A 144179-nucleotide genomic window follows, 5' to 3' on the forward strand; every position below is an offset into this window, starting at 1 on the left:
TGGATACAGGTCACCTGCTGACCTCTCAGGAGACTGAGAGAGATGAATATTCAACTCCCCTGCACTTCCCTTTGCTCCAAGCACTGACTTCCCTCTTAGGGGGAGGCAGCCCACAGTACCCACTGCTCCAAGCATGGAACTCCCTGCTTGGTGACTGAGACAGTAAAGGTAGGCCTCCAAGTTCCACAGCAGTGGCAGGCATCTGTACAGGCCTCCCAGGTATTCAGGGGGACTTACAGGCTTTCCAGGGTCTCCTAGTGGGTGACTGTACCAGCCTCCAAGGTCTGTAGCATGGGAGGAGGGATGGCACTTAGGCCTAACAGGAGCCTACATGCCTCGTGACTGAGACAACAAAAGTGGCTAACCCAAGTAAGGGTCTCCTTGCCCAGCTGACAAACAGTGGACACCACTGAGCTAACAGATCTCCAACACACTCATTTGCCCCTGCAGACCCAAATCTGAAAGTAGAGAAGAGTGGGAGGCCCTGTGCTTTCCAATTAGGCCATCTAGAGAATGAGTGCACCTTCAAGTTCGTACATGCAGAACCCCAGATCTAGAGTTCCTCTAATGTAGCAGCCAGACATCTGATCCTTCCCACACATACACCTACTGTGGGCAATATAGGGATTCTTTGGATAACATTCTCAACAATGAAGCATCTGTTCTGTGGGTCTACCAATAGAGTTCAGGCAAATAATTCTTGGGGCCCAGAGAAATCTGAATATCGGGAATTCAGTACTACAAACCTGCAGTCCACTGAGGTATACAGGGCACTTGCACATGCCCATTGTGCCCATAAACAGCACCAGCACCTGCACTACCTCTTGTGCTTAAGCCCCACATTCCCAGCATCTACTCTCTTTTAGCACACTGTCGTTAAAGGCACAATTTCCCGCACACACACACACTTGCTTGCCCAAACTTGTGCACCTACCCCTGAGACCTTCCCCATTAGCTATAGCTAAAACACCAACATGTACTCTCAAAACTGTTAACTCCTTCATCTTGCTGAAGAATACTCCAAACAGCAGAGAAAGACGAAATTACTCATCCAACAAAAGTCAAGACATCATGGCTTCACAGACAACCCCCAAAATCAACGGGTATATTTAATTAATCGGAAACAAAGGAAAATAATTTCAAAGCTATGCTTATCCAGATATCAGAGGCACATAAAGAGGAAACAAAATAATGTCTCAAAGAAACAGACACGGAGACGGGGCAAGATGGCGGCGAAGGGAGGACTCTCATTCTGAGGAGCAGCACAGCAGGATTGGCACAGTGACCAGCAATCAGAACTCGCAGCAATAAAACACAAGTGATTGTGTTTTACAGGTGAAAGGATACCCCATGGTGGGGGACTCAATCAGCTTTAACTCACCGAGGAAAACCGCATAAGAGATCCTGGTTCGGCCAGGCACTTGGTCGCCAGCCCAGAGCTACACCCCAGCGTGATCTGGTCACGGTCCCAGACTGAACTGTGGGCCCACAACACCATAGACTGGATTTCCCAGTCGAGAGATAACCCCACGGAGCAGGGAAGACATCCCCTGGAAAAGACTCGGGTTCTGCGGGCTCCCCAAGAGCCAGCCCGAACCCAGAGCCGGGACCCAGGTGCCTACACGGAACCCTGCCTAAGGCAGGCAGGAACGCTGTGCTCTGCCCCATTATTGAGTTCCCCTAGGGCACTGGGACACACAGCTGCATCCTCAGACCTACAAAAACCAGAGAGCCATTACAGCAGCCCTCAGATACTGTGCCAAGGATCAACCAGTTATCCCTAGCTAGACTGTCAAAACTGTGGGAATCCCTGGTCCTTCAAGAGGGCGGCACCCACAGAGTCTGGACTAGAGCAGTGCCTGCAACCGCCATCCCAGACAGGGACACACAGCTTCTGGTCCAGAGTGAGGCACCCAGCCTCCAGACCAGAGCAGCGCCCCCAGGCGCCAACTCAACCTAGGTGCACATTCTCCAGGTCCAGAGCAGAGCAATCAGCCTCTGGCCCAGAGACTTGCTGAGTACACCTCTCACTTTCCCGGACAGAACTGTGCGCCCCAGGATAACAGACAGAGTTTCCCTGTTGGGAGAAAACCCCACAGCTAGGGAATCAGCAGGTTCTTCAAGAGGACTGTATCTGGAAATTTAGTGAGCAGCAGCACACTAAATTTATAACAAGAAACCCAGCAGTAGGGCAGCTGTCTTGAGAACTCAAAGACCACAGATACTACTCAGGGCTATAAACCTGAGGTGAGCAGTGGCAACTCCTGAGAAACACTGGCCATACAGTGACCATAACCAAAAAGCAGAGAAGGATTCCTTCAGGAAAAATCATCTTCCGGCCAAGGGGATACTCCCTACCTCAGGACTCCAGGAAGCACAGAAACTAACAGCCAACACCTAAATCAGCCCAATGGGTAGAGGTCAGCGTAAAAGCTCAACCAACAAAAGACAGAGCAATATGGCATCTCCAGAACCCAGCCATCCAGGGGCAAACAGCCCTGGACAATGCAGCAAAATAGAAAATCAAGAAGATGACCTTACATCTATGCTGATGAAGAGGATAATAGAGGAAACAAATAAAATACATAAAGAATTAGAGGAAGATAAAACCAAACAGATCATGGCTGTCCGTAAAGAAATGGAGGAAGATAAAGACAAGCAGATTAGGGCCATCCGTGAAGAAATAAGGGAAGATGCAGCCAAACAGTTTGTGGCCTTCAGAGAAGAAATAATTAAATCACTGAAAGAAATAAAAGAGAGAGAGTTGAAGGAACTAAAAGAAAAAGAGGAAAATACAAGCAGACAGGTGAAGGAAGTAAACAAAACAACTCAAGACCTGAAGATAGAACTAGAAAAATTAAAGAAAACACAAATGGAGGAAATAATGGAGAGGAAGAATTTAGGGAAAAAAACAGAAACTACAGAGGTAAGCATAACTAACAGAATACAAGAAATGGAAGAAAGAATCTCAGGTGTAGAAGATACAATGGAAGAAATCGATGTATCTGTCAAAGAAAATGTTAAATCCAAAAAATTCCTGACATAGACCATCCAAGAAATCCAAGACAATATGAAAAGACAAAACCTAAGAATAATAGGAATAGAGGAAAAAGAAGACTCCCTTCTCCAAGGCCCAGAAAATATTTTCAACAAAATCATTGAAGAAAATTTCCCAAGTTAAAGGAGAAGCCAATAAGGATACATGAGGCCTACAGAACACCCAACAAATTTGACCAGAAAAGAAAATCCTCCCACCACATAATAATCAAAACAGTAAGTATACAGAACAAAGAAAAAAATACTAAAAGCTGCAAGGGAAAAAGGCCAAGTAACATATAATGGCAAACCCATTAGAATCATACCTGACTTTTCAACAGAAACTATGAAAGCCAGAAGAGCCTGGACAGATATCATGCAGACCCTAAGAGAACACCGATGTCAGCCCAGGCTACTATACCCTGCAAAACTCACAGTCCTCATAGATGGAGAAAACAAGATATTCAATGACAAAAACAAATTTCAACAATACCTACACACAAATCCAGCATTACAGAAGACACTGGAAGGGAAAATACAACCCAAGAAAATTAGCTTCTCTCAAGAAAACACAGGAAATAATTACCCTTACTACAGTAAAACAAAAGCAACCAAGCACACAACCTTATGAACACAGCCAACATCTAAATCAAAGGATCTAACAGCCACTGGTCATTAATCTCTCTCAACATCAATGGACTCAACTCTCCAGTAAAAAGACACAGATTAACAGAATGGATAGGTAAACAAAACCCAGCAATCTGTTGCATACAAGAAACACACCTAAGGCACAAAGATAGACATTACCTGAGGGTAAAAGGTTGGAAGACAACTTTCCAAGCAAATGGACCCAAGAAACAAGCAAGAGAAGCCATTCTAATATCTGATAAAATAGACTTTCAACCAAAGTTAATAAAAAGAGATGAGGAAGGACACTTCATACTCATCAAGGGAAAATTCCACCAGGAAGACATCACAATCCTGAACATCTATGCCCCAAATACAAGAGCACCCACATTTGTAAAAGAAACATTGATAAAATTTAAACCACATATAGATCCCCACACATTAATAGTGGGAGACTTCAACACCCCACTCTCAACAAAGGACAGATCAACAAAACAGAAATTAAACAAAGAAACAATATCTCTGACAGAGGTCATGAATCAAATGGACCTCACAGACATTTACAGAACTTTACACCCAAACACAAAAGAATTTACCTTCTTCTCAGCACCTCATGGAACCTTCTCCAAAATAGACCATATAGTTGATCAGAAAGCAAGGCTCAACAGATAAAAGAAGACTGAAATAATCCCTTGTATCCTGTCTGATCACCATGGAATAAAGCTGGACTTCAAAAACAACATAAATAGCAAAAAGCCTACACACACATGGAAACTAAACAACTTGTTACTAAATGACAGCTGGGTCAGGGAAGAAATAAAGAAAGAAATTAAAGCCTTTCTTGAACTCAATGAAAATAAAGACACAACATACCCAAACTTGTGGGACACAATGAAAGCCGTGCTAAGAGGAAAGTTCATAGCACTAAGTGCTTTCAAGAAGAAATTTGAGACAGCTCATTCAAGCAACTTAATGGAACACTTAAAAACCCTAGAAAAAGAAGAAGCAGAAACACCAAAAAGGAGTAGACGGCTGGAAATAATCAAACTCAGGGCTGAAATCAATCAATTAGAAACAAATAAAACAATTCAAAGAATCAATGAAACCAAGAGCTGGTTCTTTGAGAAAATCAACAAGATCGACAAACCCTTAGCCAAGCTAACTAAAAGGCAGAGAGACACTACCCAAATCAACAAAATCAGAAATGAAAAGGGGGACATAACTACAGATACTGAGGAAATCCAAACAATCATTAGGACTTACTTTAAAAGTCTATACTCAACAAAATTTGAAAATCTAAATGAAATGGACAATTTTCTTGTTCGATTTGACTTACCAAAGCTGAATCAGGACCAGGTAAATCAATTAATCCTATATCCTCCAAAGAAATAAAAGCAGTCATCAAAAGTCTCCCATCCAAAAAAAGCCCAGGACCAGATGGCTTCAGCGCAGAATTCTACCAGACCTTCAAAGAAGAGCTAACTGCAATTCTCTTCAAACTATTCCACAAAATAGAAACAGAAGGAACATTACCAAACTCATTCTATGAAGACACAGTCACCTTGGTACCTAAACCTCACAAAGACTCAACAAAGAAAGAGAATTTCAGGCCAATCTCCCTTATGAACATTAATGCAAAAATACTTAACAAAATACTTGCAAACCGAATCCAAGAACACAACAAAGATATTATCCACTATGACCAAGTAGGCTTCATCCCAGGTATGCAGGGGTGGTTCAATATACGGAAATCCATCAATGTGATCCACCATATTAACAAACTTAAAAAAAAAAAACACATGATAACCTCCCTAGATGCTGAAAAAGCATTTGACAAAATCCAACATCCATTCATGTTTAAAGTACTGGAGAGATAAGGGATATAAGGCACATATCTAAACATAGTAAACGCGATATACAGCAAGCCAGTAGCCAACATCAAACTGAACGAAGAGAAACTTAAAGCAATGCCACTGAAATCAGGGACAAGACAAGGCTGCCCACTCTCTCCATATCTCTTCAACATAGTGCTAGAAGTCCTTGCCAGAGCAATAAGACAGTTGAAGGAGATCAAGGGGATACAGATGGGAAAGGAAGAAGTCAAATTATTACTATTTGCAGATGATATGATAGTATACATGAGTGACCCCAAAAACTCTACCAGGGAACTCCTACAGCTGATAAACACCTTCAGCAAAGTGGCCGGATACAAAATTAACTCAAAAAAATCAGTAGCACTCCTGTATACAAAAGACAAAAGGGCTGAGAAAGAAATTAGAGAAACAACACCATTCACAATAGCCACAAATGACATAAAGTATCTTGGTGTAACCCTAGCCAAGCAAGTCAAAGACTTTTATGAAAAAAATTTCAAGTCTCTGAAGAAAGAATTAGAGGAAGATATGAGAAGATGGAAAGATCTCACATGCTCATGGCTTGGCAGGATTAATATAGTAAAAATGGCCATTTTACCAAAAGCAATTTACATATTTAATGCAATTTCCATCAAATTGCCAACACAATTCTTTACAGACCTGGAAAGAAAAATTCTCAACTTCGTATGGTATAACAAGAAACCATGAATTGCTAAAACAATCCTCTCCACTAAAAGATATTCTGGAGGTATCTCCATCCCTGATCTCAAGCTGTACTATAAAGCAACAGTTATAAAAACTGCATGGTACTGGCATAGAAACAGAATGGTGGATCAACGGAATCGAACAGAAGACCCAGAAATAAATCCACACACTTACGGACACCTGATTTTTGACAAAGATGCCAAAACCACACAATGGAAAAAAGATAGCATCTTCAACAAATGGTGCTGGTCCAACTGGATGTCTACATGTAGAAAAATGAAAATAGATCCATACTTATCACCCTGAACAAAACTGAAGTCCAAGTGGATCAAAGACCTCAACATAAAACCAGACACATTAAATCGGCTAGAAAAAAAAGTGGGGAATACCCTAGAACTCATTGGTACAGGAGAAAACTTCCTGAACAGAACACCAACAGCACAGGCTCTAAGAGAAACAATCAATAAATGGGACCTCATGAAATTGAAAAGCTTCTGTAAAGCAAAGGACACAGTCATCAAAACAAAGCGACTGCCTACAGATTGGGAAAGAATCTTCACCAACCCTTTATCTGACAGAGGACTCATATCCAATATATATAAAGAACTAAACAAGCTGAAAAGCAACAAACCAAATAATCCACTTAAAAAATGGGGAACACAGCTAAAGAGAGAATTCTCTGTAGAGGAATATCGAATGGCAGAGAAGCACTTAAAGAAATGCTCAACCTCATTAGCCATTAGTGAAATGCAAATCAAAACAACCCTGAGATTTCACCTTGCACCCATCAGAACGGCCAAGATGAAAAAATCAAGGGACAACACATGCTAGAGAGATTGTGGAGAAACTTCTCCACTGTTGGTGGGAATGTAAACTGGTACAACCACTCTGGAAATCAATCTGGCGCTTTCTCAGACATCTAGGAGTAATGCCTCCTCAAGATCCAGCCATACCACTCCTAGGCATATACCCAAAAGAGGCACAAGTACACAAAAAGGACATTTGCTCAATCATGTTTGTAGCAGCTTTATTTGTAATAGCCAGAAGCTGGAAACAACCCAGATGCTCCTCAACTGAAAAATGGATGCAGAAAATGTGGTATATCTATACAATGGAGTATTACTCAGCAATGAAAAATAAGGAAATCATGAAATTTGCAGGTAAATGGTGGGACCTGGAAAGGATCATCCTGAGTGAGTTGTCCCAGAAGCAAAAAGACACGCATGGTATATACTCACTCATATAAACATACAACATAGAATAAGCCCACTAAAATCCGTACAGCTAAACAAACTAAGCAAAAGAGAGGACCCTAACTAAAATGTTCAATCCCCATCCTGAAAGGCAAAGAGGATGGACATCAAAAGAAAAAGAAAATAGGAAACAACCTGGGAACCTGCTACAGAGGGCCTCTGAAAGCCAGAAGAAAACAGGAAACAACCTTGAAACCTGCCACAGAGGGCCTCTGAAAGCTTCTGAAGTATAGACTGTCAAAGCAGATGCTGAGCCTGATGGCCAACTGATGGGCAGAGTGAATGGAATTTTATGTAAGAAGTGGGAAATAGTAAGAGCTGGAGGGAACGGGAACTCCACAAGCAGAGCAACAGAACAAGATAATTTGAACACAGGGAACTTCCCAGAAAATCATACTCCAACCAAGGACTATTCGTGGAGATGACCTGGAACCCCTGCACAGGTGTAGCCTATGGCAGTTCAGTGTCCAAGTGGGTTACATAGTAATGGGAAGAGGGACTGCCTCTGACATAATCTGATTGGCCTGCTCATTGATCACCTTCCCCTGATGGGGTAGCAACCTTACCAGGCCACAGTAGAGGACATTGCAGCCACTTTTGATGAGAACAGATAGACTAAGATCAGAAAGAAGAGGAGAACCTCCCCTATCAGTGGACTTGGGGAGTGGCATTCATGCAGAAAGGGGAGGGAGGGTGGGATCGGGAAGGGAGGAGGGAGGGGCTTATGGGGGGATACAAAATGAATAAAGTGTATTTAATAAAAAATTTAAAAAAAAAGAATGAAAGACGCTTCTGGGATACCTCACTCAGGATGATCTTTTCAAGATCCCACCATTTCCCTGCAAATTTTATGATTTCCTTGTTGTTAATTGGCAAATAGTATTCCACTGTGTAAATGTACCACAATTTTTGTATCCATTCCTCAACTGAGAAGCATCTGGGTTGTTTCCAGATTCTGGCTATTACAAAAAAGCTGCTACAAACATGGTTGAGCAAATGTCTTTGTTGTGTACTCTAGCATCTTTTGGATATGTGGCTAGGAGTGGTATAGCTGGATCTTAAGGAAGGAATATTCCTGATTGTCTGAGAAAGAGCCAGACTGATTTCCAAAGTAGTTGTAAAAGTATACATTCCCACCATAAATGGAGGAGGGTTCCTCTTTTTCCACATCCTCTCCAGCATGAGTTATTACTTGAGCTTTTTATCTTAGCCATTCTGATGGGTGTAAGGTGAAATCTCAGGGTCGTTTTGATTTGAATTTCCCTGATGGCTAAGGACCTTGAGTATTTCTTTAAGTGTTTCTCTGCCAGTCTATATTCCTATATAGAGAATTATCTGTTTAGCTCTGTAACCCATTTTTTAAATTGGATTGCTTAATTTGTTACTTTTTAACTTCTTTACTTCTTTATATATTCTGGATATCAGTCCATTGTCAGATATAGGGATGATGAAGATCCTTTCCCAGTCTATAGGCCGTCGTTGTTTTTTTTTTTTTTTTTTTTTTCTGACCACCGTGATTTTTACTCTACAGAAGTTTTTCAGTTTTATGAGGTTCTATTTATGGATTTTTGCTATTAGAGCCTGTGGACAAAAGAAACACATGACATAAACTAACTTATGGATACTAGATCTATAAGATACAAAAAACATATTAAAATCTGTACACCTAAAGAAGCTAAACAAGAAGGAGGAACTGGGTTAAGATGATCAATCCTCACTTAGAAAGACAAATAGTATGGACACTGGAAGTATGAGAAAACAAGTAACAGGGCAGAACCCTACCACAGAGGGCCTCTGAAAGACTCTGCCTAGCAGTGTATCAAAGCAGATGCTGAGACTCATAACCAAACCTTGGGCAGAGTGCAGGGAGTCATATGAAAAAAGGGGGAGATAGTAAGACCTGGAGAGGAAAGGAGCTCCACAAGGACCAAGTATATCTGGGCACAGGGGTCTTTTCTAAGACTGTTTCTCCAACCAAGGACCATGCATGGATATAATCTAGAACCTTTGCTCAGATGGAGCTCATGGCAGCTCAGTATCCAAGTTGATACCCTAGTAAGTTGAACAGGGACTGTCTCTGACATGAACTCATTGGCTGAATCTTTGGCCTCCCCACCCACGAGGGAGGAGCAGCCTTGCTAGTCCACAGAGGAGGACATTACATCTCTCCTGAAGAGACCTGATAAGCTAGTCATATGGAAGGGGAGGAGGACCTCTCCTATCAATGGACTTAGAAAGGGGCAGGGAGGAGATGAGAGATGGAGGGTGGGATTGGGAGAGAATGAGGGAAGGAGAGTGTATGGAGCTAGAGTTGATACACAAAGTAAATAAACTGTAATTGATATGAAAAATAAATAAAAATTAATAAAAAAAGAAAGGCACCACTTACTGAAACTGAAATGTTGGTTTTAATATATTGTCATCTATCACATTGAATGTTTTCTTAAACACATGGAATGAATCCTTGGGGACATGGATTTAAACATAAAAATTTTATTCATATAGATTTCTTCTTTCATAAAAGTATTAGTCATGTGAATGAGCCAGCATCCTGAAAAAACTGAGATATAGTTAAAATGTGTACTAAAGAAAAAAACTGTTACTTTGGGGAAGTTGCTAATTAACTATATGGTTATTGAGGTGTAGGTAATTTGTATTTATTGAATTAAATAAGATTGAAATGTAATTTTGGAGATGGAGAAGTTTAAGAGGTATTTCAAGACTCAATTATAGATTATGGAGGAAAGGGATATATACTAAATATTTTAAGAGGTATCAATCAGTATCTGGAAACAACCCAGATGTCTCTCATTTGAGGAATGGATACAGAAATTGTGGTACTTTTACCCAATGGAATGCTACTCAACAATTAAAAACAAGGAAGTCTTGAAATTTGCAGGCAAATGGTGGGCACCAGAAAAAATCATCCTGAGCGAGGTAATCCAGAAGCAGAAAGACACACAAGGTATATACTCACATTAGTGGACATTAGTCATATGATATAGGATTAACATACTAAAATCTATACTCCTAAAGAAGCTAAACAAAGCAACCTTAGGGAAGTTTCTCAATACTCACTCAGAAAACAAATGAGATAGATATCAAAAGGAAGAGAGGGCCTCTGAAAAACTCTACCCAGAAAATAGGTAGAGCATATCAAAGCAGATGCTGAGACTCATAGCCAATCTTTGGCGATAGTGCAGGAAATCTTACAGTAGAAGGGGGAGAAGAAAGACATGGAGGGTACAGGTGTTCCACAGAAGACCAACAGAAACCAAAACTCTGGGACCAAGAGTCTTTGCAAAGACCTACACTCCATCCAAGGACCATGCATGAAAATAACTTAGACCCTTTGCTCAGATATAGCCCATGGCAGCTCAGCCTCAAGTGAGTTTCCCAGTAAGAGGAGCAGGGGCAGTCTCTGACATGAAGTCAGTGGCTGGGTCTTTGATCACCTCCCCCTGGAGGAGTGCAGCTGTCCCAGGCCACAGAGGAAGACAATGCAGCCAGCCCTGATGAGACCTGATAGGCTAGGGTCAGATGAAAGGGGAGGTGATCCTCCTCTATCAGGGGACTGGAGCAGGGCATGGGAGGAGAAGAGGGAGGAATGATAGGATTGGGAGAGGACAATGAAGGGGACTACAGCTGTGATACAAAGTGTATAAATTTCAAAATTAAAAAATATGTTTTAAAAAATAAAAATTAAATAAACATGAACTATGGTGTTAATTGTGTTACTGGTTGTTATATTATTAATATAATATATAATTAATTATAAAGATTCGTTTAGCAAAGTATTTGTATATTTATTGCAATATGTTTTATAATTTTCCCTGTAAAATACACAGATTGCTAAAGGTCAAATTCATTCATTAAGCTTTACATAGTAGCTGTTAGCATAAGAGCAGAAATGTTCATTTTGTCCAATAAAATTCCTTTATTTTTATGTATCCCATGTCTCATTATGTAGTTTATAATACTGATATGGTACTAGATAAAGACTAGCTAAGAATTCTCATTCTCTCATGTAAAATTCCAGATGGAAGGTTGTATATCTCAAGCCCTTAAACACAATATTGACCAATTATGACTCTGAATATCTAAACTGGAAAAGCCTTCATGGCCACACACTTTATAAATAATATTCCTAGGATAGTTAATTCCCCCAGGCCAGTCTTGTGGAGTGCCAACTTAGGGAAGCTGTCCCATTTTGCCTCCAAGACTTGATTTCACCAAACATACCTTCTTTCCCCAGAGGGCACTCCCACCTGTAGGTTTTTCACACTGCATTACTTCCTCATTGTTGTGTAAACAAGAGAAGGGTACTGGAGGAGTGAGAAGTGACTTGGCGTTCTGTCCAATGGATTGCAACAACATAGATGGGGTGTACTTGTCTCACACGGTCATTAAATTAGCTTCTACATTAGAAATACTTAGTCTTTCCCCACAATATCTAAGCACCTTTTCTCTTTTCTTTTCTCTTTTTCTTTCTTCGTTTTATCTTTCATTTCTTTCTTTCTTTCCTATCCTCCTGCTCTTTTAGAATTCTACAAGTACCTACAGAGAGGAAGCCATTTTTAAATTTTAATTAACTAATTAACTTTGCATCCTGACTATATTTTCCTTTCTCCTTCCTGTAACCCCCACCTCCCTCTTTTCCCTCATTTATTCCTTCTCCCTTTCTCTTCAGAAAAAAAAAGAAAAAAAGGAGGATTCCTGTGGATGCAAACCAGATTTATAATATCAAGTTGTAGTGACACTAGGTACAACTTCTCCTGAAGCTGGATGAGCCTGCCTAGTAGGGGGAAAGGGTCCCACAGGTAGAAACAGCAGCTGCTGTTGTTGTTAGTGGTCCCACATGAAGACCAAGCTAACCAACTGAACATATGTGCAGAAGACCTAGGTCAGTCCCATGCGCTTGTGGCTTCTGACTTTTCCACAGAAATGTGTCACAGATCACACAACCTTACCTCTATAGATATATTAAAAGGGAAGATGGCTTCCTCCATACATTTTCTCTTGGGATAACTCTCCTTGTAATACAGACACCATGTGGTAGGGAAGCCTGGATGAGTTTCTTTATATGCCCACTGGGGAGAAAAACTGGTAATAACTCCTACAGTCTGTATCAACCTGCAAGCATAATGCATCTACTTTCAGCTCATTCTAACTCCAGGCTCAGCATTTTCTACTGAGGTTCTTGGATATATTACAGAGCAAGGGAAATAACTTATTAAAAAAATAATTGTAATTAAATTTTTATTTTTATATTAATTACAATTTATTCACTTTGTATCCCAACTGTACTCCCCTCCCTCCTCCTGTTCCAATCCCACCCTTCCTCTCTCATTTCCTCTTATGCTCCTCTCCAGCCTTGCCAGGCCACAGAGGAAGACAATGCAACCAGCTCTGATGAAACCAGATAAGCTAAGGTCAGATGGAAGGGGAGAAGGAAATTATTTTTATTGCATCTTGTCCATAAACTCGAACCCCAGCATCCACAAATGTACAAATAGCTGCTTTAGGACACCAAGGTTTATATGACTTGAAATAATCATAACTAAAAGAGAAAAGTTGAAACATTTCAAACTATTTCAAACCTATTTTTAGGGCATTAGTTTGGTGTCTGTATATTATATTTTAAATTTCTTTGTGTTCTAATTTGATAATAATATTTTTGTAGGATTCTTAAATATTCAGTAAATACTGTCATCCTCTTGAAAGTCTCTTATTATCTTATTTTTTAAAGCAGTGAATAGACATTTTAGTACTTATTGTGAGAAAACATTACTTTCCCTTTTGAGCATCATTATAATATTATATTCTTATTGATTCCTTAGTTAATTCCTTAATTAATTGTATTATAATGAGTACATTATATAGTTAGATCTTATGATTTTTTTGAAAGGTTTATTGTATGTCACCATACTTTTATGTTACTTAATCTAATCAAATATCTAACTTTTTGCCTTATTAAAACTCTTTTCTATTACATTTACTTGATTCCCATAATAAATATAGGCTAACCTCATTACATGAGACAGGATGTGTGTCCTATTCAACCTAAATTGTCAATATAGTATTGTGCTTTATTATTTAAAATTATAATTTGAAAGTTTTATGTCTAATATTTTATTATATTAAATGTTAAATGAAATGTATTTGATGCTTTGTTCATATATTTAAGATTGCTTTTACCTTCAAATATTTTACCTTTCTGTATGTGTGTTCTACTTACATGTCTAAACAATAAACATGCATTCATTGTTCAAGAAGAAGGTGTCAAGAAAAGGGTGTCAGATATTATGGAATTTGAGTTACAGGTGTTTGTGACTGTCTTTGTGTATTAGAGTTATCAAACCTGGGTTCTTTGGAAGAGCAGCAAGTGCTCCTAACCACTTAGCTATCTCCCCAGCCTCACTTTTTATTTTTTTGGGAAAAAAATATTTTCTCAGGAATAGATTCTACATAATTTCAGAATGTTTAGTAATCTATTCATCCTGTATCCTTTACAGTTTCTGCATTACCTCTTTTTTCCACATTCTCATTCTTAATAATTTGTGTTTGCCCTTTATTTCTATTCTGCATCCATCTTTGTAAAATTTCCCAACTGATGTTTGGTTTTGCAGACATTTGCAATACTTTCCTCTCAGTATAATTCATCTATGACATTAATTTTTACTTTAATCTTTTTTATTGCTTTTTAAATTGATCTGACTTTTTCCTTTTTAGAAACATTGATATTCAGTTTAACTTCTAATATAAACACTTAATTAGTGCTATGTACAATATAAATTGTATCAGGCCCATTTCTAAGTCATATTTCTATTTTCTTTCAGTTGTAAATATTTTGTGACTTATTGTATGGTTTTCTTCTCCAATAAACTCTCAAGTAGTATATTTCTTTTTTACATATACATGGATATTTTTATTTTTTTCTAACTTAATTGTATTGTGCTAAGAGAATGTGGCAATGTATGAAGGTAAAATTTCAGTTCTTACTGTTAATTTGTGATTCAGCCTGTGGTTAGTTTTCATAACCAAACAGTGTATAGTTAAGGAATTATATATTTTCTGATAATTTCTTGTAATATTTTAAATATAGTTGTTGGGTTAATTGGTGTTATTGAAATATTTTATAAACTTTCTTAGTTTTCTTTCATTTACACAAAGAGTTGTAGTAACAAGTCTTAGATCTCCTAATACTTTGGTCTTAATATGTTCATTTTTTCAATGTATTTTTATCCATTTATGCTTTATCTGTTTTAGATGCATAAAAATAAGTGATATGCAGACAAGTAATTGAAAATCAGCATTCTGCATAGAAAGAAAAGACTACCCAATGCGTAATGATTGACCACTTCTGTACCACAAATCATTTCATCAAGATATTAAACTGAGATCATTAAATACTATGCTCTGAAAGACAAAAGTCATATCACATTCTTCTCCCATCACCTTCCTTTGCTCAGTGGTCTGGCCACCATGAGGTAGTCAGCTTTTGATACACATAGTACTTCATTGATAATTTGCCTCATTAGGGGCCCAGGAAAAAAGAACTCAACTGACTCTGCTATCAATTCTCTAAAACCATAGATCAAATACAGTCCATTTTTTAAAGAGTTTTGTCATGTTGTTGTATATTGTAGTAATACTGACAATAAAGTTAACCAGTGAAAAAAATCCCAGAAAAATGAGATATAAGATGTTAATAATCTTGAGCATATGTTTTTTTTTTTTTTTTAACTTTTAGAGTCGGTGCACTTTACGAATATGGAAAGTTATAGAAGTGAGTTAGAAAAGCATAAGAGACTGTAAGCAGAACTTAGCGGTTGAATGTTGGGTCTCAAAAGACTGAGCTTCTGAAAGAAATGCAGGCAGTGGTGTTATGGTTTAGGATTTTACTAGGGAATTGAACTAGAGGTCATTCTTGTAGTATTTTGGCAAAGAATTTTTTTTCCTTTTTTGTTCATTCTGGGTTGCCATGAACCTCAAAGGATATTTGGAACTTGTACTTGATGTACATTGATGGAAGCACCTGATATTGGGGACTCTTGTATACTGACTAAACACATTTAGTTGTGAGGTGCAATGAGCCTTTGGGGTTTAGAAAAATAATGTTATAGTTTGTGTTTTTAGTATTTTCCCAAAGGAAAGGTTTGTGTGTTAGTGATTTTGGTCCTCAGGTCATAACAGTTACTTCAGATATTCTGAAAACTTAAGGAGGTAGGCACTGGTTGCATAAATTAGGTCACTGAATGTAGGTCCTTGATAGGTACATTTTCCTTTTATCTTCTTCTTCCTCTCTTCCTCCCATTTTTCTTCTCTAAGTCCACCCTCTCTTCTGATTCTCCTTTCTTTTTCATTGTAGCTTTGAGATTACAAAAAACAAAACAAACAAACAAAAAAACCTCTTTGCTAAACATACTCACTATCATGTTTTGATCAAGGATATGGGGTCAATAAACCACAGACTGAAAACTGTGAAATTGCCACAAAATACTCAAAATCTTTTCATTTATTTTAATTGTTAATTCTAGGTTTTTAAAATCTTTGTTAATTATACTTTATTCACTTTGTATCCCCCCTGTAGTACCCTCCCTCCTCCCCTCCCAATCCTTCCTTTCCTCCCCATTCTCCACACATGCCCCTCTCCAAATCCACTGATAGAGGAGGTCTTTTTTTTCCTTCCTTCTGATCCTTCCTTCTGATCCTAGGTCTCATCAGGAATGGTTGCATTGTCTTCCTCTGTGGTCTGGTAAGACTGTTCCCCCCTCGGGGGGGGGTGATCAAAGAGCAGGCCAATCAGTTCATGTCAGAGACAGTCCCTCTTCCCATTACTATGGAACCCACTTGGACACTGAAATGCCATGGGCTACATATGTGCAGGGGTCCTAGGTTATTTCCATTCATGGTACTTGTTTGGAGTATACCAGTCTCAGGAAAGAGCCCTGTCCTCAGATTTTTTGTTACTCTCCTTGTGGAGGAGAGATTCCCTGCACTCTGCCCAAAGATTGGTCATAAGTCTCAGCATCTGCTGTGATAGTCTGCAGGCCAGAGCCTTTCAGAGGCCCTCTGTGTCAGGCTCCTGATTTGTTCCCTCTTTTCTCCTTCTTCTGATGTCCATCCTCTTTGCCTTTCTGGATAGGAATTGAGCATTTTATCAAGAATCTTCTTTCTTGATTAGTTTCTTTAAGTGTACAGATTTTAGTAGGTTTATCCTATATTATATGTCTATATGAATGAGCATATACTGTGTGAATATCAGGATCCAGCTATAGCACTCCTAGGTATATATCCAAAAGCGGCTCAAGTACACAATAAGGACATTAGTTCAACCATGCTTGTAGCAGCTTTATTTGTAATAGCCAGAAGCTGGAAACAATTCAGATGTCTCTCAACTGAGGAATGGATACAGAAATTATGGTACATCTACACAATGGTATATTACTCAGCAATAAAAAAAAATAAAAAAAAAACAAGGAAATCATGAAATTTGCAGGTAAATGTTGGGAACTGGAAAAGATCATCCTGAGTGAGCTATCTCAGAAGCAGAATGACAGACACGGTATGTACTCATTCTAGGTTTTTAATACAATGAACAAATGTGTTGGTTTGAACCCATGAGTAATAAACCCCATAGTAGTCAAAATGGAAGTTTGTCATATTAAGGAAAAAAAAATTAAAACACTTCCTTTTAGAGTAATTTTACCAAAGGCAAGTTCAGGTTTGAATACTTTCTCTCTTCTTGTGTTTTCTGTCATCACTCTCTCCATGGTATGAGTCTTAATATGTCCCTGCCTGAATGCTGCCTTTTACATATGCCTGGCCATGAGTGTGGGGGGGTGTGAGTGTGTGTGTGCCTAATAAATGGCCTGTTTTCTGTATTTCTGTATGTATCAGCATTCTGGAAAAGACTGAGTGATACTTTACAGAAATAATTTAAAAGGTTTTAAAAGGAACGAAATTGTACTGACTTCAACTGAACCAGATAAAAAAAGTACTGCAAACAAACATCAACCTGAATCTAATAGTTATGGTAAATATTTGTTTTATGAAAGTGCCTTCAATCTACTTGTTGTTTTCAGCATTTATTATCACAACATAGAAATACATAAGCATTGTTTGCTGGGTCAGAGGAATTGAAGAGTGCATAACTTAAGATCAAATTAGGAATACACCTGGAATATAAAGCTTACTACATGGGAAATGCACAGCAAGCAACACTGGTTTTTATATTGCTCTCTTAAGCTCTTAAGAATTGTTTAAACAGAAAGGCTAAGTATACTGTAGGCTATAATCTTAAATTTTAAGTGACCTAAACATGATTTATTAACTCAAGATATGAGAAGGTTCCAATCTTTTATTATTAATTCCAGTTTATTCACTTTGTATGCCATCTGTAGTTCCTTCCATCTTTCCCTCCCAATCCTCCCTTTCTCCCTCTTGTCCACCCATGCTCCTCCCCAAGTCCACTGATAGGGGAGGTCATCCTCCCCTTCCATCATGTGGATGCAACCTTACCATGCTTCAGAAGAAGACAATGCAGCCACTCCTGATGAGAACTGAGAGACGAGGTTCCAATCTTTTTTAATGTAAGAGATATGTTCACAATAATGCATCACCAGAGACAATAATAGAAAAGGTAACTGAATCAAAGAAATATGCTCAGGTGGCTTGAAATGGGCCATGATGAATAGTGAATGAGTCATCCACAAGGTATGGCCATGCTGATCTCTACCGCAGGTCTCATCTAGCAAATCAGCTTAGTGTCAAATGACTACTTTTAAATATAAGAGCTGGAAGCACATGCCTGTTATCTCAACTCACTAGAGGTAGAAGTAGGAAAGGATCAGAAGTTTACTGTAGTCCTTAGTTACATAATAAGTTCAAAGCAAGCTGGAAAGATGAGCTAAAGATACAGAGAGACAGTGAAATAAACACAGTCTGAGAGAGAAAGAAAGACATGTCACCATATAATCAGTTTTAGCCTTTGAATAACATATGTTGCATTTTTTTCCCTAATGGAAAATATATTACATATGTTTTAAATGTCAGTTTGCTATTGTGTGAAATGAGGTATTTTCCATCAACTTCCAAAGAATTGTCAAGAATATCTGTTGTTCAACATCATTGTCTTCCAATGTCCATCCAATTTGTCTTTCTAAGTGAGGATTGATCATCTTAACCCTGTTCCTCCTCCTTGCTTAGCTTCTTTAGTTATACACATTTTAGTATTTTAACCCTATCTTTTAGGTCTAGTATCCACTTATGAGTAAGTATATACCATATGTGTCTTTCTGATTCTGAGAAACAGGACAGGGGTATACCATAGAGGGCCCCTGAAAGACTCTACCTAGCAGTGTATCAAAGCAGATGCTGAGACTCCAAAACTTGGGCAGAGTGCAGAGAATCATATGAAAGAATAGGGAGTTAGTAAGGCCTGGAGAGGACAGGAGCTCCACAAGGACCAAATATATCTGGTCGCAGGGGCCTTTTCTGAGACTGATTCTTCAACCAAGGACAATGTATAGATATAACCTAGAACCCCTGCTCAGACTTAGCCCATGGCAGCTCAGTATCCAAGTGGGTACCCTAGTAAGGGGAACACGGACTGTCTCTGACATGAACTGATTGGTCTGCTCTTTAATCACCTCCCCCTGAGGGGGGATCAGCGTTGTTAGGCCACAGAAGAGGACATTGCTGCCAGTCTTGATGAGACCTGATAAGCTAGGATCAGATGGAATGGGAGAAGGACTTCCCTTATCAGTGGAATTAGAGAGGGGCAGGAAAGAGACAAGGAAGTGTGGGATTGGGAGGGAATGAGGGAGGGGTTACAGCTGGGATACAAAGTAAATAAACTCTAATTAATATTAAAAAAAATTACAAATCCCTGTTTTGGCTATTTTTAATGCCAAGTTGACATAAATTAGAGTCATTTGGAAAGAGGGACTTTCACATGAGAAATTGTCTCCAAAAGATTTTTCTAAAGGCAAGTCTGTGGGAAATTTTCTTAATTAGAGATTGATGTGGGAAGACCCAGCACATTGTGGGTGGTACAAGGATTAGACTGGTGATTCTGGGTGCTATAATAAAGGATGCTGATAAGCCATGAGGAGCAAGCCAGAAAACAGCACTCTTCCACGGCCTCTACAGCAGTTTCTGCCTTCAGATTGCTGCCTAGATTTCCTGTCTTGACTTCTTTCAGTGGTAGATATTTTTAAAAGAGACGTTAACGCAAGATAAAAATATATGTTTCCATTGTTGGTGGGAAAGTAAACTGGCACAACCACTTTGGAAGTCAATCTGGCGCTTTCTCAGACAATTAAGAATAGTGCTTCATTAAGACCCAGCTATACCACTGCTAGGTACATACCCAAAATTTGCTCAAGTACAAATCAAGGACATTTGTTCAACCATGTTTGTAGCAGCTTTATTTGTAATAGCAAGAACCTAGAAACAACCCAGATGTCCATCAACAGAGGAATGGATACAAAAATTGTAGTATTTTTACACAATGGAATACTACTCAGCAATCAAAAACAAGGAAATTATGAAATTTTCAGGCAAATGGTGGGATGTAGAAAAGATCATTCTGAGTGAAGTATCCTAGAAGGAGAAAGACACACGTGGTATATACTCATTCATATAGACCTACAAGATATGATAAACATAATGAAATCTATACACCTAAAGAAGATAAACAAAAAAGTGGACATGGGGTAAGATGATCAATCCTCACTTAGAAAGACAAATGGGATGTGCATTGGACTTAGGACAGGAGCCTACCGCAGAGGGCCTCTGAAAGACTTTACCTAATAGTGTATCAAAGCAGATACTAAGACTCATAACCAAACCTTAGGCAGAGTGCAGGGAATCATATGAAAGAAGGGGCATTAGCATAATGTAGAAAGGATAGGAGCTCCACAAGGACCAAATATATCTGGGCACAGGAGTCTTTTCTAAGACTGACATACCACCAAGGACCAAATATATCTGGGCACAGGAGTCTTTTCAAAGACTGACACTCCACCAAGGACCATGTATAGATATAACCTAGAACCTCTGCTCAGATGTAGCCCATGGTAGCTCAGTAACCAATTGGTTTCCCATAGTAAGAGGAACAGGGACCTCCCCACCCCCCAAGGGAGGAGCAGTCCTGATAGGCCACAGAGGAGGACTTTACAGCCAGTCCTGAAGATACCTGATAAAACAGGGTCAGATGAAAGGGGAGGAGGTCCTCCCCAATCAGTGAACTTGGAAAGGGGCAGGGAGGAGATGAGGGAGGGAGAGTGGGATTGAGAGGGAATATGGGAGCGGGATACAGCTGGGATACAGAGTTAATAAAATGTAACTAATAAAAATAAATAAATTAAATTAAAAAATTTTTTCTCCCCATGTTATTTTTTGGTAATGGCATTTTAAGACAACAATAGCATTACTAAGGCAATCACTAAATTCCTCTTGATTTTTGTATTTAATGTTTCTGTTTTCCCTTACTAGTGATCATTTTGAACATAAAAAAAAAACTACCTTTTACTACATATAGCCTTATGTGTCACTGTTTATTAAAATGAAAACAAAATTGGAGGGAGGGGTTATAGCTCTCATGATGTATTGCATAAAAGAAGAATAAATTTTAAAAATGACAACAAATGCATGCAAGAGATTATTATAATAATTAAGCACGGTGCTGGGTCTTTTTCATATCATATTGTAAAACGTATGCACTTATGAAGCATTTCAAAACACAACAAAACAAAAGTTTTAAATAGATGATTCAAGTTCTAAATTACATTGGAGTTTATAATTATTATAATAAATTTCTGTTGTAAGTTTAAATAACCCTGCTTTTCAAAAATATGTATAGGATGAAACATATTTTACTAACTACACCACACAATATAATCCAACAAACAAAATAAATTCTGACTACAAAAAGAAATCTTTATGAACACAATGGATAATGTTGTTACTGATGGGTACTTTAACTATTGAGGTTTACAGATAAGGTTTCTTGCTGCTTTGATGTGTAGAGAATCAACTTAGGAAATAATTTCTTAAAATCAATATAATAGGTTTAGGGTGCTAAAGTTATTTCTTATATGACATTTTAACAAAACAATGTCCTGGATTTACATTGATCTGGAAAAGCTTGGCATTAATGATGCATGTGGTCTAACACCTTCTATTTCTAGTTTAGCTACATTTGAAAGCCCATGGAAAATATCCTTTTGATCTTTAGTGTCAGAAACATCTTAAGGATTAGCAGAGAGGAAAAGAAGATCAATATTGGCCTATAAATTTCAATTTGGAAGTTCTACAACATTGTCTACATGGTTTTAATCAGATAGCCTTATCTGTCTTTGTTGTATGTCAAACAATTAACTACTGTAAATATAAGAAACTAGTAATGAATAGTACCAATTTGAAATAGTCATTATGGCTTTATGCTCTGCATCCTTAAAGAGTGTGATCCTGCATAATTTTTAATCAGAAGCATTTTTAAATGGGAGATATAAAAGCAGCCATTAGCAGGTAAATTTGAACCAATATAAACCTTAATCTATTTGAATTCCAGATACATGCTTATAAATTTTGTTGTCAGCCTCTGAAATACAGGAAAGCAAATAACCTACATTTTTTATGAAGTACATATCACAGTAGCAGAAGAATTTATGTATGCATAAAATTTGATGAAATATTTTTGAAGAGTAAAAGAAGTGCTATATGAAAAGAAATATTCATATGTAATATGAAACAGTATACTGTTCTTCAGGTTAGTAGAATCATCTCATAGAGCTTTAAGGCTTGTGAACTCCCCCTCTCCCTTCCTCTCTCCTTCTTTCTCCATTTCTTTCAAAACTTGCTATAGCAAAATACATAGCCATAAGAAAAATTATATTTTCAGAATTTAGAGCCCATTTTCTTCTTTGGTTTCTCAGAGAAATGAGTAAAAAAATACAGGTCATAACTCAGTTACACAATACACTACTCCTCTTTCCTTGTGTTCATTCCTAAAAACGTCTCTTATATGAAACAAATGTCAAATGAGTGACCCATAATGATGATAGAGATTGTTTAATAAATATCACACAACTAAGTTTAAGTTTAGTAACAAAACTACTTACAAACTGTTTCTATTGCTTATTTTCTGGAATACCTTTATTCCGACTTTGGCTTAACATCTCACTGTTTCTGTACTGTATTCACTTCCTCAAACTTTTCAAAATTTTTCTATATCTTCTTACATTTTAATATGTCTTCAAAAATAGAGTGCTTATGTGTTTGAAATGTTCATATTCAATCTTGCAGTGTGCTAAATGTGTCATATTTATCAAATTTTTATTTTAAGCATACAATTTAAAGAATAGTATTTGGACATAAAGGACATAAGCAGACAGTTAAATTTATATGAAATAAAAAAGGGGAGAATTAACATATTAGAATTCTAAGAGGAAAAAAAAGAGAATGGACACTCAGCTAATGATGCTTCAACAAGGAAGAAGAATGCTTTCAGAAACTATGTTAGAAGCAATTTGTGGCATATCCTGGTGAAATAAAAAAAAAATTGATTAATAAAATATGGCTGCATTCTGCCCATGGCCTGAGAATGTGAATGAGGATGAGTACAGGACTAATGGTCTAATTTTCTTGGCACAAGGATTCAACACGGGGAAACATTCAGGACCCTCTTAACTATTGCTCACTGCTCTCACACAGTGAGTGAGAAAGATAAACCAAGAGAGAAGAAAAAGAGAGGAATGTGAAGTTTGGTAATGAAATATGTGTCAACATTTAAAAATTTGAACAAGGAAAATATGGGTAAAAAAGCATAGCTAACTTTTCTTTTAATTAAATTTTTATTTTGTATATTTTATTTTTTATTCATTTTGTATCCCAGCTGTAGCCCCATGCCTCATTCCCTCCACATCCCCCCATCCCTCGCTCATCTCCTCCTATGCCCCTCTCCAAATCCACTGATAGGGGAGGTCCTCCTCCCCTTCCATCTGACCCTAGCTTATCAGATCTCATAAGGACCGGTTGCATTGTCCTCCTTTGTGGCCTGCCAAGGCTGCTCCACCCTCAGGGGTAGGTGAGCCAGGGGTAGGTGAGCCATCCACTGAGTTCACATCAGAGACAGTCCATGTACCCTTACTAGGAAACTCAGTTGGATACTGAGCTGCCATGGGCTACATCTGAGAAGGGATTCTAGGTAATATCCATAAATAGTCCTTGGTTGAAGTATCTGTCTCAGAAAAGACCCTTAGGTCCAGATTTTTTTTTTTTAATTCTGTTGTACTCCCTGTGGAGCTTCTGTCCTCTCGAGGTATTACTGTCTCCCCCTTCTTTCCTAAGATTTGCTGCACTCTGCCCAAAATTTGATTATGAGTCTCAGCATCTGCTTTGAGCCAATGCAAGGTCAATTCTTACAGAGGCCCACTGTAGTAGGCTTCCGTCATACTTCCTCTTCTCTCCTTCCTCCAATGTCCATCCTGTTTGTCTTTCTGAGTGAGGATTGATTTGCCTACCCAGGGTCCTACTTTTTTTTAAATTAAATTTCTATTTTTTACATTAATTACATTTTATTCGCTTTGCATCCCAGCTGCATCCCCCTCCGTCATTCCCTCCCATTCCCACCCTCCCTATCTCATCTCCTCCCTGACCCTCTCTAAGTCCACTGATAGGGGAGGTCCTCCTCCCCTTCCATCTGACCCTAGCTTATCAGGTCTCATCAAGACTAGCTGCAATGTCCTCCTCTGTGTCCTGGCAAGGTTTCTCCTGCTCAGGGGGAGTGGTCAAAGAACCAGCCACTGAGTTCATGTCAAAGACAGTCACTCTTCCGCTTAAGTGAGGAATGATCATCTTACCCAGGGTCCTCCTTCTTGCTCAGCTTCTTTAGGTGTACAAATTTTAGAATGTTTATCCTATATTGATATCAGAAACATCAAAGAGACCAAGCACTATGCATTGATTCAGCAGTAAGGGTATCGTAAAGACAATACACTACACACTTAAGGCTCCATCTTTTGCATGTGCTAGCTTACTTGAAAAGACTGCTAATTCAGCTGAAACAATTGCCTACTCCTTATAAGAAGTATTTCTCACCATTTGACTGCAAATTTCATGATTTCCTAGTTTTTAATCGCTGAGTAGCATTCCATTGTGTAAATGTACAACAATTTCTAAATCCATTCTTCAATTGAGGGACATATAGGACATTCAGTTTCCAGATTCTGGCTATTATGATTAGTTTCTTTAGGTGCACAGATTTTAGTAGTTTATTCTATATTGTATGTTTATATGAGTGAATATATACCCTGTGTGTCTTTCTGCTTCTGGGATAGTTCACTCAGGATGATCTTTTCCAGTCCCCATCATTTACTTTCAAATTTCATGATTTTCTTTTTTTTTTTTTTTAATGCTGAGTAATATTCATTGTGTAGATGTACCACAATTTCTGTATCCATTCCTCAGTTAAGGGGCATCTGGGCTGTTTCCAACTTCTGGCTATTACAAATGAAGCTGCTACAAACAGGGTTGAGCTAATGTCCTTATTGTGTACTTGAGCCTGTCTTGGGTATATGCTTAGGAGTGGTATAGCTGGACCTTGAGGAAGTGCTGTTCCTTGTTGTCTGAGAAAGTGCCAGATTGATTTCCAGAGTGGTTGTACAAGTTTACATTCCCACCGTCTCTGGAGGACAGAATACAAGAGATGGAAGAAAGAATGTCTTTGACTTTTAAAGGTTAATACAACTGAGATTCACACTCACTTGGTTTGGAGTCTTCTTTCCCCCTTGTATAAATTCTAGAGAATAGTTAATGCTATAGGCTTTAATTATTTGGCTCTTGGAATTCTCACAAGAGGTATTACTGTAAAATGGCCTAACATATTGCTGTGGCATTGCACCTGTCAAAATTAATTATGAAAGCACTTTAGAAGTCTTATACAGGATATAAAAGAAGATTTCTTGTCCCTTTTATTTTAACTAAGCATTAACATTGTACTCCAGGTCAGTGATCCTTTTTGTGTCCCAGTGGAGCAGTGAATAGATTGTGACAGTAGTAAGGCAAGCAGAAGCACTCAAGTATATGTCCAACACACACAAAAAGTACCTTTGTCAGGTTGCCCCTTAACAGCCCCTGAAATGAGTATCCTTATATTGATGTGGTTACAACACAATAATAGTTATGAAGATCTTGCTCCTTCTGTTCCACAGAGCAGTATAAAATATACAGTACAATAACTCAATTTATTTAAGCTTTGTCTGTGTTGTTTATTTGGCTTATGAGCCAATTCCATGTTGCTTTAATGGAAGACACAATCATAACCTTTAGAGAAACATTTCAATTAAACATTAAAATTAAATAAATATTTAAAAATTATTTTTCTGGGAAGAGATCTCAAAACCTATATAAATAATTCAGCACAGACCAGAACACTAAAGAATACAGCTTTTCAAGTGCTGAATATAAGCTGAGAACGCTTGTTAAAACCTGGTTAATGGAACAGTTTCAGCTGCAGTGCAAGAGCATAAGAGACATACTTCAGGAAAGTTAATGGTAAGCAAAATACTACAAGAGATGACTGGCATAGCAAAGACTGTTTGGGCCTAAGGATATTTCTCAATGGTAGAGTATACAACTACCATGTACAAGGTCCTGAATTTGATTCTATCTTTATAAAACACATGTGTTAAATTACCATCCCAACAGAAATAGCATGCTATTCCACATAGTACAGTATTGGGAAGGATCAGGCTCAGGAATGAGAATAAAATATAGTTTTGCTTTTCTTGTAAAAAAAAAAAAAGGATAAGAAATTGAACATTTTCAATAATGAGGGGAACATTGAAGCATGTTTGGATACTGAACCCTAAGTGAAAAAACTATACTTAAGAAAGAGATTAGGTGATTAGGCTTTGGATTGGTTGGCTGGCATTTGAAGGCATGCTCCATGATGATTGTTTACTCACTAGAAATTGTCTGACACACTCAAAAGAATTTTCTGCTTGGCCTGAACAGTTTTGGTTGTGAAAACATAGATTGCTAGTTCTCTACTCCATATTAGGTCTGAAAATGGGCCTCTAAATCTACAAGCTTCCTTTCAGAAATGTGTTTAGCTGTATTCAACTCTCTTTTATTCATCCTTTCATATACATCTATATAGTCATATGCTTTTTGTATTTTTGTCTTTATTATTTTCTTACGTTTCTACTCGTTTGAATATTTCTGTTCATTTGAATTTATGTTCAAGACCAGACTTAAGAAAGAATCACACACTTATGTGGAACTCACAATCTTCATGTCTAAGCCTCTAGTGTGAGATTGTGTATGCATGATCATACATGTTTTCTTTAAATCACTCAACATATAGGTTATAAAACGACTTTTAACATGTTGTATTGCAGTGATTTCTATGTTAACAATGCTGTAATTGATAAATATTCTGTGTGGTTTATAATTTTTTAATTTATTTAAATTAATGTTATATCCCAGAATGTAGTAATCTCAGTGAATAATTAAGGTAAACTTAGGAAGAGGGTATAGATTGCTATTTTTAAGTATAATACTTTTCAAGAGGCATGTCCAGATGGTCGACAATATTAAAATTTCTTTAAATGTAGTGTTTAGCTTTTGTGTATTCCTACTGAATCTTAAAAGAGTAACTACAATAAGAAAATATAATTTTTTTTAATTTTATTTTTTTCTTATCAATTACATTTTATTAACTCTGTATCCCAGCCGTGTCCCAATCCCTCATTCCCTCCCAGTCCCTCCCTCCCTCCCTCCTCTCCACCGTGCCCCTTTCCAAGTCTACTGATAGGGGGGACCTCCTCCCCATTCATCTGATCCTGTTTTATCAGGTATCTTCAGGACTGGCTGCAAAGCTCTCCTCTGTGGCCTAACAGGACTACTCCTCCCTTGGGGGGTGGGGAAGCCAAAGAACCAGTCATTGAGTTCCTGTTAGAAATAGTCTTTGTTCCCCTCACTATGGGAAACCAATTAGTTACTGAGCTTCCACAGGCTACATCTGAGCAGAGGTTCTAGGTTATATCCATACATGGTCCTTGGTTGAATGTCAGTCTCAGAAAAGACTCTGTGTCCAGATATATTTGGTCCTTGTGGAGCTCCTATCCTTTCCCCATCAGACTAACTCCCCTTCTTTCTTATGATTCCTTGTACTCTGCCAAAAGTTTGGTCATGAGTCTTTGCTTTGAAAACACTGTTACTTAGAGTCTTTCAAAAGTGCTCAGTAGACTCCTGTCATACGTTCAAAGAACATCGCATCTGCCTTTCTAAATGAGGATTGATCATCTTACCCCATGTCCACTCTCTTGATTATCTTTTTTAGGTGTACAGATTTCATTATGTTTATCACATCTTATAGGTCTATATAAGTGAGTATATACCATGTTTGTCTTTCTCCTTCTGGGATATTTCACTCAGGATGATCTTTTCTAGATCCCACCATTTGCCTGCAAATTTCATGATTTCTTCCTTTTTGATTGCTGAGTAGTATTCCATTGTGTAAACATACCACAATTTCTGTACCCATTCCTCCGTTGATGGACATCTGGGTTGTTTCCAGGTTCTGGCTATTACAAATACAGCTGCTATAAACATGTGAGCAAATATCCCTTTTGTGTACTTGAGCAAACTTTGGGTATATACCTAGCAGTGATATAGCTGGGTCTTGAGGAAGCACTATTCCTAATTGTCTTAGAAAGCGCCAGATAGATTTCCAGAGTGGTTGTATCAGTTTACATTCCCACCAGCAGTGGAGGAGGGTTCCCCTTTCTCAACAACCTCTCCAGCATGAGATGTCCCTTGAGTTTTTCATCTTGGCCATTCTGATGGGTGTAAGGTGATATCTCAGGGTCGTTTTGATTTGCATTTCCCTGATGGCTAATGAGGATGAGCATTTCTTTAAGTGTTTCTCTGCCATTCTATATTCCTCTACAGAGAATTCTCTGTTTAGCTCTGTTCCCCATTTTTTAATGGGATTACTTGGTTTGTTGCTTTTCAGCTTCTTTAGTTCTTTGTAGATGCTTGATATTAGTCCTCTGTCAGATAAAGGGTTAGGGAAGATTCTTTCCCAGTCTGTAGGCAGTTGTTTTGTTTTGATGACAGTGTCCTTTGCTTTACAGAGGCTTTTCAGTTTCATGAGGTCCCATTTATTGATTGTTGCTCTTAGAGCCTGTGCTGATGGTGTTCTGTTCAGGAAGTTGTCTCCTGTGCCAATGAGTTCTAGGCTGTTCCCCACTTTTTCTTCTAACAGATTTAGAGTATCTGGTTTTATCTTGAGGTCTTTGATTCACTTGGACTTCAGTTTTGTTCAGGGTCATAAATATAGATCTATTTTCATTTTTCTGCATGTGGACATCCAGTTGGACCAGCACCATTTGTTGAAGATGCTGTCTTTTTTCCATTGAATGGTTTTGGCTTCTTTGTCAAATATTGAATATTCATAGATGTGTGGGTTTATTTCTGGGTCTTCTATGCGGTTCCATTGATCTTCCTTTCTGTTTTTATGCCAATACCATGCAGTTTTTATTACTACTGCTCTGTAGTACAACTTGAGATCGGGGATGGAGATACCTCCAGATGATCTGCTGTTCTACAAGATTGTTTTGGAGATTCTGGGTTTTTTTGTTTGTTTGTTTGTTTCTCCATATGAAGCTGAGAATCTTTTTTTCAAGGTCTGTAAAGAATTGAGTTGGTATTTTGGTGGGAATTGCATTGAATCTGTAGATTGCTTTTGGCAGGATGGCCATTTTCACAATGTTAATCCTACCAATCCATGAGCATGGGAGATCTTTCCATCTTCTGAGATCTTCTTCAATTTCTTTCTTCAGAGACTTGAACTTTTTCTCAAAGAGGTCTTTCACTTGCTTGGTTAGTGTCACCCAAGGTACCTTATGTTATTAGTGGCTATTGTGAAGGGTGTTGTTTCCCTACTTTCTTTCTCGGCCCTTTTGTCTTTGGTATACAGAAGGGCTTCTGATTTTTTTGATTTGATTTTATATCCTGCCACTTTGCTGAAGGTGTTTATCAGCTGGAGTTCTCTGGTTGAATGTTTAGGGTCGCTCTTATATACTATCATATCATCTGCGAATAGTGACACTTTGACCTCTTCCTTTCCGATTTGTATCCCCTTGATCTCCTTTAGTTGTCTTATTGCTCTGGCTAGGACTTCAAGTACTATGTTGAAGAGGTAGGGAGAGAGTGGACAGCCTTGTCTTGTCCCTGATTTCAGTGGAATTGATTTAAGTTTCTCTCCATTGAGTTTGATGTTGGCTATAGGCTTGCTGTATATTGCCTTTACTATGTTTAGGTATGTACCTTGTATTCCTGATCTCTCCAAGACTTTAAACATGAATGGGTGTTGGACTTTGTCAAAGGATTTTTCAGCGTCTAAGGAGATGATCATGTTGTTTTTCTCCTTCAGGTTGTTTATGTGGTGGATTACATTGATGTATTTCCGTATGTTGAACCACCCTTGCATGCCTGGGATGAAGCCTACTTGGTCGTGGTGGATGATATCTTTGATGTGTTCTTGGATTCGGTTTGTAAGTATTTTATTGAGTATTTTTGCATCAATGTTCATAAGAGAAATAGGTTTGAAGTTCTCTTTTTTGTTGGGTCTTTGTGTGGTTTAGGTATCAGGATGACTGTTGCTTCATATAATGAGTTTGGTAATGTACCTTCTGTTTCTATTTTGTGGAATAGTTTGAGGAGAATTGGTGTGAGCACTTCTTTGAAGGTCTGGTAGAATTCTGCGCTGAAACCATCTGGCCCAGGGCTTTTTTTGGAGGGGAGACTGTGAATGACTGCTTCAATTTCCTTGGGGGATATAGGGCTGTTCAGTCTTTCTACCTGATCTTGACTTAATGTTGGAATATGGAATCTATCAAGAAAATTGTCCATTTCATTTAGGTTTTCAAATTTTGTGGCATATAGGCTTTTGTAGTATGACCTAATGATTGTTTGAATTTCCTCTGTGACTGTAGTTATGTCACCCTTTTCATCTCTGATTTTGTTGATTTGGTAGATTCTCTCTGCTTTTTAATTATTTTGGCTAAGGGTTTGTCTATCTTGTTGATTTTCTCAAAGAACCAACTTTTTGTTCCATCGATTCTTTGAATACTTTTATTTGTTTCTAAGTGATTGATTTCAGCCCTGAGTTTGATTATTTCCATCTGTCTGCTCCTCGTGGGTATATCTGCTTCTTTTTGTTCTAGAGTTTTCAGTTGGGTCATTAAGTTTTTTGTATGTGATGTTACAAAATTTCTTCTTGCAGGCACTTAGTGCTATAAATTTTCTCCTGAGCACTGCGTTCAATGTGTCCCATAAATTTGGGTATGTTTTGCCTTCATTTTCTTTGAATTCTAGAAAGTCTTTAATTTCTTTCTTTATTTCTTCCTTAACCCAGCTGTAGTTGAGTAACAATTTGTTCAGTTTCCATGTGTGTGTAGGCTGTTTGTTATTTCTGTTGTTTTTGAGGTCCAGCTTAAGTCCATGGTGGTCAGATAGAATACAAGGGATTATTTCAATCTTTTTGTATCTGTTGATGCTTGCTTTATGACCAACTATATGGTCTATTTTGGAGAAGGTTCCATGCGGTGCTGAAAAGAAGGTGTACTCTTTTGAGTTTGGATGAAAAGATCTGTAGACATCTATTAGGTCCATTTGATTTAGGGTCTCTGTAAGTGTTGTTATTTTCTTATTTGTTTTCTGTCTAGGTAATCTGTCCCTTGGTGAGAGTGGAGTGTTGAAGTCTCCCACTATTAGTGTTTTAGGATCAATGTGTGATTTAAGCTTTAATATTGTTTCATTTACGAATGTAGGTGCTCTTATATTTGGGGCATAGATATTCAAAATTGTGATGTCCTCTTGGTGGATTTTTCCTTTGATGAGAATATAGTGGCCGTCCTTATCTTTTTTGATTAACTTGGGTTGAAAGTCTATTTTATTAGATATTAGGATGGCTACTCCCGCTTGTTTTCTGGAACCATTTGCTTGAAAGACATTTTTCCAGCCCTTTACTCTGAGGTCGTGTTTATCTTTGTTGCATAGGTGTGTTTCTTGGATGCAACAGAATGATGGATACTGTTTCCACAACCATTCTGTTAGTCTATGTCTTTTTATTGGGGAGTTGAGTCTGTTGATGTTGATAGAAACTAGTGACCAACAATTGTTATTTACTTTACATGTGGGGTTGGTGGTGGCACTGAAGTTCATTGCTTGTATTCTTTTGGTTTTTTTGTTGTGTAGTTATCTATTTCCTCTGTTTCCATCGATGTAGTTGTTTTCTTTGGTTTGGAGTTTCCCTTCTAGTAACTTCTGTAGAGCTGGGTTACTATGTAGATATTGTTTAAATTTGGTTTTGTCTTGGAATATTTTGAATTCTCCATCTATGTTGATTGAAAGTTTTGCTGGGTATAGTAGTCTGGGTTGGAATCTGTGGTCCCTTATGAACTACATGATTTCTGTCCAGGCCCTTCTGGCTTTCATAGTTTCTGTTGAGAAATGTGGTGTGATTCTGATAGGTCTACCTTCATATGTTACTTGGCATTTTTCCCTTGCTGCTTTTAGAATTTTTTCTTTGTTTTGTAGGTTCAGTGTTTTGACAATGATGTGACGTGAAGAATTTCTTTTCTGGTCTAGTCTACTTGGTGTTCTGTAGGTCTCTTGTATGTTTATGGCCATCTCCTTCTTTAAGTTGGGAAAGTTTTCTTCTATAATTTTCTTGAAAATATTTTCCGGACCTTTGAGCCTGATGTCTTCTTTTTCTTCTACTCCTATTATTCTTAGGTTTTGTCTTTTCATGGTTGTCTTGATTTCTTGGATGTTTTGTGTTTGGAACTTTTCTGATTTTATTTTTTCTTTGAAAGACGTGTCAATATCCGCAAGTGTATCTTCGGCCCCTGAGATTCTTTCTTCTTCTCTTGTATTCTGTTGGTGATGCTTAACCCAGGATAATCTCAGGACGTGTAGAATGACCACAATCCCAGATCCCGAGCTGTAGTTTGTTTGCTAGGAGCAGCTGGTAGCACTGGAGTTCTGGCACTATGAAGCTGCTGTGCGCCTCTTTATCCTTCTGCTCTGCTGAGGCAGGGTTATGGTGGCGTTTGGGGAAGTGCCCGAAAGGATTGGGTTTTCTCAGCCCAGATCTCTGGTTGGGGTACAGACAATGTGGTCTGTGGCAGATTCTATTGTCTGCCTTTTGCCTCCTCCCAAGAGGGAGTAGGGATTTTGAGCTGGGCGCGCAGTTGCAGCTGCTCTCCATGCGTGGCTGGAGCTCAGTTGTGATGGCGGCGGGTACCCGCCGTCAGTGAGACCTTCCAGGGAAAGAGTGGGTGACCCGTGAGCAGTCTGGCAACTTTCCTTCCCCATGGGGTTTTCTTGTGACTGGGACTCCCAGTCTCAGGCACCCTTGTGCCCACTGATCAGCCTGGGAAAGTGATCGGGACACGCATATTTGTGGCACCAGCCAGGAAACCCAAAGCCCGCATTACCCGGGTTCTCCTCCGGGTTCTGGCTGGGCAGCCGAGAGTGGACCCGACTGATTCCTATGCTGTGGGAGCCTCCCCTCACCTGGGAAACAGGATCGATCGCTGTTGTTTTAGGGCCCAGAGTTCAGTCTCCTGGTCGCTGTAAGGAGTGTGTTGTCTCCTGAGAACACCCAGGAGACAGGGTGTTCTCCTGGCACCGCCATCTTGGCCCCTCGCAAATATAATTTTTATCTATGTATTACTATTTTTGTTATTTTGCTTTATTATTACATCAGTGGATCTCAAATTATGGGATGTGATCCCTTTGGGTCAGAGGTCACATATCAGAAATCCTTCATGTTAGATATTTAAGTTATGATTCATAACAGTAGTAAAATTACAGTTATGAAGTAAAAATTAAATAATTTAATGGTTGATGGTCACCATAGCATGACTATATTAGAAAAGTTGTAGCGTTAAGAAGGTTCAGAACCATTACGTTAGGCAAATGTATACTTTCTGTATGTGTACAAGAATGTTTGTGAGTCTGCACTTGCCTGTGATATGTGTACATTTGAATTTATGTGTGTACACATACATTTATAAGCCATAAGACAAACTGAGTATCATTCTTCCGGTACAATATACCTTGATTTTTAAAACAGGATTTCTGATTAGCCTGGAGCACTCCATTTGGGCTAGATGGCCTGGCCAGCAAGCCTCAGGAATCTCCTTTTCTAAAATGTCCCCAATGCTATAATTATAAACCCTTGTTACCCTGCCCTAAAAATTAGACAATTTTAAAACTTGAGAATATGATTTTTTTATAAATACATAAATTTAAAATTTATAACATGGTATTGGGGCTTGCATACACATAGAAAAATAATTTCTTAATGTTATAAGTTATATGAACTATGAATTACAAAGTAGATCAGTGGAAGCATTAGAGAAAATTGTATAATTATATTTTCATTGAATTTAAAATATAGCAAATATTTGATATACAATCCTCTCTTCTAGGTATACAAAAATCATGTCTATATCATAAATATTTTTGCCTTCCTGAACTACTGCCTCATATCATTATAAAATATCCCTGTGGTGACTATATCCCTTTATGTTAAAGATAATAACAAAGTCATATCAGATTTTTAAAATTTTATTAATTATAATTTATTCACTTTGTTTCCCCCCCATAAGCCCCTCCCTCCTCCCCTTCCTGTCCTACCCTACCTCCCCCTTCTTCACGCATGCCCCTCTCCAAGTCCACTGATAGGGGAGGTTCTCCTCTCCTTCCTTCTGATCTTAGTCTATCAGATCTCATCAGGAGTGGCTGCATTGTCATCTTCTGTGATAGGTTTGCCATTTTATGTTACTTGGCCTTTTCCCCTTGAAACCTTTACTATTTGTTGTTGTTCTGTATATTTACTGTATTGATTAGTATGTGCTCAGAGGATTTTTTCTGGACTCTTTTATTAGGTGTTCTGTAGGCCTCTTGTATTCTTTTTCAGCATTTTTTATTTATTTATTATATTAATAACAGGTTATTTGCTTTGTATCCCAGCCATAGCCTACTCCCTCATTCCCTCCCAATCGTACCCTCCCTCCCTTATCTCCTCCTTGCCCCTTTCTAAGTCCACTAATAGGAGAGGACTTCCTCTTGTATTCTTGTATGCCTCTCCTTTGAGTTAAGAATTTTTTTCTATGATTTTGTTGAACACATTTTCTGGAGGAGGGAATCTTCTCTTTCCTCTGTTCCTATTATTCTTAGGTTTTGTCTTTTCATGTTCAGCTGGATTTCTTTGACTGTCTGTGTCAGGAATATTTTAGATTTAAAATTTTCTTTGACACATACATTGATTTCTTCCATTGCATCTTCCACATCTGAGATTATTTCTTCTATCTCTTATAGTCTGTTGGTTATGCTTATTTCTGTAGTTCCTGTTTTCTTCCCTAAGTTCTTTCTCTGCACAATTTCCTCTATTTGTGTTTTCTTTAAATTTTCAAATTTTATCTTCATTTCTTGAGCTGTTTTGTTGATTTCCTTCACTTGTCTGACAGTATTTTCCTGATTTTCCTTCAATTCCTTCAGCTGTTTGTTTAAATGTTCCTCTGTTTCTTTTATTTCTTTCAGTGATTTATTTTTTTCTCTCTGAAGGCCATAATCTGTTTGTCTTTATCTTTTTATATTTCTTTACAGATGGCCATAATGTGCTTGTCTTTATCTTCCTGTATTTCTTCATGGATGGCCATAATCTGTTTGATTTTATCTTCCTCTAATTCTTTATGTATTTTATTTGTTTCCTCTATTATCCTCTTCATAACCATAGAGGAAAGGTCATCTTCTTAAATTTCATTTATGTTGGCGTGTCCAGGGCTGCTTGCCCCTGAATAACCAGGTTCTGTAGATGCCATATTGCTCTGTCTTTTGTTGGTTGAGGTTTTATTCTGGCCTCTACCCATTGGGCTCTCTTAGGTGTTGGGTGTTAGTTTCTGGTGCTTCCTAGAATCCTATGGTGGAGAGAATCCCCTTGGCAGAAAGATGATTCTTCCTGAAGGAGACCTCCTCCTCTTTTTGGGTTTGGTCACTGGATGGCAAGTGTTTCTCAGAAATTGCCACTGCTCACCTCAGGTATATAGACCTGAGTGGTAACTGTGGTCTTTGTTAGTCAAGGGGGTTCTCTTCTCACCCAGAGAATTTCTGGAGACAGTTGCCCTGCTTCTGGGTTTCTTGCTCTGAATTTAGTGAGCTTCTGCTGTTGTTCTTATACTGTTTTCTAGGCACAGCCATTTTAAAGAACCTGGGAATCCCATGGTTTGATTAGTTTAGTTAGGGATAACTGGTTGTCCCTTGGAGCAGTATCTGGAGGCTGATCTCAGGGATCCCAGGATTCTGTAGTTCTGAGGTTGAATCTTTGTGCCCCAGTATCCAAAAGGTAATCAATGGCAGGTGAGCACAGCTTTCATGCATGCAGCAGGAGGCTGGAGCCTGGAACCTGTGGAGACCCAGAAACTTTTCCAGAGCTTGGTGTCCTGAGGTTGGACTACATGTTTCTCCCCCACCATGGGGTTTCCTCCCAAGAGAGAAACCCAGTCTGTGGTGTTTTGGGGTCCAAATTTATGCGTGGGGAGGCATTTAGAGCACACAGGCACAGGCAAGTGCTGGTGACAAACTGGAAGCTGGGCTCCTGCAGTAACTGGGGAACTTTATTGAGAATTTTTCCTTGTGTGGGGGGTCAGCTGGGTACTCTAACCTCGGACTTGCTGTTTCCCTCATTGTGGCATATTCTCCTGACAGGGAAACACAGTTTCTGGTGCCCTGGGTCCCACAGTTCTGTCTGCGAAGGTGAGTCTGGACTGCAGAAGGTTTCTGCGCTGGCTGCTGAGAGTCCTGTTCTGGGCTGGAGGCTGTATGCTCCTGTTTCCCTGGACCTTTTCCAGGGATTGACTGGGTGACCTGAAGTTGGTCGTGCTTGCTTCCTTCACGGTGGGGTTTTCTTGAAACTGGAAATCCCAGTGTCTGATGTTTCGGTGCCCAAAGTTCTGCTTTGGAAGGTGATCAGGACACACAGGGGTGTGGCTCTGGCCTGGGGACCCAGGACCAGCCAGGATGGGAACTGTGAACTCTTCTGGGTTTTAGCTGGGTGACCTGAGAATGGACCTAACTGATTCCCACACTGTGGGGGTTCCCCTCACTTGGGAAACACAATCATCGGTGTTTTAGAGCTCAGAGTTTAGTCTCTCAGTTGCTTTATCAACACTGCTGTCCTGCTTCTCAGACACAATGTTCTCCTGGTGCTGCCATCTTGGATACCTCCCTATTTGTTTTCTTGGTGATAATCATTCTGATTGAAGTGAGACAAAAATCTTAGACTAATTTTATTTTTTTAATGTTAAACATATTTTACAATATGTTTTTCTATTTACTTATGTATTTTTTTTCTTTTGAGAACTCTGTTCAGTTTTATAGCCTGTTATTTAATCAGATTATTTCCTTAGTGTTCAGGTATAGCCAGTCTTTTGGCTATTTTACTGGATTCTTTTTCCTACCTACCTCTATCTCTCCTATCTAGCAATAGGTTGGAGAAAATAAATGAGAGTGGGGAAAAGTGGTGTACGTATCTTTAGATTTCTTCCTGCTGATTAGGGGTGTCAAGTTCTTTGGGACAATTCCAACTGTCATTGTAAGGATATCTCCAACCAGTAAACAGCAATCAAGAAAATATCAAAGGGCAATCACCAACCAGACATCTAGCAAATAGAAAAAGCAATTAGCAAACAGCAAATGCAGCAGCAGTAACCAGCAGTAGCCAGCAAAAGTAGCAGGAGCAAACAGGGACAGCAGCACCAGGGGGAGCAGCAGCTGCCACAGGCCATCTCATAACTCTCACATTTATACCCTCTCAAAAACCTCCAGAATTACAAATATAAATTATCTTCAGCTGACAGAATCATGCCATTGCCAAGGCTAAAGAAAAATCACAGGTAGTTGTGAATAATCTGAAGTTGCCCCATATTCCGTACCAGGAATTGAAACAAAAACATATTTACATAACATAACTAGATTTTTACATATTTTTTGAAATTTTTAATTTTTATTTTTATTAATTACACTTTATTCACTTTGTATCTCCCCATAAGCCCCTCCCTTCTCCCCTCTCAGTCCCATCCTCCCTCTCCTTTCTCCACCCATGCTCCTCCCCAAGTTCACTGATAGGGGAGGTCTTCCTCTCCTTTCCTCTGATCCTTATCTATCAGGTCTCATCAGGAGTGGCTGCATCGTCTTCCCTGTGGCCTGGTAAGGCTGATCCTCCCTCAGGGGGAGGTGATCAAAGAGCAGACCAATCAGTTCATGTCTGGGACAGTCCCTGTTCCCATTAGTATGGAACCCATTTGAACAGTGAACTGTCATGGGCTATGACTGTGCATGGGTTCTAGTTATCTCCATCAATGGTCCTTGGATGGATTAAAGAAACCAAAATTCTCACTACATTCAGGTTTTTTAATGGTCGTTTTAATTTTTGTATATTCCAAAACCTGATCTTTTGTCATATGCATAGCTAAGACAAAGATTTATTCCCATCCTGAGAAAGTATGACATGGCCTGCCTGCAATATATTGGAATAAGAAATCTAAATCAAGGACATTTTTTTCAAGCTTTCCTTTTTTGTTGTTCCTTAACAAGATTCATGGTTTTGTTGTATTAGCATATTTTTTCACACATTCTTTTTGAGCAGTTACAGAATACTAAACCTTTGTGATCATAATGTGTATGCTGGTTCAGTGCATCCAATTTTATGGATAGTTCTTTAGCTAAATTTAAACTTTCATATCCTTGCCTTTCTGCTTTAGGTATTCCAACTTTTTTTTTTTTTTTTTTTTTTTTGGTGTCTAAGTGGACTCTGATTGCTACTCAGTCTAAACTGTAATTTTTTTTTTTTGGAATTGTCTTTCTTTTCCTCTGACTATATATTTGAGACAATCTAAGCATCTGTGTCTTAGATATTTTTTTTTCATATCTTTAATCACGCTTCTAATTTTTAAAGAGCAACTGGGGAATCTTTGAAGAAAGTACATGAATAGTTGAAAATTCCCTATCCTTGCTTTTGGAACTTGAAGAGATTATTTTTAAATGTATTTATTTACTTTACATACCTGATAGCAGCAACCTTCCCTCCTCTCCTCCCAGTCATTTTCTGCTTCACCTTCGATATCCAATCCCCACTCATCCTCCCATCCTCCTCCTCTGCTGAGAAAGGGCTCAGAAAAATGGTTTATTAACCAACTCACATATCAAATAGCAGTAGTACTCATTACATCCTTTCCCACTGTCACTAGGCAAGGCAACCCAGTTAGATGAAAGGGATACAAAGACAGTCAACAGAGTCATATATGCCTCCCATTTCTTCTATTAGGAGTTCACATGAAGACCAAGCTGCATGACAGTTGTGTATGTACCAAGGGCCTAGGTCCATCCCATGTATGCTCTCTTGAAAGATTCTAAACTACCCTTCTAACCTTTAAAATACATCTATGTTATAACATTGAACATAGTTAATTATTCAAGATGAAGTATTTGAGAACCATAGATAGATATGTCTGCAACTTACCCTGAAATATAACCACTAATAGATGAGAATGACGGGCAAGTTTATAGACATGTAATAAATTAAGTATAATATAATAATTATACAATATACTTGCTGTCTATATGAATATTAGCAGTAAATATTTTAAATTTGATGTGTTGTTGAAACTTTCTTAATAAAAAGTGGATAAATTATCTCCCTTCATGTTGGGGATGTCTTTCACCCAATTATTCCATCAAATATGAAAGCATTTTGTGGAACGCTTTTTCCTAGGAGGACTTCCCAACTTTCACATTATAAACTAATAATTTTCTTTGAACAGCAGGTCCATGAAAGATTAGAGACTATTGCAGTTTATATTATTTATTCTTATTATTGATATATGAATGATAGTGCTGTTACTTTTTAATTTTAAGAATGCCTTCAACATTCATATTATGAACCACCAAAGGCTCTTAATATACATTGCCAAATATACTTTTTAAACGAAATGTTCCAAGATGGCAGTTATCAGCGTTCACTGTATTTGAGAAGCACAGGATCTAAAACTCAGAAATTGGTAAACGGAAGGGCAACTGAAGCCGGAACATCTACTTTGAGGTTTGCTGGGGGAAAGAAGACAAACCATGATCTGGGACAGTGTGGATCCAGATCACCTGTGGATATCTCTGGGGATTGAGAGTGGAGGATAACATCCCCCTGCACTTCCATTTTCCCCAAGCACAGGCGACCCTGCTCAACAGACTAGGGATTGGTTATCCCAAGCTTGAGCCTCTGAACTCTGTGACTGAGACGGCAGAGGCAGCAGCAATACTGTCCTCCCAGATTTGCTTCTCTAGCAGGTGGAAACTAGCCCAATCAAGAACCTCCATGTATGGTGACTGAGAAGGCAGAGCCAGTTGCCCCAAGCAGGATACTCCTTGCTCTGTAATGGAGACAGCAGAGGAAGGTGACCCAAGCATGGAACTCCATGCTTAGCCAAGTTGGCAGTGGTTGCCACAAGCACAAACCTCTCTGCTCCTTGATTGAGACAGCAGAGGCAACAGAAGTACTGCCTTTCCTGGTCTGTGGCTGCAGAATGCAACAATAGCTTAAGCAGGAGCCTCCCTGCTCAATGACTGAGAGCACAGTAGGGGCTGCCACAAGCAGGAGCCTCGTTTGTTGAAGGAGACAGGAGAGGAAGCTGCCCCATGTATGAGTCTCCTGGTCGGGCAGTCAAGAAGTAGACACTACTGAGCTGACTGATCTCTTACACTCTCATTTACCCCTGTGGGTCCAAATCTAAGAGTAGAAAACAGTGGGGGGGGGGCTGTGCTTTCCAATTAGGCCTGATAGTGAATGAGTATGCTTTCAAATGAGTGCATGCAGAACCCCAGATCTAGGGTCACCCTACACTAGCAGATAGACATCTGATCCCTCCCACCCACACCCCCATTGTGGGCAACCTAGGGAGCCTTGGGAAAGCATTCTCAACATTGAAGCCCCTGATCTGTGGGTCTCCCATTGGAGTACAGACAAAAAAATTCCTGGAGCCCTGAAAGATCTGAATACCAGGAGGACAGTATGATAGCCAGTAGGCCACTGAGGTATACAGAGCACATGCAAATGTGCATTGTACCAACTAATAGCACCAGCATCTCCTCTTATGCTTAAACTCCACCATTCTAGGCATTTGCAAGCACTAGCACCCTGTCCTTCAAGGCAACCTTCAATGCAAACACCCACACAAACACGTATTCTCCTGCAATCTCCTTCCCTTAGCTACAGCTGAAACATCAACATCTATTCTCTAACCAGTGGGCAACTCTCAACTTCTTGAAGAATATTCCAGACACCAGAGACAGACAGACACAGTCTGAAGTACAAACACCAGGAATAAACAGCTAAGGTTATAGATAAACATATAGCTGGAAATCAGCATGAAATGGACACTCAACCAAAGACCATGAGAGGATAAAAACCTAGAACCTCTGCTCGGATGTGACCCGTGATAGCTCAGTAATCAATTGGTTTCCCATAGTAAGGGGAACAAGGACTATTGCTAACAGGAACTCAATGACGGGCTCTTTGACCTCCCCACCTCCCAAGGGAAGAACAGTACTGTTAGGCCACAGAGGAGGACTTTGCAGCCAGTCCTGAAAATACCTGACAAAACGGAGTCATATGAGAGGGGAGGAGGTCCTCCCCATCAGTGGACTTGGAAAGGGGGAGGGAGGAGATGAGGGAAGGAGGGTGGGATTGGGGAGAGAATGAGGGATACAGCTGGGATACAGAATTAACAAAATGTAACTAATGAGAAAAATAAAATTTAAAAAAAGACACATTCCAAAATTTTCTGGAAATCATGGCTTCCACAGCAACCTTCAAAATCAATTGATTTTCTAATTCATTGGAAACACGGAAAATTTATCAAAAAAATCTATGCTTATCCAGTTATTAGAGGTACATGAAGAGGAAATGAACCAAGGTCTCAAAGAATATAAGCAAATACAGCCAAACAATTGGAAGCACAAGTAGAGCCACACAGAGAGAAAATAAACAACATGCTCAAAGAAATACAGGTAAATACCGACAAACAAATAGAGGCACATATAGAGTAAGAAAGTAGAGGCATATAGGGAGGAAATGAAAAACAACACAAAAAGAGGCCATCATGGAAAGACAGAAATTTGAATTCAAACAAATGAAGGAAATGGTACAAGGCATGAAAACAGAATTAGAATCAATAAAGACAACAAAACAGAGAAAACCCTTGAGCTGGAGAACTTAGAGAAAAAAACAGGAACCACAAAGGTAAGTAAGCATCACCAACAGAATAAAAGAAATGTAAGAGAGAGTCTCAGGTCCTGAATATACAGTTGCAGAAACTGATATATCTCTCAAAGAAAAAGTAAAATCAGAAAAGTTCCAAAAACAAAACATCCAAGAAATCAAGGATGCCATGAAAAGACAAAATCTAAAAATAATAGGAATAGACGAAAAAAAAAAAAAATTCCAGGTTCCAAATCCAGAAAATATTTTCAAGAAAATCATAGAAGAAATTTATCCCAACTTAAAGAAAGAGATGCACATCAAAATACAAGAGGCCTACAGAACACCAAAGAAACTACAACAGAAGAGAAATTCCTTATTTCACAGAATACTCAAAACACTAAATATACAGAACAAAGAAAAATATTAAAAGCAGCAAGTAAAAATGTCTAACTAACATACAAAGGCAAACCTATAAGAATAACACAAGAATTTGTAACAGATACTAAGAAAGCCACAAGGGCCTGGGAATATGTCATTCAGACTCTAAGGGACCACAGGTGCCAACCCAGACTCTTATACCCAACAAACCTTCCAATCAACATAGAATGAGAAAACAAAATATTCCATTACAAAACTAAACTTAATATCTACACAGCAACACAGCCCAAAGAGGATACAAGAATAAAACCTCCAGTCCAACGAAATAAAATAAAAAAAAACACCTAAGGGAACACCAGATATAAATAACTTCACAATAAAAAATTATAAGAAAACAAGCATTGAAACACAGTAACACCACCAATTCCTCAATAATAAGGACTAAAATTCATTGGTCACTTTAATATCAACAACAACAAACTCAAGTCTCAAATAAAAAGACACAGACTAACAGAACGGTTGTAGAAACAGGATCCAAAATTCTGCTGCATTCAAGAAACACACCTCTGAAACAAAGATAAACACTACCTCAGAGTAAACGACTGGGAAAATGTTTTTAATGGAAACAGACAAAAACAAGGTGGGATAGCTATCCTAATATCTAATAATATCGATTTTCAACCAAAATTAATCAAAGAAGATGAGGAGGGGCACTATATTTTCATCAAAGGAAAAATCCACCAGGAGGACATCACAAGTCTGAATATCTCTACCCCAAATTCAAGACCACATACATTTGTAAATGAAACATTATTAAAGCTCAAATCACACATTGATCCCAACACCTTCATAGTGGGATGTTTCAAAACTCCATTCTCACCAGGGGACATATCATCTACACAGAAGCTAAATAGGGAAATAATTGCACTTACAGAGGTCATAAATCAAATGGACCTAATAGATGTCTACAGAATTTCTCACCCACACTCAAAAGTCTATACCTTCTTTTAGCACCTAAAGGAACCTTCAAAAAAATGACTATATAGTTGGTCACAAAGCAAGCCTCAATAGATACAAGAAGATAGAAACAATCCCTTGTATCCTATCAGACCACCATGGCCTAAAAGTAGACTTTAACAGGAACAAGAATATCAAAAAGCCTACATAAACATGGAAACTAAACAAGTCTCTAATCAATGACAGCTTGGTCAGAGAAGAAATGAAAAAAGAAAGTACAGATTGATGAAAATTCAATGAAAATGAAGGCACAACTTACCCAAACTCATGGGACACAATGAAAGCAGTGCTAAGAGGAAAGTTCATAACACTAAGTGCCTCCAGAAAGAAGTTTGAGAAATCTCATACAAGCAACTTAAAAGTACAACTAAAAGTCCTTGAAGGGGGGAGGGGCAGAGCCAAGATGGCAACTAGCACACACAGCTTCTGAGCTGTGGAAGAGCTGAACGTCTGAGTTGGTGAGTGGAAGGACTTCTGAACCGAAGAAAACAATGTTGAGGCTTTCTAAACAACAGGGAATATCGCATGAGGTGAGAACTTTGGTCACCTGGGGACTTGTTTGGGGAAGGAAAGAAACGATCCTTTGATCTCCCAGCACTCCCCTCTCTCGGACCTCCCTCCTCCTTGGCACAGTGGACTCATCAAGAGTCTCAGCGCAGACCTAACTGCCTGGTGTCTGCAGCAGCTGAGGCGGAGCTCCTAGCCCTTTAGCAGCAACTGCCAGCAGTACTGGTCTCTGGAGTCCCAGACCCACATAACAGCACCATCCTCCCAGGGCCCAAGTCTGCTAGCTGCCATACTGGCTCCTCAGGATTGCCCAACCACTGACTGTACAGCCTGCCCAATCCCATAGTGACAGAGAATATGCTATATACTAACCAAATCAGGCAGAAAAGCCATACAAGCTAGACACACCAGGCGCTGGACCTCCCAAGCTTGGAGAGCAGAACGGAGACCCCCCAGGACTCCTCAGAAAGCATCTGGACTGGCAACCCAGTCTCTAGCTATAGAAGGACTTCCTAACCTGGCAGCAGAGCAGCACTGAGCTGGCAGGGCACATTAGTCCTACAGCTTAAGACCAACCAGGGCCAAACCAGAGAAGAGAGAGTCCGGTTACCCCGATCCCTGCTGATGTAACCACCTTGAGAGTGAGTACACTGTTGCATGTCTGCAGAGCCCCAGATCCATGCCCCTTCTAAAATAGAAGCCAGGCATCAGTCCCCTCCCACCTACATACCCACTGTGGGAAACAGAGGGTCACTTGGAACACCCAGGCCCCTGCACTGTAGGTCCAGACTCACGGCACCATCATCCCAGACTTCCAGGTCTGCTAACCAACATACTGGCCCTGCAGGGTCGCTCAGACACTGACTGCATGGCTCTCCCAATCACTCAGTGACAAATATTACACTATATACCAACCAAAGCCAAGCAGACCCACCATACAAGCTAAGCACACCAGGCACTGGGCCTCACAGGCTTGAAGAGTACAGTGGAGGGCCCCCAGGTCTTAAGAGAAAACATCTGGACTGGCATCCCAGTCTCCAGCTGCAGCAGGACCTCCTAACCTGGCAGTGGCAGCAGCACTGAGCTGGCGGAGCACATCAAACAAGCAGGGCCAAACGAGAGAGCAGAGCGCCCAGATACCCCGATCCCTGCCAAGTGACCTGCCTGAGAGTGAGTGCACCCTTGAGAATCTGCAAAGCCCCAGATCCAGGGTCCTTCTAAAACAGAAGCCAGGCATCAAAACCCTCCCACCCACATACCCACTTTGGGAAACAGGGGGTCACTTGGGACATCGAAGTCCCTGCTCTGAGGGTCCAATTGAGGAGTTAAAGCAGTTAATAACAGAAATTGTGCCACAGAGCCCCTCCCACACACTCAGGGGTACAACATTATCTATTACTCTGTTCCCCAAGACACACTTTCATGCACACTTCCACATACACACACAAACATACACAAAACACACACACACACACACACACACACACATACATGCTCATGCCTGCATTTGCCCCGTTTGAGCCTGCGAACTTTTGTACAGCTAGTCCTCAGCACACGCTGAGGACATGGGACCTCTCCCAGATTCCTGAAGAACTCTCCAAATGCCAGAGAGAGACAGTACCAGGCTGAACTGCAGAACCCAAAAACAAACAGGGAAGATTTCAGATAAGCCAATGACCAGGGATAGGGAAAAGAACACTACCAACATGAATCAGGACATCATGACTTCACCAGCACACCACAAAATTGATGGATACTCTAATTCATCAGAAACACAGGAAAATGACTTTAAAGCTATGCTTACCCAATTATTTGAGACTCATAAAGAGGAAACAAACAACTCTCTCAGAACAATAACCATGAAAATTCAGTCAGATAAAGAGGAAATGAACAAATCTTTCAAAGATTTGGCCAGTCAGTTGGAGGTAAAGAAAGAAGAAATAGACAAAATTCTTAAAGAAACACAGGCAAACATAGCCAAACAAATAGAGGCACAAGTAGAGATAAAATTGGTGGCATATAAAAAGGAAATGAACAAAAAAATAGAGACCATCATAGAGAGACAGGAATTCACATTCAAACAGATGAAGGAAGTGGTTCAAGGCATGAAAACAGAATTAGAATCAATTAAAAAAAAAAAAAACCACAAACTGAGAAAACCCTTGAGCTGGAGAACTTGGAGAAAAGATCAGGAACCACAAAAGTAAGCATCATCAACACAACACACGAGATGGAAGAGAAAATCTCTGGAGCTGAAGGCACACTTGCAGAAATTGATACTTCTCTCAAAGAAAAAGTAAAATCAGAAAAGTCCCAAACACAAAATATCCAAGAAATCAAGGACGCCATGAAAAGACAAAATCTAAGAATAATAGGAATTGATGAAAAAGAGGACTCCAGCCTTCAAGGCCCAGGAAATATTTTCAAGAAAATCATAGAAGAAAATTTTCCCAACTTAAAGAAAGAGAGGTCCATAAATATACAATTGGCCTACAGAATACCAAATAGACTAGACCAGAAAAGAAACACATCACGTCACATTATAATCAAAAATCTACATCCACAGAACAAAGAAAAGATATTAAAAGCAGCAAGGGAAAAAGGCCAAGTGACATATGGAGGTAGACCTATCAGAATCACACCAGACTTCTCATCAGAAACTATGAAAGCCAGAAGGGCCTGGGCAAGTGTCATGGAGACTCTAAGAAATCACAAATGTGAACCCAGAATACTATAACTTGCAAAGCTTTCAATCAACATAGATAGAGAAAACAAAATATTCCATAACAAAACTAAACTTATGCAGTATCTACACAGCAAACCAGCCCTACAGAAGATACCAGAAGGAAAACTCCAATCCAATGAAAATAACTTCACCCAAGAAAACATGGCATAGAGATAATATCCCAACAAATATGAAAAGAAAACAAGCAATGAAGCACAATAAGACCACCGACTCCAATGAAAAAGAAACTAACATTTATTGGTCACTATTATCTATCAACATCAACGGACTCAACTTGCAAATAAAAAGACACAGGCTAACAGAATGGGTGTGGAAACAGGATCCAACATTCTGCTGCATCTAAAAAATGCACCTCTGCAACAAAGATAAACACTACCTCAGAGTAAAGGGCTGGAAAAATGTCTTTCAAGCAAACTGACCCAGGAAACAAGCTGGGGTAGCTATCCTAATATCTAATAAAATAGACTTTCAACCAAAATTAATCAAAAAAGATGAGGAACACTACATTCTCATCAAAGGAAAAATCCACCAAGAGGACATCACAATTCTGAACATCTATGCCCCAAATAATAGAACGCCTACATTCTTAAATGAAACATTACTAAAATTTAAATCACACATTGATCCCAACATCTTGATAGTGGGAAACTTCAACACCCCACTTTCACCAAGGGACAGATCATCTAGACAGAAACCCAATAAGGAAATAAAGGCACTTACAGAGGTCATAAATGAAATGGACCTAACAGATGTCTACAGAATTTTCCACCCAAACTCAAAAGAGTAAACCTTCTTTTCAGCACCTCAAGGAACCTTCCCAAAATAGACCTTATAGTTGATCACAAAGCAAGCCTCAACAGATACAAGAAGATTGAAATAATCCCCTGTATTCTAATCTGACCACCTGGAATAAAGATGGACATCAACAACAATGGAATTAGGAAAAGCCTACATGCACATGGAAACTGAACAACTTGCTGCTCAATGATGGCTGGGTTGAGGAAGAAATAAAGAAAGAAATTAAAGATGTCCTAGAATTCAATGAAAATGAAGGTACAACATACCCTAATTTATGGGACACAATGAAAGCAGTGCTAAGAGGAAAATTCATAGCACTAAGTGCCTTTAAGAAGAAATTTGTGACATTTCATACAAGCAAATTAATGGCCCAATTGAAAGCCCTAGAGAAAAAGGAAGCAAATGCACCCAAGAGGAGCAGATGGCTGGAAATAATCAAACTCAGGGCTGAAGTCAATCAACTAAAAACAAATAAAACTATTCAAATAATCAATGAAACCAAGAGCTGGTTCTTTGAAAAAAGTCAACAAGATAGACAAACCTTTAGCCAAACTAACTAAAAGGCAGAGAGAAACTATCCAAATCAGCAAAATCAGAAATGAAAAGGGGGACATAACTACAGACACTGTGGAAATCCAAACAATCATTAGGTCATACTACAAAAGCCTATAGGCCACAAAATACGAAAATCTAAAAGAAATGGACAAATTTCTTGATAGATTCCATTTACCAAAATTAGGTCAATATCAGAAAGATTGAATAGTCCTATTTCCCCCAAGGAAATAGAAGCAGTCTTCAGCAGTCTCCCTTCCAAAAAAAAAAGTCCTGGGCCAGATGGATTCCTTGCAGAATATGACCAGAACTTCAAAGAAGTGATAACTCTAATTCTTGCCAAACTATTCCACGAAATAAAAAGAGAAGGAACATTACCAAACTCATTCTATGAAGCCACAGTCACCTTAATACCTAAACCACACAAAGACCTAACAAAAAAAAGAGAACTTCAGACCTATCTCTCTTATGAACATTGATGCAAAAATACTCAATAAAATACTTGCAAACCGAATCCAAGAACACATAAAAGATATCATCCACAATGACCAAGGAGGCTTCATCCCAGGCATGCAAGGGTGGTTCAACATATGGCTACCCATCAATGTAATCCACCACATAAACAACCTGAAGGAGATCTCCTTAGATGCCGAAAATGCATTTGACAAAGTCTAACACACCCATTCATGTTTAAAGTCTTGGAGAGATCAGGGATACAAGGCACATACCTAAACATAGTAAAGGCAATATACAGCAAGCCTATAGTCAACATTAAACTCAATGGAGAAAAACTTAAATCAATCCCACTGAAATCAGGAACAAGACAAGGCTACCCACTCTCTCCATATCTCTTCAACATAGTACTTGAAATCTTAGCCAGAGCAATAAAACAACTAAAGGAGATCAAGGGGATACAAATTGGAAAGGAAGAGGTCAAAGTGTCACTATTCACAGATGATATGATAGTACACATGAGCAAGCCCAAAATTCAATGAGAGAACTCCTCCAGCTTATAAAAACCTTCAGCAAAGTGGTAGGATACAAAATCAACTAAAAAAAAAAAAAAAAAAAAAAACAGAAGCCCTCCTGTATACCAAAGAAAATAGGGCTGAGAAAGAAATAAGGGAAACAATACACTTCACAATAGCAACTAATCACATAAAGTACCTTGGTGTGACTCTAACCAAGCAAGTGAAAGACCTGTTTGAGAAAAACTTCAAGTCTCTGAAGAAAGAAATTGAAGAAGATCTCAGAAGATGGAAAGATCTCCCGTCGTCATGGATTGGTAGGATTAATATTGTGAAAATGGCTATCCTGCCAAAAGCAATTTACAGATTGAATGCAATTTCTATCAAAATACCAACTCAATTCTTTACAGACCTTGAAAAAAGGATTCTCAGCATCATATGGAGAAACAAAAAACTCAGAATCTCCAAAATGATCCTGTACAACAGCAGATCATCTGGAGGTATCTCCATCGCCAACCTCAAGCTGTCCTACAGAGCAATAGTAATATAAACTGCATGGTATTGGCATAGAAACAGAAAGGAGGATCAATGGAACCAAATAGAAGACCCAGAAATAAACCCACACACCTATGAATACTCAATATTTGACAAAGCAGCCACCACCATTCAGTGGAAAAAAGACAGCATCTTCAACATATGGTGCTGGTCCAACTGGATGTCTACATGCAAAAAAATAAAAATATATCAATATTTATCCACCTGCACAAAACTAAAGTCTAAGTGGAATCAAAGACCTCAACATAAAACCACATACTCTAAATCGGATAGAAAAAAAAAATATATGGAGAACAGCCTAGAACAAATTGGCACAAGAGACTACATCCTGAACAGAACACCAACAGCACAGGCTCTAAGAGCTACAATCAATAAATGGGACCTCATGAAGCTGAAAAGCTTCAGTAAAGCAAAGGACACCGTCATCAAAAAAAAAAAAAAACAAATGCCTACAGATTTGGAAAGAACCTTCACCAACCCTTTATCTGACAGAGGGCTAATATCCAGTATATATAAAGAACTAAAGAAGGTGAAAAGCAACAAACCAAGTAATCAAATTAAAAAATGTGGAAGAGAGTTGAACAGAGAATTCTCCATAGAGGAATATCGAATGGCAATGAAACAATTAAAGAAATGTTCAACCTCATTAGCCATTAGGGAAATGCAAATCCAAATGACCCTGAGATTTCACCTTACACCCATCAGAATAGCCAAGATGAAAAACTCAAGTGACAGCACATGCTGGAGAGGTTGTGGAGAAAGGGGAAACTTCCTCCATTGCTGGTGGGAATGTAAACTGGTACAGCCACTTTGGAAGTCAATCTAGCTCTTACTCAGACAATTAGGAATAACGCTTCCTCAAGACCCAGCTATACCACTGCTAGGTATATACCCAAAATTTGCTCAAGTACACAACAAGGACATTTGCTCAACCATGTTTGCAGCAGCTATATTTGTAATAGCCAAAACCTGGAAACAATCCAGATGTCCATCAACGGAGGAATAGATACAGAAATTGTAGTACTTTTACACAATGGAATACTACTCAGCAATTAAAAATGAGGAAATCATGAAATTCGCAGGTAAATAGTGGGATCTAGAAAAAAATCATTCTGAGTGAAGTATCCCAGAAGGAGAAAGACAAACATTGTATATACTCCCTTATATAGACCTACAAGATATGATAAACATAATGAACTCTACACCTAAAAAATATAAACAAGAAAGTGGACATGGGTTAGATGATCAATCCTCTCTCTAGAAATACAAATGGGATGTGCATTGGACGTATGACAGGAGTCTACCGCAGAAGGCATCTGAAAGACTCTACCTAGCAACGTTTCAAAGCATATACTAAGACTCATAACTAAACTTTCAGCAGAAGGGTAGTTAGTATGACATGGAAAGGATAGGAGCTCCACAAGGACCAAATATATCTGTGCACAGGGTTTTTTTTTTTTTTTTCTGAAACTGTCCAACCAAGGACCATCTATGGATATAACCTAGAACCTTTGCCTGGACTAAGCTCGTGGTAGCTCAATAAACAATTTGTTTCCCGTAGTAAGGGGAACAGGGACAATTTCTGACAGGAATTCAATGGCAGGCTCTTTGACCTCCTCACCGCCCAAGGGAGGAGCAAATAATAGGAGCATTCTTGTTCTTAGTACACATTTCCTTTTTTCTTACTATGAAAAACAAGGAGTCTCTTTAATGGTGATATTCTCTTTAACAATTTGTTGTCATCTTCATTCTCTTTGTCTGCAACTGTAAACTTTCCCATATAGGTTTTCTTGGCAAACCACATTTAAAATTTTTCTCAATTCTACCTTTTGGTCTCTCAAACGGTATGCCTAGTTCAGAGCTGTGAGCAATTAGTCATGACAAAGCTTTAAATCTATTTTGTTTTGCAGTCTCCTCCATCAAACAAGTTAGTTAAATAGATTTAATTCAGCCTTGCTCAAGGTCTCAGAAGATGGGCAAAATGCAGCCAGATTCTTTGTTAAAATAACATGTGAAAAGCCACAAAGCCAGTTCTTGACAGAGTCTCTGTTTTCACTTGGGCCACACTCAATGCTTCTGTGGCCAACACAGGGACTTGGAAAGGCTAACAGAGACACTGGATATTTAAGGAAGTAATTTTTAAATTTTCATTCTGTTAGTATTGTAATTTTAATAGAATTTTATTCTATTAGCATTATAAATTTTATTCTTGCTTTTGTTTTATTTTGATTGCAACAGCACTCTGTATTTCTTTGACAGCTTTGTTTGTTTCCTCTCAATATGCCTCTACCTGTGCCTCTATCCATGCCTCTATTTATTTGACTGTATTTGCCTTTCTTTGAGAGCTTTGTTCATTTCCTCTTTATTTGCCTCCATTTGTGTAGCTGTTTCTTTTTTTTTTTTAATTTTGAATATACATACAAGTAGGTTTATTTCGGGGAGAGCACTTTATTTTTAGAACTACTTTCCCAAGTCAACCAAGGAAGGCATTTGGCTTAAATACATAGTGTGGCATTTTCAAACTGGAACATACAGTTTATGCTGTCTAAATTGGGCATTTTTTGCAGGCAGCAAGGGGCTGAGAATTTCTTCCAACACTTGGTCCCTCAGTGGTTGTGTTTTCATTTAATATTTTCCAAGACAAGATCGTACTCTGCAGCTCAAGCATGTACCTGGACCTTGTGATCATCCCCCCTCTGCCTCTCTTCATATTTGAACTGAACACAGAAAGAACATATGCACAGGTGCTTCTGACACATGTCCATAATGCTTTTTAACCACTTTAAAAATGGATATAGGAGCATAATATTTCTAAAAAATACCAGTATAGGTATATTGATGTGTACAAATAGCCATACATTTGTACACACACATAAGTACATACATGCACATTCAAGTCTGAGGAAATGGCTAGAAAAAAAAAACTTCCTGCCATCAGAAGTGTTCTTAGGGACAGGACAAAGCAATTAAATATTCTTTTTCCAAGTAGAATGAATGTGACCAAGGATCCATTAAACACAAGAGAGCTGAAAAGTGATGGACTTCACATACAAACTTAAGAGGAGAACTCAAAGTTCTGTCCTAAGAAGTACAGGTCCATTAGCAATACCTAGAAGCAAGTCAGGCATCCTGATACAGGGCCTTCTCATGCTCCCTTCCTTTTCTATCTCTTTATCTTTTTGTTTTGGGCAACATTTAGATTGTAACATGTTTAATCGGTCTATTATGAAGCAGGTTCAACTAGAAAAGTTGGTCTGAGTTGACTATGTGCACTGAGAACAGTACACATAGCCTGAAAACTGTAGAATAATGTCCACCAACTGTCATTTACTAGGCTCCAACATACATCCATAATATCCTTTCGGCTAACAACTTCTTTTTTTTAATTTTTTATTAATTACAGTTTATTCATTTTGTATCCCACCATAAGCCCCTCCCTGCTCCCCTCCCGATCCCACCCTCTCTCCCCTTTCTGCATGCATGCCACTCCCCAAGTCCACTGATAGAGAAGGTTCTCCTCTCCTTTCTGATCTTAGTCTATCAGTTCTCATCAAAAGTGGCTGCATTGTCCTCTACTGTGGCCTGGTAAGGCTGCTCACCCCTCAGGGGGAGGTGATCAATGAGCAGGCCAATCAGATTATGTCAGAGGCAGTCCCTCTTTCCATTAATATGTAACCCACTTGGACACTAAACTGCCATGGGCTACATCTGTGCAGGAGTTCTAGGTTATCTCCACGAATAGTCCATGGTTGGAGTATGAGTCTCTGGGAAGTTCCCTGTGTTCAAATTATCTTGTTCTGTTGCTCTGCTTGTGGAGTTCCTGTCCCCTCCAGCTCTTACTAATTCCCACTTCTTACATAAAATTCCATTCACTCTGCCCATCAGTTGGCCATCAGGCTCAGCATCTGCTTTGACAGTCTGTACTGCAGAAGCTTTCAGAGGCCCTCTGTGGCAGGTTTCAAGGTTGTTTCCTGTTTTCTTCTGGCTTTCAGAGGCCCTCTGTAGCAGGTTCCGAGGTTGTTTCCTGTTTTCTTTTTCTTCTGATGTCCGTCCTCTTTGCCTTTCAGGATGGGGATTGAACATTTTAGTTAGGGTCCTCTGTTTTGCTTAGTTTATTTAGCTGTATGGATTTTAGTGGGCTTATTCTATGTTGTATGTTTATATGAGTGAGTATATACCATGCGTGTCTTTTTGCTTCTGGGACAACTCACTCAGGATGATCCTTTCCAGGTCCCACCATTTACCTGCAAATTTCATGATTTCCTTATTTTTCATTGCTGAGTAATACTCCATTGTATAGATGTACCACAGTTTCTGCATCCATTCTTCAGTTGAGGGGCATCTGGGTTGTTTCCAGCTTCTGGCTATTACAAATAAAGCTGCTATAAACATGGTTGAGCAAATGACCTTTTTGTCTACTTGCGCCTCTTTTGGGTATATGCTTAGGAGTGGTATGGCTGGATCTTGAGGAAGCGCTATTCCTAGTTGTCTGAGAAAGCGCCAGTTTGATTTCCAGAGGGGTTGTACAAGTTTACATTCCCACCAACAGTGGAGAAGGGTTCCCCTTTCTCCACAAACTCTCCAGCATGTGTTGTCCCTTGAGTTTTTCATCTTGGCCATTCTGATGGATGCAAGGTGAAATCTCAGGGTTGTTTTGTTTTACATTTCCCTAATGGCTAATGAGGTTGAGCATTTCTTTAAGTGCTTCTCTGCCATTCGATATTCCTCTACAGAGAATTCTCTCTTTAGCTCTGTTCCCCATTTTTTAAGTGGATTACTTGGTTTGTTACTTTTCAGCTTGTTTAGTTCTTTATATATATACTGGATATGAGTCCTCTGTCAGATAAAGGGTTGGTGATGATTCTTTCCTAATCTGTAGGCAGTTGCTTTGTTTTGATGATGGTGTCCTTTGCTTTACAGAAGCTTTTCAATTTCATGAGGTCCCATTTATTGATTGTTGCTCTTAGAGCCTGTGCTGTTGGTGTTCTGTTCAGGAAGTTGTCTCCTGTACCAACGAGTTCTAGGGTATTCCCCACTTTTTTTTCTAGCCGATTTAATGTGTCTGATTTTATTTTGAGGTCTTTGATCCACGTGGACTTAAGTTTTGTGCAGGGTGATAAATATGGATCTATTTTCATTTTTCTACATGTAGATATCCAGTTGGACCAGCACCATTTGTTGAAGATGCTATCTTTTTTCCATTGTGTGGTTTTGGCATCTTTGTCAAAAATCAGGTGTCCGTAAGTGTGTGGGTTTATTTCTGGGTCTTCTGTTTGATTCCATTGATCCACCATTCTGTTTCTATGCCAGTACCATGCAGTTTTTATAACTGTTGCTTTATAGTACAGCTTGAGATCAGGGATGGAGATACCTCCAGAAGATCTTTTATTGTAGAGGATTGTTTTAGCAATTCATGGTTTCTTGTTATTCCATACAAAGTTGAGAATTTTTCTTTCCAGGTCTATAAAGAATTGTGTTGGCAATTTGATGGGAATTGCATTAAATCTGTAGATTGCTTTTGGTAAGATGGCCATTTTTACAATGTTAATCCTGCCAAGCCATGAGCATGGGAGATCTTTCCATCTTCTCATGTCTTCCTCTAATTCTTTCTTCAGAGACTTGAAATTTTTTTCATACAAGTCTTTGACTTGCTTGGTTAAGGTTACACCAAGGTACTTTATGTCATTTGTGGCTATTGTGAATGGTGTTGTTTCTCTAATTTCTTTCTCAGCCCTTTTGTCTTTTGTATACAGGAGTGCTACTGATTTTTTTGAGTTATTTTTGTATCTGGCCACGTTGCTGAAGGTGTTTATCAGCTGTAGGAGTTCCCTGTTAGAGTTTTTTGGGTCACTCATGTATACTATCATATCATCTGCAAATAGTGATAATTTGACTTCTTCCTTTCCCATCTGTATCCCCTTGATCTCCTTCAACTGTCTTATTGCCCTAGCAAGGACTCTAGCACTATGTTGAAGAGATATGGAGACAGTGGGCAGCCTTGTCTTGTCCCTGATTTCAGTGGGATTGCTTTTAGTTTCTCTCCGTTCAGTTTGATGTTGGCTATAGGCTTGCTGTATATCACCTTTACTATGTTTAGATATGTGCCTTGTATCCCTGATCTCTCCAGTACTTTAAACATGAATGGATGTTGGATTTTGTCAAATGCTTTTTCAGCATCTAGGGAGATTATCATGTGTTTTTTTTTTTTTTCTTTCAGTTTGTTAATATGGTGGATCACATTGATGGATTTCCATATATTGAACCACTTCTGCATAGATAGGATGAAGCCTGCTTGGTCATAGTGGATAATATCTTTGATGTGCTCTTGGTTTGCAAGTATTTTGTTAAGTATTTTTGCATCAATGTTCATAAGGGAGATTGGCCTGAAATTCTCTTTCTTTGTTGAGTCTTTGTGAGGTTTAGGTACCAAGGTGATTGTGGCTTCATAGAAAGGGTTTGGTAATGTTCCTTCTGTTTCTAAGAGAATTGGAGTTAGCTCTTCTTTGAAGGTCTGGTAGAATTCTGCGCTGAAGCCAACTGGTCCTGGGCTTTTTTTGGATGGGAGACTTTTGATGACTGCTTTTATTTCTTTGGAGGATATAGGATTAATTGATTTACCTGGTCCTGATTCAGCTTTGGTAAGTCAAATCGAACAAGAAAATTGTCCATTTCATTTAGATTTTCAAATTTTGTTGAGTATAGACTTTTAAAGTAAGTCCTAATGATTGTTTGGATTTCCTCAGTGTCTGTAGTTATGTCCCCCTTTTCATTTCTGATTTTGTTGATTTGGGTGGTGTCTCTCTGCCTTTCAGTTAGCTTGGCTAAGGGTTTGTCGATCTTGTTGATTTTCTCAAAGAACCAGCTCTTGGTTTCATTGATTCTTTGAATTGTTTTATTTGTTTCTAATTGATTGATTTCAGCCCTGAGTTTGATTATTTCCAGCCGTCTACTCCTTTTTGGTGTGTCTGCTTCTTCTCTTTCTAGGGTTTTTAAGTGGGCCATTAAGTTGCTTGAATGAGCTGTCTCGAATTTCTTCTTGAAGGCACTTAGTGCTATGAACTTTCCTCTTAGCACTGCTTTCATTGTGTCCCACAAGTTTGGGTATGTTGTGTCTTCATTTTCATTGAGTTCTAGAAAGGCTTTAATTTCTTTCTTTATTTCTTCCCTGACCCAGCTGTCATTTCATAACAAGTTGTTCAGTTTCCATGTGTGTGTAGGCTTTTTGCTATTTGTGTTGTTGTTGAAGTCCAGCTTTATTCCATGGTGATCAGACAGGATACAAGGGATTATTTCAATCTTCTTGTATCTGTTGAGGTTTGCTTTGTGATCAACTATATGTTTTATTTTGGAGAAGGTTCCATGAGGTGCTGAGAAGAAGGTAAATTCTTTTGTGTTTGGGTGTAAAGTTCTGTAAATGTCTGTGAGGTCCATTTGATTCATGACCTCTGTCAGAGATATTTTTTCTTTGTTTAATTTCTGTTTTGTTGACCTTTCCTTTGTTGATAGTGGGGTGTTGAAGTCTCCCATTATTATTTGTGGGGATCTATATGTGATTTAAATTTTATCAATGTTTCTTTTACAAATGTGGGTGCTCTTGTATTTGGGGCATAGATGTTCAGGATTGTGATGTCTTCCTGGTGGAATTTTCCCTTGATGAGTATGAAGTGTCCTTCTGAAGTGTCCTTCCTCATCTCTTTTTATTAATTTTCATTGAAAGTCTATTTTATCAGATATTAGAATGGCTACTCCTTCTTGTTTCTTGGGTCCATTTGCTTGGAAAGTCATCTTCCAACCTTTTACCCTCAGGTAATGTCTATCTTTGTGCCTTAGGTGTGTTTCTTGTATGCAACAGATTGCTGGGTTTTGTTTACGTATCCATTCTGTTAATCTGTGTCTTTTTACTGGAGAGTTGAGTCCATTGATGTTGAGAGAGATTAATGACCAGTGGCTGTTAGATCCTTTGATTTTGATGTTGGCTGTGTTCATAAGGTTGTGTGCTTGGTTGCTTTTGTTTTACTGTAGTAAGGTTAATTATTTCCTCTGTTTTCTTGACAGAAGCTAAATTTCTTGGGTTGTATTTTCCCTTCCAGTGTCTTCTGTAATGCTGGATTTGTGTGTAGGTATTGTTGAAATTTGTTTTTGTCATTGAATATCTTGTTTTCTCCATCTATGTGGACTGAGAGTTTTGCAGGGTATAGTAGCCTGGGCTGACATTGGTGTTCTCTTAGGGTCTGCATGATATCTGTCCAGGCTCTTCTGGCTTTCATAGTTTCTGTTGAAAAGTCAGGTGTGATTCTAATGGGTTTGCCATTATATGTTACTTGGCCTTTTTCCCTTGCAGCTTTTAGTATTTTTTTTCTTTGTTCTGTATACTTACTGTTTTGATTATTATGTGGCAGGAAGATTTTCTTTTCTGGTCAAATTTGTTGGGTGTTCTGTAGGCCTCATGTATCCTTATTGGCTTCTCCTTTAACTTGGGGAAATTTTCTTCAATGATTTTGTTGAAAATATTTTCTGGGCCTTGGAGAAGGGAGTCTTCTTTTTCCTCTATTCCTATTATTCTTAGGTTTTGTCTTTTCATATTGTCTTGGATTTCTTGGACGGTCTGTGTCAGGAATTTTTTGGATTTAACATTTTCTTTGACAGATACATCGATTTCTTCCATTGTATCTTCTACACCTGAGATTCTTTCTTCCATCTCTGGTAGTCTGTTGGTTATGCTTACCTCTGTAGTTCCTGTTTTCTTCCCTAAATTCTTCCTCTCCATTATTTCCTCCATATGTGTTTTCTTTAATTTTTCTAGTTCTATCTTTAGGTCTTGAGTTGTTTTGTTTACTTCCTTCACCTGTCTGCTTGTATTTTCCTCTTTTTCTTTTAGTTCCTTCAACTCTGTCTCTTTTATTTCTTTCAGTGATTTAATTATTTCTTCTCTGACGGTCACAAGCTGTTTGGCTGCATCTTCCCATATTTCTTCACGGATGGCCCTAATCTGCTTGTCTTTATCTTCCTCCATTTCTTTATGGATAGCCATGATCTGTTTGGTTTTTATCTTCCTCTAATTCTTTACGTATTTTATTTGTTTCCTCTATTATCCTCTTCAACATAGATGTAAGGTCATCTTCTTGATTTTCTATTATGCTGCATTGTTCAGGGCTATTCGCCCATGGATGGCTGGGTTCTGGAGATTCCATATTGCTCTGTCTTTTGTTGGTTGAGCCTTTACGCTGACCTCTACCCATTGGGCTGATTTAGGTGTTGGCTGTTAGTTTCTGTGCTTCTTGGAGTCCTGAGGTAGGGAGTATCCCCTTGGCCGGAAGATGATTTTTCCTGAAGGAGTCCTTCTCTGCATTTTGGTTATGGTCACTATATGGCAGTGTTTCTCAGGAGTTGCCACTGCTCACCTCAGGTTTATAGCCCTGAGTAGTAGCTGTGGTCTATGTTAGGCAGGGGGGGATCTCCTCTTATCAAGACAGCTGCCCCACTGCTGGGTTTCTTGTTATAAATTTAGTGTGCTGCTGCTCACTAAATTTCCATGTACAGTCCTCTTGAAGAAACTGCTGATTCCCAAGCTGTGGGCTTTTCTCCCAACAAGGAAACTCTGTCTGTTATCCTGGGGCACAGAGTTCTGTCTGGGAAAGTGGGAGGAGCACTCAGCAAGTCTCTGGGCCAGAGGCTGATTGCTCTGCTTTGGACCTGGAGAATGTGCACCTAGGTTGAGTTGGCGCCTGGGGGCACTGCTCTGGTCTAGAGGCTGGGTGCCTCACTCTGGATCAGAAGCTGTGTGTCTCTGTCTGGGATGGCGACTCTAGGCATTGCTCTGGTCCAGATGCTGTGGGTGCCGCCCTCTTTAAGGACCAGGGATTCCCACAATTTTGACAGTCTAGCTAGGGATAACTGGTTGATCCTTGGCACAGTATCTGATGGCTGCTGTAATGGCTCTCTGGCTTTTGTAGGTCTGAGGATGCAGCTGTGTGTCCCAGTGCCCTAGGGGAACTCAATAATGGCGGAAGAGCACAGAGCTCCTGTTGCACTAGAGTCTGCATGAGTCCAGGAAGTGTTTTGGTGCTGGGTGTCCTAAGCGTTAGAGCTGCTGACCCTTTCCGCTGGGGGTTTCCTCCTGCCAGAGACATGCAGTCTGGTGCCCTTGTGCCCTGGTGCCCACAGTTCTATCTGAGGTGGCGAATCAGGCATGAAAGCAGGGCTCTGTGCAGGAGTGTGGGTCCCGGCTCTGGGTCCGGGCTGGTTCTTGGGGCACCCGCGGAACCCGAGTCTTTTCCAGGGGATGTCTGGGTAACCTGAGGTTGGTCCCAATTGTTTCCTGCTCCGTGGGGTTATCTCTCGACTGGGAAATCCAGTCTATGGTGTTGTGGGCCCACAGTTCAGTCTGGGACAGTGACCAGATCGTGCTGGCGTGTAGCTCTGGGCTGGTGACCAAGAGCCTGGCGGAACCTGGATCTCTTCCAGGGTTTAGCAGGGTGAGTTAAAGCTGATTGAATCCCCCACCGTGGGGTATCCTCTCACCTGTGAAACACAATCTCTTGTGTTTTGTGGCCGCGAGTTCTGATTGCTAGTCACTGTGCCAATCCTGCTGTACTGCTCCTCAGAATGAGAGTCCTCCCGGCGCTGCCATCTTGCCCCGCCTCTCTTGTTCTTTGCGTTTTTCATTCTTTAAAGGAATATATTACAGTAATAATACAAAATGTTACAAACCATTTAGGAAATTCAGACTGTGCTAGAAAGACATCTATCATAATTTTGTAATGTTATGTTCTGATTTTTAAATTTTTACCACATAGTAAGTTTACTTTCAGACCTTAACATTTAAAAAAATTAAAATTTATTTTAGCTTTAATTACGTATTTATGAGTGTTGGTTTTGTATATGCATATAATTGCAGGTGCTTGTGGAGACCAAAAGAGGAAATCAAATTGAGAAATGAGGATACAGGTAGTTTAAAGCCTCACAGCATGAGTACTAGGAACAGTATATAGGTTTTTTTGGAAGATCAGTACCTGGTGGACAATCTTTCTAGAACCTCAGACCTCAAATAGTTTTTTTAACTTTTAAGTTTTTGGGAGCATCATATATGCATATAGTATTGACATCATTTCTCACCATCTCCTCCTCCAACTCTTCCCACATCTCCTCCACTTCTCAAATATATGCACTCTGTTTCTTTAATTAATATTTTTACATTTTTGTGCATGTAATTTTGTAAATATAACCTACTGAGTTCATTTAGTATTGCTCATGTGTATATATGTTTAGGGCTGACTGCTTGGGACAAGATATCTTATGAGGGATCCTGCTCCAGAGGAAGGCTCTGTCTTCCTCTCTCAATAACCTTTAATTGCTACAGATAGTATTTTAAAGATATTTTTGGAATACATCACAGAATTGGACCACTATAGAAAGAACTCCATTATTATACCATTTTTCCACTTCAAGAGTTTTTTTATCCAATTAAGTTTTATTTACGTTCTCTTCATCACCATTAAATTAGGAATGCCAGATTATTAAACTCTAAACTGGGTTCACTCATTACCACGAATCATATTAGAAAATAATGTGGATGGTAATTTTGCCTGAAATTTTCCTTTAAACTTTGGAATCCATTTTCAAAAAATTGCTTCTCCTTCCTCACTCTAGAGTGTATTTCATAATAAAAACAATGCTCTAAATCACCATGATAGATAATATTTGCATTTTTTCTGTTTAAGTACTTATGTTAACTGATTTCTTTTCCTTGATGCTTAATCCTTAAAATTTACTAGATAAATAAAAATTAGGAAAAAAAATAATGTGTTTCCCTTGGATTCATTACTGCTTTACTAACTTGAAATAATATTTTCACATGCATAAAATACAGACTTGCCTATCTAAATTATTCATGAAAATCATAACAGTCTTGCTATATTCTCGTTTAGAAGACTTCAATTTGCTCTAGACTTCTCAAAATTCCAACTCTTATAATCTTTCCATCTCTTCTTACATCATACCTTTGAGGAAGGAAGTATCATATAGATGACCCATTTATCACTTAGGACTCCACAGACATTTGTTTTCTACACTTGGACCAATTATGAGTTTCTGTGGTAACCATATCCACTGGACAAAGATGCTTCCCTAATAAAAACAATGAGTTTCACTAATCTATAGGTATAGAGGTATGCATTCATAAGGCAAATTGATACTATGTTCACTATACAAGATAATGTTAGTAGGCTTACCTTTAGAACATGAATTTATTAGTGATGGGCTCTTGGCCAAATTTATAGTACCAATAATGAGTTTCTTCCAATAGAGTGAGACATAAATCCACTCAAAAGGAGGTTAGCACTCACCATAATATTTATGCCACTATTGCACACATGGACTTGTCATTACTGTAACTCACAGGGTTCACATCTGAGCAAGACTACTGATAACTTTTTCCATCAGCAGGTTGTATAACTGTATTAAGAAAATAAACCACCACAAAAGTACTATGCCAGTACTATTTGATTTCTCCATTTCTTATTATCAAAGTTATTATCTTCATGAAAGGTCCTTATTATTAAATTTTGATGTGCATCCAAGAACAATAGAAATAACATTTTATTCTTCATTTGTTATAAAGATATTAGATAAGAAATAAATATGTTACATTAACTTTTAAATTTGCCCTCAAAACTAAAAAAGTTATCTCAGCAAGGTTTACCACTAGTCATGTGTTGTTATATTATAATGCAAAATGCATTTATTTCAACTTCAAAAGATCCCATAATCTTTTGGTCTCAAAGCTATTTAAAAGTTAATAGTCCCTTTGGAGAATAAAAGCAATCTTTCAGTTATAACCCCTGTAAAATTAAATGGTACATTGCATACTTCCAACATATATTACATAGAATATACATTACCATTCCAAATTGGAGGAACCAAGGCATGGTAAGGAAATATTATACCAAATCAAGGCTAAAATGAAGCAGAAAAATTTCAAATCCTGTAGTTACATGTCCAATGCCAAGGGCTTAGATATCATTGCTATCTCCAAGATAAATCTCTCTTTTCAAGCAGGTTCCATTTCATGTGTGTAGCTTTCCTTGGCATATGTCTAATGACTCTGAACATACCAGAGGTATACTGGGGTTTTCAGTGCAACCCAGGCTTCATCTTCATAGTTTGATCCAATAGCCTCATGGCTTCTTGCCCTCTCAAGACCTTGATGCTGAAACTGCCCTGACATACATTGTCTGTCTTCAGTGCCTCTACTAAATCATGGAGGAAGATCCCACACTCCCTCTAATGGTATATCATTTTTAATTCTGAAACCAGAACCACGTGGATGATATTAAAATGTGAAATTGCTGACTTGGCATGAAACATGGCCGCACAGAATCACAACTATGGCAGCATTCTTTGTAGTTGCTTTCAAGAGCAGTAATGTTCTTAAGCCATTCTCTTTGACAAGCTGAAAGCTTAACTAGGTGATGTCTAGCCCTGAAGTTATCACTCCATTTAATCCAATTTAGCTTAAGCCCATTTTTTTTTCAACATAAGCCCTGCCTCTAACATTAAATTTCCTGGTGTTCTTTTTCTTTTCAAATTGTAAGTTTGTTTTGACCCCCACACTTGACATTTTTGTATTGTAGAATTTCATAAGAGTGCTTTTTATAAAACACGTGACAGTGTCAATATTTGTCCATCTTAAAATCTTCTGTGCCGAAGAAATTATACCTTTTAAATTTATCCTCAGGAAATTCTTAGTACAATGGCATAAAGTGGTCACAGGCTTTGATAAATTATCACAGAAATAGTCTCTCTCAGGGTTGATGTCCCAGCTCCACTGATAGGAGCCTTGCCTGGTTGTATCTCCCATTATTAGGAGACTTTGCTAGAATAACTCTCACAAATTTAAGGGAAAAATCTTTGACCTAGAATCTGTCTTGCATGCAAGCTATGCGAGTTAATGGTAGCACAAAACTTGTGGGAGTGGTCAACCAATGATTAATCCAACTTGAGGCACTCACCATGAGAGGGAACCCATGCCTGAAACTGCCTGAATGGCCATGAACCAGAGTCTAGATAGTCCAGAGACCTAGAATAGAATCAAACATGATTGTCTTTTGGGGGTTGGTCTGATAATTGTATATGCTGGGTATATGATGGGTACACTGATTCTTGTTGTGTAAACCTACATGATTGACTGATAAAAAGGCCTATACCTGGGCAGGACAGAATGGGGTATGTGTCCCCAAAGTCTGTCTGGCTTTAGAGGACAGGAAAATCACAGGAAAGATATGATGAAGAAAGTATCCATGATGGGTTAGCATAGAGTAGGAACCACATGGGCCAGGAAGAAGGACTCTGTGGATGACATAGATGGAGAAAACACCAATATGAAAATATAAGCAAGTATTAATAAGATCATGGATGGAAGGTAGCCCAAATGAGGATGGTTAAGGCAGATGGCATTGGATGGGGGCTGGGAGGTGAATGGTGAGGTTCTTGAGATGGTGTAGGTACAAATATTTGAGAAAAGAATAAATAGATAGATGATAGATAGAAAGATACATATAGATAGATAGATAGAAACATACATAGAAAAATAGATAACTGTAGTCTGTTTTTAACGCATGAGAGAAGACTAAATAAATAAGCAAGTAAGTAAATAAATAAATAAACAAACAGATAAATAAGTAAATAAAGTATTGGATTCAAAAGACATAAATAATGTAGTATGACAAAGTAAAAACATTCACACTGAAGTTGTACACAGCAGACCAACAAGAAAAAGAGAGTCTCAAGAGTAGGCAAAAGACTCAGACCCACTTGTGCTTATAATCAATAGTCTCATAAAAATACTAATCTAATAACTATTATGTATACATACATATATATATATATATATATATATATATATATATATGCAGAGGACATGGTGTAGTTCAATGTACTACCTGTGTTTGCTGCTACATTCTCTTTGCTCTCACGTGTACCTTGCTTAATTGGTTCAGAGGGCTATGTTCTCCTGGTGTCCTCTATTACCTCTTTCTACCTCCTCTTCTGCAAACTTTTTTTTTCTGTCTTTTGATGAGTGGTTTCATCTCTTCTACTATTCTGCTTTCTCTCTTTCCACAATCATAACAGGCCACTTTAGTTTGATTTTCACCACATGAGAGAAAACATGTCACATCTCTTTACAAGAAAATGGACTTTCTTCTTTAACACCAGAATCTTCATTTCCATGCACTTTTCTGAAAATCCTTAACTTAATTTTCACTTATCTGTTTTATCTTAAGATGGGTTAATTCTGTAGCTTTGCTATTATAAATAGCACAAAAATAAACACAAACATTCAGCTATATCTATATATACTGACTAATTAATCTTTTGCAAATATATACCCAGAATTTCTTGAACTTCACTGTATAAATTTTCTGGTATTTCTATTGTACACAATAGTTAATTAAATATTTAATTTAAATTAAATTAAATAGTTAATTAAAATGAACTATATATTTCATTCCAATTATAGGAGAAAATATGTAAGACTTGATAAATAACATTTGTATACAGGTTGAAATTTTTGCTATCAGAGTATCAAATTCTCTTTACTATTGCACCAAAAACAAAAGGCCACTCTATAGCTAAATAGAAACTAGCTCTGACAAAATTTGGAATTATCTGATTTTTTTTCAAATTACATTACAACATTTGGTGAAATCTCTTTTGGTAAATATGTTGATTTAATGTTGATTTTCTATTGATGCTATCCCATAACAACTCATTCCAATGTGTTTACTTGAACATTACTTTTGATACATTTTTGAGATAAGACCTTATGCTGTAGCTCAAACTGGCCTAGAACTGGAACTAGCCTAAACTGTCCTCAAACTCAAGGCAACCCTCCTGTTTCAGTCTTTTATAAGATGTAATTTTAGGCATGAGAAATCATTCCTGACTGAAACTTAAATTCTGGTTTAAAATATATTTTTGTGACAGTTTTTTTTATACCTAATCATATGAAAATCTCTAAAATTTAACATAAAATTTTATCACAGGCAATTTAACTCTCTTACCACTGGTTAGTTTTCTTGATTTTTTTAATTACATAGTAATTTATTAAAGTGCTAATATAGATAAAATATGCTGTGTACTTGAGACACAGCATCAAACAAAACAGACTAAAATCTTCCCATGAAAAATATTACATTGTATTTGTGATGAGTCTTAAAAAATATTAAACACAACATGACTTCACTTAGCAGAGCAAGGCAGACAGTAATATGTAGTACAGATAGTAATAAACTGAATCAATCATAATAATGGTTCCCATTTCAGAGAACAGTTGCAGAGACCAAAGCTCTCAAAGCAAACCTGAAAATTAGCTCAAATGCTTTATACTGAGGTTTACAAGCTTCCACGTGTCATTGAATGGGGGTGGGGGTACAATGAAGAATGTATTAATCAGTGTTACTAATGCTGTAATAAAACATCATGACTAAAAGCAACTTGCCGGAGAGAAAAGGGGTTATTTGGCTTGCATGTCCATTTCACTGTTCATCACAAAAAAAAAAAAAAAAAAAAAAAAAAAAAAAACAACGATAGTCACTCAAAAAAAGCAGGAACCAGGAGACAAAAGATAATACATTGGGCATGCAAGTGTGTTACCTACTGGTGCTCCTCATGGTTTGTCCAGCCTCCTTTTCTTAAACAACCCAGAGATGGCACCACCCACAAAAGGCTGAGCACTCCTCCCTCAATCACTGATTAAGAAAAGTGGCTGGCTCTTTGACAATGTGCCCCTGAAGGGGGACCAGCCTTGCTAGGCCATAGAGGAGGACAATTCAGCCAGTCCTGATGAGATCTGATAAGCTAGGGTCAGATGGAAGGGGAGGACTCAGATGGAAGGGGAATGAGAGGACATGAGGGAGGGAGAGTGGGATTGGGAGGGAATGAGGGAGGTGGCTGCAGCTGGAATACAAAGTGAATAAATTGTAATTAATATTAAAAAAATAAAAATTTAAATAAAAAAGTTAAAAAAAGAGAAAGTGTCCCTACAGGCTTGCCTACAACCACAGCTTATGGAAGCATTTTTCTCAAATGAAGCTCCCTCCTCTCTGATGACTCTAGCCTATGTAGAATTGACATAAAACTAGCCAGCACAGTAGATGATGTTGTATACTAGGGAAGTACCCTACTACTGCACACTATCACTAGCCTATAGGCAGTTTTCTTTAAAGCCTTCACATTTTAATCTGAGTACAATAAATCAATGATGCTAATTTTTGAATAAGAGTAACATGATTATTTGCATTAGTAAGCCTACTCTGCTGTAAAAAGATTGAAGAGAATGACTTTAGAAATAGTATTTGAACACATACAAATCAAACCTAGAGTAGCGCAAAAGTGTCAGACTCTAACTTGTATCCATCTTTGATTATCTCTCCTACATTTAACAAGTTCTTTTATCTTATTTCTGAATAACAATGCCTTTATTTTGATATATATTTGAAATAATAGATTATCTGAAATAAATAATAGACTTTTGCCCTGGTTAATACCCGAAATATTTAAGGCAAGTAACTGAAAACTTTGTAAAATAGACTCAGTCATATTTAATGACATGAACTTGAGAGATTTATGAGTGAAAAGTATTAACTTATACTAATTTAAATAATTGAGAAATAAATGATAGCAGAATTGATTTCTATTTCTGACTTTTCATTTTGACTTACTATCTCATTTTTGTGAAACAAATTCATTTGTTTGAGCTGAACTTCAATATTATCCCTTGTTAAAACAGATGATTAGATAAATTAAACTATGAATTAAAATTTCAGTATTTCTTATATTTAAAGTTTGCTTTAAATTAAAAATACTGAAAATCTCTTCATGCTTTAAGAATTCCATTTGCTTTTTCATGATTTATATTATGAACCTTTTAAACTTTGCTCTTAACCCTTTTCATACTCTCTAATGCATTTAAAAATCATAATATATTCTTCAGTATACACCAATTCTCATGTAGCTCTGGCTGCATTGTCCTCCTCTGTGACTTGGCAACATTGTTCCCCCCTAAGTGTGTAGGGCGTGGTGGTCAAGAGCCAGTGTTTAGGAAGAGTAGTTTCTATTTCACCTTGTACATGCTGATCATTGAGTTGGAACATATACTTGATCTAGCATAAGATTTGTAACTTTTTTACTAGAACTATAAAGAAGTACTACCATTTCTGACATAATATCCCTTCCCCATAAAATTACAAGCAAACCTGCCACTATATATGGTTGAAATTTCCAGTTATGGTGTTATTCATTTTCCCATGTCTCTACTTTGTTCAGGACTCTGACTATGATATATGTCCTATAATTGGGTCATAGTCACTGTTTTGTCCAGTGGGAAGGCCATTGCAGGCAGTCAAAAAGAGACCTGATAAGCTAGGATCAGTTGGAAGAGGAGGAGGACCTCCCCTATCAGTGGACTTAGAGAGGGGCATGGGAGGAGATGAGGGGGGTGGGTGGGTGAATAAAATGTAATTAATATAAAAAATAAAAATTTAATTAGAAAAAAAAAACAATGTCAATTTAGAAAAAGGTTAGGAAGTATTTACCTGAGGGCATTGACAGTCCTGTACTTCATGTGGATGCAATCACTTGGAAAATTGATTTGCCCATATAAGTTGAACAGTGGCCTTTAACTGCTGAAAAAATTATCTGCTGCACAACAGCTGGTGCAGGGGCCATACCTACACAGAAATCCAGCGTTACAGAAAATACTAGAAGGAAAAATACAACCCCCAAAAATAATTACTTTCAAGAAAACACAGGGAATAAATAACCTCACTTGAGCAAAACAAAAAGTAGCCAAATACACAAACACACCACCATAGCCAACATCAATACCAAAGGATCTAACAGCCACTGGTCATTATTCTCCCTCAACATCAATGGACTCAATTCTCCAATAAAAAGACACAGACTAACAGAATGGATGTGTAAACAAGACCCAACAATCTGTTCCATACAAGAAACATACCTAAGTCACAAAGATAGACATTACCTGAGAGTAAAGGGCTAGAAGACAGCTTTCCAAGCAAATGGACCCAAGAAGCAAGCAGGAGTATCCATACTAATATTTAATAAAATAGATTTTCAACCAAAATTAATCAGAAGAGATAGAAAAGGGTACTTCATATTCATCAAGGGAAAATCCACCAGGAAGATATCACAATCATGAACATTTATGCCCCAAATGCAAGGGCACCCACATTTGTAAAAGAAAGTTTAATAAAACTTAAACCACACATAGACCCCCACACATTATTAGTGGGAGACTTCAACACCCCACTCTCAACAAAGGACCAGTCAACAAAACAGAATTTAAACAAAGAAACAATAACTCTGACAGAGATAATGAATCAAATGGACCTCATAGACATCTACAGAACCTTTCACCCAAACACAAAAGAATTTACCTTCTTCTCAGCCCTTCATGGAACCTTCTCGAAAATACACCATATAGTTGGTGACAAAGCAAGACTCAACAGATACAAGAAGATGGAAATAATCCCTTGTATCCTATCTGATCACCATGGAATAAAGCTGGACTTCAGTGACAAAAATAGCAAAAGGCTCCCACACACAGGGAACTTCAACAACTTTCTACTAAATGACAGCTGGGTCAGAGAAGAAATAAAGAAAGAAATTAAAGACTTCCTAGAATTCAATGAAAATGAAGGCACAACCTACCCAAACTTATGGGACACAATGAAATCAATGTTTAGAGGAAAGTTCACAGCACTAAGTGCCTTCAAGAAGAAATTAAAAACATCTCATGCAAACAACTTAATGGCTCACTTAAATGCTCTAGGAAAAAAAAAGAAGCTGACACACCAAAGAGGAGTAGATGGCTGGAAATAATCAAACTCAGGGCTGAAATAAATCAATTATAAACAAATAAAACAATTCAAAGAATCAATGAAACCAAGAGCTGGTTCTTTGGGAAAATCAACAAGATAGACAAACCCTTAGCCAAACTAACTAAAATGCAGAGAGACACTATCCAAATCAATAACGAAAAGGGGATATAACCACAGACACTGAAGAAATCCAAACAATAATTAGGTCTTACTTCCAAAGTCTATATACCACAAAATTTGAAAATCTAAATGAAATGGGCAATTTTCTTAACCGATTCTCCATGCCAAAGCTGAATCAAGACCAGGTAAACCAATTAAATAGTCCTATATTTAATTGGACTCCTAAGGAAATAGAAGCTGTCATAAAAGCTGTCATCAAAAGACTACCAGGCAAAAAAAGCCCAGGGCCAGATGGTTTCAGTGCAGAATTCTACCATATCTTCAAAGAAGAGTTATCACTAATACTCATCAAACTATTCCACAAAATAGAAACAGAAGGAACACTACCAAACTCATTCTATGTGTGGTACCTAAACCTCACAAAGACCCAACAAAGAAAGAGAATTTCAGGCCGTTCTCCCTCATGAACATCAATGAAAAAATATTCAACAAAATACTTGCAAACGGAATCCAAGAACACATCATAGATATGATCTAATATGACAAGTAGGCTTTATCCAAGGTATGCAGGGGTGGTTCAATATATGGAAATCCATCAATGTGATCCACCACATAAAAAAACTGAAGGAATAAAACCACACGATGATCTCCTTAGATGCTGAAAATGCATTTGACAAATTCCAACATCCATTCATGCTTAAAGTCTTGGAGAGATCAGGGATAAAAGGCACATACCTGAACATAGTAAAGGCAATATACTATAAGCCTATGGCCAATATCAAACTCAATGGAGAGAAACTTAAATCATTCCCACTGAAATCAGGGACAAGGCAAGGCTGCCCACTATCTCCATATCTCTTCGACATTGTTCTCGAAGTCCTTGCTAGAGCAATCACACGATTAAAGGAGATCAAGGGGATACAAATTTGAAAGGAAGAAGTCAAAGTATCACTATTTGCAGAGAATATGATAGTATACATGACTGACCCCAAAAATTCTACCAGGGAACTTCTACAGCTGATTAACACCTTCAGCAATGTGACTGGATACAAAATTAACTAAAAAAAAAAAAAAATCAGTACCAAAGACAGAAGGGCCGAAAAAGAAATTAGAGAAAAAAAATACCCTTCACAATAGCCACTAAGGACATAAAGTACTTTGGTGTGACCCTAACCAAGGAAGTCAAAGACTTGTATGAAAAAAAAAAAATTCCAGTCTCTGAAGAAAGAATTAGAAGAAAAAATCAGAAGATTGAAAGTTCTCCCATGCTCATGGCTTGACAGGATTAACATAGTAAAAATGGCCATCTTACGAAAAGTAATCTACAGATTCAATGGAATTCCCATAAAATTACCAAAACAATTCTTTACAGACCTTGAAAGAAAAATTCTCAACTACATATAGAACAACAAGAAACCCAGAATTGCTAAAACAATTCTCTACAGTTCACCTTACACCCCTCAGAATGGCTAAGATGAATAACTCATGTGACAACTCATGCTGGAGAGGTTGTGGAGAAAGGAGAACCCTCCTCCATTGCTGGTGGGAATGTAAACTGGTACAACCACTTTGGAAGTCAATTTGGCACTTTCTCAGACAATTAGGAATAGTGCTTCCTCAAGATCCAGCTATACCACTCCTAGGCATATACCCAAACTTTGCTCAAGTACACAACAAAGACATTTGCTCAACCATGCTTCTAATAGCCAGAACCTGGAAACAACCCAGATGTCCCTCAACGGATGAATGGATAAAAAATTGTGATATTTTTACACAATGGAATACTACTCAGCAATCAAAAACGAGGAAATCATGAAATTTGGAGGCAAATGGTTGGATCTAGAAAAGATCATTCTGAGTGAAGTATCCCCAAAGGAGAAAGACATACATGGAATATACTCACTCATATAGTCCTATAAGATACGATAATCATAATGAAATTTATACACTTAAAGAAAATAAGCAAGAAAGTAGAACCCGGGTAAGGTGATCCATTCTCATTTAGAATGACAAATGATAGGTGAATTGGACCTAGGAGAAAACAAGTAACAGGATAGGAGCCTAGGGCAGAGGGCACCTGAAAGCCTCTGCCTAGCAGAGTATCAAAGCAGATACTAAAACTCACAACCAAATCTTTGGCAGAGTGCAGGGAAACACATGAAAGAAGGGGGAATTTGTAAGATGTGGAAAGGATAGGAGCTCCAAAAGGACCAAATATAGCTAGACACAGGGATCTTTTCTGAGACTGACACTCCACTCAAGACCATGTATGGATATAACCTAAAACCTCTGCTTGGATGAAGCCGTGTTAGCTCAATAACCAATTGGTCTCCCATAGTAAGGGGAACAGGGATTATTGTTGATAGAAAGTCAATGGCAGGCTCTTTGACCTCTCCACTCCCCAAGGAAGGAGCTGTCCTCCTAGACCACAGAGGAGGACTTTGCAGCCAGTCCTGAGGATACCTGATAAAACAGGGTGAGATGAAAGGGGAGGAAGTCCTCCCCAATCAGTGGACTTGGAAAGGGGCAGGGAGGAGATGAGGGAAGGATGGAGGTTTTGGGAGGGAATGAGGGAGCGGGATACAGCTGGGATACAGACTTAATAAAATGTAACTAATAAAAAAATTAAAATAAAAAAGAAAAATAAATAAATGTTTATATATATATATAAAAGATTTTCAGGAGGTATCTCCATCTCTGATCTCAAGCAGTACTATAGAGCAACAATACTAAAAACTGCATGGTACTTGCATAGAAACAGACTGGTAGATCAGTGGAATCAAATAGAAGAGCCTCACATAAATCCACTCAGTTAGAGACAACTGGTTTTTGACAAAGATGCTAAAACCATTCAATGGAAAAAAGACAGCATCTTCAACAAATGGTGCTGGTATAACAGGATGTCTACATGTAGAAAAATACATATAGATCCATATTTATCACCCTGCACAAAGCTAAGTCCAAGTGGATCAAAGATCTCAATATAAAACCAAAAACACTAAACTTATTAGAAGAAAAAGTGGGGAATAGACTTGAACTCATTGGCACAGGAAAAAACTTCCTGAACAGAACAGCAACAGCACAGGCTCTAAGAGCAACAATCAATAAATGGGACCTCATGAAACTGAAAAGCTTCTGTAAAGCAAAGGACAGTCATCAGAATAAAATGACTATCTACAGATTGGGAAAGGATCTTCCCCAACCCTATATCTGACAGAGGACTAATATCCAGTATATATAAAGAACTAAAGAAGTTAAACAGCAACAAGTGAAGTAATCCAATTAAAAAATAGAGTACAGAGCTAGACAGAGAATTCTCAATAGAGGAATATTGAGGCAGAGAAACACTTAAAGAAATGTTCAATGTCCTTAGTCATAATGGAAATGCAAATCAAAATGACCCTAAGATTTCACCTTACACCCATCAGAATGGCTAAGATCAAAAACTCAAGTGACAACACATGCTGGAGAGGTTGTGGAGAAAGGGGAACCCTTTTCCACTGCTGGTGGAAATGTAAACTTGTACAACCACTCTGGAAATCAATCTGCTGTTTCCTCAGACAATTAGGAATAGTGCTTCCTCAAGATCCAGCTATACAACTTCTAGGCATATACCCAAAAGAGGCTCAAGTGCACAATAAGGACATTTGCTCATCCATATTTCTAGCAGCCTTATTTGTAATAGCCAGGAGCTGGAAACAGCTCAAATGCCCCTCAGTGGAAGAATTGATACAGAAATTGTGGTACATCTACATAATGGAATATTACTCAGCAACATAAAACAAGGAAACCATGAAATTCGCAGGTAAATTGTGAGATCTGGAAAAGATCCCAGAAGCAGAAAGGTGCACATGGTATATACTCACTCATAGAAACACATAATATAAGATAAATCTACTAAAATCTGTAGGTTTAAGAAACTAATCAAGAGGGAGGACTCCTGCTACAATGCTCAATCCCTATCCAGAAAGGCAAAGAGCATGGACATTAGAAGAAGGCGAAAAGAAGGAACAAGTCAGGAGCCTGACACAGATCACCTCTGAAAGGCTCTGCCCTGCAGACTATCAATGAAGATACTGAGACTTATGGGCAACCTCTGGGCAGAGTTCAGGAAATCTTAGAAAAGAAGTGGAAACAGTAAGATCTGGAGAGGACAGGAACTCCACCAGGAGAGCAACAGAACCAAAAATATCTGAGCACAGGGGTCTTTCCTGAGACTGATACTCCAACCAAGGACCATGCATGGAGATAACCTAGAACCCCTGCTCAAATGTAGCCCATGGCAATTCAGTGTGCAAGTGGGTTCCATTTTAATAGGAACAGGGACTGTCTGTGATGTGAACTGATTGGCCTGTTCTTTAATTACCTCCCCCTGAGGGGGAAGCAGCTTTAACAGGCCACAGAAGAAGACAATGCAGCCACTCCTGATGAGACCTAATTGACTAGGATTAGAAGGAAGGAAAAGAGGACCTCCCCTATCAGCAGACTTGGGGAGGGGCATGCATGCAGAGGATGGAGGAAGGGAGGGATTGAGACAGAAAGTGGGAGGGGACCACAGGGTGGATATAAAGTGAATAAAGTGTAATTAGTAAAGAATTAAAAGAAATAAAATTAATGGAAAAAGAAAAAAAGACAGTGGTAGAAAAGAGCTTCTGAAAGGCTCTACCTTGCAGGGTATCAAAGCAGATGCAGAGATTCATAGCCAAACTTTGGGCAGAGTGCAGGGAATCTTACAGAAGGGAGAGATACTAAAACCTGGAGAAGACAGGAGTTCCACAAGAAGAATATCAGAACTAAATAATCTGGGCACAGTTGTCTTTTCTAAGACTGATACTCCAACCAAGGACCATTCATGGAGATATTCCAGAGCCTCTTGCTCAGATGTAGCCCATGGAAGTTCAGTGTCCAAGTGGGTACTCTAATAATGGGAACAGGGACTGTCTCTGACATGAACTCTGGGGCTGAGTCTTTGATCACTCCTCCTGAGGGGGGAACAGCCTTACTAGGCCACAGAGGAAGACAATGCAGCCACTCTTGATGAGACCTGATAGACTAGGATCAGAAGGAAGGAGAAGAGAACCTCCCCTATCAGTGGACTTGGGGAGGGGCATGGGTGCAGAAGGGGGAGGGAAGGTGGGTTTGGGAGTGGAGGAGGGAGGGAGCTACAGGGGGATGCAAAGTGAATAAACTGTATTGATAAAAATAATTTAAAAAAACTGAAGTAGAAACCATGGTGTTAAGTGTGTACCTGCTTGCTCAATATCGTTAGTCATCAGGGAAATGCAAATAAAAATGACTCTGAGATTCCATCTCATACCATCAGACTGATTAAATAAAAAACTCAAGTAACAGCATATTCGGTCCTGGATGTGAAAAAAAGGGGTACTCTTCTCCATTACTGGTGGGAATGCAAACTTGTACAACAACTTTGTATATCAACTTGGTGGTTTCTCAGAAACCTGGGAATAATACTACCTCAAGATCCAGCTATACCACTCCTAGGCACATATCCAAAAGATGTTCAACCATACAACAAGAACATTTGCTCAACTACGTTCATGTCTGCTTTATTTGTAATAGCCAGAAGCTGGAAATAGCCCAGATGCCCCTCAACTGAAGAATGGATGCAGAAATTGTGGTACGTCTACACAATGGAGTATTACTCTGCAATGAAAAATAAGGAAATCATGAAATTTGCAGGTAAATGGTGGGACCTAGAAAGGATCATCTTGAGTGAGCTGTCCCAGAACCTGAAAGACACACACAGTATATACTCACTCATATAGACATATAACATAAAATAAACCTACTAAAATCTGTACATCTAAAGAAACTAATTAAGAGAGTAGACCCTGACTAAAATGCTCAGTCCCTATTCTGAAAGGCAAAAAGGATGGACATCAGAAGAAGAAGAAAACAAGAAACAACTTAGAAACTTGCCACAGAGGGCTTCTGAAAAGCTCTGCCCTGCAGACTATCAAAGCAGATGCTGAGACTTATGGCCAACTTTTGGGCAGAGTTCATGGAATCTTATGTAAGAAGTGGGAATTAATAAGATCTGGAGAGGACAGGAACCCCACAAGGAGAGCAACAGAACCAGAGAATTTGTACACAGGAGTCTTCCCAGAGACTCATACTCCAACCAAGTACCAGGCATAGAGATAACCTAGAACCTCTGCTCAGATGTAACCCATGGCAGTTTAGTGTCCAAGTGGGTTACCTAGTAATGGGAAGAGGGACTGCCTCTGACATAATCTGATTGGCCTGCTCTTTGATCACCTCCCCCTGAGGGGGGAGTAGCCTTACCATGCCATAGAAGATGACAATGCAGCCACTTCTGATGTGATCTGACAGACTAAGATCAGAAGGAAGGAGAGGAAGACCTCCCTTATCAGTGGCCTTGGGGAGGGGCATGCGTGAAGAAGGGGATGGGAAGGTGGGACTGGGAGGGGAGGGGGGAGAGGCTTCTGGGGGGATACAAAGTGAATAAAGTTTAATAAATAAAATAAAATTTAAAAAAATGAATACTTAGAATACTTTTTTAGGAGCTGGAGAGATGGCTCCGAGTTTAAGAGCACTGATTGTTCTTCCAAAGTTCCTGCGTTCAATTTCTAGCAACCACATGGTAGCACATAAACATCTGTAATGATATCTGGTGCCCTCTTCTGGCATGCAGGCAGAAAAATGTATAAATAATAAATAAATCTTTTTATTTAAGAAAACAACACTGTTTTATATTCAGTCTGTCCTTTTTAAATAGTATACTATTTAATAAAAACTGATATTTTATAATTATTTAATTCAGTAATACATTATTTCCGTGTAATCATTTTTATTATTGAAAGGTTTCAGAAATTTTTTTCTTGCCACCTTTGTAATCAGGTGGTATCTTTAAGACCTCCTTAGAGGTACAACATAGTGATCGTTATTTATGATATTGTGCTGTTATCAAACCCTATTTGATAAAAAAATTTTCATTAACTCCAAATAAAATTCCTTCAAGCCCACTAGTGATTTCTCTATAGTCTCCCCATAGTTCTTAGAACAGACTCATTTTCTGTTTTTTGTTTTTGTTGTTGTTGTTGTTGTTCTTGTTGTATATATATATATATATTTATATACTTCACATTTTGTACATATTTAATGATGATATGTGGTTTTGTATGTTTTTATTTTGTTTTCATCCAGTATATGATAGTTAAATGCTTATGTATATATTGCACCTAGTAATATTTTTTTATCTTTTAATCTTGTGATATTTATTCTATAATATGAACATCTAATAGTACTTATGAATCTATGAAATCATGGACATTTATATTCTGTATCACTTTTACGACCATTTGGTATAATGCTGCTATGACCCTTCATTTATGTTTATTTTTCTGTACGTATTCTTTTTCTAATTTTTTAAATTTTTTTTATTTTTATTAATTACACTTTATTCAATTTGTCTATACAAGTTCTTACTTGTATTGATGATATGTATGTGTTTGTGTATGGGGTATTTCTTGTAACAATGTTTTTAAATTTGAGTGGTTTTATTTTGTTTGTTGATTTTTTTTCACAGATTATAAATTTGTTTACCAAACTGATGTACCATTTTTTAATACCACAAGTAATGTCAAAGGATTCTTATCCTTTTATATGTTAACCAAAAAGTATTATTTTTGTTTTTTCATATATGTACACAAAATGCAAATACTTGGATATATGCCTATATATATGTATCTATGTATTAAGTAGAAAAATTATGCTTAACTTCTTTTCATTATTTGTGTGGATTCTCCTTCATTGTAATTTAAATTACTATTTTCACTTAAGATCTATACTGGCTTATAAGTATATATGATCCAATTAAGTCACAGTTTATTTTTGTTATGTATTTATAAACTTTCAGGACTTGGATATATCTAAATATTTTAATGAAGCATGATTTCAAAATATTAAATGAACAATTAGATTCCTTTGTGCTATTTTAATGAATCATGTTGAGTCAAAGGATATAAAATTAATAGAGAAAAGTATTTGTGATAGAAAGATAAACCTCTGTTAATTTAAAAATTGTCAGCTATAATAGATATGCATGTGTAAACATAATATATGGAGACAGAAATATACTTGATAAAATATTTCCTCTTTTTAATGTGATTTGTGATAGGTTAATAAAACAGTGGGCAGGATATAAAAATTCTAGTATGGGATGCTCAAAGAAGGATAATAACAAAGTAATGAAGATAAAGTCAATAAGACTGTCTATTCCACTAACTAAATAATGACTGTATGTTGAGGAACTAAGCAAATTCAATTGCTTTGACTCAAGCTAGGAAGTTAAAAGACTGTTTTATCCTCCATGCCTTTGGTTAATTGTCACTTGTATCAGTAACAGATTTAAATCTCTTCATATTTACTTACCATTTCTCTCCAGTTTTAGCTACAAACATGTCTCTGTTGGAAGTCTCTTGAAGTGTTTGTGCCATCAGCCTATGCCTTTGTGTGTGTTAGGATATACAGACATTTTGGCCAACAGATTTCTACAAATAAAAGAGGATTAACTTTCATAGGACAGCTGCAAAATGTTCTTTTTCTGTAAAGCCCTTCCATGATTTTTCCTAAACAAAACACAAAGTGCTTCTGTGATTGACTAATTGAATATGTGAATCATATATAAAGTTGTATTGTTGATATATACCATGTGTATTATATCCCTTTAACATCTAAAGATACAAAAAAGAAACCCCAGTTCCAAGACAATAAAGCTGTAACATATATTTAAAATAATTATTTATAATATTTTAAGTTAAATGATTGATAAAATAAACACACTCACAGTACATGTAGATACTAAATGTCAATTCGTTTAAATACCTATATGTAAAACCAAAAAGAAATAGACACAATCAAGATAAGGGAAATGCATGACTTAAACAAATGGGCTTGAAATTACAATTGTTATTGTATAAATTATACAAATTATTGTATAATTTATACAAATTATGATGCTTACTTGTATTGACAATAAAAAGAAATCAATACAAGATTACTGTTTAAACAGGAGAGTTATATCTCTGTAATGTTCAGGCAGAATTTTTCTTATTAGATATCCTTTCAAATTTTGTAACATTTGTTTCAGGATGGGATAATTAGAAAATTGTAGAATCATTGACCATTTTAACCATTATATGTAGGAACTTCTAATGATTTTCATCTCAGTAGATTTTCTTTTTTAAAATAAGTATAAGTATAGTCATAAAGAGGATGACTATGAAATACAGATCAAGTTAGTAAAGATTTATCATAACAAGAGTTCACAAATTTCACATGCTTAAAAGACAATGACACATTGTATTAACAGTATGTTGAAATTATTTAATTTTGGATAATTTCAAAGGCATAGGCTTCATTTAAGGCATGAGGCTCAATAGGTAGCTATCACATTCCTGAGGATTCTGTTTCTATGTAAAATGTTTCAGAAAAGTTGAGAAGGCTGCTAATAGTAAATGTTTTATTTGTATAGAATCATTAACTTAATATGAGAGATTATAAACATCAAATGATATGAACCTATTATTTGAACAGAGTTGAATTTCTTTAAAAGTGTAATTTGGGACATGGTGTAATAGAAAAATAATCTGTACTTTTTTATCTTAAAACTGGATTAGAGGAATCTCTGAATGCTGAAGAAAAATTCATGAAAAGTAGTTAACAAGTGAGAAACTCAAGCAGCTTATTACATAAATATTATGGTTAATAATGTTGGGTTTTAGATTTCTCTGTGATAGTTTTTTTAATAGCCCCATTATTTTTCAGATAGTCCCAATATTGTCTATAACAGACAAACAATTTTGAGGAAAAAATGTGTACATGTGTATGATAGGCTGTTCTAGACATAGTTGCATTGTTTTTAGTTACTGTGAATATAAAACATTGAGATTTACTATACTTACATATATATGTGTATATATAGGATATATGTTTGATATATGTCTATTTAAATTTCCATAATTTTATAGCCAAATTTAACTTTTTTTTATAATTGGTAAAAGCAATATCCTCAAGACCTAATTTCTTTCTAGTAGGCCATTTATTCTAAGACTTCCCAAGTATCCCCAAAGTGTCACAGATTGGTGACCAAAACTTTATACATTGGCTTTTGTGGGACACCGAAAATTCTGAACAATAACGACAGTGTTATGTTTTCTTCATTAAATTGGTAGGAAATTAAGCTAAGCTAATATTTTTATTATTTCAACTTACTGTATATTAAATTGAATATATATTAAAATATAAATTGTGATAAACTTGAATACTTTTTTCCTTAAATTATTTATCAATCATTTTTGTAGCAATAAACTTTTAAAATCACAGCCTGTTTCAATTATATACCTATATCATAATTTTACTGGTAATTTCTTAGGTGTTTTGAACTTCTAGATTGTTAATTAATTGTGTTATTAAACAGGATATATTTCATATCTGAAGTTTGTAAAGCTTTAAAGCTGTATCAGTAGTTAAAAATTGTCTGTGCCAAAAATTGTTCTCATTTGTGATATTGAGACTGGAATTATCTAAGGAATTATCTAAGCCAGGTTCTCTTAGCTTCTGGTTATTTCTAGCAATCTGTGAAGTCTTTGCTATTGGAAAGATTATTTTAACCTATATTTCTGATGTTATATGGGGTTTGACCAGTTTGTGTATATCTCTGTGTACAAATACTCTTAAAAACAAGCAACCAACCAGGTGTGGAGAGCACACCTTTAATCTCAACACTGGGAACAGGGTGGGAAGTGTTATGCAGAGGTAGGCAGAATACTGAGTTCAAGGCTAGCCAGGTTTACAGATGGAGTTCCAGAACAGTGGGAGCTACATAGAGAAACCCTGTCTTGAAAAACCAAAACAAAGCAAACAAACCAACCTTTCCCAGTCTTTTTTCTTTTCGTGGGGAGTGTCATATGACTCAGCCAAGGACGACATTCTCTCTGTTCTCTACCACCAAATACTTGACTTACTATACACAAAATGTACTTGCTCATTGTCAATCTCCCATAACTAAAACATCTAGCTAAAGAATCCAGAGGGACCTGAATGAAATGATCCTCTTCCCTCAACCTCTTGAGTACTAACATTAAATATATGCAAGGTCACACACAGAACAGGTTTTTCCAATCCTTAAACTTATTGCAGGTTTTAGTTTAGTGTGATTCAAATAAAGCAGCTCAAATAACTTCATAGCTCAGTTCCCAAATCATACAGTTAGCTAGGTAAGACCTTGAGAATAGTAAACTCAGAGGTGAAATATCACTCCATAAGAAAACCATAATCTAATTCCAAAATGAAGATTGAAAGGAATGGGAAGGAAGGGAAGGAAGAGAAAGTTAGGGAAAGGAAGAGAAGGGAAGTGCAAAGTAAAGGAAAGGGAAGATAAGGAAAATGAAAAAGGAAGATAAGTAAAGAAAATGAAAATGGAATGAAAGGAAAGAAAAAGAGAAAATTATAGTTTCAGACTATAGTTTATACTTTACAATGAATGGAACATAGATATCACAATTGGTTTTCTTACCTGTAAATAAATATCTGTGGCTTGATCTATTTTCTGTCTTCTGAGACCGTGGAAGATCTTCCAATACCAGCTTTTGGACTCTCAAGAATCTGTCAGTTTTAAACTTTGTGTCTCTAGAAAGTCCATCAACCATATCAGTCTAGCCTTTGATGGAATACTTGGGTAGCCTGTTTTCTGCTCATATAATTCCCAAAGTATGCCAAATTTTCTGTATTTTTGTTAGTCCATGCTAGTCATATTTATTCTTAAATAGTTGATTTAATCCATGCTCCCTTTTCCACTGTTTGTATAGCCGCTTGGTCTTCTCACCACTGTATATTTACTTTCTTATTCTTTGTAATACAAAGACATTTGCAACTTTCCAAATCATGGCTTTCATTCCTTTAAAAATAGTTATTTCCCATTTGTTTCCAGGTTTTCTATAACTAGTAAGGAAAGTCAGGCTACTTTTCCAATATTCTGCTATCAGATAGTTTTGTCTAAATACCCACAATGAGCACTCACTGTTTAGATAGTACTCATTCAGTTTTCGGTGACTTCATGACATGAATTGTCTTTCCACAAACACCAAGTATTATCTTTCTCATTTCTTTCTGACACTCTGCTAAAAGCATATCTGGCAGAGTAACAACTACTTGTCCTTGATAACATGCGAATTATACAAGACACTGTATGTTTTTTTTTCCTTGTAATCTTCTTGTGTTCTTTCTGAACCTTTAACAGAACTATAATTACCACCCATATTTACAGAAGACATGAAGGACATCTAGGTTTTGTTGCCATGTACTTCAAAAGCTACCTATGCTTATTATCCAATACAAGAACTACTTTTGCACCACTAGTTATTTGTTAATATAGTACTGCATTTCCAATACCAAAGGCTTTGTTACTTTCTTAACACTGCCATAATAAATTACTACAAACAATGTAGATCAAATAAAGTCATTCTTTCCCGTCTCTTACTGTCACTAGAAGAAATCAAATTATCTGGAGTGTTGGTTTCTTCAGTTTCTATTAGTTCCCGGCAATCATTTGTGTTTGGTATTAGTGCTGTGTTACCTCACTTCTGCCTTCATCATCACTTAGTTTTTTCTTCCCATTTTTCTGTTTATTCCCTTCTTATGTCATTCTACTCTCCTGGGAGTACTTTATTAGTGAAACTCTGTTAATTAACTTAGCCTGGCCAGATCTACAAAGTTTGATTTCTCCGATAGGATAAAATTCAAAGATCTAGAGTGACAGGTATTATTCATTACAAATTTCCCTGGGTTTAAATTTAACTAGAGGATTGTTAGAGGCACAACTTGAAAAAAAAAAAAAGATTGGATGAGGAAGTTTCATTGTCAATATGGGAGGAACTCTAAATGAGATGATAACATTGGCAGAATAAGAAGAGAAAAAGGAGAGAGAGAAAAGGAGTGTTACATTCTCCTTTTTAGTTTTCTGCCCAATGTTAACTGATGTGTTATGGCCTGACATTCCTCTTCTACCATAATTAACCAATTCTTCTCAAAGTATGAACCAAAATAAATCCTTAATCCTCTAGATTATTTCTTTCAGAGAATTTTTTCACAGTAATAAAAAAATACTCACCTACATGTTAGTATTACAGGTATCTTTGGTGGAGAAAATATTCTACATACAAAACAATCTTTTGTGCATTTTTGTGTCATAACAAAACAAGCTAGGACAACTCGTAAAAGACAGCATTTACTAGATATAGAGTAATTTTAATCCAATATCATAGCTGTTTTGGCAAGAGATCACATCTAATAACCTAGATCTGTATGAAACAGCTGGAATAAAAACATACTCTTAGTATAAGCACCTTAATCCCTCTGGCCTGAATGCTTACCTTTAAGTTCTCTGATCTATACTATAAACCCTTAATCCCAAATAATGTCTAATTGAGAGACAGACAAAAAAATATTTGACAGAACAAATCAGAGATAGGATATGCCTAACTCTCAAAAGAACAGACAGGAGGAGAAGCTATTTAAGAGCAGCTGAGAGAGAGAGACAGAGATAGAGATAGAGAGAGTGAGTGAGTTTGTGGAGACAGTACAGTAGAGGAGGAAAGTACATTATAGTTTGTACAGTTCAGTGAATTTCAATTGAGTACAGTTGAGATTGTATAGTTCAGTTCCTTGAGTTCAGAGATAGTTTTCTCAAGCAGAGCAATTCAGTGAGAATCTACGAGAAGCCAGTTTGAATCAGTCATCTTGGAGAGGAGTTAGAGCCAGAATAGCTGATTTGAAACAGCCAGCCAGAGTTCAGAAAGGGTGAATATAGTTAGCAGTATGTCTCTCAGAGGCTGGAAAGGTTCTATGCCTAGGTTGTTAGCTGAAGGCTGGAAGCTGAAGTATTCAATGTCCATGCTTGCTGAAGATTAGGTTGTGAGGAGATAGAAAATTCCAGTTCTAAGAGTATGAATAGTTAGAAAAGCTCTAGGATCAGTCCAAGCTGTGTATTTATAAAGCTTGGATATAGCTCTCACCTTATTATCTCAACTGATGAAATTAAAAAACAAACATTTACACTTGGGGGCTTGCTTACAGTTTCAGAGAGTTAGTATATAACCATCATAGTGTGAAACAGAACAGCAGGCCAACAGACATGGTGATGGAGAAGTAGCTGAGAACTTGGAATTTATCTAATATCATGAGGCAGAGGGGGTGGAATGGAGAAGGAGGGATGTAGTGTTAAAAATAGCATGAGATTTTGAAATCTCAGTACCCACTTCCAGTAACATATCTCCTCCAAAATGGCTTTGTTTGCTAATCCTTCCCAAAACAGTTCCAGCAACTGAGAAAAAAAAAATATTGAAATATGTGAGCTTTTGGAGGACATTCTTATTCAAGAGATCACAAAGATTTAATTAAAATAGTTCCTGTTGAGTAAAAATAAGTTTGTCTAATTATTGGAGTAGCAGTTCTCTATCATTATCATTGAAACTTAAGTATGTAAACTTAAGTATTCAAATGTTACCTTAACTATGTTACTATATTTATTTCATTCTGTCGTATTTTCATAGGTAATGCAGATTGTGAGAGTTAGATTTCAGAAACTGAATATAAGGGAAAAGAGAATGATAGACTGTAGCACTTTGTGTGAGACTGCTTTCCATTAAGTTGATATATTTGAATACTTGGTCCCAGGAAGTGAGATAATGCTTCAAGAAGTGTACCATTGGAGGAAGACCTTGAGAATAAAAAAGCCTCACTTATTTTCAGCTTGTTCTTTCTTCTTTGTGCTTGGAGCTGAAGGCACAACCTCTCAGGTTCCTGCTTTTGCAGCCATGACTTTCTGTTGCTATGTTCCTGCCATGACTGACTCTTATCTTCCAAGAACAGTACCCACTCAAAAGCTTCATTTTATAAGTTGCTTTGGCCATGATTTCTTTTTTCAAAGCAAGTGAGGGAAATGATGTGTTCCCTAAACCCAGGATAACTTAAAATTGTAGTAATTGAAGCTATATAGTAAGAAATACAATTTTTGAAATTAATTTTAGATATTAAGTAGAATTTACAGCTATAAAGAGAATTTTTTTTTTTTGATCTTAGCCATTCTGATGGGTGTAAGGTGAAACTTCAGGGTCGTTTTGATTTGCATTTCCCTTATGGCTAAGGATTTTAAACATTTTTTTAATTGTTTCTCTGTCATTCTATATTCTTTTACAGAGAATTATCTGTCTAGCTCCATACACCATTTTTTAATTGGATTACTTGATTTGTTGCTGTTTAACTTCTTTAGTTCTTTATGTATTCTGGATATTAACCCTCTGTCAGATATGGGGATGGTGAAGATCCTTTCCTAGTATGTAGGCTGTTATTTTGTTCTGACAACAGTGTCTTTTGTTTTACAGAAGTTTTTAAGTTTCATGAGGGCCCATTTATTGATTGTTGATCTTAGAGCCTGTGCTATTCATGTTCTGTTCAGGATGTTATCTCCTATACCAATAAGTTCAAAAATTCAAGTGACAACAAATGCTGGAGAGGTTGTGGAGAAAGGGGAACCCTCTTCCATTGCTGGTGGGAATGAAAACTGGTACAACCACTTTGGAAATCAATCTGGTGCTTTCTCAGACAGTTAGGAATAGTGTTTCTTCAAGATCCAGCTATACCACTCCTAAGCATATATCCAAAATATGCTCAAGTATACAACAAGGGCATTTGTTCAACCATGTTCATGGCAGCTTTATTCATAATAGCCAGAACCTGGAAACAACCCAGACGTCCATCAACTGAGAAATAGATACAGAAATTGTGGTATATTTACACAATAGAATACTACTCAGCAATTAAAAACAAGAAAATCATGAAATTTGTAGGCAAGTGGTGGGATCTAGAAAAGATCATCCTGAGTGAGGTATCCCAGAAGCAGAAAGACACACATGGTATATACTCACTTATAAGTGGATATTAGATATATAATATAGGATAAACATACTAATATCTGTACACCTAAAGAAGCTAAACAAGAAGGAGGACCAGGGGTAAGATGATCAATCCTCACTTAGAAAGACAAATGGGATGGACACTGGAAGCATGAGAAAACAAGTAACAGGGAAGGAGCCTACCACAGAGGGCCTCTGAAAGACTCTGCCTAGCAGTGTATCAAAGCAGATGCTGAGACTCATAACCAAAACTTGGGTACAGTGCAGGGCACCATATGAAAGGAGAGGGATTTAGTAGGACTTGGAGAGGACAGGAACTCCACAAGGACCTAATATATCTGGGCACAGAGGTCTTTTCTGAGATTAATTCTCTAACCAAGGACCATGTTTGGATATAAGCTAGAATCCCTGCTCAGAAGTAGCCCATGGCAGTTCAGTATCCAAGTGGGTACCCTAGTAAGGGAAACAGATACTGTCTCTAACATTAACTCAGGGACTGGCTCTTTGACCCCCTTCCCTGAGGGAAGAACAGCCTTTTGTAGGACACAGAGAAGGACATTGCAACCAGTCCTAATGACACCTGATAAGCTAGGTTCAGATGGAAGAGAAGGAGGTTATCCCTTATCAGTGGACTTGAAAAGGGGAATGAGAGGCAATGAGTGAGGGAGGTTGGGTTTGAGAAGGAATGAGGTAGGGGGCTACAGCTGGGATACAAATTAAAAAAAGAACTGCAATTAATATAAAAACAAAAATTGAATTCAGTCTTTATTTTAGCTTTTGCTGAAAACAATAATACTTTTATTAATTTTATGGATGATATTATGAGATAATTACATTTCTTCCTTCTCTTTCTTCCTCTAAAAACTTCCCATACATCTCTCCTACTCTCGATTAAATTCATGTCTCTTCTTTCACTAATTGTTTATGAGAAAATATAACCTGTTCGGTCCATATAATGTTATTTCTATATATGTTTGGGGGACTTACAGTTTTCAAAATTTTTCTTTTCAAATTAATAAAAATCTCTGCATATGTGTAGTTTGAAATTAGATTTTTAGAATCATTAAATACTGAGTTTCATTTACAAAGAATTTTACCCAAAATATGTCTGTTTATATTTTACAAAACATAGTGATATACAGATAATAAGTTTTCCACTCATGTACTCTCTGTGCTCTTCAGATCAAGGAAATACTTTAGCTTCTTTGTTAGTGAGATCAATTATTCATAGCAGAAAACCCACTTATTATATTCCTTCAAGTACAGATATGTCATTTAGATATATAAGTATATTCAATCAAAGAAAGGTGAGTATAAACCTTGTGTGTCTTTCTGCTTCTGGGATACCTCACTCAGGATGATCTTTTTTAGCTCCCATCATTTGCCTGCAAATTTCATGATTTCCTTGTTTTTAATTGCTGAGTAGTAATCCACTGTGTAGATGTACCACAATTTCTGTATCCATTCCTCAGCTGAGGCACATGTGGGTTGTTTCCAACTTCTGGCTATTACAAATAAAGCTGCTACAAATATAGTTGAGCAAATGTCCTCATTGTATACTTGAGCATCTTTTGGATATATGCCTAGGAGTTTTATAGCTGGATCTTGACGTAGCACTATTCTTAATTGTCTGAAAAAGTGCCAGATTGATTTCTAAAGGGTTGTAGTGGATTTTATACATATAATATAGGATAGTCATACTAAAATCTGTACACCTAAGGAAACTAAGCAAGAAGAAGGACCCTGGGTAAGATTCTCAGTCCTCATTCAGAAAGGAAAATGGGATGGACATCAGAAGAGGGAGAAAATGGGGAACAAGACAGGAGCCTATCACAGAGGGACTCTGAAAGACTCTACTTTGTAGGATATCAAAACAGAGGCTGAGACTCATAGCCAAACTTTGGGCAAAGTTCAGGGAAACATGAAAGTCAGGAGAGATAGAAAGGTCTGGAAGGGACAGGAGTTCCACAAGAAGAGAAAGAAAGAGAGAAAGAAAGAAAGAAAGAAAGAAAGAAAGAAAGAAAGAAAGAAAGAAAGAAAGAAAGAAAGAAAGAAAGAAAGAAAACAAGTAAGTAAATCTGGGCCCAGGGTTCTTTTCTGAGACTGATACTCCAAGGAGCATTTATGAAGATAACCTAGCTTCCCTGCACAGAAGTAGCCTGTGGTAGCTCAGTGTCCAAGTGGATTTCCTAGTAATGGGAACAGGGAATGTCTCTGACATGATCTCAGTGGCCTGCACTTTGATCACCTTCCCCTGAAGGGGTGCAGTCTTACCAAGCCACAGAGGAAGACAAAGTAGCCAGTCCTGAGAAATGACAGAGTAGGATCAGATGGATAGGGAGGATTGGGTGAGTGGCATGGGAGAAGGAAAAGGAAAGGAGGGTGAGATTGGGAGGCGATGTGGGAGGGAGCTACAGCTAGGATACAAAGTGAATAAACTGTAATTAATAACCAAACCTTCAGCAGAGTGCAGGGAATGGTATGAAAGAATGGGGAATTAGTATGACGTGGAAAGGATAGGAACTCCACAAGGACCAAATATATCTGAGCACAGAGGTCTTTTCTGAGACTGACACTCCACCAAGGATCATGTATGGATATAACCTAGAACCTCTGCTTGGATGTAGCCCTTGGTAGCTCAGTAACCAATTGGTTTCCCATATTAAGGGGAACAGGGACTATTTCTGACAAGAACTTTATGGCAGGCTCTTTGGCTTCCCCACCCCCCAAGAAAGGAGCAGTCCTGCTAGGCCACAGAGGAGGACTTTGCAGCCAGTCTTGATGATACCAGATAAAACAGGGTCAGATGAAAGGGGAGGAAATCCTCCCCAATCAGTGGACTTGGAAAGGGGCAGGGAGGAGATGAGGGAGGGAGGCTGGTATTGGGAGGGAATGAGGGAGCCGGATACAGCTGGGATACAGAGTCAATAAAATGTAACTAATAATAAAAATTTAAAAAAATAATTAAAACAATAAATAAATTAAAAATAAATGTGAAGTGTACAAACTGTTGTTTTCAAATTATTTTCTGATTAAAATAATGATATAACACTAATGTTATAAAAATAGGATTAAATGTCAGGATAATGACAAATTAGATATTTGAAAGAATTCTGTATAAACAGACTTCAAAGAAGTTTAGAAATAAAAACATTTGGTTACTCTCAATATGCTTGTAATTATCAGCGGTTCCTTCAAGGATGTTTAATAAGTTTATCGTAGACAGTTTGAAACCTTAGATAAATTCATTTTACCTGAAAGATCTGAAGATGTTTGTAAATCTATTTATCCTAATGTACTGCATTACTTTAATTCATGAACATGTTTGAAAATCTGTTTATCCTTCTATATTGCATTGTTTCAATTCAGTTTACACAACTCTTTTTTAACAGCAACTTATTGTTGCTGTTAAAAGACTTCATTCAGCAGACATTCTGAAGAGCCTGCAGCTATACAAAATGAACTGATATGATTTCTCTATATCCCCATGTACAGGAATAAATAGATAAACAATAAATTTATTCTTCTATGTTATTATTCCACTCACTTGTATCTAATTTTATACTTCGCAAGCCATTGTGACTTATTTTATATAATCATGGTGAAACTACAAACATATGTTAAATATAAAGTATTGTATCCCACAATATGAATCATGCCCTAACATTAATGTTCCTCTAGTTCCGCCACTCTTAATGCTTACTGTTCTACATTGTGCTTCTGCATGATTCTAACAAGCTATGTGATAGTACATCATTACCAGTGGCGGGAGTTACTCATAAAATAGCTTTTCTTATTTGGTTCTTTTACATTACCACTTTCAATTCTGTATTTTACATGATGAACATCTTTGCATGGAATATACACATTGAAAGGCAGTGACCATTTCAGTCTGTTTTGGCTTTCTTTCTTTTTTTTTTTTAAATTTGAGTTTAATGCATTAGTCAGTTCATTAAGTAGACACAGGCAAGAATTGAGATTTTTATAATGGATGTTATGTGCACGAAACTATTAAAGAAAACAGTACCTATGATCATGGGAGGCTGGAATAACTCGCTTCACAAAAGCATTTTATTATGTCACTAACCTAAAATAATACTATGGTAATGGTTTGTGATTCAAAACTTCAGCAGAACTCTCACAGGTAATTGTTATGGAATTAAAAAAAAAAACCTGCCACATACATTATTGTTCACAAGCCTAGTATAACGTGGAAGCATGAGCTTTGTATTAATAACTATTGGAAGGCAATTTACCACTGGAGTATTGATTGAATTGACTGAAAATTCCTTTGATCACTAAAACCTTCCCTAAGGTATTCCTCCTATTTTTCTCCTCAGAGTCCAGCCACTGGAGTTTCCATATATGCTCCTTCTACCTATTGAAGTAAATCCTTTGAAGTGGAGAAAATAAGGCGATTGAATTCATGGCAGTAAAAAGAGTGACAATCCAATTCAATAGCTCAAAGGAGGCTCACATTTTATATGTGCTAAATATGCCTCAGCACTCTTATCATGCCACTTCACAGCTCAAGCCACTTCACAGTCCCTTTAAAGCTCTCCATGGTTATTTTGAGAGTGAAAACATTTTCTACAAACATTTCTCAAACTGCTTTGGAACATTTATGAGGATATGAAAACTTTCATTACTACTTTGAAATACTCAGAGGAAGCAGACTTTGAGGAAAGTTTGCCAGCCTGCTTCTCACTTCTATTTGGTTGAAGAGTACATACTGTCATTAGAATTTTGTTTATCTGTTCACTTAAGTCAGTGTTGTGTCACAGTATTATAAAAATAACAAAATAGAAACTTGAGAAAACTTGGGTTGTGTAAATGGCTGCTATTTTCCCAGATACATTTTTCTGTCTAATTGGAGAAGACATGAAGCAAACTGTGTACATTTTTCTAGTAAGCAATATGACCTAAAAGTTCCATTGAGAAGACACAAATTTGTGCTCATAATGAGGCTCCTTATCCACAGCAAAGAATGCAGATGCTAGTTATGAGAGCAAGTGTTCAGGGAGAAATCATTTAAGTATGAGGTGCAGGATCATTATGAATCTTGAGAAACCCAATAGTCAGATCTGAACCCCTTGAAGCATAATCTGTACTTGAAAGGAGGCTAACTTTGTGACTCACAAGATAAGGACTCCCACTTTAAAGAGTTTTGCCTCATTATTCTTTTGCTCTGGGTTTGCAAATTATGTAGCCTTTCCAGCCTCAAAAATATTTGTTGGTATTGCTATTTGGGATGTTGGTTAGTGTTTTCTTGTTCCAGGAAAATTTCACGAAGATATTTTTTTCTTCCTGCTATCATTGCTTTAGTTGGAAAAGCTTAAGTACTTCCATATTGGGTAATAGATTGTGAACCTAAGGGCAAGCACTAGTGTTTCCTTGAGAAACAAGGATAGCAGAAGCTGAAAAGATAGTCCATGGACCTAGATAGAGTCAAACAGTATCAACTATATACTGTTAGAACTTTGTGTTTTATCTTTAATTAGTATGAGTGTGTGTGTGTATGTATGTGTGTGATAACAGAGGCTACTACAGCAACAGATAAATGAATACTTAATCAAACTACATTGCTGTTTAAAAGTAGGAAAACAGCATCCATTCTATTTTAATTATAAAGACACTGGATCTAGATGCTGGGATGAAAACCTGCTAGCTCAGTAAGGCAGAGAAAGTATCCAGCTAACCTTCCTTCTCAGCTCAGCTCTGGATGGAAAAAATGCCAAAGGCTCAGTATTTCAGCTGGCAGCCCAGGAGTAAAATGTAAAAAAAAAAAAAAAAAAAGTGAAAGCCCCAAAAGGCATGGAGCTGAAGAGCTGAAACATAAGCTAAAGCCAGAGCTTGAGCTAAATAGCTTCCCTCAAGTCAAAGTCTACCCTTTATTCACTGTCAGTTGTCAGAAATAATCCTTGTCCGCCATATTAGGGAACCCACATGGATACTGAGCTACCATGGGTTACATCTGAGCAGGATTTCCCCCTCCATTGCCCGAGGGAGGAACAGCCTTGCTAGGCCACAGAAGAGGACATTGCAGCCAGTCCTGAAGATACCTGAATAGGCTAGGTTCAGATGGAACCGGAGGAAGACTTCCCCTATCAGTGGACTTGGAAGAGGGCAGGGAGGAGATAAAGGAAGAAGGGTGGGATTGGGAGGGAAGAGAGAGGGGGCTATGGCTGGGATACAAGTAAATGAACTGTGATTAAAATAAAATAAATTTAAAAAATACAAAAATAATCACTGTCAGTTGATTTCTTACTCTGCTTCTTGACCCAGCGTTAAATTTATTAAATCCTGTATACAGAAAGCTCTTGGATTAAAAGTGTGTGCTAGGGCAGGGTGAACCACACCAAAGAAATAGCGTTTTATAGTTCCCAATTTTGAGGTTCTCGATGGGATCAAATATCTTGCAACACCACTTACTTACAATTATTCAGTAATTCATTCAAATTCATATCTAATCTCAAATTTTATTTAGTAGATTGGAGTACTAATCATTGATACCATAATAAATGACTTATTTGTGCTGTATTTCCTCCAATTCATTTATTAAAAAGTTATTATTAAACTTGCTAAGATACTTTTGAAGTCAGATTTTGTGACATTTGCATCATATGTTGTAATGGTAGCATATAGTTAGCATGAATAAAATTATGTCTACAAATTATATATGTATGTGGTTTTATGTGTATGAAATGTTTACTTTGAATATTTGATTGCATTTTTTTACCTACATGATTTTATATAGACTACTTTTATTATACTTAGCACATTTATATGGAAATTTTAAATGATTTTTGTCACTGAAATGTGGAAAGTTATTAGGAATATATTTCAGTGTGGTTGCCTTCTATCTGCTATTGTTGTTGAGCTTTGGAGATATATTGCTTTACAGTTTTATGATATTTGGGATTCTTTAGCCAACATATCTTCAAATATACATGTGTTTTTCTGTTGTTGCCTTCTTTGATTTTATTTCCATATGTTAGAGCATACAATGTTTTTAAATAGCTCATTAAAGTTCTAGAATTTCATCATTTTACACTTCATGCTTCAATTTTAGTTGTTTCAATTGTTGTTTTCAAGTTCATATTTTTTGTTCAAGTGTTAATGTAGTATTAGTTATACCAAGCCACCATACCATATTTAAAAGAATATTTTTCATTTTTTTATTCTTAGACAAGGTCTTCTTGGCTGTCCCGGAATTCACTGTTATGCAAATCAGGCTTGCCTCAAATTTTCATCAGTTCTCCTGCCTCTGTTTCCAGTGCTCTGTGATTACAGGCCTGTGCATACTCACCTCATTTCATTTCTTGTGTTTTCCCATCTCTGGAGCCTTTGACTGAGTAGGTTTTATTGTTTCCATTTATTTATCTTCTCATTTTAATGTTTATTCATATATATGCATATATGTACATATGTATATATTTCCAGCTCCTATTTTAAAGTGTATTTATTTTTATGTTATGTGTATGAATGTTTATCTGCACTATATATATATATATATACATATACATATACATATACATATACATATACATATACATATACATATACATATACATATACATATACATATACATATACATATACATATACATTCCCTGGAACTGCAGCTACTGCAGTTGGGTGGTACAGGGAGCTGAACTCCAAACCTGTAGAAGAGCAGCAGGCACTCTTAACCGCTAAGTCATATTTTCAATTCAGTAAAACTGCACTTTAAATATTTTTCTGGTAATTTCAATTCTTTTCAAATTGTATTTTCTTTTATGTTGAAAATAATGAATTATATGTTAGTTATCTGTATAGGCATATATGCTGTGTTTGTTGAAATATGATTTTGAAGCTGTCAGATACTAAATTTGATTTTATTTTTACTAGTGCCAATTAATTCTGAAGTACTAAATGAAAAACATACATCCATTTGGGGACTAATTTTAATCTTTGTTATACCAGAAAATCTTCTCTCTGTGAGTGGTACGGAAACTACTTCTTAGCATTAAGCTAGGGAAAGAATAGAGATAACCTCATTTAAAATTTCCTTCTCTTCATGAATATAACCATTAGTTTACTCCCTAATGTTTCAATTCCATAGGATATTTAAACATATCTTATAATTTCATAACATATCATATTATACTATATTATATTGTAATGTATTCTATTATATTTGGCTTTCTTCTTTCTTTTTTTAATTTTATTTTTCTTTTTAGTTACATTTTGTTAACTCTGTGTATCTGCTGTATCCCGCTCCCTCATTCCCTCCTTAACCCAACACTTCCTCCCTGGTCTCCTCCCTGCCCCTTTCCAAGTCCACTGATAGGGAAGGACCTCCTCCCCTTTCATTTGACCCTGTTTTATCAGGTATCTTCAGGGCTGGCTGTAGAGTCCTCCTCTGTGACCTAACAAGACTGCTCCTCCCCTGGGAGGGGGAGTCAAGGAGCCTGACCTTGAGATTGTGTTATAAATAGTCCTTGGAAAACTACTTGGTTACTGAGCTACCAAGAGCCACATCCCAGCAGAAGTTCTAGGTTATATCCATAGATGGTCCTTGGTTGAGTGTTAGTCTCAGAAAAGACCCTGTGCCTGGATATATTTGGTCCTTGTAGAGCTCCTACCCTTTCCATATAATACTAACTCCCCTTTTTTCATATGATTCCCTGCACTCTGCCTAGGGTTTGGTTATGAGTCTTAGTGTCTGCTTTGAAACACTGCTAGGTAGAGTCTTTCAGATGCCTTTTGCGGTAGATTCCTGTCATACTTTCAATGCACATCCCATTTGTTTTTCTAAATGAGGATTGATCATCTTCGCCTATGTCCACTTTCTTGATTATCTTCTTTAGGTGTGCAGATTTCATTATGTTTATCATATCTTGTAGGTCTATATATAGCGAGTATATACAATGTTTGTCTTTCTCCTTCTGGGATACTTCATTCAGAATGATCTTTTCTAGATCCCGCCACTTGCCAGCAAATTTCATGATTTCCTCTTTTTTGATTGCTGAGGAGTATTCCATTGTGTAAAAATACCACAATTTCTGTATCCATTCCTCTGTTGATGGACATCTGGGTTGTTTCCAAGTTCTGGCTATTACAAATAAAGCTGCTACACACATGGTTGAACAAATGTCTTTGTTGTGTACTCGAGCAAATTTTAGGTATATACCTAGCAGTGGTATAGCTGGGTCTTGAGGTAGCACTATTTCTAATTGTCTGAGAAAGTGAGAAAGCGCCAGATTGACTTCCACAGTGGTTGTACCAGTTTACATTCCCAACAGCAATGGAGGAGGGTTCCCCTTTCTCCACAACCTCTCCAGCATGTGTTATCACTTGAGTTTTTCATCTTGGCCATTCTGATGGGTGTAAGGTGAAATCTCAGGGTCATTTAGATTTGCATTTCCCTAATGGCTAATGAGGTTGAGCATTTCTTTAAGTGTTTCTCTGCCATTCGATGTTCCTCTTTCAAGAATTCTCTGTTTAGCTCCATTCCCCATTTTTTAATGGGATTACTTGGTTTGTTGCATTTCAGCTTCTTTAGTTCTTTATATATACTGGATATGAGTCCTCTGTCAGATAAAAGGTTGGTGAAGATTATTTCCCAATCTGTAGGCTGTCATTTTGTTTTGATGACAGTGTCTTTTGCTTTACAGAAGATTTTCAGTTTCATGAGATCCTATTTATTGACTGTTGCTCTTAGAGCCTATGCTGTTGGTGTTCTGTTCAGGAAGTTTTCTCCTGTGCCAATGAGTTCTAGGCTGTTCCCCACTTTTTTTTCCAACTGATTTAGAGTATCTGGTTTTATGTTGAGGTCCTTGATCCACTTTGACTTTAGTTTTGTGCAGGGTGATAAATATGGATCTATTTTCATTTTTCTGCATGGAGACATCCAGTTGGTCCAGCACCATTTGTTGAAGATGCTGTCTTTTTTCCATTGAATGGATTTGGCTTCTTTGTAAAAAATGGAGTATTCCTAGGTGTGTGGGTTTATTTCTGGGTCTTCTATGTGGTTCCATTGATCCGCCTTTCTGTTTCTATGCCAATACCATGCAGTTTTTATTACTGTTGTCCTGTAGTACAGCTTGAGATTGGGGATGAGATACCTCCAGATGATCTGTTGTTATACAGGATCATTTTGGAGAGTCTGTTTTTTTTTTGTTTGTTTGTTTGTTTGTTTGTTTTGTTTTTCCATATGAAGCTGAGAATCTTTTTTTCAAGGTCTGTAAAGAATTGAGTTGGTATTTTGATGGGAATTGCATTGAATCTGTAGATTGTTTTTGGCAGGATGGCCATTTTCACAATGTTAATCCTACCAATCCATGAGCACAGGAGATCTTTCCATCTTCTGATATCTTCTTCGATTTCTTAACTCAGAAACTTGAAGTTTTTCTCAAACAGGTCTTTCACTTGCTTGGTTAGAGTCACACCAAGGTACTTTATGTTATTAGTGGGTATTGTGAAGGGTGTTGTTTCCCTAATTTCTTTCTCAGCCATTTTGTCTTTGGTATACAGGAGGGCTTCTGATTTTTTTGAGTTGATTTTGTATCCTGCCACTTTGCTGAAGGTTTTTATCAGCTGGAGGAGTTCTCTGGTTGAATTTTTGGGGTTGCTCATATATACTATCATATCATTTGCAAATAGTGACACTTTGACCTCTTCCTTTCCGATTTGTATCCCCTTGATCTCTTTTAGTTGTCTTATTGCTCTGGCTAGGACTTCAAGTACAATGTTGAAGAGATATGGAGACAATGGGCAGCCTTGTCTTGTCCCTGATTTCAGTGGGATTGATTTAAGTTTCTCTCCATTGAGTTTGATGTTAGCTATAGGCTTGCTGTCTATTGCCTTTACTATCTTTAGGTATGTGCCTTGTATTCCTGATCTCTCCAAGACTTTAAACTTGAATGGGTGTTGGACTTTGTCAAGTGCTTTTTCAGCATCTAAGGAGATGATCATGTGGTTTTTCTCCTTCAGTTTGTTTATGTGGTGGATTACATTGATGGATTTCCGAATGTTGAACCACCCTTGCATGTCTGGGATGAAGCCTACTTGGTCATGGTAGATGATATCTTTGATCATGGATATCTTTTGATCATGATATCTTTGTTCTTGGATTCGGTTTGCAAGTATTTTATTGAGTATTTTTGCATCAATGTTCATAAGAGAGATAGGTTTGAAGTTCTCTTTTTTTTGGATCTTTGTGTGGTTTAGGTATCAAGGTGACTGGCTTCATAGAATGAGTTTGGTAGTGTCCCTTCTGTTTCTCTTTTGTGGAATAGTTTGAGGAGAATTGGTGTTAGCACTTCTTTGAAGGTCTTGTAGAATTCTGCACTGAAACCATTTGGCCCAGGGCTTTTTTTGGAGGGGAGATTGTTAATGACTGCTTCAATTTCCTTGGGAGATATAGGGTTATTTAGTCTTTCTACCTGATCTTGACTTAATTTTGGTAGATGGAATCTGTCAAGAAAATTATTCATTTCATTTAGATTTTCAAATTTTGTGGCATATAGGCTTTTGTAGTATGACCTAATAATTGGGTTTCCTCAGTGTCTGTGGTTATGTCCCCATTTTCATTTTTGATTTTGCTGATTTGGATAGTTTCTCTCTGCTTTTTAGTTAGTTTGGCTAAGGGTTTATCTTGTTGATTTTCTCAAAGAACCAGCTTTTTGTTTCATTGATTCTTTGGATAGTTTTAATTGTTTCTAATTGATTGATTTCAGCCCTTAGTTTGATTATTTCCAGCTGTCTGCTCCTCTTGAGTGTATCTGCTTCTTTTTTTTCTAGGTTTTTCAGTTGGGCCATTAAGTTGTTTGTATGTGATTTTTACTAATTTCTTCTTGCAGGCACTTAGTGCTATAAATTTTCCTCTGAGCACTGCTTTCAATGTGTCCCATAAATTTGGGTATGTTGTGCCTTCATTTTCATTGAATTCTAGGAAGTCTTTAATTTCTTTCTTTATTTCTTCCTGAACCCAGCTGTCATTGAGTAGTAAGTTGTTCAGTTTCCATGTGCTTGTTGGCTTTTTGTTGTTTCTGTTGTTGTTGATGTCCAGCTTTAGTCCATGGTGGTCACATAGTATACAAGGGATTATTTCAATCCTTTTGTATCTGTTGAGGCTTTCTTTGTGACCCACTATATGGTCTATTTTGAAGAAGGTTCCATGTGGTGCTGAAAAGAAGATTTACCCTTTTGAGTTTGGGTGAAAAGATCTGTAGACGTCTATTAGGTCCATTTGATTTAGACATTCTGTGAGTGCTTTTATTTCCCTATTTGGTGTCTGTCTAGTTGATCTGTCCCTTGGTGAGAGTGGATTGTTGAAGTCTCCCACAGTTATGGTATTAGGATCAATGTATGTTTTAAGCTTTAATAATGTTTCATTTACGAATGTAGGTGCTCTTGTATTTAGGGCATAGATATTCAAGATTGTGATGTCCTCTAGGTGGACTTTTCCTTTGATGAGAATATAGTGGCCGTCCTTATCTTTTTTGATTAACTTGTGTTGAAAGACTATTTTATTAGATATTAGGATGGCTACTTCAGCTTGTTTTCTGGAACCATTTGCTTGAAAAACAGTTTTCCAGCCCTTTACTCTGAGGTAGTGTTTATCTTTGTTGCATAGGTGTGTTTCTTGGATGTAACAAAATGTTGGATCCTGTTTCCACAACCATTCTGTTGTCTGTGTCTTTTTATTGGGGAGTTGAGTCCATTGATGTTGATAGAAACTAGTGACCAACAATTGTTACTTACTTTAGATGTGGGGTTGGTGATGTCACTGAGTTTCATTGCTTGTATTCTTTTTTTTTTTTTTTTTGTGTAGTTATCTATTTCCTCTGTTTCCTTCGATGTAGTTGTTTTCTTTGGTTTGGAGTTTCCCTTCTAGTAACTTCTGTAGAGCTGGGTTACTATGTAGATATTGTTTAAATTTGGTTTTGTCTTGGAATATTTTGAATTCTCCGTCTATGTTGATTGAAAGTTTTGCTGGGTATAGTAGTCTGGGTTGGAATCTGTGGTCCCTTAAGGACTGTATGATTTCTGTCCAGGCCCTTCTGGCTTTCATAGTTTCTGTTGAGAAATCTGGTGTGATTCTGATAGGTTTACCTTCATATGTTACTTGGCCTTTTTCCCTTGCTGCTTTTAGAATTTTTTCTTTGTTTTGTAGGTTCAGTGTTTTGACTATGATGTGACGTGAAGAATTTCTTTTCTGGTCTAGTCTACTTGGTGTTCTGTAGGCCTCTTGTATGTTTTTGACCATCTCCTTCTTTAAGTTGGGAAAGTTTTCTTCTATAATTTTCTTGAAAATATTTTCGGGACCTTTGAGCCTGATGTCTTCTTTTTCTTCTACTCCTATTATTCTTAGGTTTTGTCTTTTCACGGTGTCCTTGATTTCTTGGATGTTTTGTGTTTGGAACTTTTCTGATTTTATTTTTTTCTTTGAGAGACATGTCAATTTCCGCAAGTGTATCTTCGGCTCCTGAGATTCTTTCTTCTTCTCTTGTATTCTGTTGGTGATGCTTACCTTTGTAGTTCCTGATCTTTTCTCTATGTTCTTCAGCTCCAGGTTTTTATCTATTTGTGTTTTCTTTATTGATTCTAATTCTGTTTTCATGTCTTGCACCATTTCCTTCATCTGTTTGAATGTGGACTCCTGCTTTTCAATGATAGCTTCTATGTTTTTGTTCGTTTCCTCTCTATGTATCACTAATTGTGCCTCTACTTCTTTGGGTATAATTGCCTGTATTTCTATGAGAGCTTTGTTTATTTCTTCTTTATTTGTCTTCATTTGTGTGGACATTTCTTTGAGAGCTTTGTGCATTTCTTCTCTGTTTGCCTCAATTTTCGTGGTCATTTCTCTGAGAGCATGATTTGTTTCCTCTTGGTTAGTCTCAATTTCTTTGGCTATTTCTCTGAGGGCTTTGTTCATTTCATCTTTATGGGCCTCTAATAGCTGGAGAAACATAGTTTTGAGGTCGTTTTCTTGTATATCTAGTGAATTGAAGTGTCCATTGTTTTGTGGGGTTGCTGGTGAGGTCATTATGTCCTGACTTTTGTTGGGAGTGTTCTTATGTCTGCCTCTAGCCATCTGGTTATTTATAATCCTCACTGGTTGTTCCTCGAGATTGTAGTATGGGCTATGATCCTCTCTTTCTGTTTTCTGGACTGTTTTTTTCAGGAAGATGAGAGATGTTCACTGCTTTGGGAGTGTGCACTGTGGTTTCAGTTTTGCGTAAGTAAGGAATGTGACGCTGGCACTATTCGCGTTTGCTTTTAGTGTGTGCAGTGTGCATGTGCAGATTCTCTGACTATTGCAGTGGCCTGCAAGTCACTATTATGCAGTTCTGACTGAGATCCAGGGATTGTTTGCCTGGATTACACTGGTGGACCCGCAAGGCAGAGGCTTTAATGTTGGGGTTGCTATCCCAAGAATTCCTATGATGCCCACACTGGGGGTGTGGGTGGCAGGGATCTCGTCTGGTTGCTTCTGTGGAGAGACCCTGGGTCTGGCGCAAACTTTTCCTAGAAAGCTCACTCACTCTCTTGCAGGACCAGTTGGAATTCACAAGGGTTCCCCTTGCTCACTACTCTCTGACTTGGTCCTGCTGCGGAGGTGCACAGGTAGGCTAACAGTCAGCTCTGTGACAGTGTGGCCGCAGGACTCAGTGTTCACCTTTCCTGTGTGATGCCTCTTTGTCCTTTCCCTCTGCCAGGGTGGGTTATGTTGACTGGTCCCTGCGTGGCGAGGGAAAGTGTTAGGGTGAGTGTACTCAATCCCAGATCTCAGGCCCAGATCTCTCTGCCAGAAGCAGCCTGGTGGTAGAATCTATGTTTGCTGATCCCGAGAGAGTACCAGGTAGGGTTGAGTGTCCTCAGATCCAGAGCTTGGGTTTCTCTGCTAGGGGCCGCTGGGTGAGCTGGAGAGAGGGTGCTGTGTCCTTGGCAGGCTGCCTCTCTGTCCTTCCCCTCTGACCTTCCCCTCTGTTAGGGCAAGCTTATGGAGGTGCTCTCAGGGGAGTGCCAGCAGATGTTGGGGCTTCTCAGTCAGATCCTGAGCTTTCGTTTCTTTGCCAGGGGTTGGGGGGGGCGCTGGTGATAGAACTTGCTGCTAGACCTTATTGCACTGGACCCAGGATAATCTCAGGACGTGTAGAATGACCACAGTCCCAGATCCCGAGCTGTAGTTTGTTTGTTAGGAGCAGCCGGCAGCACTGGAGTTCCGGCACTGTGAAGCTGCTGTGTGCCTCTTTATCCTTCTGCTCCGCCGCAGCAGGGTTATGGTGGTGTTTGGGGGAGTGTCCGAAAGGATTGGGTTTTCTCAGCCCAGATCTCGGGTTGGGGTACAGACAATGTGGTCTGTGGAAATCAAGGATGCTATGAAAAGACAAAATCTAAGAATAATAGGAATTGATGAAAAAGAAGACTCTAAGCTCCAAGGTCCAGAAAATATTTTCAAGAAACTCGTAGAAGAAATTTTTCCCAACTTAAAGAAAGAGATGTCCATAAATATACAAGAGGCCTACAGAACTCCAAATAGACTAGAGCAGAAAAGAAACACATCACGTCACATCATAGTCAAAACACTAAATCTACAGAACAAAGAAAAGATATTAAAAGCAGAAAGGGAAAAACGCCAAGTAACATATGAAGGTAGACCTATCAGAATCACAATGGACTTCTCATCAGAAACTATGAAAGCAAGAAGGGCCTGGGCAAGTATCATGGAGACTCTAAGAGATCACAAATGTCAACACAGAGTACTATACCCTGCAAAGCTTTCAATCAACATAGATGGAGAAAACAAAATATTCCATGACAAAACTAAATTTACGCAATATCTAAACAGCAAACCAACCCTACAGAAGAAACTAGAAGGAAAACTCCAATTCAACAAAAACAAATTCACCCAAGAAAACAGGGCATACAGATAATATCCCAACAAAAATGAAAAGAAAACAAGCAATGAAACAGGGTAAGATCACCGACTCCATTACAAAAGGAACTAACATGCATTGGTCACTATTATCTATCAATATCAATGGACTCAACTCACCAATAAAAAGACACAGGCTAACAGAATTGTTACTGAAACAGGATCCAACATTCTGTTGCATCCAAGAAACACACCTATGCAACAAAGATAAACACTACCTCAGAGTAAAGGGCTTGAAAAACTGTTTTTCAAGCAAATGGTTCCAGAAAACAAGCTGGAGTAGCCATCCTAATATCTAATAAAATAGTGTTTCAACCCAAGTTAATCAAAAAAATAAGGAGGGCCACTATATTCTCATCAAAGGAAAAATCCACCTAGAGAACATCACAATCTTGAATATCTATGCCTCAAATAAAAGAGCACCTACATTCGTAAATGAAACATTATTAAAGCTTAAAACATACATTGATCCTAATACCTTAATTGTGGGAGACTTCAACATTCCACTCTCACCAAGGAACAGATCAACTAGACAGAGAAATCCCAACAGAGGAAGCTCAAAAGGCCAAGAAGCACTTAAAGAAATGCACTATGTCATCAGTCATCAGGAAAATGCAAACTGAAGCCCCAGAGATTTTATCTTAAACCTATCAGAATGGCTAAGATCAAAAACTCAAGTGAAATCATGCTGGCGAGGAAGTGTTGAAAGGGGAACATTCTTCCATTGCTGGTAGGAGTGCAAACTTTACAACCACTTTGGAAATCAATCTGGTTCTTTCTCCAAAAACTGGGAATAGGCATACCTCAACACATAGCTATACCATTCCTGGCCATACACCTGAAAGATGCTCAACCATACAACAAAGATACTTGCTCAGCCATGTTCATAGCAGCTTTATAGGTAATATACAGAAACGTGGAACAATCTAGAAGTCCCTCAACCCAAGAATGGATGAAGAAACTGTGCTACATTTACACAATGGTATACCACTCAGCCAATAAAAGCAAGCAAATCATGAAATTTACAGGCAAATGGATGGAACTAAAAATAACCATCCTGAAAGAAGTAATACAGACACAGGAAAGACACATGGTATATACTTACTTATAACTGGATTTTAGTCATATAGTACAGGATAGACAGGTTACAGTGCACAGACTACAAGAGGATAAATCTGATGTGCATCTTATGCTTTTTGTTGTTCCACTAGTTATGGTGGGGAATATTTCTGATATGTGCTGTGTTACCTGCTTTTATATCACATCCGCTTGATGAGACTTCTCTACCAGGCCATAGGGAAGAATATGAACTTAGTCCTCATGGAAATAGATGAGCTGGGGTACCTGTGTAGGGTAGCTCCCCCATTATGAGGAACATAGGAGGGGTGTATTGAGAGGGAGGATAGGACTGGAAGAAAAGAAGGAAGGGGGCTTATAACCAAGATATAAATTGAATTAATAAAAGGAAAATATAAGTCTTACAAATGTATTCTCAGTTTAGACCTTTGTTAAGTTTACTTAATGGTTATTTTTTGGGGGGTTTGTTTGTTTGCTTGTCTTTTGATTTTTTAATTGATTGGTTGATTCACTTCATATCCCGATTGTAGTCCTCTTATCCTGATCCTACCTTCTCTCTGTCTTGCCCCTATCCCTCTCCCCTATTCCTCAGGAAAGTGAAGCTCTCCAGACCAACCAACCCAAGCATATCAAATTGCATCAGGTCTGAGTACATTCTTTTATCCTGTGGCATCATAAGGGAGCTGCGCCAAAGGGAAGGGATCAAAAAGCAGGCAACAGAGTCCATGTCAGAGATAGTACCCATTCTAATTGCTAGTGGACACACTTGAATCTCAAAGTGCCCATAGGCTATCTGTGTAGGGGTCCTAGGTCTAGTGCATGCATGGACTTTGTTTGATGGTTCAGTCTCTGTAAGTCCTATTGGTCCCTGGTTAATTGGTTCTGTTGGTCTTCTTGTGGAGATCCTGTCCCTCCATTCTATCCTTCCCCCCACTCTCCCACAAGTCTCGCAGAGCTCCACCCAATGTTTGGCTGTGAGTCTCAGCATCTCTTTCATTCCTTTGCTAAGCAGAAGTTCTCAGAGGAGAGATAACTTAGGATCCTTTCTGCAAGTAGAATATTAATATTATTGGGGTTGCCTCTCTCCCATGGGGTGAGTTTCAGGTTGTTCCAGGCATTGTTTGGACATTCCCTCAATGTCTGCTCTATTTTTATCCCTGCATATTTGTAGGTAGGGTAAAATCTGGGTTGAAACTTTTGTGGGTGTGTTAGTATTCCCCTCCCTGCAGTAGGAGTCCTGCCTAGTAGAAGGTGGCCTCTTAAGTCTTCATCACGCCAACTACTAAAATCCTCAGGTAGAGTCACCCCCACATTGACCCAGAAGCTTACCCTGACTTATGTCTCCAGATTGTGAGAGGGATGTCCCTCTCTCCAGTTTCTCTTCTCTCTGCAAGCCCTCTGTCCTCCTGTTACTCTCAACTCTCATTTTCCATGAATCTTCCTGTCCTAACTGCTTCCACTGTCTATTCTATTTCCCCTCCTGAGTAAGATTTAAGCATTCTTCCTTGGGTTCTACTTGTTACTTATCTTCTTCAGATCTATGAATTGTAGTATGGTTATCCTGTACTATATAGGTAAAAATCTATTCATAAGTAGGTACATTCCACATATTTTTGTTTGTTTGTGTTACCTCATCTGAGATGATCTTTTCTGGCTCCATCCATTTGCCTGCAATTTCAAGATGTCTTTGTTTTTAATAGCTGAGAAATATTCTACTGGGTAAATGTGCAACACTTTCTTTATCCATTCTTTGGTTGAGTGACATCCAGGTTGCTTCCAGTTTCTGGCTCTTATGAATAAAGAAGCTATCAATAGTTGAGCAAGTGTCCTTGTTGTATGATGGAGCATATTTTAAGTATATGCCCAGGAGGGGTATACCTGGATCTTGAGGTAGAGCTATTCCCAGTTTTCTGAGAAAGCATCAGATTGATTTACAAAGTGGTTGTACAAGTTTACACTCCCACTAGCAATGGAGGCATGTTTCCTTTTCTCCACATCCTCACCTTGATACCTAAACCACACAAAGTCCCAACAAAAAAGAGAGCTTCAGAACTATCTCTCCTATGAACATTGATGAAAAAATACTCAATAAAATACTGGCAAACCGAATCCAAGAACACGTAAAGGATATCATCCACCATGACCAAGTAGGCTTCATCCCAGGCATGCAGGGGTGGTTTAATATACAGAAATCCATCAATGTAATCCACCATATAAACAAACTGAAGGAGAAAAACCACATGATCATCTCCTTAGATGATGAAAAATCATTTGACAAAATCCAACACCCATTCATGTTAAAAGACTTGGAGAGATCAGGGATACAAGGCACATACCTAAACATAGTAAAGACAATATACAGCAAGCCTATAACCAACATCAATCTCAATGGGTAGAAACTTAAATCAATCCCACTGAAATCAGGACAGTGCAAGGCTGCCAACTCTCTCCATATCTTTTTAACATTGTACTTGAAGTCTTAGCGAGAGCAATAAGACAAATAAAGGAGATCAAGGGCATACAAATCAGAAAGGAAGAAGTCAAAGTATCACTGTTTGCAGATGATAAGATTGTATACATGACTGACCCCCAAAATTCAACCAGAGAACTCCTTAAACTGATAAACACCTTCAGCAAAGTGGTTGGATACAAAACTAACTAAAAAAAAAAAAAAATCAGAAGCTTTCCTGTATACCAAAGACAAAAGGGCCAAGAAAAAAAAAAATAGGGAAACAACACCCTTCATGATAGCTACTAAAATCATACAGTACTTTGGTGTGACTCCAGCCAAGCAAGTGAAAAAATTGTTTAAAAAAGAACTTCAAGTCTCTTTAAAAAATTGAAGAAGATATCAGAAGACGGAAAGATCTCCGTGCTCATGGATCAGAAGGATTAACATAGTGAAAATGATCATTCTGTCAAAAGCAATCTACAGACTCAATGCAATTCCCATCAAAATACCAACACAATTATTTACAGAATTTGAAAGAAAAATTCTCAACTTCTTATGGAAAAACAGACAAACAACAACAACGACAAAAAACAAAAACAAAACAAAACAAAAAAAAAACAAACAAAAAAACAGAATTTCCAAAATGATTCAGGTCATCTGGAGGTATCTTCATCCCTGATCTCAAGCTTTACTACAGAGCAATAGTAATAAAAACTACATGGTATTGGCATAGAAACAGAATGGTGGATCAATGGAAAAGAATAGAAGACCCAGAAATAAACCCACATACCTATATATACTTGATTTTTGACAAAAGAGCCAAAACCATTCAACGGAAAAAAGACAGCATCTTCAACAAATGGTGCTGGTCCAATTGGATGTCTACATGCAGAAAAACGAAAATAGATCCATATTTATCACCCAGCACAAAACTAAAGTCCAAGTAGATCAAAGACCTCAACATAAAACCAGACAGACTAAATTGGTTAGAAAAAAAAGTGGGGAAGAGCCTAGAACTCATTGGCACCAGAGGCAACTTCCTGAACAGAACATCAACAAACAGCACAATCTCTAAGATCAAAAATCAGTAAAGGGGACCTCATGAAACTGACAAGCTTCTATAAGCAAAGGACACTGTCTTCAGAACAAAAGGACAGCCTACAGACTGGGAAAGGATCTTCAACAACCCTATATCTGACAGAGGGTTAATATCCAGAATTTATAAAGAACTAAAGAAGTTAAAAAGCAACAAATCAAGCAGTCCAATAAAAAAATGGGGTATGAAACCAAACAGAGAATTCCCTGTAGAGGAACATAGAATGGCAGAGAAACACTTAAAAAATTGCTCAATGTCCTTAGCCATCAGGGAGATGCAAATCAAAACAACCCTGAGATTTCACCTTACACCTATCAGAATGGCTAAGATTAAAAACCTCAAGTGACAACACATGCTGGAGAGGTTGTGGAGAAACGGGAACCCTCCTCCATTGCTGGTAGGAATGTAAACTTTTACAACCACTTTGGAAATCTATTTGGCACTTTCTAAGACAATTAGGAATAACACTTCCTCAAGATCCAGCTATACCACTCCTAGGCATATATCCAAAATATGCTCAATATTGGCTGGGAGAAGATGAGGGAGAGAGGGTGGGATTGGGAGGAAATGAAGGAGGGGGCTTCAGCTGGGATACAAATTAAATAACTTCTAATTAATATAAAAATAAAAATAAACAACCAGCTTCCTTAGATGCTGTTTTCTATATCATTCAAAGGGATGAACATGCTCTCCTACATCATATTATCCACGGAGTACCACAGCAGATCTAGATACTTTAATACCTTTGTCAAAGGTGTGGGATTCTGCTTTCATGAACCAATATGTAATGAGTAGCTGAGTTATAGATACAAAAGTTCAAGGTATGTAAAAATGTCTATTTCTAAGTAATTGTGTATCAAACATTTGCTACTCTAATGATGATTATACTAAGGTTGAGATAATTTCTTGCATTATAATTCCTTGGGAAACATTAGAGAAGACTTGTTTCATTTCTACAGAATGAAACAGTTTTTGAGACCTAAAATATAATACTTGTTGTTTTCAATATGGGCTGATTCTGAAGCTTTTTGGGAAAGAGACTATACTGAAAGCACATCTATTTGTGTTTAATGGAATAAATGAAACTACCTATATTTTTTTTTGACAAAACATTGATCCAGAACCTAAAGATGGCTAAATATGTCAGACTTATAAAATATGTAAGATATTTTTTTTCAATGATTGTATATTTTGTGTTATATCATGTTCTAGTAAAATGTATATACTGTTAATATCATTTCTGCAAAGATGGTGTGCAATACCAGATCTGCTGTGGTACTCCATGAATACAGAATGGGTGAAAATATGAGCCTTCTTTGTGGCTTAATCTACATGCAGCATCTTGCTTTGTGGATGTACTGATTATAGAGAAACTTCCTCTTCAAGAGTGGTTGGGTTCTGGACAGTTCTTTAGGATCAAATGAATAAAAGACAATGTAGTTCCAAATATTGTGTTGATGTCATGAACTAAATAGCATCATTATGTGACATCCTTCAGTGAGATGTTGTCTTTTATCCTTCCACTAGCCAGCAAATTTCTGATAAAGCGCAGAATCCAGAAGCGAAAGTTGAGCATAGTATTCAAGCTGTAATTATGTTTTTTATTTGCTTGTTTCTTTGTTTGTTTGTTTTAATCTTGGGTGGCTTGGATAACAAATGGTAACATAAGAATATTTTTACAATATTTTAGCTATTTTCCCAGACTTCAAACCATTAAATTAAATAAATATGAGAGTCTCTTGACTCAAAGATTCCCACAATTTCTACTGAGGATATATATATGTCCATATATTTTAATGCTCTAATTAAATGTGTCATCTGGATCCTTCTTAAAACTTTTGGAGTTACCAAGATTACTAATGGTGATCAACAGACATATTTCACATCTCAAAATACCCAATGGAACTTTTATTTTGTTATTAGCTCTCAGATATTCCGTTCAGTTAACAGGCATAACTGGGGACTGGAGAGATATCTCAGTGTTTAAGAACTCATTACTGTTTCATGGGTCCCAAAACCCACACTGTGACTTACATTTGTTCATAATTATAGTTCCCAATGATCTGGTTTCCTCTTATGACCTCAATAGGCACCAGGCATCCATGCAGTATACACAAATACATGGAGACAAGCCACTCACAGATTAAAAATATAAATGAGTCTTCAAAAATATAATGGATCTATTAAATGATTCTGGTTATTATTTGATAGAAAAAGTGATAACAAACCTGTTGCTTTTTTTCATTACTTGTATAGGGATGTACACGTTTGAATTCAAAACCCTTTAGGATATACAGTATATAAACCAATGTTTTTATATGTTATAATGTGTGGAAATTTTCAAAGACCCTCTTTTTGATTATTAGCCTACTGCATGTTTCTCTCATTTCTGGACAAATGCTATTGCATTTATTAGTAAGATTTTTTCCATTTTTAAAAGCTTTAATAAAAAGTCTAAATGAGTGGTAAACAATCAATGGTCAATTGCATTGTCTCTTCAAATTGTAAAATACTGCTTTGTCAGTCGAGATTTACAGGACTAAAATATGTCAGGCTATGAATTTCTCTGTTCTTGCCAGATTTATACCACTGTGCAGCGAAGGAACACTCCCTTATTATGAGGTTCCTCCTTAAGCCAGAATAGGTGTATTTCACCTGCTATAGATTTAATGAATCTTATTTTTCTAACAAAACTTTAAAACTTTTTAGGCACACCAATTACCAGTTACATAAGTATGTTCATTTTTAAAAACTTTTGACTTTGGAAAATTTAGCATCATAAGAATCTTACAAAATAAATATTTTTATAGATTTTTTTATATCATGTGAGCATTCTCCCATGTGTGTGGCTACCGGTCGAGGCCACAAGAAGGTACTGAGTTTCATGGAACTATAGTTACTTGTGGTTGTAAGCCACCAAGCATGGGTGCATGAACTGAACATCTGCTGCAAGTGTAGCCCGAACCCTAACTACTAAGTCATCTCTCTAGTCTTTAGGTAATTTAAACAAAACAAAACAAACAAAAGATGTCAACTACTTTCATACTCAGTATACAGAGTAGAAAGTTATCCTCATTAAAAAAAAATCATAACATCATTTGAATATATGCCTAGGAGTGGTATGGCTGGATCTTGAGGAAATGCTATTCCTAATTGTAGAAAGTGCCAGATTGATTTCCAAAGTGGTTGTGTTGTACAAGTTTACATTTCCACCAGCAGTAGAGGAGGGTTGCCTTTTCTCCACATCCTCTCCAGCATATGTTGTCACTTGAGTTTTTGATCTTAGCCATTCTGACCTGTGTAAGGTGAAATCTCAGGGTCATTTTGATTTGCATTCCCTGATGACTAAGGACGTTGAACATTTCTTTAAGTGTTTCTCTGCCATTAGATATTCCTCTACTGAAAATTCTCTGTTTAGCTCTGTACCCTATTTTTAATTGGATTAACTGATTTGTTGCTTTTTAACTTCTTTAGTTTTTATAAATTCTGGATATTAGTCTTCTGTCAGATATAGGGTTGATGAAGATCCTTTCCCAATCTGTAGGCAGTCTTTTTGTTCTGACTAGAGTGTCCTTTGATTTACAGAAGCTTTTCATTTTTATGAGGTTCCATTTGTTGATTGTTGACCTTCATGCTTGTACTATTGGTGGTCTGTTCAGGAAATTGTCTCCTGTGCCAATGAGTTCAAGACTTGTCCCCACTCTTTCTTGTAATATCCAAGAGATGCTCAAGTATACAACAAGGACATTTGCTCAACCATGTTTGTAGCAGCTTTATTTGTAATAACCAGAAGTTGGAAACAACCCAGATGCCCCACAGTTGAGGGATGGATACAGAAATTGTGGCACATCTAGACAATGGTATATTACTCGGCAATAAAAATCAAGAAATCATGAAATTTGCAAGAAAATGGTGGGAACTGAAAAGGAAGATCCTGAGTGAGGTATCCCAGAAGCAGAAAGACACATGGGTATATATTCACTCATAAGTGGATATTAGATATATAATGTAGGATAAACATCCTAAAATCTGTACACCTAAAGAAACTAATGAAGAAGGAGGACTCTGGCTAAGATGTTCGATCACCGTTCAGAAAGGCATAGAGGATGGAAATCAGAAGAGGGAGAAAACAAGGAACAGGACACGAGCCTACCACAGAGGGCTTCTGAAAGGCTCTTCCCTGCAGGATACCAGAGCAGATGCTGAGACTTACAGCTAAATACTGGGCAGAGTTCAGAGAATCTTATGAAAGACCTGAAGAGGACAGGAGCTCCACAAGCATAGCAATAGAACCAAAATATCTGGGCACAGCGGTCTTTTCGGAGACTGATACTCCAACTAAGGACCATTCCTGGGGATAACCTAGAACCCCTGCAGAGATGTAGCCCATGGCAGTTCAGTGTTCAAGTGGGTTCTACAGTAATTGGAACAAGGACTATCTCTGACATGAACTGATTGGCCTGCTCTTTGGTCACCTCCACTTGAGCAGGGGTGGGAGGGAGCCTTACAGGGCCACAGAGCAAGATAATGCAGCCACTCTTGATGAGACCTGATAGACTAGGATCAAAAGGAAGGGGAGGAGGACCTCTCCCATCAGTGGACTTGGGGAGGGACATGGGTGAAGAAAGGAAAGGGAGGGTGGGATTGGGAGGGGAGGAGGGAGGGAGCTACAGAGCGGATACAAAATGAATAAACTGTAATTAATAAAAATAAAAAAATGAATTAAAAAGAAAAAAAACACACCATGACAAAAAGGAGTCTGCAAGAAAAATGATATTATTTTAACTTACAGGTTAAATTTCATTATAGAGGAAAGAACAATGCAGAAACTGAAACAAGGAACCTGAACACAGGAACTGAAGAAGAAACTGGAAAGGAACACTTGTTCTCATGGCTTGCACAGCTTGCTTTCGTATACAACACAGAACCACCTGAGATTATACAATATCATATTACTCATGAGAAATTATGTTCTATTTATACTCCCTCAGAGATTATTTTCTCTATTTGTGGTTATAACTGTAATTGGGCTGTTATTATCTTGGATGTTTTAGTGAGCTTTTGGTTTTTACCATTAACTAAATGCTAAATGTTTCACATGAACTTATATATTTTATAGTTTTAAATATTTATTTTTATTTATGCATATCTCTGTGTGTATAATTGCACAAGTGTGAGTGTGTGTTTGTAAAGGCCAGAAAAGGGCATTGAATCCACTGGAACTGAAGTTACAGGCAGCTGTGAGTCATGCAACACAGATAATAGGAATTGAAGTCTACTTCTCTACAGAAGAAGCAAACATTCTTAACCATTCTGACATCTCTAAAGCCCTATTCAGGCTATTTTATTTGTTATTAAATAATCTTCTGAGGTAAGTATTAGGGTTTTTACAAATTTGCATATCATAAACCTGAAGCATATAGTAATAGCATAACATGTGCAGGTTGTAGAGAATCAGATTTTGATGATAGTGAGCACTGTAAGTTCCAAAATTCACATAGCACTTTGCATGTTTTTATTATTCTCAGTCTATCCATCTATTGTCCTTTTCAAATAGAGAACCATTGCCTCTGTTTTCTTTCTTGATCATGTTTCATTTGTTTTATTTTTTAACAGCTAGGGTGGTGAGACGTTAAGTAATTAATTCAATGTGACAGAGAAAGAATACCAGTTTGAGTTCTCTAGTGCTAAATTATTGGATTTCCACTACTCTAACCATCCTCTTTAAGAAGCTGTAATTTTTTCAGAGACTTGAAATTTTTTTCATACAAGTCTTTGACTTGCTAGGTTAGGGTTACATCAAGGTACTTTATGTCACTTGTGGCTATTGTGAAGGGTGTTGTTTCCTTAATTTCTTTCTCAATCTGATAGGCCTGATCTTTGATCACCTCCCCCTGAGGGGAGAGCAGTCTTACCAGGCCACAGAAGATGACAATGCAGCCACTCCGAATGTGATCTGATAGACTAAGATCAGATGAAGGAGAGGAGGACCTCCCCTACCAGTGGACTTGGGGAGGGGCATGCATGAAGAAGGGGGAGGGAGGGTGGGATGGGCAGGGGACGAAGGAGGGGTTTATGGGGGGATACAAAGTGAATAAAATGTAAAAAAATAATAATAATAAAAAAAGGAGAGAAAAAAAAGAAGCTGTAATTTATTGCAGACAAGTGACTTATTGCACAATGGTCAAGAATTCAGGTGATGGAAAAAGAGGAAACATTATTTATTGATAAGTAGCTATTTGCCACTTATTAAGGATTTTAAAATGAATAAGAAACAAAACAGGAATCTTTAAATTATGTCACTTTTTATCTTGTATTATTATCCTCTCTGATCAGAAATATCAAAATTATCATAAGAACTACTTTCAAAATAGAGTTATGAACAAGTAAAACTGTCAATGGGTGGCATATAGACAATTTTTGTAGTTACTTCACACCTTTTCTATAAATGTAATGTCATTGTATAATCTATTTATGCATTGAAAATAACATGAATAGTTTTTACTATTTTCTTTTCTAAATAAAGGACCTAGTATCATGATATAATAGCACTTGAAATTAAAAGTAACACTTCTTAACACTCCCAGATAAAAAGACATTAATATAACAAAAAGGAAGCCAAGCATAAAATAATAGATAGTGAATTCAGATATTAAAAAATACTGCTAAGCTAAAGTTCATATATTTTTATATCTGGTCTAGAATCATGGCTCTACTTGAAAACTTGAGTTTGAATCTTACCACCCTTTCTAATCTCAGAAGGTGCTGCCTACACATGGTGCACAAATATACATAAAAATGTCCATACACATAAATTTGAAAAAAAATCTTTCTTATGAAATTATCATTGTTAATAATCAAGAAGGCATGTCTGTCTTGGATGGGGGTAGTATCTTGAAGGTAGAATTTGTGACACTGCATGAAATTGATCATCGTTAGACATTTTATTAATCAACACCTGCAAGATACATTATTTTATGCCATTTGCCTTTATGTTGTGCTTTAGAGACACACCCATGTCTTTGCACATAATTATAATTCATTTATATGCAATGTTGTGGAACAGTCATCCTTTTGAGTCCATCAACTCTATTATGTACCTTTCATGTAACACAGCTTTTTGCCTTCTGTCTTATTCTGATTCTAATTTTGTAAAAAAGCATATACTAACTGAATTATCAGCATAGATTTATTTTGCACTATTCTAGAGACTAGTAACTCCAAAATCAAGTCACTTGCAGATTTGATGTTCAGTGATAAACCATTGTCTAGAATACAAACATTTCTTACTCTTTTTACCAGTAGAACTGGTAAGGAAACTAACTATCTGTGAGATTTTATAAGGGCAATAATTTTATCCATTGTGGCAAATAAATTTTAGTCCAAAATGCATCTTATTTAATACACATAAAAGACATAAAAGTAGAACAATACACAATTAAAATGTAACCATTATTTAATTTTGCTTTTTGGTAAAATATTTTGTTTAGTATTTAATACAGATAGATTCATTTATATACACATTTTTTTTCTAGTGATTAAAGAATGTGTTGCATACACTGTAATCACTTAATGTGTGCTGAACTATTAGTGAACAATTTTAATTCAAAAGATAATGAATTACATTAGCATGATAAAGCAATTACTTATCTACACATAATTTTAACTGAAAACATACATTAAAATTTTAGGACCTTTATAAATATTCAGCTACGAGTTTCTGAATTTGAGATATACAAATGGAAAGGTAATTTGTAAAGCATGATTACATAAAGCGGTTTATATAAAAAGAATGGCATATTAATTTTACCAGGGAATGAGGGAGTTGGCTACAGCTGGGATACAAAGTAAATAAAGTGTAATTAAAATAAAAAAGAAATTAAATATTTTGTTAAATTATGTTATATGAAAATATTTTATTTTTAGGTAAAGGAAAAGTGAAAACATTCTGAAATTTTTTTCACATGTACTTATGACAAAAGGAATATTCCTCTTCTCTCATGCTCTCATACCTATAAGAATGTTATATTTCTGAAAGTAGAAGCCCCCATTTCTAAGGCAGAAGCTATCTCTAATTGATAACCATTGTGAAGGTAAACTACAGTTCAGGTGGACTTACTGTTCAGCAGAAAATGTCCATAAGGAAATGAAGTTAATGGCAACTTGGAAGTTCCTTCTCTCATAATGTCATGATTTTTTTGTTTTGTTTTTATTTTTTTTTTACTTTTATTCTATTTACATGTATATTTATTATTTTATTTTTTTCCTCACAAGTCCTTTGATTATACACTATGGCTTCTAGTTCAGTGTTTTTATGGCATTCCTGGGTGTTCAACCAAGTAGATCTCAGCAGATTTGTTTCTTATGCCTATTCTTGGGGTTTTTTCCTTCTGTTTGTTTGTTTTCTTTTATTCTGATGTATTTTATTTTATTATTATCCTATAGAAGTCTGTTTTCTAATGAGCGACACAAAGGAATGGCCTGGATGATGATGGAATTGGGGAGGAAGTGACAGTAATAGAGAAAAGGGAAATTGTAATCAGAAAATATTAGTTAAGGAAAAATTCTTTCTAATAAAAGGAGAAAAAGGTTATAGTTCTCAAATGGAAAGTTTTAATGATAATGAACTTGTCAGACTCTCAGGCTGGCCAGGCAAAATGAGTAGGTTTTTTTTTTTTTTCTCCTTGATGGTTACTTCTGGTGGGAGAAAAGACAGGTCCATGAGTCAGTGTTGTAAATAATACCTGTGGCCATGTGGGGTGCTATATAAAGCACCTTCTCCCAAAATGAGATTTGACTTATGGAAATGTAATTTTAAGAAGGTACATAGATAGTATTTGTTTTATGCCATGTAATTTTAAGAGTTAGGGAGATACATACACCCTCTTCAAAAAGATATTAAAAGCTGCCTAGGAATATTAAAAGCTCCCTAGTATGGACAAATAAAGTTGATAGATATGGATGGATGAAGTGGATAGATTGGAAAGAGAGGCTCAAAAAGAGGTGGCTAAGGGAGGCAATTAAGTTTCCAAATGGGTTCCCTAGTAAGGGAAGCTGGGGCTGTCTCTGACCTGAACTCAGTAGTTGTCTCTTTGATCACCTCCCCCCTGAGGGGGGAGGCAGCATCACCAGGCCACAGAGGAAGACAAAGCAGCCAGTCCTGATGAGACCTATAAGCTAGAGTCAGATGGAAGGTGAGGAGGAACTCCCCAATAAATATACTGGAGGAGAGTCGTAGGAGGAGAATAAGGAGTGTAGGATTAGGAGGGGCCGAGGGAGTGGGCTACAACTGGGATACAAAGTGAATAAATTTTAATAAATGAATAATTTTTTCCACTGAGCAACTCTAGGTATTTTTTTTAACCTTGGAGTAGCTCTAGGCAAAGAGCTCTATCTGCCAGTGCCCCAACAGCCTGGCTCGCATAGACCATAATCAGCTAAATCAACACAGAGAACCCAGTGGAGATGAGCTAGGCACCTGACACGAGTTCGATTTTCCTCCACCCAAAGGAGGTCTGTGGGACACTGGAGAAGGTCTTGGCTACAAAATCCGTTTTCCCATTCCCCCAGCATCCTAGCTAACCTGGATTGGAAACCATGCAGCCAGCACATCCAGTGAACCCTGCAGAGCTAAGCCAGGCCTGACACTCAAATTCCATTCTTGACCTTCTTAAGGAATCCTGTGGAACACTGGAGCAGCTCTAGACCCAGAGATCTCCCCACCTGTGACCCAGATACCCAGGTCAAAAATAGTGAGCCAGCAGAGACAGTATATCCAGGGGAGACTACTCAAGACTTCAGAGACAGGTGGATCCAGTTTTCAGTAGAGGCTCCAGAATCAAGGGTTAAGGCTACAGACAACCATACAGTTAGAAACCAGTGCAAGAATACAGGCAACAAAAGCCAAGACATCATCACTTTAAAAGAATCTCCAACAATCACAAGATATTCTATTGGAGCTGAAACACAGGAAAATGGATACAGAAATTGTGGTACATTTACACTATGGAGTACTACTCAGCAATTAAAAACAAGGAAATCCATTCTTCAACTGAGGGACATCTGGGTTGTTTCCAGCTTCTGGCTATTACAAATAAAGCTGTTAAGAACATGGTTGAGCAAATGTTCTTGTTGTACACTTGAGCATCTTTGGGATATATGGCTAAGAGTGGTACAGCTGGGTCTTGAGGTAGCACTTATTCCTATTTGTCTGAGAAAACACCAGATTGATTTCCAAAGTGGTTGTACAAGTTTACATTCCCACCAGCAATGGAGGAGGGTTCCTTTTTCTCCACATCCTCTCCAGCATGTGTTATCATTTGAGTTTTTGATCTTAGCCATTCTGATGGGTATAAGGTGAAATCTCAGAGTCATTTTGATTTGCATTTCCCTGATGAGAAGGGATGTTGAGCATTTCTTTAAGTCTTTCTCTGCCACTCGATGTTCCTCTATTGAGAATTCTCTGTTTAGCTCTGTACCCCGTTCTAAATTGGGTTATTTGATTTGTTGTTGTTTAACTTCTTAAATTCTAGAGAAATTGTCGTATATTTACACAATGGAATACTGCTCAGCAATTAAAAACAAGGAAATCATGAAATTTGCAGGCAAATTGTGAGATCTAGAAAAGATCATCCTGAGTGAGGTAGCCCAGAAGCAGAAAGACACACAAGTATATACTCACATATAAGTGGATATTAGACACATAATGTAGGATAATCATGCTAAAATCTGTACACCCGAGAAAGCTAACCCAGGAGGACCCTGGGTAAGATGCTCAATTTTCATTCAGAAAGGCAAATGAGATGGACATCAGAAGAAGAAGAAAACAGGGAACAGGACAGGAGCCTAACACAGACAGTCTCTGAAATACTTCACCTAGCAGGGTATCAACACATAAGCTGAGATGCATAGCCAAACTTTGGGCAGAGTGCAGGGAATCTTATGAAAGAAGGGGGAGATAGAAAGACCTGGATAGAACAGGAGCTCCACAAAGGGAGCAACAGAACCAAAGAGAATGTGGGCCCAGGGGTCTTTTCTGAGACTGATACTCCAAACAAGGACCATGCCTGGAGATAACTTAGAGCCCCTGCACATAAATAGTCCAAGGAAGCTCAGTATCCAAGATGGTTCTACAATAATAGGACCAGGGACCATCTCTGACATGAACTCAGTGGCTGACTTTAGGATCATCTCCACCTGAGGGGGTTGCAACCTTACCAGTCCACAGAGGAAGACAAAGAATCCAGTCCTGATGATACCTGATAGACTATGGTCAGATGGAAGGGGAGGAAGACCTCCTCTATCATTAGACTGGGGGAGGGGTATAAGAGAAATAAAGGGTGACAGGGTGGAATTGGGAGGAGATGGGGAAGGAGATATAGCTGGGATACAAAGTGAATAAACTGTAATTAATAAAATAAAAAGTAATAATATGAAAGACCCCAGCCTCACCCTAAGTTAAACATAGCTAACGCCATTTTGTGGGACACCACTGTTTTGTAAAACTCTGAAGGCTAAATGGAAAACTGAAAAATTACTAAGAAACCCAGCTGTGTCACCCACTTGGGATATCTGCGGTCAGGCTGCCCCAGTCAAACTAAAAACAGTTTGTGTTAATCACCCTCATGGATATCTGTGAGACTGTTCCAGTTAAGATAAGGGTCCTAAGGAAAACAACAGGTGATGGGCCACGTCAAGGGGTCATCATGACCATTTTGACCACCCAGTTCCTGGAATCTTGGTGTCCCTGCCAAACTCTGACTCAAATTGTGGTCTCATTTGAATGTACCAATCAGCCCCCTGTAACTATGCTTCTCGCTTCTGTACTCACGCTTCTGCTCTAAAACCCTATAAAAACCCCAGCTTTCCACCCTGGGGGGCGCGCAAAGTCCTCCTGACTCTGCTGCCCCGGGTACCCGTGTATCAAAATAAAAGCCTCTTGCTGTTTGCATCCGAATGGCCTCGTTGTTCCTTGGGAGGGGGTCTCTCAGACGAAAGATACCCAGCTGGAGATCTTTCAAATAAAGTACAACAACAACAAAAAGAAATCATGAAATCTGCAGGCAAATGGTGAAAATTGAAAAAGATCATCCTGAGTGAGGTATCCTAGAAACAAAAAGACACACAGGGTATATACTCACTCATAAGTGGGTATTGGATAAAATATAGTATAAACATACTAAAATCTTCACATCTACAGAAAGATCTCCCATGCTCATTGATAGTGAAAATGGCTATTGTACCAAAAGCAATCTACTGTTTCAGTGGGATTCCCATCAAAATACCAACATAAACCTTTACAGAATTTGAATGAAGAATTCTCAATTTCAAATGGAAAAACAAACAAACAAAAATACATAGTACCTAAAACAAAGTTCTTCTGGACACATCCCGATCTCAAATCTCAAGCTGTAGTATAGAAGAATAGTAGTTAAAATGGCATGGTACTGGCATAGACACAGACTGGTGGATGAATGTAGTTGAATCAAAGTCCCAAAAGTAAACCCACATATATGTGAACTTAATTTTTGACAAAGAAGCCAGAAGCATACAATGGAAAACAGACAGTTTCTTCAACAAATGGTGCTGGTTTAACTGTATGTCTACCTGTAGAAAAATGAAAATAGACACATATTTATCACCCTGCACAATGTTAAAGTCCAAGTTGATCAAAGTCCTCAACATAAAACCAGACACACTAAATCTTTTAGAAGAAAAATATGAAAGAACCTTGACCTCATTGGTACAGGAGACAACTTCCTGAGCAGAACACCAACATCACAGGCTCAAAGATCAACAATTAAGAATTGGGACCCCATTAAACTGAAAAGCTTCTGTAAAGCAAAGGACACTGTCCTCAGAACAAAAGGACTACCTACAGACTGGGAAAAGATTTTTACCAACCTTATATTTGACAGAGGGCTATTATCCAGAAAATGTAAAGAACTGAATAAGTTAAATACCAACAAACCCAATAATTACAATTAAAAATGGGGTACAGATCTAAACAGAGAATTCTCAACAGAAGAATATTGAATGACAAAGAAACACTTAAAGAAGGGGAGAGGGATGAAAAGACCTGGAAGGGAGAGGAGCTCCAAAAAAGAGACCAACAGGTCTATAAAAACTGATCCCTTGTGACCCTGAAGAGAACGATACCCCAACCAAGGACAAGGCATGGAGAGGACCTAAAACCCCAGCTCAGATGTAATCCAGTCTCCAAGTAGGGTCCTTAGTAAGGGGGGCAGAGACTTTCTCTGGCATGATCTCAGTGGCAGGCACTCTGATAATCTCCGCTGGGGGGGTGCATCCCTGCCAGTCTATAGTGGAAGACAATTTAGCCAGTCCCTATGACACCTGATAGTCTAGGGTCAAATAGAAAGGTAGGAGGACACCCTCAATCAGTGGACTAGGAGAGGGTATAGGGAGAGAAGAGGGAGAGAGTGTTTGGGAGGAGACAGGGAAGGGGGTCACAGCAGTAATACAAATTGAATACATTGTAATAAATAATAATAATAATAGTAATAATAATAATAATAATAATAATAATAATTTCTCAATGTCCTTAGTCATTTGGGAAATGCAAATCAATATGACCCTGAGATTTCACCGTACACCCATCAGAAAGCTAAGATTAAAAAAAAAAAAACAAAAAAAAAAAAAAAACCTCAAGGGATCATAGAACCCCTGCTCAGATGTAGCACATGGCAGCTCAGTGTCCATGTGGGTTCCCTAGTAAGGGACTAGGAACAGGGACTGTCTCTGACATGAACTCAGTGGCTGGCTCTTTGATTACCTCCCCTTGAGGGGGGTGCAGCCTTGCCAGGCGACAGAGGAGGACAATACAGCCAGTTGTGATCAGACCTAATAAGCTAGGGTCTGATGGAAGGGGAGGAGGACCTCCCCTATCAGTGGACTTGGAGAGGGTCATGGGAGGAGATGAGAGAGGAAGGATGGGATTGGGAGGAAATGAGGAAGGGGGCTCCTGCTGGGATACAAAAGAATAAAATGTAGTTAATATAAAATATAAAAATTTAATTTAAAAAGGTAAAAAAGGTTAATTAGAAAAAAAACCTCAAGGGATGATGAATGCTGGAAAGTATGTGGCGAAATGTGAAACCTCCTCCTTTGATGGTGTGAATCTATCCTTGTACATCTACTTTTGAAATCACTCTAGTGCTTTCTCAGAAACTTAGCAATAATGCTGCCTCAAGATCCAGCTATACTACTCCTAGGCATATTACCAAAAGATACCCCACCATTCATTAAAGACATTTACTCAACCATATTCATAACATCTCTATTCATAATGGTCTGAATCAAGAAACAACCTAGATGTCCCTCAATGGAGGAATGGGTACATAAAGTTGGTACATTTATACAATGGAATATTACACAGCAATTAAAATCAAGGAAATTTGCAGGCAAATGGTGGGAACTAGAAAAGATCATCCTGAACGAGGTAACCCAGAAGCAGAAAGACACATATGGCATATGCTCATGTATAAGTAGATATTAGCTATTAATATAGGATATTCATATTAAAATTATAGCCCTAAAGAAGCTATACAACAAGGAGGACACTAGGGAAGATTCCTAATCCTCATTCAGATGGTGCAAGCAGAATTGACATCTGGAGTCAGAGAAGACAAGGAACAGTTTTGTTGCCTTACAAAGAGGACCTCAGAAAGACTTTACCCGTCAGGTTTCGAAAGAGATAGTGAGACTCATAGTCAAACTTTGGCTAGAGTCCTGGGATACTTATGGGAGAAGAGGGATATAGAAAGGCCTGATGGGGACAGGCAAGGAGAACAACAGAACCAAAACACCTAGGCCCTGGGGGTCCTGCAGAGACTAATATCCAAACTAAGGACAATGCATGGAGAAGACCTAGACCTTCTGCTTGGAGGAAGTCCATAGGCTTCTCAGTTTCCAACTGGGTTCCCTAGTAAAGGGTAAAGACCTCTCTCTGATATGAAATCAGTGGCCAGCTCTTTGATCTCCTCCCGCTGGAGGGTGCAGCCTTGCCAGGCAACAGAGGAAGATGATGCAACCAGACCTGGCGAAACCTGATAGGCTAGGGTCAGATAGAAGAGAAGATCCCCTATCAGGGGACTAGGAAAATGGCATAGAGGGAGAAGAGGGAGGGTGGGTGGAAGTGGGAAGAGGTGAGGGCTGCAGCAGGAATTCAAAGTGAATGAATTGTAATAATAAAAATATAAGTAAAATTACATAAAAAAGAGGTACTGTGTTCATAGTACCTCTTTAGAGCCATAAAGCAAAGACTGACATAATTGCGGAGATAGATAGATAGATAGATAGATAGATAGATAGATAGATAGATAGATACATAGATGATAGTAGATAGATAGATAGACATATATATATATATATATATATATATATATATGTATATGTATAGATACATCAGCAGTAACAGTAACAAAATACTAAAATGTGATGAAAATGGGCCAAAAATAATTAAGCATTTAGGAAGTTATTTAAGCAAGTGTGATAAATGTCATTATAAGTACCTAAAGCTTATTAAATGTAAGTTTTCTTTCCATTCCTTGCTTCATAAATATTGTTATAGAAATCCTATTACAATGACTGTATCCCTGAAAACAAGGTTCTTTGTATCACAAATTCCTAATTAAGTGATGTATTATTTCCTCAAGTTGCCCTACTTACACTCATCATTCTCCAGGTCTAGTTTCCGGAGAATAGGACCAAGAGGTCATCAGTTATGACCATGCCTCCTAGAGGCAATATTGCCATTATCTGAACTTACTTGGTTCTGATTTAAAGTTTTGACATTACCTGAGACAGAAAAATGAGGTCAGAAGTATCAGCACAAACTTAGATAAGGAAAAAAAAAAGAGAACAGTATTTACATGTGTAGCACAAAAGCAGTATTTCAGAAATTTTGCCCAAGAGCAGAGGCATATATTTAAAAAAAAAATTCAGTAGTTCTCTACAAAGAAATTGAATGGTTTTGAAAACCATGTACTAGAATGTTTAAGTAATGATCCCTTCAAATATCACTGTGATTTCTGGAGTTATCATGAGACCAATAGCTCCATGAATAAATAGAGCTAAAATTACAAGCCAGAAAGATTATGATTCTAAACATATACGTACTGAATACTAGTGTTCACAGTTTCATAAAACATATATTAATTGTTATAAAGACAAGGAACTAACCCAGCACACCAATAGTGGATAACTTAAATACCCCCTTCGCACCAGCTCACGCCCTCATAGCAAAATTAACAGTAAACCCTATTTAAATGATATTGTAGGTCAAAGTGCCTTAAGAGACATCGACAGGACATTTCACTCAAACGTTGTAAATTATGATCAGCTATCCAAAGAATTTTTCTTAAATAGAGCACCTAATAGGACACAAAGCAAATATTAACAAATATAAGAAAGTTGAAATAATATTTAGCTGACCACAAGTGCGGGAAAGCAAGTGTGGGTGTATGCATAGAAGTGTGTCTTGAAGGACAGGGTGCTAGAGCTGACCACAGCTCAAGTAAATGAGAAACAAATATCAACAGAAACTATACAGAACATATACAATCTTTTGGAAGCTTAACAATAGACTATTTAATGATGAATGGATTATCAAATAAATTCAAAAGGAATTTTTTTTAAATCACTAGGATAGGATGAAAATTGAAACCCAACATATAAAAAGCTATCGAATACATTAAAAGCACTTCTAAGCACTAGGTTCGAATACAAGTATCATTAAAAACAATTAGAGAGATCTCAAATAAGTAGCTGAATGGTTCACCATGGGTACTTCATAAAACCAAATCAAATCCCAAATCAGTAGATGAAAAAAAATAAAACCTAAGTAAGAATTAATTAAACATTTTTCCTTAAAAAATGAAGACTCAGTCAATAAAACAAACAATTGGCTCTTTGAAAAGATAGGCAAGGTCAACAAACTTAAGCTAACTAGCGAGAAAAAAAAACCCTCACTGTTAAAAAGACAGATATTAAAACAGAAACAATGAAAATTTGGAAATCATTATGATGAGTGTTTAAAATTTTATATTATGATAATTTGGAAATCTAAAAGAATTAGATGGAATTTTAGATACACATTACCTTCAAGAAGTAAAACAAGAGTAGGTAAACTATATAAACAAATTTCTTACAACCTGGAATTTGATACTATAATAACCCACATACACCAAAAAAGTCAAAGCATAGCAAGTTTTTGTGGTAAATATCACCAGGCATTTTAAAGAACTAATGCCAGTGTTTCAAATGGCAAACTGAAAGGTGAAATAATACAGTCAAACTTCTTTTAGAAACTTAGTGTTCACTTTCATAACAAAACTGGATAAAGACACAGCAGAAATGAAGACTATAGGTCAGTATCCAAGATAAAAATAGAAAATCTCTCAATAAAATATTTGTAATATAATTTCAAGAAAACATTGAAAAAACCATTTAGCATGATCACATTTGTTTACTTGAAGTGGTACAGGTTGGATGAACATAGGGACATCAATGAATGCAATTTACCAGCAATAGAAATGACATTGATCATCTTAATAAATCCACAATTGGCTGGTAATGAAAGTCTAGCATTGCTTCGTTACAGAAAGTCTTAAGAAAAAAGGGAAAAGAAGGAACATATCTCAACACAGTAAAGGATGCAATGACATGCCAATAGTTAGCATTCCAATAAACAAGGGGTGGAATTCAAAGTATTTCCACCAAAATCAGAACAAGAAAGGTGTCACAGGATAAGATGATACAGAAGTTCCTTCATCTTGTTTTCTTGCTGAAGCCATTTCTGAAATTTTCACCTATAAGAATGAACTATTTCCCACTATGTAAGAAGTGGGAAATAGTAAGAGCTGGAGGGGACGGGAACTCCACAAGGAGAGCAACAGAACAAGATAATTTGAATACAGGGAACTTCCCAGAGACTCGTACTCCAACCAAGGACTATTCGTAGAGATGACCTGGAACCCCTGCACAGGTGTAGCCCATGGCAGTTTAGTGTCCAAGTGGGTTACATAGTAATGGGAAGAGGGACTGCCTCTGACATAATCTGATTTGCCTGCTCATTGATCACTTCCCCCTGAGGGGGGAGCAGCCTTACCAGGCCACAGTAGAGGACAATGCAGCCACTTTTGATGAGAACTGATAGACTAAGATCAGAAAGAAGAGGAGAACCTCCCCTATCAGTGGACTTGGGGAGTGGCATGCATGCAGAAAGGGGAGGGAGGGTGGGATCGGGAGGGGAGGAGGGAGGGGCTTATGGGGGGATACAAAATGAATAAAGTGTAATTAATAAAAAATTAAAAAAACGAATGAACTGCAAGACAAAGTATTTAAAAGGACAATCATAAAGTTCATCAAAGAACTCACAAAGTTTACATAAGACACAAAAAAATAGCCCAGTGAACTTACAGAGAATGGACATAGAAAGAATAAATGTTTGACGGATGCTCCCCCAACCCCCCCAAAAAAAAGCCATGAAGAACTTAAGAAAATAAACATCAACAAACCAAATAATACAATTAAAAAATGGGATACAGAGCTAAACAGAGAATTCTCAATAGAGGAATCTAGAATGGTAGAGAAGCACTTAAAGAATAATGTCTTTAGTCATCAGGGAAATGCAAATCAAAATGACACCCTTCAGAACGGCTTAGATCAAAAAAAATCAAGTGACAACACATGCTGGTGAGGATATGGAGAAAGGGGAACCCTCCTCCATTACTGGTGAAAGTGCAAACTTGTTTAACCTCTTTGGAAAACAATCTGGTGCTTTCTCAAAAAACTGGGAATAAGTGTTAACTCAAGACCCAGCTATACCACTCCTGAGCATACACTCGAAATATGCTCCATCATACAACAAGGATATTTGTTCAACCATGTTCATAGCAGAATCTGGAAATAATATAGATGTTCTTAAAACAAAGAATGGATGAAGAAACTGTGGTACATTTACACAATGGAAAACTACTCAGCCATTAAAAACAAGGAAAGCATGAAATTTGCAGAAAAATGAATGGAATTAGGAAAGATCATCCTAAGCAAGATAACACAGACCCAGAAAAACATACATGGAATATATTCACTTATAAGCAGACTTTAGTCATATAATACAAGATAGGCATACTACAATGCACAGACCCCAAGAAGATAAGCCTGATGGTCATCTCATGCTTCACGTGGGCCCAACAGTTAGGGAAGTGGAGGATATATCTGACATACACTATGTTGCCTGTTTTTGACCACTTCCTCTTGATGTGACTTCCCTACCAGACCAAAGAGAAGGAATATGACCTCAGTCCTCATGTGAATAGATAAACTGGGATATTGGGTAAGGGGTCTGGCTCTCCTATTCTGAGGATTAGGGATAAGGAGATTTGGGAAGGAGGGCGGGACTGGGAGGAGAAGAGGCAGGGGCCTATGACAGAATTAATAATAAAAAAGAAAACAAAAATTATGGAAATGACAAAAATAATCCAAGATTTGAAAATTAAATTCAATGAATAGAAATATTTGAGAAGATGCAAGCTGAAATTAAATTGAAATTGAAAAATCCTGTAACCCAATTAGAAAACTCAAGGGATAGACTCACAAGTAGTATGCATCAAGCACAGAATTAAATATCAGGACTCAAAGATAATGTAGTGAGTTTAGTGCAAATAGCAAGGAATATATATTTTTAAAAAACACAGAAAATGACTATACAGGAAACATGGGATAACACATAAAGACAAAACTTTTGAAATACAGTCATATATAAGGCTTTCAAATACCAAGTTTATTGTATATATCATGTCTTCAACACAAATTTAGAAGAAAGCTTTGTAAATGATGACACACATGTAGATACAAGAAGCATGCAGAACACAAAAGATACAAGACCAGAAAAAAAAATACCCACATCACATCACAGCTAAAACATTAAATATACAAAATGAAGAGAATGTATTTAAAACATCAAGAAAACAAAACAAAACACAAGTCTCACATAAAGGAAAACCCATAATAACTGATTTTCTCAGTGGAAAGTTTGATAGCCAGAGAATGCATCCCAAGTCTTAAAAGGACAATGGGCAACATAGACTGCTCTATCCAGCAAAACTGTCCACTGTAGTTGATGGAGAAAGAAGACTCTTCCATGATATAAGTAGCCTAAAAAAGATCTACAGCTCAATCATAAAGGAAATGTAGGAAACAATATTTTAAGCTGAAGAAAAAAATAAGCATAGCTAAGAGTCTATGAAAATAATAATAGTTACAATTACTGGAAAAGAAAACTAACAATAAGATCATGAATGCCACCAAATTTAACAGTAAAATTACTACCATCAACACAAATCTCTCAGTAATAACTATTAATATAAGCACACTCAGTTTCCAATTAAAAACACAGTCTAGATGAATTGATCAGGAAATAAAACCCATCAATCTATTGTCTACAAAAAACAAATTTTAGAGATAAAATAGCTGCTGCCTTAGTGTAAAAGCAGAGTTGGCATCCTAATGTGTGACAAAGTAGATTTCAAACTAGGACTGATCAGAAATAATAAAGACAGTCAGTTCACTCCAGTAAAAGAAAAATTGACCAGGAAGACATTACTATCCTAAATATATACAAAATAAACTTTGGTCTACCCAGTGTCATAAAAATATATATTACTGAATTTAAAAACATGGATTAACAGCAAACCATTAATAGGTCATTTCAAAACCTCACTTTCTCCAATAAACAAGTCATCTGGATTAAAACTTATGCACAGAGAAACATCTGATTTAAATACCATCGTAGCTCAAATGGGCCTAATGGATATCTACAGAATATCTCACCTAAATACCAAAGTATATGCATTTTTTTCCTCAGAAGTAGAAGAGAGACTCTCGAAAATAGAACACTTCACAAGATTCAAAAATAAATGTTATCAAATTCATAAATATTGAAATAACTCCATGCTCTATCATATCTGACAATAAGATAGTAGAACATAAGCTGAAAAGCAAACAAATCTTTAAAAGCCATTAATACTCATGGAAATTTAGCGATTCATTAGTGAATGCTTAATGGGTCACAGAAGAAATCAGTTAGCAAGTTAAAGAACTCATGGAACTAAGTGAAAACACAACTTATGGGATATGTAGGTATTTGTCCTCAAAAGGAAATTTTAACTCAAAGTGTCTATACTAAAAAAATAAATAAATCATAAAAAAGCACAAGTAGATGACTTAATGATACAATTCAAAATTTTAGTAAAAAGAGAACTAAACCCAGTTTTTCATATCTGGGCTGACAATTCTCCAGACAAGAGCCATAGATTATCTGTAACAAACTTCTAAAACCAGGCATGAGAATATTCCTTTGAGCTTTTATTTATTTATTTATTTTTTTGTGTGTGTGTATGTGTAGGTGTTTTGCCTGCCTATATTTGTACACTGTATGTGAGCATAGGCCAGAAGAAATCAGGTGATTCCCCTAGTGCTGGAGTTACAGAGGATTGTGAGCCATCTTGTGAGGGGTGGTAATTGAATCCAGATGCTCTGCAAGAGTTACAATTGCCCTTAAAGATTAAACCAACTCTCTAACCCCTTGCTTCACTATTTTTGGAGAAATGAATTATGTCCTTGAGAAAAGACAAAATTCTCACTGGTTTCGTTTGTAGGAAAAAGGGAATATACTGTGTTTAACTTCATAATTTACTTTTTCTTTAATATTAATCACTTCATTAAATTTTATACTAATAATGTACGTCAGCCTACAGAAAGTGAATTTTTAAGTAAAGATATCCTATAAAAGAATATCAATGTTTCACTTATTTATTCATTATACTTTATATAAACCAAATTCATTTGATCCAAAAATGAGTATTTGTCAACATTAAAATTTATATTATACATAAAAAGAAATAATAAACTACAATAACTAAATAATAAAATTCCTAAAAACAATGTGAACCTAAGAAGTAGACATTTTGACATATTTCTTATTTATGCATGTGTTTATTAGAGATCATTCTAATATTTAGTTATAAAGCTTCTTGGAGAAAATATTAAATAGAAAATAAATATGGACATAGTAGTAATTAAGTGATTTATAATACTGAACGACATTCACATATATTTTTACCCACCTTAGACATATTTAAATTAATTTTTCAATAAAATCTATGGGTAGATTTCAGTATATTTATCCTATCTTATAGGTCTATATAAGTGAGTTTGTACCATGTGAGTCTTTCTGCTTTTGGAATACCTCACTCCTGTGGTGGTTTTAAACACAGTCTCTCAATTCTTTTGCAAATGTTCTATTGAGTTGTGGTGGTCTCTGACTTGTTCATCCATGTGGGCTTCTTACTGCTTTGAATGAAAACAAATGGCAGAAGCAAGGTCAGAAGGGGCTGTGAAGCCTCGTATAGTTCTTCCTAGGAGGGCAGTGCTACAGAAATCAGACTTGATCCATAGACTCTAACTCCTCAGAGCTTCTCAAAAGGCCTGTGGAGGCAAAACGATCACAGCAGCAGCAGAGATCAACAGTTTGTGTGGGTCAGTGTATAGCTAGCAGCATCAGATACCTGCAGCTCTACATGCTGTTGGTATTACATTAAGGCCCCAAGTGAGCACTGTTGGTTTATTCTTTCCCAAATTCCCAATACAATGAACTACGAACAAATTAAAATGTAGCCTACCACAGAGGGCCTCTGAAAGACTCTACCTAGCAGTGTATCAAAGCAGATATTAAGACTCATAACCAAACCTCCAGCAGAATGCAGGGAATCAACAAAAAAAAAAGGGGGGGGGGAGTTAATATGACCTGGAGAGGACAGGAGTTCCACAAGGACCAAATATATCTGGGCACAGGGGTCTTTTATGAGACTGTTTCTCCAAACAAGGACCATGTATGGATGCAACCTAGAGTCCCTGCTCAGATGTAGCCCTTGGTAGCTCAGTATCCAAGTGGGTACCTTAATAAGGGGAACAGGGACTGTTTCTGACATGAACTCAATGGTGGGCTCTTTGACCTCCCCCCCCCCTCAGGGAGGAGCAGCCTTGCTAGGCTAGGCCACAGAGGAGGACTTTGTAGCCAGTCCTGAAGACACCTGATGAACCAGTATCAGATGTAAGGGGAGGAGGTTCTCCCTTATCAGTGGACTTGGAAAGGGGCAGGGAGGAGATGAGGGTGAGAGGATGGGATTGGGAGGGAAAGAGGGAGCGGGATACAGCAGGGATACAAACTTAACAAGCTGTAACTAATATTAAAAAAATAAAAATTAAAAAAAATAAAAAAATAAACTCTATGGGGTAGGTAGACACTACTCTAGCAGTGTGAACAAAAATTTCTGTACCCCTTTTTTTAATTGGAATACTTGATTTGTTGCTTTTTAACTTCTTTACTTCTTTATATATTCTGGATATTAGTCCTCTGTCAGATATAAGGTTGGTGAAGATCTTTTTCCAATCTGTAGGCTGTTGTTTTGTTCTCACAACAGTGTCCTTTGCAGGAGCTTTTCAATGTCATGAGGTCCCATTTATCAATTGTTGCTCTTAGAGCTTGTGCTGTTGGTGTTCTGTTCAGGATGTTGTCTCATGTGCCAATGAGTTCAAGTCTTTTCCACACTTTTTCTTCTAAGAGATTTAGTGTGTCTGGTTTTATGTGGAGGTCTTTGATCCTCTTGTACAGGAGCTCCGCAAGGAGAGCAACAGAACCAAAACTTCTGGGCACAGAGTTCTTTTCTGAGACTGATACTACAACCAAGTACCATGCATGGAGATAAACTAGAAACCCTGTTCAGATGTAGCCCATGGCAGCTCAGTATCCAAGTGGTACTCGAGTAAGGGGCATAGGGATTCTCTCTGGCATGAACTCAGTGGCTAGCTCTTTGATCACCTCCCCTGGATGGGGGAGCAGACTTACCAGGCCACAGAAGAGAACAATGCATCTAGTTCAGATGAGATCAGATAAGATAGAATCAGATGGAAGGGGACAAGGACCTCTCCTCTCCTTGGACTTGGAGAGGGGCATAGGAGAAGAGGGAGAGAGTGTTTGGTTGGGAGGGAAGGAGAGAGGGGGCTACAGCTGGCATACAAAGTGAATAAACTATAATTAATGAAAAAAATAAAAAAAAATTAAAAAAAGAAAAATAATCTGAAAAGATGTTGTGTCTGACTTTGAACAAAAGTCTCCTGGGAGGAACCTGTATCTGCAGAGACTGATGGACCAATTAGAATTTCTATACTGTAGAGAGATTGGAATTTTACAGGTTCAAAGGCTAATCACTTTATCTCTCGGGCTAGTTTTAACTGTCTACAGTTTTAGTGGGTCTTCTGTGACCCACTCTATATCTGAAGTAACATCTCCTGGTAATAAATAAAAACATTTTAGACCCCATTAACTTAGAACTAATATCTTGTGATAATAAATGCAAACCTGAAAAGCTATTATCTGTACAGTATACTAGCTTCTGCCAACCCAAGAACTAAGACTGTCATCAAATAGTGTCTTGGGCTTATAGAATAGCTTCTGCACATCTAATTGTACCTGGCTTGCACTGATTTATGAATTCCTTTGTTTTGTAAAACTATAAAAACTTGAAATGATCAGTGGCACATGCCTGTAATCCCAACACTCAGTGAGGCAGAGGCAGGTGGATCTCTGTGAGTTTGAGGCCAGTCTGGTCTACAAAGCAAGTCCAGGAGATTCGAGGCTAGCTGCACAAAATCCCTCTCTCAAAAAAAAAAAAAAAAAAAACAATAACAACAAAATACTGTAAACACCTTATAAAACTGCTTTCATGTGGGAACATGGAATTTGGGGTAAAATAAATCCTGGGCCATGGACAGTCAAAATGGCTTTAGGACAAACTATCTCTTATTCCGTTTAAGATGAGAGCTTTGGCTTCTACATTGACAGCTATATATACTTTATAGTGAGTTATGAATGAAAATGTTCAGAATTGGCAACATTATGCATAAAATTAAAGAAAAAATAGTATTTTAAAAATATTTTTCATTTTTTATATTAATCACAGGTCATTTATTTTGTATCCCAGCCGTAACCCCCTCCCCCATTCCATACCAATCCCACCCTCCCTCCCTCATGTCCTCCCTGCCCCTTTCCAAGTTCACTGCTAGGGGAGGTCCTCCTCCCCTTCCATCTGACCCTAGGTTATCAGGTATCTTCAGGACTGGCTGCCATGTCCTCCTCTGTGGCCTAGCAAGACTGCTCCTCCCTTGGGGAGGGGGGAGGTAAAGGAGCCAGTCATTGAGTTCATATCAGAAATAGTTCCTATTCTTCTTACTAGGGAAACCCACTTGGTTACTGGGCTGGAGAGATGGCTCAGCCGTTAACAGCTAGGCTCACAACCATAAACATAGTATTTTTACTCAACAAACCTGAATCCCCAATATAGACATCTACATATTAATAATTTTTAAATTTTATTTATTTTTGTTTATCTGTGTATATGTATGTCACAGTGCATGTATACAAATTAGACAACAACTTGCAAGGTTAAGTCTTGCCTTCCAATATTCAGGTTCAGGGACTGAACTCAGTTCATCAGTCTTGATGGCAAGTACATTTACCTGCTTGTCCCCAATCCCATATAAAATTTTATTATTATATTGAAATGATAGTAACAAACCTGTGATACCAGGTGTTTATGATGCTAGGTTATCTATAACACTGTGAGGTCAGAATTATGTTACTTTTGTTATGGGTGAGAAATGTGAGTTTTTCAGAAAGATTTGTTTGCAGAGGTCTTGAAATAAGATATCAGATGAGCCACACTTTAATCAGGCCTATATATTTGCAACAGAAAAAATTACCTTAAAATCAGAATTGGTGTTATGACTAGTAGAATTATAAAGAAAACAGTATTTCACATTGGCAGCAACATAAATGTCTATACCTTTTTATTTCTTTGGTTGATACCTAAAAAACTAATTGTATAGCTTTCTTTCACTGCTTAGCTGAGTACCTTAATGGCTATTTGCGTATGTAAAATATGAACCTAGAGCAAAATGAAAGGTGAAGAGTTGAGTTACCCTGGTTAATAGCAAAGAGGAGAATTGAATTTCTCAAGGGCAGAAAAGACTAGAAAAAACTGGTAAGGGTATAATTTAATGATAGGGATAAATGAGCACCCTTTAGATCATTCACATATTCTCTCAGGCATCCTTCTACCAAAATTGTGGGAGAGAGAAGCTCTAAGGGGCTATATTTAAAATCAGATTTATTCTGAGCAGAATAAATTCAGGGTATATAAGTTGGTAAATGTAAAATCTTTCAGACTTCTTTATTCTAGATGCATTTGGGCTACAAAATCATGTGGAGAAGAGTTTTATCCAGTTGAATATTATTTCTCATTAATTGTAGTTACACTTAAATAATTAATCTGAACACACACATCTCATATAACTACACACCAGCACTTATATGCATGCAGATAAAAGGCAGCTGCATATTCCATAGCACACCAGAATTGAGAGGGGGACAGAGAAAGCTTAGAATATAATTTTTGTAACTTAGACCCAGTCATAAGCATGCTATGTCCTAAGCAAGATGAGCATAGTTATGTCTTTTCACAAAATTAGAATTTCTTACATAATAATTCAATAAATAATTCAAAGATTCATTGGCAGTAATTGGCAGTAGTTCTGCTGCCCTTTATATCCTGATGAGGCAAAAGAAGGTTGTTTTATTCCAAACCTAATTAGTAATATTAATTCCCACATCACATTCTATATAGCACTGTAAATTTATGAGGATAGACAGATAGATAGATAGATAGATAGATAGATAGATAGATAGATAGATAGGTTTCAAAGTGATTATATAAAGTTAAAGAGACTGTAGCAGAATTCAAGGAATTTCAATGAAGTCTAAGTAAAAGAAACTGGGGAGACAATAGATATTCAAAGACAGTCCATACAGGAATATCTTAAGGAATGAAGACTTCAGAGGAGGTTTCGGTCTATAGGCTCCAGTAGAGCTGAAAAAAAAAATGTACAGAAACATGGAAACTACAGATTGAGTGCAAGGATATGACTAAATGGATAAATAGGCAGATGAATACATGGCAGGTATAGTAATTCATGTAATCAATGGGGACTTAGGTGAGCTAAAGAGCATGGGACTGTTGGAACAGTAATTTAGAGCGCGACATAAACTTATCTCAATAGAAAGGGTTTACTTTAAAGCAACTGATCTTTTTTCATTTTTAGTTTAATTCAGACTTAATTTAAACACCTCTTGTTACAGAATGAATATATGACCATTAGTAGTTTTAGCCAGTTTTTTTTTGTCCTTCTCTTCCTTTATTTACTACAGAAACAGAAGTATTTCTTTTCTTTTCTTTTCTTTTCTTTTTCTTTTTTTTTTTTTTTTTGTGGCTGACTGGAATGTTGCCATGTAACTGGATTAGGATACAGATAATACGAGTAGCTAATCCTACAGGTCCTCCAATTTTTGCTTCTGTTTTCTAGCATGCTTTGGTGTTTTGTTGTTGTTGTTGTTTTGTCTGTTTGTTTGCTTGGTTGATTGATTCTTATTTTGACTATCACCCTGTTCTCCTCTATTCCACTTCCTACAGTCAGATCATGCATCTGGCCTTTTAAGACAAAGTTTCAATAGTCAATTTTCTATTTGCTACTGGCTACATTTTTTAACCAAGTTAAAATTCATGGAGCATGAAAAATAGTCATCACCAGCATGCTAAGTATGTCTTTGGCTTCACATAAAACATTGTCTGCTCCTATGTAAACTGTGTCTCTGGATCTGGCTGTTCTGACACCTAACATCTTAGTCCATCCTTGTCTGCAACTAACTTTTTCAAGTTTATTTGTTAAATTACAAAATACAAAACCCAAAATATAAAATTTCTGGATGTGACTACCTAGCTGATTTTAAAATGTATATTGTCCCACTTTGAACAATGATATAAAGTCCTAACATTATTTTGTATTTTATTTTATTTATTACAATTTATTCGCTTTGTATTGCAACTGTAGCTCTCTTCCTAATCTCCTCCTAACCCAATCCAATCCTCCCTCTTCTCCCCCTATGTCCTTTCCCTAGTCCACTGATAGGAGAAGTCCTCCTCCCCTTCTATCTGACCTTAGACTATCAGGTTTCACCAAGGCTGCAGACTGCATCATCATGCTCTGTTGTCCTGGCAAGGCTATATCCCCCAGAGGGAGGTGAAAAAAAACAGCCAGACACTGAGTTCATGTCAGAGAGAGTCCCTGCTCCCCTTACTATGGAACCCACTTGGAAACTGAACAGCCTATGGGGGTCCTATGAGCAAGGGGTCTAGGACCACTCATGTATTCTCCTTTGTTTTCTTTGTTTTAGTATATGTCTCTGCAGATCCCACATGGCTCAGGTTTTTTTTTTTATTGTTTGTTTGTTTTCTTTTTTTTTTTTTTTTTAGCACTGTTGATATGTTTGTGAAGTTTCTGTCCCTCCAGACATTTCTATCTCCCTCTTCTTCCAGAAGGTTTCCTGCACTCTGCCCAAAGTTTGGCTAAGAGTCTCAGTATATCCTTCAATACCTTGATGGATAGAGGCATTCAGAGGCCACCTGTGGAAGGCTCCTGTCTTATTCCTTTGCTTCTGATGGCTGTCCTGTTTGCCCATCTTTTTTATTTTATTTTCTTTTTTTATTTTTTGCCTTTTATGATGTTTTCCTTATCTATCCCACTTAAAGAGATATAAAAGTAAACAAGTAGTACATAGATGATCTTTCATTTATAAAATGATAATCTTTTATTTATAAAATGACAGCATCCAAACAAACAGAAAAGAATATGAAATAGAAACTAGCAATCCTATCATAAAGAAAAATAAATAAATAAAATAGTCATGAGGTAAAACTAAACATAGGAAATATAGTGGTAGAAATAAATATTATCATATTGGACAGAAAACTAGCCCAACATTTAAAAAAGATAATCATATTAAAATCTGCACACCTAAATAAATTAAGCAAGAAGGAGGACACTGGGTAATATTCTCAATCCCCATCCAGAAGTGCAAACAGGATGGACATCAGAAGAAGGAGAAAACAGGGAACACGCCAGGAGCCAACCACAGAGGACCTCTGAAAGGCTTTACCCTGCAGAGTATCAAAACAGATGCTGAGATTCATAGCCAAACTTTGGGCAGAGTGCCGGGAATCTTATGAAAGAAGAGGGAGATAGAAAGACCTGGAGAATACAGGAGCTCCAAAAGAAGAGCCAAAAAAAAAATCTTGGCACAGGCATCTTCTCTGAGACTGATAATCCAACCAAGAACTACACATGGAGATAGAACTCTAGCACAGATGTAGCACATAGCAGCTCATTGTCTAAGAGCTTCCTAGTAGTGGGAACAGGGACTGTCTCTGTCATGAACTCAGTGGTCTGCTCTTTGATCATCTCCCCCTGAGGCGGCAGCAAGTTAACCATGCCATAAGGAAAGATAAAGCAGCCAGTCTTGGTGAAACCTGATAGACTAGGATCAGATGGAAGGAGAGGAGGACCTCCTCTATCAGTGGACTGGGGAGAGAAGAGGAACAAAGGATGGAATTGGGAGGGGTTTACTGCTGGGATACAGAATGAATAAAGTATAATTAATAAAAAATAAGTAAATTATTAGAAAAGGATTCACAAAGCAAACAAAAACCAAATCAAAATAAGCTATAATTTTTAATCATTTAACTAGTGTATATGAATAAAATGTGTGAAAAAAATTCCTTGTGTGTGTGGTGTTTTTTTTAATTTTTTTTTAAATTTATTTGTTTATTACAGTTTATTCAATTTGTATCCCAGCTGTAGCCCTCTTCCTCTCTCCTCCTTGTCCAAATGACCCTGCCTCCTCTCCCCCTTTGCCCTTTCCTTAGTCCCCTGATAGGGAAGGACCTCCTCTTCTTCTATCTGACCCTAACCTATCAGGTCTCATCACGGCTGCTGGCTGCATCATCTTCCTCTGTAGCCTGGCATGGTTGCAACCCACAGAAGGGAGGTGATCAAAGAGCTAGCCACAGAGTTCATGTCAGAGACAAGCCCTGATTCCTTTACTAGGTCTCCTATTTGGAAACTGAGCAGCATAAGCACTTCCTATGAGAAGGGAGTATAGGTCCTGTCCATGCATGGTCCTTAGTTGGAATATTGGTCACTGCAGGACACCCTTGGCCCAGGATTTTTGGCTCCGTTGGTCTTCTTGTGGAGTTCTTCTCCCATCCAGGTTTTTCTATCCCCTTCTTCCATAAGTTTTCCAGCCTTTTGCCCAAAGTTTGGTATAAGTCTAACTCTACCCACCTGGTGGGTAGAGTCTTTCAGAGGTCCCCTGTTGAAGGCTCCTGCCCTGTTCCTTGTTTATTACTATTTATTCACTTTTTATCTGGACTGTAACCCTCTTCCTGTTCTCCTCCAAGGCCTACCCACTCTCCCTCTTCTCCCCCTCTGCCCCTTCAGTTGTCAACGGAAAGGGAAGGAACTCCTCCCCTTCTATCTGACTTAAGCCAATCAGGTCTCATCAGGACTGCTGGCTTTATCATCTTCCTCCATGGTGTGGTAAGGCTGCACTCCACATGGGGAGATGAACAAAGATCTGGCCACTGTGTTCATGTCAGAGACAGCCCTTGGTCCCCTTACTAGAGAACTCACATGGAAACTGAGCATCCTATGCACTTCTGAAGAGCAGGGTACCTCGTTCCTTTCCTTGTATGATTCTTGGTTAGAATATTAGTCTCTACAAGACCCGCTGGGCCCAGGTTTTTGAGATCCATTAGTCTCCCTGTGGAGTTCCTGTAACTTCCAGGTCTTTCTTTCTTTAACTTTAATTTTATTAATTACAGTTTATTCACTTTGTATCCCAGGTGTATCCCCTCTCCCATCTCCTACTTATCCAACCTTCCCTCCCTCTTCTTCTCCTATGCCCCTCCCCAAGTCCAATGATAGGGGAGTTCCTCTTCCCCTTCTATCTGACCTTAATCTATCAGGTCTCATCAGGACTGGCTTCACTGTCTTCTTCTGTGGCCTGATAAGGCTGCTCCCACTTCAGATGGAGGTAATCCTAAAGCCAGCCACTGAGTTCATGTCAGAGACAGTCCCTGTTCCAATTACTTGGGAACCCTCTTGGACATTGAGCTGCCATTGGCTACATATGTGCAGGGGCTCTAGGTTATCTCTGTGCATGGACCTTGTTTGGAATATCAGTCTCACAAAAGACCCCTGGGCCCAGAATTTTTGGTTCTGTTGCTCCTTTTGTGGAGCTCCTGTTCCCTCTAGGTCATTCTATCTCCCTCTTCTTTCATAAGATTCCCAGCACTCTGGCCCAAAGTTTGGCTATGCATCTCAGAGGCTGTCTGTGATAGGCTACTGTCCTGTTCCATGTTTTCTCCCTCTTCCAGTGTCCATCTCATTTGCCTTTCTGAATGAAGATTGAGCATCTTACCCAGGGTCCTCCTTCTTGGTTAGCTTCCTATGAGCAGGAGATCTAGGTACTTTCCATATATGGTCTATGGTCCTTGGTTGGAATATCTGTGTCTGCATGATGCTCTGGGTCCAGGTTTTTTATTTTTATTTATTTTTTCTGTTTGTCTCCTTATGGAGTTTCTGTCCCCTCCATGTCTTTCTATCTCCTTCTTTTTCCATAATTGTTTTTTCCTGCATTTTGCCCAAAGTTTTCATATAAGTCTAAGTATCTCCTTTGATACTCTGGTTGGTAGAGTCTTTCAGATGTCCCCTGTGGAGGCCTCCTGTTCTGTTCCCTGATTATTACAATTTATTCACTTTGTATCATAGTTGTAGCTCTCTCCCTGTTCTCTTCCCAGTGCTACCCACACTATCTTCTCCCCCTGGGCCTCTTTCCTAGACCACTGATAGGGGAGGACCTCTTCACTTTCTATCTGACCTTAGCTAATCAGGTCTCATCTGGGCTGTTGCATCATCTTCCTCTATGGCTTGGCAAAGCTGCACTCCACAGGGAGAAGAAATCAAAGTTCAGGCCACTGAATTCATGTCAGTGACAGTTCCTGCTCCTCTTACTAGGGAATGTATTTGAAAACTGAGCAGCCCATGGGTATCCAATGAACAGGGGGTCTAGGACCTCTCAATGCATCTCCTTGGTTGGAGTAAAGGTCTCTGCAAATCCCACTGGGCCATTTTTGTTGTTGTTGTTTTGTTTTTGTTTTTGTTTTTGTTTTTTTTTTTTAGCTTTGTTGGTCTCCTTGTGGACTTTCTGTCCCATCCAGGTCTTTTGATCTCCCTCTTCTTCTCTAAGGTTTCCTGCACTCTGACCAAAGTTTGGGTATGAGTTTCAGTATCTCCTTCGATACTGTGATGGGTAGAGTCTTTCAGAGGCCCCCTGTGGAAGGTTCCTGTCCTATTCTTTGTCTTCTTCTACTTCTGATGTCTATCTTATTTGTACTTTTTTTTTCTTTTTATGATGTCATTATATATCTCACTTTAAAAGCTATAAAAGTAAAACAGTAGTACAGTGATGATCTTTCATTTAGAAAATGAAAGCATCCAAACAAGCAGAAAAGAATATGAAATAGAAACAAGCAATTCCATCACAAAACAAAAGCAAATAAAATATTAATGAAGCACAACTCAACTCAAAAAATATAGTTTGGAAATTAATATTATCTTACTGATGTGAAAACTAGCCCAATATTTAAAAAATAAATCAAAATAGACAGTAATTTTTAGTCTTTTAGCCATTGTATATGAATAGAGAGTGTGAATATGTTTTTTCCTCTGTGTGTGTGTTTGTGTGGTGTTTTTAAATTTTTTTTAATTTATTTATTCATTACAATTTATTCACTTTTAATCCCTGCTGTAGCACTCTTCATTCTCTCCTCTTAGTCCAACCCACCCTACCTCTTCTTTCTCTATGTCATTTCCCTAGTCCCCAGATAGGGGAAGACCACCTCCCATTCTATATGACCCTAGGCTATCATGTCTCATCAGGGCTGGTTGCATCATCTGTTTCTGTGGCCTGACAAGGCTGCAGCCCCCAGGAGGAAGATGATAAAGGAGGCAGCCACCGAGTTCATGTCAGAGACAGCCCCTGACCCCCTTCCTGGGGAAATCACTTGGAAAGTGAGCAGCCTATGTACTTCCTATGTGCAGGAGGTATAGGTCTTCTCCATGCATGGTCCTTGATTGTACTATTGGTCTCTGTAGAAACCCCTGGGTCCAGGTATTTGGGCTCCTTGTGCAGTTTGTTCTCTTTCTTGTTCTTCTTCTTCTACCCCTCCTCTTCTTCCTCCTCCTCCTCTTCCTCTTTCTCCTCCTCCTCCTCCTCCTCCTCCTCCTCCTCCTCCTCCTCCTCCTCCAAGGCTTCTGGCACTCTGCCAACAGTTTGGCTATGAGTCTCAGTATGTACTTTGATGTCTTCGTGGGTAGAGTCTTTCAGAGGTCTCCTGTGTAAGGCTTCTGTCCTGTTCCTTGTCTTCTCTTACTTCCAATATCTATCGCATTTGCCCTTCTGAGTGAGGTTTCGGGATCTTTCTTTGCATCTTCATTGTTGTTTAGCTTCTTTAAGACTGTAAATTTTAGTATGTTTTTCCTATATTATATGGTTAATATATACTTATACATGAATATATACCATATGTGTCTTGGTTCTTCAGGCTTACCTCACTAAGGATGGCATTTTCTAGTTCCCACCATTTGCCTGCAAATTTCATGATTTCTTTGTTTTTAATTGCTGAGTAATATTCCATCACGTAAATGTAACACATTTTCTGTATCCATTCCTCCATTGTGGATCATCTAGTTTTGTTTTTTTTTCCAGATTCTGGCTATTATGAATAGAGCTTCTATGAACATAGTTGAGCACATGTCAGGGTAACTTTTGACCATATGCCCAGGTATGGTAGTTGGATTTTAAAGAAGCATGTTCCTAATTTTCTGATAAAGCTTCAAATTGATTTCCAAAGTGGTTGTAGAAGTTTGCATTCTCACCAGCAATGGAGGAGTGTACCATTTTCTCCACATCCTCTCCAGCATGTGTGTGTTGTCACTTGAGTTTTTGATCTTAGCCATTTTGATGGATGTAAGGTGAAATCTCAGGGTCGTTTTGATTTGTATCTCCCTGGTGGCTAAAGACATTGACCAGTTCTTTAAGTGTTTCTCTATCATTCTATACTCCTTTACAGAGAATTCTCTGTTTACCTCTGTACCTTATTTTTTAATTGGATTGTTGATTTTTTTGCTTTTTAACTTCTTTAGTTCTTTATAAATTCTGGATATTAGCCCTCTGTCAGATGCAGCACTGGTAGAGATCTTTTCCCAGGTTGTAGGCTGTTGCTTTTTCTGATGACAGTGTCCTTTGCTTTACAGAAGTTTTTCAGTTTCATGGGGTCCCATTTATTGATTGTTGATCTTAAAGCCTGTGCTGTTGGTGTTCCTTTCAGGAAGTTGTCTCCTGTGCCAATGAGGTGAAGGTTCTTCACCACTTTTTCATCTAACAGATTTAGTGTCTGCCTTTATGTTGAGATCTTTGGTTCACTTGGATTTTAATTTTGTTTAGGGTAATAAATATGGGTCTAATTACATTTTTCTACATAAGGACATCCTTATGTAGCACAATTTGTTGAAGATGCTATCTTTTCTTGTTTTTCATTGGGTTTCAGGCTCTCCCTCAAGAAGACCAACAGATACAACTAATCAAGGCCCAGAGGGGTTTGCTGAGATGGAAGCATCAACCAAGGACCATGCAGGAACTAGACCTTAGCCCCCTATAAAGATGTCACAGATGGGCAGCTTAGGCTTCATGTGGGTTTTCTAGTAAGGGTAGTAGGGTCTGCATTTGACAGGGACTCACTTGCTAGCTTTTATTTTTAATCACTTCTGCCTGTGGGACTGCCTTGCCAGAGCGCAGGGAAACACAACATGGTCAGTCTTTGTGCAACTTGATGAACTTGATGAACTAGGGTAGATGGGAAAGAAACCTACCCTTTTCTGAGGACCAGAGAGAAGGAAGAGAGGGAAGGTATGACTGAAAGGATAGGAGGGGTGGGACTGCAACGGGAATGTAAAGTGAATAAAAATAAATTAATAAGAAAACAGACTTAGCTAATTACAGGAAGCAAGCCTTACTGACAGCACTCCTCCATGGTTTCTGCATCAACTCCTGCCTCCAGATTTTTGCCCTATTTGAGTTCCTGTCCTCACTGCTTTTGATTATAAATTGTAATATAGAGGCATGAATGAAACAAACCATCTCCAACCAAGTTGCCTTTGGTTATTTTGTTTCATCACAGAAATGGTAACCTAAACTAAGAAGGCTGGGCTATGAAAGTATTCCAGATCAAGATATATGCAAATATACTATCAGATATAGAAAAGTAAGGACCAGAACACCAGTTTAATGTACACTCTTCCTTCCTTTTTCATCTGGATTTCTTACACCAAGACAGCACTCCTGTAAGCCATATCCTAACATATGGAGGGGCATAGTTACTTTTTATAATTTCCAATCCAATTTGAATAGACTTGAAGTGAAAGGAAACATTTATATAATGAAATATATACCTTTTTATCAGAAATAGTTCAAAAAAAAGAGATGATAAACAAGAAAACTAAACCAATGTTTGTCCCAACTATTCCTCATTATTTAATTACATAATTCCTCATAGTATAAAGCTGTGATAATGGGAAACATCAACCAGAGCAATTCATGTTTATGTACACATTTAACATACACTGTTTATGTATTTATAATACAAAGATATATTCACATAAATAGAAAAACGTGTGGGACACCTTTTCCGTTCGAATAGAGAAAAGTATATCTTATGAGAACTTCACTCATGTAGTTATGAATATTGACACATCCCAGGCTCCATAGCTGGTTGGAAGAGCTGATAGTATATTCTTTATTCCAATAGAATCAATAAGCCAGAAGTGTTAATGCATTCGACTCTGAAAGAAAAGAAAAAGTCATCTGTATCATCTCAGTAAGAAGATTTGTATTTTTATGTGTACAAGAGACATACTTTTCATTTAGGCCTTCAACTGAAATGACTACTACCTGCATTAGAAAGAAAATCTATCAATTCACATGCTACTCTCACCCCGAAACATCCACACAGATACTCAAAGAAAGGTTTAACTAAATACCTGAGCCCTTTAAGTTTAAACAAATTGATATATGAAATTAACCAGTACAAAGAACTTGCTAACAACATTTTCCCAATTTGTTTTGCCAAAATAAACTAAGTTAAAAAACACTTAAATTTTGACCCCAAGGTTTTGTTTTTAATTGAAGTCATATTCTTTAAAATGTTTAAGTAACTAATTGAAAATACACATGAAATATTTATGATGAAGTCTATTTTTGGTTTAGCTCAATAATAAACATAAGAATTCAAATACTGTCAAAATTACACAGAGTAACACAATTTTCCAATTACTATTAAATTAGTGAAAAGTGAAATACAAAGCATATTTATTGTAATAATTTTATTTCTAGATGTTTGTTTTATTTCTTCATTAGGTGTGTGTATGTCTGTTCTTGTGTATGCTCACACATGTGTGAAGGTGTGTGCACATGAGTGCAGGTACCTTTGGACATCAGGAAGGAGTATCAGACCCCTCTGCAGTTGGAGTTATAGGTAGCTGTGAGATAAAATACATGGGTTCAGGGATACTGAATTTGGATCATCTACAAGAGCAGTATGCTTTCTTTACCACTAGTATATATGTGTAGCCCCATGAAAATGTAAATTTATAAACATCTACCAAAGAGCTTTGTATTTTTTGTTGATTTGCCTCTGGGTTATCATATTTTTCAACATTTGGTGAATGAAAGATCAGAAGCACAATAATAAAATAAGTAAACAACAATGAAAATTGTCAGGTATTTAGTTGAATATTTCCTCATTCAAAATGAGTAAAGAGAAAAGAGGGGTTATATATGTAAATGTAATGTACATACATAGTTTTTGAGTTTTATTTGCTTGTGTGTGTGTGTGTGTGTGTGTGTGTGTGTGTGTGTGCATGCGTGCACAAGTAATATCCATCTTGATAGTCCCAAGATAAGAAGACCTTAGGTATGGGCCACTAGTGCACAATCAACAGATTGAAAACTAAGGGCTGAAACTTTAGTATAATAACTGGATTATATAACTATAATAACTAGACAGAGGAATGCCATCTGATATATGTCTCTAGTCCTGAGGAAAGATGTGATATTGACTACTGCCAGGAAGGTCATTAGTAGATAACTATCTAAACCTCATTCCAAGAGTCTTAAATTTTATAAGATTCCCATCTTACAGAGGGCTTTATGACAAAACAAAGATATGCTGTGTGTCCTTTCTGTGAGATTCAATACAAATGACCTTTTTATTCAAGTAAACAGGTAAAATAAAGTTTTACCTCAGCAAAGTTGTCTCTCCAAGAAACTTAGCAATATGATGAAACCTATGGAAATAAAACCAGCACAATAATATCTCTGAATTGTCCATGCTTACCCAGTTTGAAAGTGTTTTTCTCCACAATGTCCCCTTTGGACATTTCCAACTCCTTGTGCTTTCCTAGACTCTGAAATAAACTGTCTTGACTTGTTGCACTGTACTCTGTATCTCATTGAATTCTTTCAGTGGCATTTGTAAGTAACAGGAAGTCAAAGAGAGACGTAAGGAAAATTCTTTAACACACATATACATAATTCTTATATTCTAACACCTTCAAAATTATTTAAACTATTATGGAAAAGTAATCTGCTGTATAAACTTTTTTCAGTGAAAAACATGATGTTAAATATATGACATTAATAATGATGAGATTTTGTTTTACTATTAATGGAAGTTAGTTTAAAAGTGTTAAACTTGCTTTCATAAACATTTTGTCTCTGCTTAAAACTCGGAAAATCTGGATACTCACACATATATACACTGCAATGTGTATTATGATTCATTACCAAAATATTTTACAACCTACAAATGCTGTATTGTGTGTGTATGTGTGTTTGTATGTGTATACATGCACTAACACTAACAAAAATGAAATGATAGACTTAATAATGCAAGCTTATTCAGGCTGTGGAAATGAATAATGTTGTAAGTCTGGAACTCAAATACCAATTTATTCCATAAGAAGCTTTTTGTTTGGTTTTGATTTTTGTTTTCTCAGTACATATTTATATTATCACTTCACCTCACTGTTCTGTTGTCATTGTATAGAAGAAATATACTAAGTATTTTATATCAAACCACAGCTATGGTTTATATAGACTCACTGTCAGGTTTAATATGCTTAGTTTGCTATGC

The sequence above is a fragment of the Psammomys obesus genome, unplaced genomic scaffold (genome assembly GCF_907164565.1).
Source record: "Psammomys obesus unplaced genomic scaffold, mPsaObe1.curated_primary_1811, whole genome shotgun sequence".
In the NCBI taxonomy this organism is placed as follows: domain Eukaryota; kingdom Metazoa; phylum Chordata; class Mammalia; order Rodentia; family Muridae; genus Psammomys; species Psammomys obesus.